The 140740-nt window shown below is 44.0% G+C and overlaps 3 protein-coding genes across 3 annotated transcripts; all 3 read left to right on the top strand.

The window, feature by feature from the left end:
• Positions 1 to 25940: 25940 nt before the first annotated feature.
• Positions 25941 to 65655, top strand: LOC116513739 (cytochrome P450 2J6-like). The gene is made up of 10 exons (XM_032224922.1): positions 25941 to 26183; positions 31267 to 31440; positions 48768 to 48930; positions 50806 to 50955; positions 51970 to 52130; positions 54189 to 54365; positions 57667 to 57808; positions 60126 to 60313; positions 63553 to 63694; positions 65477 to 65655. Exons 1-10 carry the CDS (start codon positions 25941 to 25943, stop codon positions 65653 to 65655), a joined length of 1719 nt encoding a protein of 572 aa, XP_032080813.1.
• A 13011-nt stretch (positions 65656 to 78666) lies between these two features.
• LOC116514341 (cytochrome P450 2J2-like) lies at positions 78667 to 105747 on the top strand. Its single transcript, XM_032225886.1, has 9 exons — positions 78667 to 78837; positions 83623 to 83785; positions 86077 to 86226; positions 89001 to 89161; positions 91169 to 91345; positions 93961 to 94102; positions 100417 to 100604; positions 102476 to 102617; positions 105557 to 105747. Exons 1-9 carry the CDS (start codon positions 78667 to 78669, stop codon positions 105745 to 105747), a joined length of 1485 nt encoding a protein of 494 aa, XP_032081777.1.
• A 7494-nt stretch (positions 105748 to 113241) lies between these two features.
• Positions 113242 to 139737, top strand: LOC116513738 (cytochrome P450 2J5-like). The gene is made up of 9 exons (XM_032224921.1): positions 113242 to 113412; positions 122612 to 122774; positions 127030 to 127179; positions 128721 to 128881; positions 130380 to 130556; positions 131955 to 132096; positions 135026 to 135213; positions 137733 to 137874; positions 139520 to 139737. The coding sequence occupies exons 1-9, from the start codon at positions 113242 to 113244 to the stop codon at positions 139735 to 139737; spliced, it is 1512 nt and encodes a 503-aa protein (XP_032080812.1).
• Positions 139738 to 140740: the final 1003 nt, after the last annotated feature.

The following is a 140740-nucleotide window of genomic DNA, read 5'->3' as shown; positions in this document are numbered from 1 at the left end:
GCTGGATGTGATGGGTTGCTGGGTTTGAGGACATCCAAAACTGGATGCAGTATTCCAAGTGGGATCTTAAGCCTTAGTAAGACCACACTTGGAATACTGCATGCAGTTTTTGTCGCCATAATATAAAAAAGATGTCAAGACTCTAGAAAGAGGGCAGAGAAGAGCAACCAAGATTAGGGGGCTGGAGGCTTAAACGTACGAAGAACAGTTGCAGGAATTAGGTATGTCTAGTTAGTATGGCTATGGTTTTCCCAGTTGCAATGTGGGGCTGTAAAAGTTGGACCATAAGAAAGGCTGAGCGCCGAAGAATTGAGGCCTTTGAACTGTGGTGTTGAAGAAAACTCCTGAGGGTCCCTTGGACTGCAAGGTGATCAAACAGGTCAGTCCTTGAGGAGATCCTCCTTGACTGCTCTTTAGAAGGCCAGATTCTGAAGATGAAACTCAAATATTTTGACCAGCTAATGAGAAGGAAGGACTCACTGGAGAAGAGCCTCATGCTGGGAAAGATTGAGGGCAAAAGAAGAAGGGGACGGCAGAGAAGAAGGTGGCTGGATGGAGTCGCCGAAGCAGTAGGTGTGAGCTTAAATGGACTCTGGGGGATGGTAGAGGACAGGAAGGCCTGGAGGAAAGTTGTCCATGGGGTCACGATGGGTTGGACACAACTTTGCAACTAACAAGAAGAAGTTAGTGAAAAGAACTAGGAGCGATATGATAGCAGCCTTCCAATATATGTGAGGCTGCCCCAAAGAGGCGTTCAACCTATTTTTCAAAGCATCAGAAGGCAAGACAAGAAGTAATGGATGGAAAAAAATCAAGGAAAGAAACAACCTAGAATTAAGTAATTTCTTGACATTGAGAACAATTAACCAGTGGAACGGAAGTTGCCTTCAGAAGTTGGAGGTGTTTAAGAAGAGATTGGACAACTATTTGTCTGGAATGGTATAGAGTCTCCTGCTTGAGGAGAGAGTTGGACTAGAAGACTTCCAAGGTCCCTTCTGTTATTCTTACTGCTTGTAAGTCTGTTTTCTCAATGCCATCGTAACGGAACGCAGTGAATGGATATTAAGGAGGACTACCTATATAACTGGCTCAGGGTGGTGACCCAGGTGAGAAGGTATCTTGGGAACAATACTTGCCCCTCACCCTTGGATATGTTTAGATATAAGGGTCAGGCTGCAGCCAAAGGTTTGAAGAAGAGTAAGGGGTAGCAGCTCTCCACCCTTTCTGTTGGCGGATCATAAAGGTGAATTGCTCCGCTTGAGTGTCTCCATGTGAGGTACGGGATGTTTCCATGCCCCCGTCTTGGAGAATCAGTAGGTAAGAGACAGAACTAGACAAGCACTGGTCAGCCTGGTCTCAACATGGGATTGACTGCCCCGAATTAAGAGTTCAGTTGGTCTCATTTTCCTGTAGCGTGCTCAACCTTCTGTCAACTCTGAAGTGAACCTGACTGAAACCATCTTGTACTGTCTCATAGTTGCCATGAAGCCAGAGGGGGGGAAGTAGATAGCCAGTTATAGTCTAAACAAAAAGATGTCTTGTGGGAACCAAGGTCAGTGAAACAGGTGGCTGTTGAAAGAGGAGGGGAGCCTGTCCTCCATCTTCATTGAACCATGTGATCGGTGATACCCAGGAAGGGGGGGGGGAGTTTTACTGTTTTAATTAGCTGAAAATGGCAGGAACTGTCAAGAGTTGGTTTTCACTGGCTGTGTCGATATGATGTATCCAAAAAACATGTTCTTTGAGGAATCTACCTGCCTCAGAGTTCTGCTTTCAATGGGTGCCTTACTCAGAACCCTGGCACCTACAATGGAGGATTTTGAATGCTTTATCACTAAGGAGTGCCACTGCCAGTGATACAAGAACATCACATTGGGGTGCGCTAAGTACATTGCTTCAAAATGATCAAGAATGGCTTGACAAGAAGAACCCTAAGCCACAACTAGGTATGTGGCACAGGCTGCTGTTGCTGTTAAGGGAAAATGCTATCTACTGTAGGATCTACTGTGGTGGAGCTGAGCTGGGGTAACAGCTCGCGTGCCTGCAGAGAGGGTTCCATGTGCCACCTGAGGCACATGTGGCATAGATTTGACATCACGATCCTAGTGTATCCTTCACCTGGTTTGCCTTTGCATCTCTTGCCACCAAAAGCGGCAGTCTGCATGAGTCATTTCCCCCTTTAATCTGGATTAAATACTTTAGGAAGTATTAATATTTCATCACAACCTTAGAACTGCACGACTACAGTAGCATGAAGTTGTCCTACCAAGGCTTTACTCAGCAAGTTTAAGATGTGTAGACTTCAACTTCAGCCACCAACCAACCAACGACCTTTTCTCAATTCCTTGAAACAATTCCATTGTCTTTCCTCACTCCTAATTGCCTTTGATCATAAAAGTGACTAGGCCAGCAGCAGGGTAAACAAACACTTATTTTCTCTGAGGTAATACTCTCTAAATAATACTACTTTGTGCTTGCAACACCACATCATCTGGTAAGGTGGTATAATTATTCCCGCAGAGATGAGGAATCTTTCTCATCTTAGCTGTATTTCATGTAGGAAAACTAGTTGGTGTGGGATTACAGCTAGCCATGAGTAGAGTCAAGGTAAAAAAAAGCCCTTCTCCTCTGTTTTCTTGCAACAGTACATGTATGCATGCACCGCACATATACACATAACTCCTTGCACACATAGAATATAATAGAATAACAGAGTTGGAAGGGACTTTGGAGGTCTTCTATTCCAACTGCCTGCTTAGGCAGGAAACCATACACCACTTCAGATAAATGGTTATCCAATCTCTTCTTTAAAACTTCCAGTGTTGGAGCATTCACAACTTCTGGAGGCAAGTTGTTGTCTCTGATTAATTGTCAGGAAGTTTCTCCTTAGTTCTAGTTGCTTCTCTCCTTGATCAGTTTGCACCCATTGCTTCTTGTTCTGCCCTCAGGTGCTTTGGAGAATAGTTTGACTCCCTCTTCTTTGTGGCAGCCCCTGAGATATTGGAAGGCTGCTATCAAGTCTCTCCTAATCCTTTTCATTAAACTAGACATACCCAATAACATTGTTAAATGTGCAATGTGAAGATGTTAAATGTTCCCGTCATTGTAATCTCTATAAAAGATTGATGCTTGATTTCTCCTGCAGACTGAACCCAAGTTGTTTGTTTTCAGCAAACGGCCCACCTCTGTCCATGACAGCCCTTACATCAGTCATGAAGCATTCTAGATTGTATCTACAACATACCGTATATACTCGAGTATAAGCCGACCCGAATATAAGCCGAGGCACCTAATTTTACCCCAAAAAGCTGGAAAAGTTATTGACTCGAGTATAAGCCTAGGGTGGGAAATGCAGCAGCTACCGGTAAATTTCAAAAATAAAAATAGATACCAATAATGTTTTTGAATATTTATTTCCTCCCCTGGAGTGGGGAGGGAATGTGGCTTTCATAGTATCCTTCCCCTGGAGTGGGGAGGAATTGGGGATTTTGCAGTATCCTACCCCTGTAGTGGGGAGGGAATGTGGCTTTCATAGTATCCTATCCCTGGAGTGGGGAGGATTTGGGGGATTTCATAGTATCCTTCCCCTGGAGTGGGGAGGAAATGTGGATTTCATAGTATCCTTCCCCTGGAGTGGGGAGGATTTGGGGGATTTCATAGTATCCTTCCCCTGGAGTGGGGAGGATTTGGGGGATTTCATAGTATCCTACCCCTGGAGTGGGGAGGATTTGGGGGATTTCATAGTATCCTACCCCTGGAGTGGGGAGGATTTGGGGGATTTCATAGTATCCTACCCCTGGAGTGGGGAGGATTTGGGGGATTTCATAGTATCCTACCCCTGGAGTGGGGAGGATTTGGGGGATTTCATAGTATCCTACCCCTGGAGTGGGGAGGATTTGGGGGATTTCATAGTATCCTTCCCCTGGAGTGGGGAGGATTTGGGGGATTTCATAGTATCCTACCCCTGGAGTGGGGAGGATTTGGGGGATTTCATAGTATCCTTCCCCTGGAGTGGGGAGGATTTGGGGGATTTCATAGTATCCTACCCCTGGAGTGGGGAGGATTTGGGGGATTTCATAGTATCCTACCCCTGGAGTGGGGAGGATTTGGGGGATTTCATAGTATCCTACCCCTGGAGTGGGGAGGATTTGGGGGATTTCATAGTATCCTACCCCTGGAGTGGGAGGATTTGGGGGATTTCATAGTATCCTTCCCCTGGAGTGGGGAGGATTTGGGGGATTTCATAGTATCCTTCCCCTGGAGTGGGGAGGAAATGTGGATTTCATAGTATCCTTCCCCTGGAGTGGGGAGGATTTGGGGGATTTCATAGTATCCTTCCCCTGGAGTGGGGAGGATTTGGGGGATTTCATAGTATCCTACCCCTGGAGTGGGGAGGATTTGGGGGATTTCATAGTATCCTACCCCTGGAGTGGGGAGGATTTGGGGGATTTCATAGTATCCTTCCCCTGGAGTGGGGAGGAAATGTGGATTTCATAGTATCCTTCCCCTGGAGTGGGGAGGATTTGGGGGATTTCATAGTATCCTACCCCTGGAGTGGGGAGGATTTGGGGGATTTCATAGTATCCTTCCCCTGGAGTGGGGAGGATTTGGGGGATTTCATAGTATACTAAGTCAGAAATAACATTGCTGCGTAGCCAGGAGTGTGTCTCAGTCACTTAAACCTCATACATAAATCATTGTACGAGGCGCTCGACGGCGCCTCTTACCTGCCGCGGGTCCCACCAGGACCGGTCAGAGGCACAGCAAGCTCCGGAACCAGAGCGGGAGCCTCCGCCGCATGGCTCAGCTCCGCCAGGGACGCATCCGGCAAGGGGAAAGCGGGGTCCCCTCTCGCGCAGCGGGTGGAGGGCGCGGGGCGGCGGCAGGGCTGGGCTGCCTCCGGGTCCTGCCTCCCGGAGCCCTGGGGCGGCCGCGGGAGTCCGTGGGCGGCGGGGCTCGCTCGGCTTCCAGCAGGGAGGAGAAGGGGGGCTTCCCGGAGCCGCGCGCTCGGCAAGCTCGCCGCTCAACTCAGCGCCAGCGCGCCTTCATCTCCGAGCGCCCAGCGGAAGGGCCAAGCCGCTCGCCTCGGAGCCGCTGGAGCTGGGACGCCGCCTCCGCCGCGGAATTTGCTCCAACTCAGCCGCTCCGGCCCATTGTCAGCCGGCTGGTCCCTGCCTTCCCTCCCCTCCTCTCTCTAGCTTAAAGAGACACCGACTTGCCTCGGCTGGAGGCCGGGCACGGGGAGGAGTTGGCGCCAGCCCGGGGAGGGGGCTGCGAGCGGGCGGGCGGGGGGACGGGAGGTAAAAGGCTGGATGGGTTTGGTTGCCAAACCGAGGCGGCTCGCTCGGGGCTCTTCCCTCTCTCCCCACGGGTGGGCAGCGGCCGGAGTTCCCACAAATACCGCTCCCCGCATTTTTCTGGACGGGGTCTCGCAGGAAGGAATCCCCTCCTCCTCCAACAGGCAACAGCACTGCCGGATCCAGTTGTAGACTCGAGTATAAGCCGAGCCGGCTTTTTTCAGCCCAAAAAGTGGGCTGAAAAACTCGGCTTATACTCGAGTATATACGGTAAGCCATCTATTATAGGAGAAAGCCCTTAAAACCGGAACAGCTAAAAATGACTTTAAGATGCTTAAATTGTGCATTGGGATTAAGACAAATGCAATGCCATGAGGACATGACATAAGAAAACCCTTAAAGGTAAAGGTTCCCCTCGTAACATATGTGCTAGTCGTTCCCGACTCTAGGGGGCGGTGCTCATCTCCATTTCAAAACTGAAGAGCCAGCACTGTCCAAATACGTCCGTGGTCATGTGGCCGGCATGACTAAACGCCGAAGGCACATGGAAAGCTGTTACCTTCCCACCAAAGGTGGTCCCTATTTTTCTACTTGCATTTTTTACATGCTTTCGAACTGCTAGGTTGGCAGAAGCTGGGACAAGTAATGGGAGCTCACTCCATTACATGACGCTAGGGATTCGAACTGCCAGACTGCCAACCTTTCTAATCGACAAGCTGAGCGTCTTAGCCACTGAGCCACCGCGCCCCTCAAGAAAACCCTTAGTGGGGCCTGATTGTGATGTGGGTCTTGCGAAAGACGTTAGCTGGCATTGTATTGTATTCAGAAGTTGCTTTTTTTTCTTAACCAGCCTGATCATTGGTAGTCAATGCCACGCCAGCATTTTGAACAATGGGACTTCGCTTTCTCTAAAAATATCAAAGATTGGTGTAAAACAGGTTATCCACCTCTGAGTGGCATCTTAGAATAGAATAGAACAGTGATGGGCAACCTTTTTGGCGTGGTGTGTCAAAAATTGGCAAAAAATCGAGCATAACTCGCGTTGTGTATCACTTCGACAAAAACATAATTTTGCGCAATTTATAGTTTAAACTACAAAAATGTATAATTGCAATATATAATTGTATTTAATAAACCAAAAACAAATTATTTAACATACCTGCTTAGTAACTTCTTTGTTCATCAGTCGATTTCGTATGTTGCCCTTGATATTATTGAACTTGTTTGGGGTGCCGTGAACCAGGGCTGTGGAGTCGGCTGCTTCCAGCTCCACGTCCTCATCAACATGCCGCTCCAGCCTGCCCCTGCTATGAATATTCCTAGTGACGTGAGGGCGAAGAATATGAATATTCATAGCGGGGGCGGGCCGGAGCGGCATGTTGATGAGGACGTGGAGCTGGAAGCAGCAGACTCCACAGCCCTGCCGTGAACTGAGATAAGTGTGGTGCGGTCGTAACCGACAGTCCCAGGAGTAGACTCTCTGTGCTGGCCTGACTGGAGAGAGGCACGCACTGTTCCCGCGCTCCTCTCCTGCGGGTCCTCCCTCGCCGCGCTGATGACGTGTGTGCGCATGGCACGCACGCCTTACCAGCAGCCCCTGCGCTCAGAAAGGGGCGGCGGCGATACAGTAAGTGAGTGTGGGCGGGGGAGATCACACGTCCCGCCCCCCTGTTCCTCCAGCACAGATTCTTTCATCCTCAGCGGCCGTGCAGGAGCCGAGGATGAATCGCATGAAATCCTGTGCGTGTCACCCCAAATGGCTACGCGTGTCAGCACTGACACGCGTGTCATAGGTTCGCCATCACTGGAATAGAACAACTTTATTGTCCCTTTGAATGTCATTCATTGGCATACCTTAAGATGACATTTCATTGCATGCAGCTCTCAAAGTGTCACCATCTCTAATATACAGTACATAAACATGATTAAATAAATAAATAAATAATAAATAAATAAATGCAAAATGATCTATATACCCACATATATGACGCAGAGAGACAACACAGTGAAATCACATCTGTCAGTTGTTTAGCCGGAGTTGACGTTCACATAGAATAGAACAGAATTCCTTATTGGCCAAGTGTGATTGGACACACAAGGAATTTCTCTTTGGTGCAGATGCTCTCAGTGTACATAAAGTAAAATAAAATAGAATACATTCATCAAGAATCATTTCAGTTCTTCCCAAGCACCTAGATGTTGTACTACAGGTAGTCTTCAACTTATTACCATAAGTGAGCCCCAAATTTATGTTACTGCAAGATATTTGCTGAGTTTTGCCTCATTTTATGAACTTTCTTGCCACAGTTAAGTGAATCACTGCAGTGTTTAAGTTAGTCATGTGGTTCTTGAGCGGATGTGTCTTCCCCATTGACTTTGCTTGTCAGAAGGCCTCAAAAGGGGATCCTGTGACTGGGACACTGCAACCGTCGTAAATGCGAGTCAGTTGCCAACCGTATGAATTTTGATCACGTGACTATGGGGATGCTGCAAAGTTTTGGGATTGCACCCCAGGCGCCTGTGACTTTGCCATAGCCATTCTATTTCTATTTGTGGGTCATTGTGAGTCTTTGCATTTTGTTACCTTCTCTTCTTTCTCTTCTCTTCTGTTGTCTCCAGGCACTGCCACACCTACTACTATCCAGACTTTTTTGTCTTTTTTATCGACAATTGTTAAATCCAGAGTGTTAACGTGGCAGGTATCAATCTGTTTGAATTCTAAAGTCCCAGAGCAATTTAACTTCTTCATGTTCTATGACTTTCTCTATTTTATGGTCCCATCAGTTCTTGCTTACAGGCAAATGGTGTTTCTTGCAGATCTTCCAATGCGCTACGGTTGCTACCGGTACTTTGCCATGCCGCTGCTTGTGGTCAGTCTGTGTGAAATTCTTGCAGCAGCTTACGAAGGTGGTCCATTGTTTCGTCACCTTCTTTGCATAGGCAGCACTTAATGTCTGTTGCTGTCTTCTCAATGCTGGCTTTGTATACATTTGTCCCAGTGGTGGGATTCAAATAATTTAACAACCGGTTCTCTGTCCTAATGACCAGGTGGGTAGGCGGGGCTTAGTGGTCATGTGACTGTGTGGGCATGGCCAACTCAACATTACTCAGGTCGATGAGCACTTTGCCTTAGTTGTTACAATGTAATAAGGGTTAACCGGAGAGGCAGTTTCTGTAAGCAGGGCAATAAAGATTAAGCTAGAAACAATACCAGAATGTTTCCTTCCTGCCTTCCTTACAGGATTAGCCCTGTAAAGCGGGGAAAAAACCAAAAGAAGATTTCTTCCAACAACCGGTTCTCTGAACCTCTTAGAAAGTTAAGAACCAGTTCTCCCGAATAGGTGCGAACTGGCTGAATCCCACCAGTGATTTGTCCTTAAGGCTTGGTCTTGGGCAGCCAGAATTAGTCTCTCAGTCTCTTTCTTTAACTTTCCTGCTCTTAGCCATTGCCAGGTCTGGTTATTATCTGCTTTCCCTGCTATTTTTTTAATGTACTGGCCATGTAGTGCTTTGTCTTCCCATGTCTCCATTCTGTTCTTCATTAGGTCTTTCTTGAAGGCCAATTTGGTGGTATTATTATTATACAATTGTATCACAGCGGCCAGTTGTTTCGCCGGATTTGGCATTGGTTACTAGTCGGGCCCCACCCAGGGGCCTAGGACGTCGTAACGTATTTTCGTAATATGCGTGCAGATCCAAGCAATGCGGCTTTTTGCATTTGACTGATGGTGATTTTGTCAATTTTTAACTGTTTTAAATGTAATTCCAGTGCTTTTGGTATAGCACCCAGTGTGCCAATTACCACTGGAATTATCACTGCTGGTTTGTGCCATAGTCGTTGAATTTCGATTTTTAAGTCCTGGTATCTTGCGATTTTTTCATGTTCCTTCTCGGCGACCCTGCTATCACCTGGTATTGCAATGTCTATGATTGTGACCTTATTTTTCTCAACCAGTGTGATGTCTGGTGTATTATGCGCCAGTATTCTGTCCGTTTGTATACGGAAATCCCACAAGATCTTGACCATCTGATTTTCGGTGACTTTTTCAGGCTGATGTTCCCACCAGTTTTTTGCTGTTTTGATATTATAATTTTTGCACAAATTCCAATGGATCATTTGTGCTACTGAATTGTGCCGCAATTTATAATCAGTCTGCGCGATTTTTTTACAGCAGCTGAGGATGTGATCAACAGTTTCATCAGCTTCTTTGCAAAGTCTGCATTTGGCATCATCAGAGGATTTTTCGATTTTGGCCTTAATGGCATTTGTGCGGATAGCTTGTTCTTGCGCAGCCAGGATTAGTGACTCTGTTTCTTTCTTTAATGTACCTGTTGTTAACCATAACCAAGTTTGTTCACTGTCCACTTTATCTTTTATTTTTTCCAGAAATTGGCCATGCAGTGCTTTGTTCTGCCAACTCTCCATTCTTGATTTTATCACATCTTTTCTGTATTCTTGTTTCGTCTGTTGGGCCTTCAGTAGATTTTTGTTCTTTACTTCGATTAATAGATGTTCTTGACTTTCTTTTAAATAATCAGCCAGTGCATGTTTTTCTTCTTCAACTGTTTGCTTCACTTGTAATAATCCTCTGCCACCTGATTTTCGGGGCAGATATAGTCTATCAGTATCACCACGTGGATGTAAACTGTAGTGCATTGTCATTAGTTTCCTGGTTTTTCGGTCCAAAAGGTCTAAATCAGCTTGTGTCCAGTTAACTATACCAGCTGTGTATCTTATAACTGGTATTGCCCAGGTATTTATGGCCTTGATTGTATTTCCACCATTCAATTTAGATTTCAAAATTTTCCTAACTCTGTTGGTGTACTCTCGCCTGACAATAGTTTTTACTTCTCCATGCTTGATGTTATCCAATTGCAGAATGCCTAAGTATTTGTAGGCTTCATTTTCTTTGCATTTAATTAATTGGCCATTGGGCATTTCAATTCCCTCACATGCAGTGATTTTGCCTCTTTTTATGGATACAGTGGCGCATTTTTCCATGCCAAACTGCATTGAAATATCGGTGCTGAATACTCGGACTGTGTTTGTCAATGATTGGATTTCTATTTCTGACTTTCCATAGAGTTTCAAATCATCCATATATAGTAAATGCGAAATTTTTTCAGCTTCTTTGGCTGTTTGGTAGCCTAATTTCATTTTTTTAAATATTACTGATAGTGGGATCATTGCGATGATGAAGAGAAGAGGTGAAAGTGAATCACCCTGGAAAATTCCTCGCTTGATATTAACCATTCCGTAGATCTCATTCCCTACTGCCAACTCAGTTCTCCATTGTTTCATCGCCTTTTCAGTAAAGGATGTAATATTTTTGCTAATGCCAATTATTATTATTATTATTATTATTATTATTATTATTATTATTATTATTATTATTATTATTATTATTATTATACAATTGTATCACAGCGGCCAGTTGTTTCGCCGGATTTGGCATTGGTTACTAGTCGGGCCCCACCCAGGAGCCTAGGACGTCGTAACGTATTTTCGTAATATGCGTGCAGATCCAAGCAGTGCGGCTTTTTGCATTTGACTGATGGTGATTTTGTCAATTTTTAACTGTTTTAAATGTAATTCCATTGCTTTTGGAATAGCACCCAGTGTGCCAATTACCACTGGAATTACCACTGCTGGTTTGTGCCATGGTCGTTGAATTTCAATTTTTAAGTCCTGGTATTTTGCGATTTTTTCATGTTCCTTCTCAGCGACCCTGCTATTACCTGGTATTGCGATGTCTATGATTGTGACCTTATTTTTCTCAACCAGTGTGATGTCTGGTGTATTATGCGCCAGTATTTTGTCTGTTTGTATGCGAAAATCCCACAAGATCTTGACCATCTGATTTTCGGTGACTTTTTCAGGCTGATGTTCCCACCAGTTTGTTGCTGTTTTAATATTATAATTTTTGCACAAATTCCAATGGATCATTTGTGCTACTGAATTGTGCCGCAATTTATAATCAGTCTGCGTGATTTTTTTACAGCAGCTGAGTATGTGATCAACAGTTTCATCAGCTTCTTTGCAAAGTCTGCATTTGGCATTATTATTATTATTATTATTATTATTATTATTATTATTATTATTATTATTTACTTATTCGGAGGGACACAGTGGCTCAAAGGCTAAGACACTGAGCTTCTCGATCAGAAAGGTCGGTGTTCGAAGGCTTGAATCCCTAGCACCACGTAATGAAGTGAGCTCCAGTTACTTGTCCCAACTTCTGCCAACCTAGCAGTTTGAAAGCATGTAAAAAATGCAAGTAGAAAAATAGGAACCATCTTTGGTGGCAAGGTAACATGCCAGCCACATACCCATGGAGACGTATTTGGACAACACTGGCTCTTTGGCTTTGAAACAGAGATGAGCACCACCGCTCTAGAGTCAGGAATGACTAGCACATATGTGTGAGGGGAATGTATACCTTTACCTATACTTTATTTATTAAATATGAAACTCAGTCAACTGAACATTTACAGATGTGTCAGAAATACCATTGACTGGTGTTAATGGTTGATACAGGTTGCTGCCAGCATCCTAGGTATCAACCAAGTACCTTATTAAAATATACGATGTTCTGAGTAGTGCAGTTTTTTGCAGTTCCGCTGGTGTTATTGCAGGAAGCTGCAATTTGTTGATATATCTAATAAAATTCTTGGACATGGTACCAAGTGCCCCAATGACAATGGGTATCACTTTTACATGCTTCATCCATAGTCATGTAGTTTCGATGGCCAGGTTGCCCGTATTTCGTGATTTTTCCCCCCCTTTTTTTTTCTTCGACTCTGTCATCTCCTGGTACAGCAATATCAATAAACTGTACGCTTCCACCCTTGACAACCGTGATATCTGGCGTGTTATGTTCCAAATGACGGTCTGTCTGTATTCAAAAGTCCCACAAGATCTTCACTTTCTCATTTTCGGTAAACTTTTTCCACTTTGTGCTCTTCCAAAGAACTCCGGATATTATAATATATCAGCATAATCTATGTGCTGATCTGAGCAGTGTGACCCTTTCTAATTGACATATGGAAATTTTGTCAATGGCTTGATTTTTTTTTAACAGCTGTCCAAAGTTTTTTAGTATTGCACCTACGCGCCGTAGGTAGACAATGGCATTCTCCACAACTCTGAAAGTTAGTCCATAATCCAGATAAAATATGATTGCAATTCTTTTGGTGAAGCAATTCTCAGTAAAACTCTGGAACCTGGATTTGGAAATGTTCTTAGCTTTGAAATGCAAATACTAGTCAATTAGACAAATGATCTAATTATACCATTTGGGTTACCTGCCAAGAAACTGGAAACCCTTATCATTAGTCATCTGCAGTAAGCAGGAGTGGGAAGAAAAATGGATTTTAATTTCAAAGGCTCTCTAATTCTCTGTTTATCAATACAGCGAAGTTGGTAAAGACATGGAACCTGTGAACAACATAGCCAGAGGGAATCAAGCTTGATGCCTGCCTGGGGGAAAGCTGTCTTAAAAAGAAATTAAATGGGAGTAATGGTCTATTTTTCACATTGCACTGAGTCACAGTAATGATGCAAGTGATAATCATATAAAATGGGCTGGTTATTACTTCTTTGCTGATCTCAAGATCAGGCTGTGGATCATAAAAGCCTCACCATTGCCCAATCTATTGATGCAATTGGATTGTTTCTCTGGATTCAACCTAGTTCACAGAAGGGATTTGAAAAATACAGAAGTAAAATATTGGTTGCACAACAGAGCTGGTATTCACTTCTGACCAATTCCTGGGAACTGGTAGCGGAAATTTTGAATAGTTCAGAGAACCGGCAAATACCACCTCTGGCTGGCCCCACCCCCATCTATTATCTGCCTCCCGAGTCTCAGCTGATCGGGTGGGTCTTCTTCTGTTGCCCTGCACAGGAGAACGGAGCTGGAGACCAGGTTAGTGGGGTGGGGAAGGAATGGGGATTTTGCAGTATCCTTCCCCTGCCACGCCCACCAAGCCATGCCCATCAAGCCATGCCCATCAAGCCCTGCCCCACCCACACAACCGGTAGTAAAAAAATTTGAATCCCACCACTGTTGTACAATATATAACGCCAATAGCAACAATTGAAATTGAGTTTGATGACAATTTAGCTCACAGTTAGGAAGTCGAGGAGTACAAGAATCTCAAATCCTTTGGAGACCCTCTTCTTTATGTATAAAAGAGGGTGGGAAATTTCTCTAGTAGTTTTATGGATTGTGCATTTTCCTCAGGCTAATATTAACAATTCTTTACTGATGTATGTCGCAGTTCTTGTTCACTTCTACGACAGCTTGTCATACTAGTGAGCCAAGGTGGCGCAGTGGTTAAATGCAGCACTGCAGGCTGACTGCTAGATCAGCAGTTCAGCGGTTCAAATCTCACCGGCTCAGGGTTGACTCAGCCTTCCATCCTTCCGAGGTGGGTAAAATGAGGACCCGGATTGTTGTTGGGGGCAATATGCTGACTCTGTAAACCGCTTAGAGAGGGCTGAAAGCCCTATGAAGCGGTATATAAGTCTACTGTTATTGCTATTATTATTACTAAGTTTCCACCTCCTTAATTCAGTTATACCACAGGACTGTGTGCCGATAGTGCAGACCCAAGAAAAGACATGGTACAGGTAGTCCCCAACTTACAAATGGTTCATTTAGTGACCATTTAAAAGTTATGTCGCTGAAAAAAGTGACTTACGAACATTTTTCACACTTATGACCGTTGTCCCCATGGTCATGTGATCAAAATTTGGATGCTTGCCAACTGGTTCATATTGATGATAGTTGCAGTGTCCTGGGGTCCCATGATCATGTTTTGCGAATTCTGACAAGCAAAGTCAATGAATCAGCCAACAACTGTGTCAAAAAAGGTTGTAAAATGGAGTAAAATTCACTGAGCCGCTGCTCTCACTTAGCAACAGAAATTTTGGATCGAATTGGGGTCATAGAACGAGGGCTATCTGTATAACCATGTCCCCTCTCAAGCACCTTTTCTATTCTGGGTCTGAATAGCTGTGCATTATTATCACTGGCCTTGTCCCTGTCATAGATTAGAGATTCACAACTGGAGGAGGAAACTTATGCTGGCAATAATTGTCTGCCGGACAAAAGGATGGATCTCCTTGGTGACGCAGTGGTTACAATGCCAGTCCAACTGCAGCCGCAACTGCAGCCCCAGGCCGTGATCTCTCAGAGGGTCCCAGCCCGACAACAGGTGACTGTGATTCCACAGCTGATTCCGGCCCAACAGACATTACTGCAGGCTAATTCTTCTGACTGTTGTTTGGTCATTCGATCCTGACTGGCTCAAGGTTGACTCAGCGTTCCATCCTTCTGAGGTCAATAAAAAGAAGACCCAAATAGGGACAGGGTGGCTTGGTGGCTAAGATGCGGAGCTGCTTGATGAGAAAGGTTGGCCATTCGGTGGTTCAAATTCCTAGTGCTGCGTGACGGAGTGAACATTTGGTGGGGAGTTAACAGCGTCCCGTGAACCGCCAGCGTTGAGTCATGCCGGCCACATGACCACGGAGACGTCTTCGGACAGCGCTGGCTCTTCGACTTTGAAACAGAGATGAGCACTGCCCCCTAGAGTCGGGAACGACTAGCACGTATGTGTGAGGGGAACCTTTACCTTTACCATAAATTGTTGTGGGCAATATGCTGACTCTGTAAAACCACTTAGAGTGATTTTACATTTCCCCTAAAAGGGAGGCAGAAACTCAGCCCCCCCCCCCCACCTTGGTCAAGGGGCCATTAAGGCCTGGGCCAGTCTATGTTACATAACAAAGATCGACCTCCTTCAGGCAGAGCCATAGGAGGAATTGCCCAAAGCCCCTTAATTATATCATCACCCAGCAAGGCCCAACCAAGCCTGGGACACAGACAAACTACAAAGTTATCCCTGCATGGCCCTATGGGAGTCTGACAACCACTCAGAATACAATCTCAAGTTCAAAAGCCCAGAGAGGGCATAAAACCCAGGGATTCTCAGCATTTTTTTCCTTTTTTTGCCCGGGACCTCAATCCATGTGAACCTGTCCATCATTAAACCATTTTTCCAAGCAGTTTCCATGTTTCCAATGTTTTCCTTCCCACTTGGAACTGAACCCAGATGGACATTTCTTCCAACACTAGAATACTGCATCCAGTTTTGGTCACCTCACTATATAAAAAAAAGATGTTTGCACAGACTGACTACAAGCAATGGGTAACGAGTCATTCTTGGTAATATTGAACTGCGAACTAGGGCATACAAAACTTTTGCTAGACCTGTTCTTTTTTTTTTTTTTTTTTTAAATATATTTTATTCATTTTTCACATTCCATTTGCAATCACTTATATACAGGGTATTTACTATAAGAAAAGAAAAAAAGAAAAAGGGAATAAAACGAACAAATAAAAAGGAAACACAACTCATCATTCACAACCCCACCTAACCCTTCCATCCTCCATACACCCCATCTACCCCCTCCAACTTTCCTTTCTCCCTCTAACACTCCCCTCCTACTTCCCTTTCCCCTCAAACCTTCCTTCTCCCCTTACTCCCCAGACACCCTCCTTACATTCCCCTTACTCCTTCCTTACTCCTCCCTCTTCTTTCCCTCTACCTCCCTCCTTGGTGTATGCCTTTATTCGAGTGTTGTTTGATCTGATAAAAGTAAAATGAACCAAGGAAAAAAAAACAAATAAAAAAATAAAAGAAAAAAAAACCACCGTATATAAATACATTCTTGTTCTTATTAAGACTATGTTAACACCCCCCCACCCCCCCCCACAAATCCCCATCCCCAATCCTCCCGACTTCCCAGGGCCCACACCTGGCACTACCTTCTGTCTAAAATATCTTGTATACATATGGATTAAAAAATAAAAGTAATATTTCAAAATAAATAAAAACATAAAAAAAAAGAAGAGAGAAAAGAAAAGAGAAAAGAAAAAAAAGAAAAAAAAAAGGAAACCACTCTTTGTGTTGATCTCAGCCCCCCATCTTTATCTATGCTTAAATAGTATAAATCATTCTATCTATATTTTATTCTCGTCTCTTACTTCTTTGCTATTTACCCCAACCTTCTGTAGACTCTCCCGTTCCTCTTCCTAAACCTCATGATCCCTTCCGATAAGATTTAAGCAACGTGGTTCATGCCACATATTCAAATATGACTTTACAGAAGAGTAATCAAACTTTCCCTTCTAGTAAAATTTAAACAGCGTAAATGATCTTTCTTAACCTCCTTTTCAAACAGTAATTCAAAATAATCTAGCCAAGCTTCCCCTTCTTAGTAAAATTAAGCAGCGTAGATCAAATATTACTTTACACAGAAATCAATTTCTATCTTAAGATAATTCCAACCGACTTTCTCTTCTAATAGGATTTAAATAACATAGTTCATTCCACATGCATTTTACCCTCATCCCTTACTTGTCTGATATTTACCACTATCAAATTTATACTAGCATTTGTTTAAAATCTAACTCAAAGCAATTTCAACCAACTTTCCCTTCTAATAAAAGTTAAATAGCATGGATCATTCCACATATTCAAATAATACTTTCAGCAAGAGTCAGTTAACCTTCTGTTTTAAAATAGTCCCTTCTAACAAAGTTTAAACAACATAAATCATTCCGCATTCTTTTTACACTTATCTTAAGATAATCCCAACCGGCTTTCTGTTCTAATAAGCCTTAAACAACGTAAATCATTCCACATATATTTTACCCTCATCCCTTGCTTGTCTGATGTTTACCACTATCAAATTTATGCTAATGTTAATTTAAAATCTAGCTCAAAGTAGTTTCACCCAGCTTTCCCTTCTAATAAGAATTAGTCCGCTTTTTCTACCGGAGAGAGGTCTCAAACCCCCATTCAGTCCTCAACTTTGGCGAATATTTTGAAATGTCTAAATTCTCGATCTCCGTTTTTCTGCTTCTCCGAGGGAGGAAGGGTTACCCCCTCCATCTTGCAACCACATGGCCTGCCATTTGCCTTCTCCTTCCGCTTGTCTCTCCTCTCTTCCAAGCGAGTCAGGAAGTCCCGCCTTCAGAATCCTGCAATAGAAATCTTGAGCCTCCGAAACAGAGTTAAGACGAAATCTTTGATTCTCAAATGTAACCGTAATGCCAGCAGGGGCCTCCCATCTGTATCGAATCTGTTGACTCCTAAGCTCCTTAGTTAAAAAGGTGTAGTCCCTTCTTGCTTTCAGCATCTGGAAAGGAATATCTTTGAAGACAATCAGGTCCTGGTCATCAACTCGGAGACTGTTATTATGAAACTTTTGCACAATCGCATTTCTAGATTCTTTTGTAGAAAAATGTATAATTATGTCCCTCGGGAGCTGTCGCTGTTCCGCTATCAATGAGTTCTGGCGATAGATTTTCCGAATCTGCCAATCAAAGTTAAGTCCCGGGCTTCCCACCGCATAGCTGAAGGCTTCAGCAAAGGTCTGTTTCAAATTCTCTTGCTCCTTTTCACGGAATCCTCTGACTCTTATTGCAAATGCCTTCCTATTAAAATTTATCATCATGAGCTGTTCTTCATTGTCTCTAATTTTTTGTTGTAAAATTTGAATATTGGTAGTCAAATTAAAATTAGCCTTCTCCAAACTTTCCAATTTGTTCTCTATTTCAGCAGAGTAATCTGACAGGGCAGACACGGCTGCAAACGTATTCGCCTTCATTTGATTAACTTTAGACTTTAAATCATCATATAGTTCCAATACAAATTCCTTAATTTCTTGTTTAAAAGCATTAAACATTTTAAAGAAATATTCCTGTGTTAGAAATTCTCCAGTAGAGGGCATAGGAGACAAAGGCTGTGGTTCCAGTAAAAATTCTTTAAATTCTTTAGACACATTTGTAGCAAGACGCTTCTTTGACCTGGGTGCCATAATAAATAAACAAGTAAGCAGCGCTTTGCTCCCCTCTATTTCCAAAGAAGAAGAGTTTATTTTGTTAAGGAGCGGTCTGCAGGAAGGTAAAACCGGCTAAGTACATCCACTATCAATCATCCACGGAGAGAAATCGCCATTTTGAAGTCCATTTAGACAAAGAAGTCTCTAAGACAAATGGTGCTGGTATTTAAGATAGTAATAAAAGCATAAATCTCACAGGGGTGGGACCCGCCCGTATCAATTCTAGCTTGAAAAAACTTTGTTTTGTCCTGGGGGGGGCTAGCCTGTCTGGGGCTGCCAAAAAAAAAAGGCAGCTGAGAAGAACTGGCTGGAGATAAAAGCTCTGCTCCGGCTGGATCTAATCTCTGTCCACAGCCAAAAAAAAGAAAAAGGCTGTGGCTTACGAATAGACCCTAGCCTACAGAGCTACTCCCTGCCCCTTTTTTAGCCAAAAAGGGGTGCTATCTATGATCTTATTTAGATATACAGACCAGATCTCTGAGGAGCTCGGTGGAGCCCTCCTCGGCAACAGGCCACGCCCCCAGGAAGTCGCTAGACCTGTTCTTGAATACAGCTCATCTGTCTGGAACCCACATTGCATATCAGACATTAATACAATCAAGCGAGTCCAGAGATATTTCACGAGAAGAGTCCTCCACTCCTCTGCTCCCAACAGAATACCTTATGCCGCCAGACTTGACATTTGGGGCTTAGACAACTTAGAACTTTGCTACCTTTGATCCAACCTAAGTATAGCAAAATTACCTGTTACAATTAATACTTCAGTTTCAACCCCAACAACACACAAGCACGCAATAAACTTATGGTAAACTGCTCCAAACTTGATTGCAGAAAATACGACTTCAGCAACAGAGTGGTCAATGCCTGGAATGCTCTACCTGACTCTGTGGTTTCCCCCCCCCGCAAAACTTTAACCTTAGATTGTTCACCTCACCCCATTCCTAAGAGATCTTTAAGGGGCATGCATAAGCGCACCAGTGTGCCTACTGTCCCTGTCCTAATACTCCCTTGTATTCGTATTCATTTCATGTATACATAATCATGTAGCACACTCTAACCTGAGCGCACTCTTGTACTGCAGTGAGTCTCAGACCCTTTACGAACGTCAAGAGAGAAAATTGAACACCTTGTGTTGTCTCTGATGTATTCTTGGCATTACCTGGCATGGCAAAGTTCCAAATAGCGCAGTTTTGGAACATGCTGGAATCTCTAGCATGTATACACTAATGAAACAGCAATGTCTACGCTAGCTTGGGCATGTCATGAGAATGGTCGATGGTGGCAGTGGTGGGTTTCAAAAATTTTTACAACCTCTTCTGTAGCTGTGGCCTGCTTTGTGGGAGTGACTTGCCGGCCATGTGACCGGGTAGGAGTGGCTTGCCAGCCATGTGGCCAGGTGGGAGTGGCTTTCCAGCCATGTGACTGGGTGGGCATGGCCAACTTATAAAATGTGGTGAAACTCATTTAACAACGCTCTTCCTTAGCAACCAAAATGTTGGCTCAGAAACTCTGGCATTTGAAGCACGCAAGTCTTAAAGCTGTCAAGTTACAAGACCCTTGCACCCCTAACCCTTTAGAAAAAAAACCTCAGAGGTGTTCACAGCTTTAAGACTTGTGGACTTCAATTCCCAGAATTCCTCCTCCAGTCATGTTGGCTCAGGAACTCTGGCATTGAAGTGTGCAAGTCTTAAAGCTGTCAAGTTACAAGACCTTGCACCCCTAATCCTTTAGGAAAAAAAACCCAGGGGTGTTCAAACTTGACAGCTTTAAGACTTGTGGACTTCAACTCCCAGAATTCCTCCTCTCGCTCTTCATCTTGATGATGTGCGGACGGGCGGGGGGAAGGAGCTGGAACCGGTTCTAAACGGCACTGTAGATTTGTGGAACCTCTTCTATAGAAGCGGTTAGAACTGGCAGGAACCCCTGGATGGTGGGATTCCAAAAGATCTCCTGTGTAGAGAATTAGTGCAGGGAAAGCGCCCCAGAGAGAGACCACAGCTGCGATATCTCCAAAGGCCTTGGGAACGGACATTAACAGCTGGGAAACCTTGACCACTGATTGTTCAGCTTGGAGGCTAAAGACACAGCATGGCCTTCTCCATTTCGAAGAGAGGCTTGTTCGGCAGGCTGAGGCAAAGATGCAGTCCCAGAACCAGCAAAATCTGGGGGCTGGGCAAGGGACGGAATGTATCTGCCCTCAGTGTGGAAGGGATTGCCGTTCCCGAATTGGACTTTTTAGCCACACCAGATGCTGCATTAGGACTTCTTTCCAGAGCACGATTCCATAGTCTTTTGAGACTGAAGGATGCCAACCAATCATGTTTATACTTATATCTGTTGTCTAATTCATGCTTGATGAAAATAAATAAATAAATAGATAGATAGATAGATAGATAGATAGATAGATAGATAGATAGATAGATAAATAAATAAATAACAAATAAATAAAATCAGGCACCATCCAAAACTGGGGATGCCTCCCAGTCACGTCACTCCGTTCAAGAGCTGAAGAAGCTTTTTTGATGAGAAGTGAAACGTTTTCAAAGAAAGCCCAGTTGCCTCTTGAAAAAGCACCTTTGGGACTTTTGAGTAAGAACTTGGTGCTTTTCTTCTGTTTATATTTGTAACAAAGTTTATAAGTCTTTCTTGATCTTTTTCTATTTTTCTTACTTTTTCTTTCCTTTTTCTTTTTGCACCTCTATTTTTCCTTTTTTTCTGGGAGCGTTTTTCTTTTTTTAATTCTTTTTTGCTTGTTCATTTATCTTTTAATCTTGCATTTTGAAAAAAATATATACAGAATGTGAAACAGGAGCATGTCAAACTCACAAGAAGGCTGCCATGAGCAGTGGGGAATTCTTAGCCTCCTAGTCATGAACCACCAATAAAACTGGAAGGGGTGCTTCCTGACATTTTATTTGGCAATGAGTATTCTTTCATTCGAGCCTATTCCCTCACCCCCGGAGTGGGTGGTGGTTCAAATAAATCGTGACCCGTCAAAACCACGGTCCACTAAAGCGCGCCTGATTAAAGCGCGTACCTGACGTCATCAGCAGCGCGACAAATACGACCGCGGAGAAAAAAGGGTGCTTTAAAAAGTGCTTTTAAAGCAAGCCGATTCACATAAAGGTAAGGGTTAGGTTTAGGGTTAGGGTTAGGGTTAGGTTAAGGGTTAGGGTTAGGGTTAGGGTTAGGTTTAGGGTTACGTTAAGCATTAGGGTTAGGTTTAGGGTTAGGTTAAGGGTTAGCGTTAGGTTTAGGGTTAGGTTAAGGGTTAGGTATAGGGTTAGGTTTAGGGTTAGGTTTAGGGTTAGGTTTGGGGGGGTTAGGTTTAGATTTACGCGTTAATTTTAAGTTTACCGCTCACAGCATGCTGTTTTCGTCGTGCTGTGATGACGTCACGTACGCGCTTTCGTCGAGCGCGCTTTAGTCTACCGCGGTTTTGTGGTGGAACCCAAATAAATCTCTATTCTGGAGTGATGTTTTTAATACATGAAAACCAGAGAGATTCATGTAAATGAACACTATGCTAGAGACTGATATTCAAGTGAGATCATCGAAATGAGATTCTGAGTATTTTTTAAACCTTCAAGAGTATTTCATTTTAATTTTGGGAAGTCTCTTAGGCAGGTTTTGGAGTAATGTAATGTCTATTATATCTATATCTATATACCTCTACACCTCTCTCTTATTTATCTGAAGGAAATGAATAAATAATAAGTTACTCTTTCATATAAATGGTAAAATGTAACATGAAGGTGTAAGACTCTTGGCGCTGTTTTTCTGGATTGTAAATTAAGCACAAAGCAGTAAAGTCAATATAGGATGACTTCCTAAAATTCCTTGACTATTTAAATACAGACAAGGACACCAATTGGTGAGATGACAATATCCGCCCGCCTAGAATGAAATAACAAAGTGACACAGATAAGATAAAGGGTCTGCAGGAAAAGTCTTTCTGTCTTTCCTCTTGAAATGCGAATTAACCTCAAAGAATGATTTTGGAAATGGGGAGGGGTTCTTCTTAGGCGTCTAATGATTTATACCTTTCTAATGATTAGAAAGGTATAAATTGTATTACTTGAAGTCTGTCTTTGCTCTCTTTGTACTCAAGCCATGGAGAAGAGTATGGGAGGCCATGCTTGCAACCGCTTTTTCAATTTCTTTGCAATAAAAACTTTTGAATTGTGAACCAGACTTGTCTTTTGAATTGTGGGCATAAAAATTGGGTTTTAATATCTCACATTATCTATCTATCTATCTATCATCTATCTATCTATCTATCTATCTATCTATCTATCTATCTATCTATCTATCTCTATCTATCTATCTATCTATCTATCTATCTATCTATCTATCTATCTATCTATCTATCTATCTATCTATCTATCTATCTATTATCTATCTATAATATCATCTCCCTGCCTGCCTGCCTGCCTGCCTGCCTGCCTGCCTGCCTGCCTACCTACCTACCTATCTACCTATCTATCTAGGGGTGGGTTTCGGCAGGCACTACTGCCGGTTTGCTTGTGTGCGCACTGTGCGTGCGCATGCACAGTGCAATTAAAATTGTTGTATGCTTGCGCAGAATGAAAAAACAAGATTGCGGCATCTACTGCGCCACCCGGGGAACTGGTTCAGGTTCAGAGAAAAAGAGTTATTGTAGATACCACAGAGAATAGTATGAGATCTTGTATTATGCAACAGACAACATTGTAAAAGTCTCTGCAAATTATTAGGCAATAACGATCTTATTAAAAAGTAGTTATTATCTTTGGAAATAATGGAGAGATGGTTGTGGAATTTACTGACCTATAAATCATGTGACCTATAAATGCAACCTATTTCATCAACTCTATTTCATAGTATATTTTGAAATAGGAGGAAGACGTTAGGAGGAGGAAAATGTGTTAAATATGTTCCCCACTGTGAGTTATTTGTAAAAATAATAAAGGTGGGAAAGAAGTAAATAAATAAAAAAAATATAAAATATTTTGGGGGGAAAGTTGCTGTTTATACAGAGCTTTGCCTGGTAAAGGAGTTACAGGTAGTCCCCAACTTACAACAGTCCACTTAGTGACCATTCAAAGTTACAACAGCACTGAAAAAAGTGACTTATGACCATTTTTCAGACTAACAGTGGTTACAGCATCCCCATGGTCACGTGAGCAAAATTTGGATGCTTGGCAATGGCTCATCGTTATGACGGTTGCAATGAACTGGGTCATGTGGTCACCTTTTGCAATCTTCTGACAAACAAAGTCACGGGAAGCCAGATTCACTTAACAACCATGTTGATAACTTAACAACAACAGTGATTTACTTAACAAATGTGATGAGAAAGGTCGTGAAACGGGGCAAAACTCACTTAACGTTTCACTTAGAACATAAATTTTGGAGTCAATTGTGATGCTAAATCAAGGAGTACCTGTACAGAGAAAAATTTGGGTAAAAATTGGGTAAAAGCGTTGCATTTTTCTTAATTTGTTAAATTTTTCTTAACCTCTTGCTTGAGTTCATTTCAGTGGGTTGAAATGAACTGAGTTTTTATTACTGCTGGCATTCATTAACTTCCATAATGCTAAATATTTTAGCTTCATTAATCCTTATGCAAGTCTCCCATCGTCCTATTCCAATCTGATATCTATGGAGGTTGCACTATTGTTGCACTATTTATTGATGACTGAGGAATATTTTAGTTTATATATTGAGTCAGGAATTTTTATTGTTGTTATTATGCTAGGAGCTGCCTCAATTATCTTTGATAAATATCAAGTCCAACTGATTGCAAGCGATTCATAAATAAAGCTGAATCTCTCTCACGTGTACATACCATATTTTTCGGAGTATAAGACACACCAAGTATAACATGCACCAAGATTTTGAAGAGGTAAATTAAAAAAACAAAACTTTTTGCCCTATCCGGCCCCAAGGAGCACTCTGTGGTCCTCCAAAAACCTCTGCATGCCCTGTTTTTTGTGAAAAACGGGGCGTGCAGAGAGTTTGGGAGGCCTGTGAAGTGCTTCTGGAAGCTGAGGAGGACAAAAATGGGACTCGTAGGGGCTCAATCTTCCTAAAGGTAATGCTTTTATTGATCTCAAATCTTACCCCTCCCATGGCAGGGCAGGACTAAACATCTTTCTTCGTGCTTTATTCCCCCGCCCCTTCTCTCAGACCAGTGGCGACTCAGAGCCACTTGGTCCAAGGTGGCAGTCAGCTTGCTTCTTCTCTTCAGTTAGGAGGGAAAGACATGTGGGGGCTGCCGAATGGCCCACTGGACGAGGAGGGGTGGGGATCCCTTCCATTTGAATTAACAGTTCCTCGCAGTGAATGGGAAGCATAAAGGAAACGACCCAGCAAGGCTGCCTTCTTGAACAAGCCTGCTTGTTCACAGCCCTCTTCGCAACCCCGCTTCCTTAGTCTCGGGGCAAAAGCAGGTGCCAGGAACCAGGGAAACTCTTGACCTGGCACACCCACATTCCGAAATTTCCTTTCCATCCCACACTTCTTCCATTAGCCAAGATCCTGACAATGCCAATATCTTTTTCCAGAGAGAAAATGGAGATCTAGCGTCCTGAGAAAATCCTTAGTGCAGAAGAGATTGGTCCCTCTTCCCTTGCTCCACCCCCCCCCCCCCCAATCTGCCTGGATCTGGCATGCAGCAAAGAGATACATGGGCTCAATAGCAATAATAACAATAAGCACTGCATGACAGATCTGGGAGGAAGCCAACCGCCCTCTGACTGGATTGTCTGGAAAAGCGGGAGCGAGCCACCTTGTCTTATGCCTCCTGTGCAGTGCCTGCTTCACCTGCCCCTTCTCCAGATGACCCAGGCAACAATATTTAGAGTATAAGATGCACCCAGATTTTCACCCTCTTTTCTGGGGGGAAAAGGTGCGTCTTATATGCCGAAAAATACGATATGTACATATACATGTACATATCAAATATAAAAGTAAATTTCACTGTTAACATTTGTTCTTCTTGTGTTATTGTATTTCAAAGCACAATAGCTTTGGCATAAAAACTGTCTGATTTGTTCAATGAGGGGTAACCCATTAAACAAGGGGAGTAAAAAATAGGAATAAATCAAATTGTACATTGAGGACTACCTGTAGTCAAAAATGTTGCAGGTGGTTTCAGAGATGCCCAAACTAGGGGTGGCGATCCAAATTCAAGATGGATGTTCTTTTTGTCTGCCCAATTCTAAAAACTGAAGATATAGGAAAACACACAGAGGAATATGACTTCAGTTCCATTCCCCATAGACCATAATACAGTAGAGGCCAAAATTGTGGAAACCTTTTGGGAAAAGTGTACAGGATTTTAAAGGTTTGCTGCTCCCACCACCCATTTGCCGCCGATTGCCACAAACAGGTGGCGGAGGCAGTGATAGGCAGCAATAGGCAGTGGCAATCCCTGCCGCCTAGAACAACTGATTGGTGCCGCCCCCAACCCCCTCCCCCGTTTAATATTCGCTGTATAAGACGTACAGTCATTTTTGCCCACTTTTTTGGGTGTGTGTGTGTGTGCATCTTATAGTCTGAAAAATACAGTAACTCTCTGTCTCTGTCTCTCTCTATACGTACATATATACATACATACATCTGCCTTCAAGTTACCTCTCAACCTGAATTATTCTGAGTCTATACTTTGTAAGATTTCTAAGCAGAGTGACATGGCTCAGGTGCTTTGAGAAGCCAAAATTATCATGTGGGATGAATGCACCATGACTCACAAAGGAGGTATTGAGGGTCTAAACAGGACGCTCCAGGACATTACGGGCAGCAACCATCTTATGGATGGAGTTACAGTGCTTTTGGCTGGTTACTTGGAACAGACGTTGCCTATTGTGCCACAAGGGACATATGCAGATGAAGTTGAAGTCAAAGCCTGTCTCAAGTCATCCATCTTATGGCCTAATGTCAAAGTCCTGTCCTTGAGAGTTAACATGTATGTGCACCTTCAAAGGGTGAGGGCAGAAGAGTTTTCTAACATTATTTGATATTGGTGATGACAAGCATTTGGAAGAGGAGGGAAGAATAACTATTCCAAGTAACCTTTCTGATGTTGTGAGCGATCTGATCACTTCACTGAGAGAATATACCCCAATTTTTCAGGTGGGGAGGGGGAGTAGAATGTCTAACTCCTTAGCATCAGAGGGTGTTAATATAAGGCAACTGGCAGTTGGAACAGAGTTCTTTTCAGGTGGGGAGGGGGAGTAGAATGTCTAGCTCCTTAGCATCAGAGGATGTTAATATAATACAACTGGCAGTTGGAACAGAGTTCCTTTCAGGTGGGGAGGGGGAGTAGAACGTCTAACTCCTTAGCATCAATGTGTATGTATGTATGTGTGTGTGTGTGGGTATAATATTTTTACTGTTGCCTTTGTTATATTTGTGTTTTTTTATTTGTGCTGATAAAATATTGGGTTTCTGTCGTGATGGACTCTTGTGACGAGCCGATTGACAGATGTTGGAAGCAGTTACCTTCCTCCCATAATTGGGGCTTACCAGGGGTTGTGACTCTAAATATATACCTTCTTCCCTGGCTTCAGCTGATAAGGAGGAGACCTGTGGCTTAATGGCTAAGACGTTTGCCTAAGATGCAATACAGCACAGGTTCGAATCCCAGTAAGGGTATGGCTAGCTGGTGAGAGCTAAATAGCTTGAAATAGATCTATACTAGTCTCCCTTTATTTATTTATCAGCACAAATAAACACACACACACACACATATTGAAATGAACTTTGTCCGGTGTTCTAATTATTGTTGCCTGACTCCTCTTATGGCCGGGGAGGTCATGTCTGTCCTTGGAGCTGGGTGGAGAATGTAGATTTTAATCTCGTCAGCTGAAGCCTTCTGTGGGAGCCATGACTGAAGGTGTTTTGTTTATGAGTAGGATGGCCCAGCTATCTTAATGGGTACAAATTATCCATCTCTAAAGAACCGAGAGACTTCTACCTGAGGCTGTTTTCCCATGGCAAGAAGGTAGGGGCTGCTTCCTGCCTTTGTTAACATGTTTCTCCATTTCTCCTTTGGGGAAAATATTAATATTTTGCCTCTTTTAATATTCCCCAAAACATTTCATTCTCTGGTGTGTGCGTGTTTGCTTCCCAAACAAAGAACTGCTGTTTTTATTTTGTCTTATAAGTGGTTCAGGTCCATTTGTTGAAAGCCAACTGGGTGGCTTTGGGCTGGCCCTTTTTCTCTCTCTCCGCCCGGCCCGCCTCACAGGGTTGTTGTGGAGAAAATAGGAGGAAGATGTGCTGAATGCGTTGTCAGCCCAGCGTTGTTCGTGAAAATAATAAAGGCCGGATACAAATAAACAAAATAAAAAGATAAGATAGAACAGAATAATAAAATAAAGTAATACATAAAATAAAATAATAAAATATTCTTCTAGTACCATAGTCTCCAAGCTTTGATTAGTTTCCTACCTTTGCGAAACCTCTGCTGTCTCTTCTCTTGCCCTGCTGTGGCCTTTAATTGGCCATTCTTAATATTCCTGATGGGGAATCCATTGCTTCTGTGGCCAAGTAGATGATGGCACGTCTGACTAATCTTGGCTTGTCTCAGAAGCCAAGTAAGGTCTGCTTTGGAGAAGAATGAGGATTCCCGTGTTGCTGGCCAGCACAAAAAGTTATGAAAATATATTGGAGGAAGCAACAGTAGAATATGCCCATTATCATGCCATTGAAACCTGCCTGGTTATACATGCCAGTGAGTGAGAATAGAACTCTTGATTTATGATTTTGTGTGTGTGTGTGCTTCAGATATTGGGTTTCTGTTTGTGGAGCTAAAACAGATGAACAAAGAGCCAGATTCCAGGCTGCCTTTAAATATTGAAAACCCTGTGAATTATTTTAGGGCAGTCACTGTCTTTCTCAGAGTTGCTGTTGGGAAGATAAAATAAGGGGAGATAGCCATGGAAGCCTCCTTGTACCCTTAAAGGAGAAGTTGGATATAAATATAAGCAACCAAAGGTTTGCCAGTGAGAAAATGGGTGCCATGGTCAGGGACTTGTCTAGTCACAAAATGGCTGCCAGGATGAGGGACTTGCCTACTCACAAAATGGCTGCCAGGATGAGGGACTTGCCTAATCATAAAATGGCTGACATGGTGAGGGACTTGCCTAGTCACAAAATGGCTGCTAGGATGAGGGACTTGCCTAGTCACAAAATGGCTGCCAGGTTGAGGGACTTGCCTAGTCACAAAATGGCTGACATGGTGAGGGACTTTGTCTAGTCACAAAATGGCTACCAGGATGGAGGGGACTTGCTTAGTCCCAAAATGGCTGCCATGTTGTGTGGCTTGCCTGCCACAAAGCACAGAAAGCAAATATATAATCTCTGTTCCAAGAAGCATCCTAATTTTCTTTCCTTTTCGCAAGAGACAGTGATCTGAATGCTCAATGCAGTTATCCATGCTGCCATCCCCTCCCCCCCACTCGATTTTACAAATTTCTCTGGAGATCATACCGAATCTTCTTTTTTTGGTGCCTTCGACTTAGTTAGTTCTCAACTTACGACCACAATTGAGATCAAAATTTCTGTTGCTCAGCAAGGCAGTAGATAAGTGAGTTAGGCTCATTTTATGACCTTTCTTGCCACAGCTGTTAAGTGAATCATGGCAAGATACTAACTTGTTCCACTTAGTAACACGGTTGTTCAGTGAATCTGGCTTCTCTGCTGACTTTCAGGAGGTCACAAAAGGTGATCAATGATCCTTGGACAACACAACCGTCACAAGCACATGCCAGTTGCCAAGTGCCAAATTTTGATCACGTGACCCTGGGGATGCTGCAAAAGTAGTGAGTTACGAAACATTTTTCGCTGCCATTGCAACAAATGGTCATTAAGCACATGGTTGTAAATTGAGGACTGCCTACACTGACTCCGGGTGAATGCCTTGTCTAATTCCTGTGGTTTTCCTTGTCAAGATTTCAGAAGTGCTTTGCCTTTGCCTCCTTCTTAGGGATGAGAAAGCTTGGTGGCTAAGGTGAAATTAGATGTACAGCCTCCTGATTTCTAGCCTGATGCCTTAACCACTGGTGCATTATGCTGTACGTCACCCATAGTCATTGGATACAAGATGGGTGGCAGGTAAATTTAGTAATTAAGTAAGTAAGTAAGTAAGTAAGTAAGTAAGTAAGTAAATAACTGTTATACAAAACTCTCATATGTAAACTAGGGTCATTCCTATAAGTAAAGATACTTCTGAAGAATGCTGCTTTGCAGTGGTTCAGCTTTCACATTTATTTGCTCATTTGAACTCAACAAAATTAAAGGCAATGAGGCAGTGGTGGGATTCATATAATTTAACAACCTGTTCTCTGCCCTAATGATTCCTTCCAACAACCAGTTCACCAAACTGCTCAGAAAGTTAACAACCGGTTCTCCCGAAGTGGTAAGAACTGGCTGAATCTCATCACTGCAATGAGTTAAGGACAGTCTTGGGTATCAAAATGCGGTACCCAGCACTGGCCCATTGGTGCCTATCAAGATCACAGTGCTTCTCTCTGGCCTCCCTATAATAGACAATTAACGCGGTAACTTTTGCTCTTCCCCGTAGAGCAGTTTTGGTGAAACTTGTTTGCCACATCAGGTTGCACAGCACCCTAAGCTTGGTTGGTATTAACCTTGGGTGAGATAATTTTGTGGCTTAGAGACAGGGGAGTTTGTGTTGGTGTAGTGTATTGTGTAAAATGAACAAATGGCTTAATATGCCAACCTGATCACACATTATTAATACTTCACCCATTGTGAAATGTTAATACCACTTTATAAAGCCTTGGTAAGGCCACACTTTGAATACCACATTCAGTTTTGGTCGCTATAATGTAAAAATGATGTGGAGACTCTAGAAAGCGTGCAGAGAAGAGCAACAAAGAGGATTGGGACTGGAGGCTAAAACATAAGAAGAACAGTTGCAGGAACTGGGTATGTCTAGTTTAATGAAAAGAAGGACTAGGGGAGACATGATAGCAGTCTTCCAATATCTCAGGGGCTGCCACAAAGAAGAAGGAGTCAAACTATTCTCCAAGGCACCTGAGGGTAGGACAAGAAGCAATGGATGGAAACTAATCAAGGAAAGAAGCAACTTAGAATTGAGGAGAAATTTCCTGAAAGTTGGAACAATTCATCATTGGAACAACTTGCCTTCAGAAGTTGTGGATGCTCCAACACTGGAAGTTTTTAAGCGTGACCTGACAAATGCGCGCATGACAATAGCGTGCCGATGAAACCGCGGCGAGAGAACCACGATGTCATAAACGCGCCCACAACAACGCGCTGATGAAACCGCGTCCACAAAAGCGCGATTTAAGTTTTAGGTAAGGGTTAAGGTTAGGGTTAGGTTCAGGGTTAGGGTTAGGGTTAGGGTTAGGATTAGGGTTAGGGTTATTAGGTTGTTATTAGTTGTTTGTTGAAGGCGCGCTTTTGTCGGCGTGCTGTTGGCGCACTACTGCGCGCATTCGTCAGCGTGATTTTGACCTCGCGGTTTTCTCGCCACGGTTTCGTTGGCGCGCTTTTGTCGAGCTCGCATTTGTCGGTGAACCATTTTTAAGAAGATGTTGGATAACCATTTGTCTGAAGTGGTGCAGGGTTTCTTGCCTAAGCAGGGGGTTGGAGTAGAAGACCTCCAAGGTCCCTTCCAACTCTGTTATTCTATTCTGTTCAGTTCTGTTCCTGGGAATGTAGCTGATGTCTGCATCCTGTGACTCCTTGCCACTCAAAATTAATGGTCACTGACCTGTTAGAAAAACTCAAATGGAACTAATAGCTTCCTTATTTCCCACATCCCTGCCAAACTCCTTTAAAATAGTCATATGATCCATTGCAATTAGCCTTGTATAGATCACACACAGAAGATGAAAAGCACATTCCTATGCGGTAAATGTTTCTAATGTTTTGGAGAGGATGCCAATCGGCATGATTGTTTTGCCAGCTTAATCATCACATATAAGCGGTTGGCATCCTCAGATGAAGCAAGCAAATATTGCACGAACACAAACCAGAAAAGGAGCAAGGCCAATATTTTGGCTTGGGCATCAGTTAAAGATGGAAGTCAGTCAGTTCCTGATTGCTACAGGAATATGCTTTCTGCTAGTGCAGTTCGCAATACTTCTTTGGACACGAAGGAAATTCCCCCCTGGACCTGTCCCTTTCCCTCTCTTTGGAAGCCTGTGGAGAACCGGATGGAAGATCCGCCAGGATACATTCATGAAGGTATTTTCCTAAATAAGGCAGGAGGTATATTTAGACAAGGGTGACAAAAAGAACTAGGACTAATTATGATAAAAATTGGAGTCTGATCGATCTATTTGCCTCTGGTGATTGGGAGAACATAGTTCAAGTTTTTAGATAGTTGAAGGGCTTTTATAGGAGTAGTGGTAAAGAAAATCCAGAGAAGAAAGTTTAAGAGAAATTTCCCATTTTTTTTTTTTTGAAGGGATGTCTTCTTTGGTTTTAAAGGAATTTGTGGATTAATTGCAATAGCAAGAGGCCGGAGGAGAGAGTAGGTGCCATTTCAGGACTCAGGATTATTTTTTAGTCCATCATCTGCTTGTAAACCCATCATTAATACGTCTATTTGTTTATCATGACCTCAAAGCAGTAATCAAGAGTAATCAGAATCGCTCTAATTAATACTTTTTTCAGCCCACAGTAATAACTATCTCCCAAAATATCTTCTTTTATTTCTTCTTTCTCAATGGGCAGCGTTCAGTATCATACATTATTAGGTGGATCACCATTGCAGGGGGAAAAAAATTGTTTCTATTTTATCTGTACCCTTATCTTGCATGTTTATTTGTTTGTTTGTTTATCTGTGCTGCTGAATATGGAATGTATTGCATCCTGTTGTGGGAGACTATGGAGACAACCTTGAAAAATATATCTGGCAGCCATTAGGAAAATACAAACTTAGTCCAGAAAAACTGGGTGAGGAAAATGCTCAAGATCGCCCTGCCTTGAGTCTCTTTGGTATAAAACAGTGGTTCCCAACGTGGGGCCAAATTTGATTTTTAATGAGGGACAATTTGAACCTTGTTTAAACCAAGTTATTTTTTTAATTTTCATTTTATTTTAAACAATTAAACACATCAACAAAGACAAACACATAACTTAAAACAACATTGGAATTAAACGTTCCATCTTATAGCAGTTAAATATCGGTGAATCTTTACAGTTATTGTTTCCCCTCCTATACATTCCAATTTCACATTTGTGGTCACCTTGTTTCTTATTATTTTTGGTGTACAAATCCTTAATTATTCATATTTAGCCATTTATATCAGACAATCATTTTACCTATATTATATATACTTTTCTTACATCAATATATCTTAACTTACCTTTCCTACCCCTTATCTTATCTCTATATCCTAATTGTTCTACTATACCTTAATTTTACATTTCCCAATTTCCTATTTCTTGTTTCTGTCTTCTAGCCATTTATACCATTTTCCCCAAATTAAATAGTATTCTGACTCCTCCTTACCTTGTATTTCCTTTGTCAATTTGTCCATCTCAATACAATACAATAGCACAGTTGGAAGGGATCTTGGAGGTCTTCTAGTCCAACCCGCTGCCTAGGCAGGAAACCCTATACCGTTTCAGACCAATGGCTATCCAACATCTTCTTAAAGACTTCCAGTGTTGGGGCATTCACAACCTCTGGAGGCAAGCTGTTCCACTGATTAATTGTTCTAACTGTCAGGAAATTTATCCTCGGTTCTAAATGGTTTCTCTCTTTGATTAGTTTCCACCCATTGCTTCTTGTTCTACACTCAGGTGCCTTGGAGAAGAGTTTGACTCCCTCTTCTTTGGGGCAACCTCTGAGATATTGGAACACTGCTATCATGTCTCCCCTAGTCCTTCTTTTCATTAAACTAGACATACCCAGTTCCTGCAACTGTTCTTCATATGTTTTAGTCTCCAGTCCCCTAATCCTCTTTGTTGCTCTTCTCTGCACGCTTTCTAGAGTCTCCACATCATTTTCACATTATGGCGACCAAAACTGAATGTGGTATTCCAAGTGTGGCCTTACCAAGGCTTTATAAAGTGGTATTAACATTTCACAATGGGTGAAGTATTAATAATGTGTGATCAGGTTGGCATATTAAGCCATTTGTTCATTTTACACAATACACTACAACAACACAAACTCCCCTGTCTCCAAACCACAAAATTATCTCACCCAAGGTTAATATCAACCAAGCTTAGGGTGCTGTGCAACCTGATGTGGCAAACAAGTTTCACCAAAACTGCTCTACGGGGAAGATCAAAAATTACCGCGTTAATTGTCTATTATAGGGAGGCCAGAGAGAAGCACTGTGATCTTGATAGGCACCAATGGGCCAGTGCTGGGTACCGCATTTTGATACCCAAGACTGTCCTTAACTCATTGCAGTGATGAGATTCAGCCAGTTCTTACGACTTCGGGAGAACCGGTTGTTAACTTTCTGAGCAGTTTGGTGAACTGGTTGTTGAAAGAAATCATTAGGGCAGAGAACCGGTTGTTAAATTATATGAATCCCACCACTGTCTCATTGCCTTTAATTTTGTTGAAATCAAATGAGCAAATAAATGTGAAAGCTGAACCACTGCAAAGCAGCATTCTCCAGAAGTATCTTTTTCTAGAGTCTCTACATCTTTTGTACATTGTGGTGACCAAAACTGAATGCAGTATTCCAAGTGTGGCCTTACCAAGACCTTATAAAGTGGTATTAACACTTCACATGATCTTGATTCTCTCCCTCTGTTTATGCAGCCTAGAACTGTGTTGGCTTTTTTGGCAGCTGCTGCCCATGGCTGGCTCATATTCAAATGGTTGTCCACTAAGACTCCAAGATCCCTCTCACAGTTACTACTGTTGAGCAAGATACCACCTATACTGTACCTGTGCATTTCATTTTTCTTGCCTACATGTAGAACCTTACTTTTTTCACCATTGAATTTCATTTTATTAGATAGTGTCCAATGTTCAAGTTTGTCAAGATCCTTCTGTATCTTTAGCCTATCTTCTGGAGTGTTGGCTATGCCAGCTTGGTGTCATCTACAAATTTGATGAGTTCCCCATTTATTCCCTTATCTAAATCATTGATGAAGATGTTGAAGAGTACTGGGCCTAAAACAGAACCTTGGGATACTCCACTGCATACCTCCCTCCATGAAGATGCAGTTCTATTGAGGACTACATGTTGAGTGCGTTTGGTCAGCCAGTTACAAATCCATCTGGTGGTGATGCTGTCTAACCCACATTCTTCTACTTTATCTAGTAGCAGGTTATGGTTTACTTTATTAAATGCCTTACAGAAGTCCAAGTAAATTATATCGACGGCATTTCTGTGGTCCACTAATTTTGTCACTTTGTCAAAGAATGCAATAAGATTAGTCTGGCATGATCTGTTTTTGACAAAACCCATGTTGGTTTTTGGCTATTACTTTGTTTGCTTCTAGGTGTTCACTAATTTGTTGCTTGATTATCTTTTCCAGAATCTTTCCTGGTATTGAGGTCAGGCTTATAGGTCTGTGGTTTCCTGGATCTGTTTTTTTTCCCTTTTTTGAAGATGGGAAACCACATTAGCTCTTTTCCAGTCCTCTGGTAGTTCCCCAGTGCTCTAGGATCTATGAAAGATATAGTTCAGTGGTTCTGAGATCTCATCTGCCAGTTCCTTCAGAACCCTGAGGTGTAATCCATCCGGTCCTGGTGATTTGAACTCATCTAGGGTTTTTCCCCAGGAGGCAACTGGACTTTCTTATCTTTGAAGGCCAATATTTTTAGTTAGCCCAATGGTTTTATTTTCATGATTGAACAACTGTCAATATAGCTTACAAGAATAATTCCAATATTTTGTAAAATGTATAAGTTTTGTTTAAAAAATTGAAAAAAATATCCATTATCTTTCTGGATAATGATTGCAAAGAAATATTCAACATAAGCATAGATCTTTTGCATTTTTTCTTTTAAAACCAATTTTTATTTTTATATTATTATTTAAATGAGAATATTATTGACCAGCTAGAAAGTGTTGTAGTAGTGTTGTCATGCATGAAATTCATCTCCAACCCCTATGAATGTGTGGGATAAATAATTAAAAATGAACTTACTTAAAAACCCAATGGTACCACTATATTGAGTATTTTTTTATTCCAGGTGTTGCTATATATGAACAGAAATTTAGTTTATTCACATTAATTGTTAGCATAAGGACATTTCAAAAAGAGGAAATCTTACTGCAGCATGAAACTGGAAGGAGACTTTAATTTATTATAATCAGCATCCTTTATTCTCAGCAGGTGGCGGTATTTAGCTGACCTTATCTCAGATCGGAAATTAAGCATGGTTGTGACTGATTGGTACTTTAGTGGAGACAGGAGATTACAGACTCCTGCTTCTTGTCTAGATCAGTGTTTTTCAACCTTTTTTGTGCAAAGGCACACTTTTTTCATGAAAAAAATCACGAGGCACACCACCATTAGAAAATGTTAAAAAAAATTAACTCTGTGCCTATATTGACTATATATAAAGTAATTCTCTTGAATCCTCCGCGATTGTTGCTATGGGCGCACGCATGGGACGTCAGTGACGTCCCTGCATGCGCTACCTCCCAGCTGTCCCCGTGTTTTTAAAGTAAACGCGGGGCCGCAGGGACTTAATAGAGGCATCCCTGTGTCCCGAAAGCAACTTTCGGGACACAGACAATGTTCCCTCTAATTTTTTTTCAGTGTGAGCAGAAAAGTATAGTGTTTGAGCGGCATATTTTCATGCCTGAGCACCTGAATTTTTTTCACAGATGTCACCTAAAACAACAACGAAATCAGTATTATTTGAAACTCAAAGTTATGTTTATTCAAGGTACCCGCTTAATTAAAAGTGTTATATAATATCAGTATCACTTAACAACGGTCCTGCTTAGCAACCAAAATGTTGGCTCAGAAACTCTGGCATTGAAACATGCAAGTCTTAAAGCTGTCAAGTTACAAGACCTTTTCACCCCTAACCCTTTAGAAAAAAAAATCCCAAGGGTTTTCAAACCTGACAGCTTTAAGCCTTGTGGACTTCAACTCCCAGAATTCCTCCTCCAGTCATGTTGGCTCAGGAACTCTGGCATTGAAGCATGCAAGTCTTAAAGCTGTCAAGTTACAAGACCTTTGCACACCCTTTAGGAAAAAAAATCCCAGGGGTCTTCAAACCTGACAGCTTTAAGCCTTGTGGACTTCAACTCCCAGAATTCCTCCTCCAGTCATGTTGCAGCAACGTCATCTGCGTGGATCTGCTCTATCTTCGGTTAGAGGGGGCAGGGCTGCCGCTGAAGATGCCAACGAGCCCCTGCCGCCACTAGAATAGCTGCTGCCGCCTCCTCCTCCTCCAACAGCAACAACATATTTGCTGCCCAGCGCTGCAGCCGATGTGAAGCCTCCAAAGCTCCCGCAGGCGCCCCCGCCCATGGCAGCGGTGGCGGTGCCTCCCCCTCCGCTCGGAGCACCTCAGCTGGGCTCTGGGTTACCCTTGCCGCCGCCTCCACCTCCGCGGTTTTTCAAAAGCCATGAGGCCTTTTTCCCTGCTCCCCCCCCTCCGCCGCCTTCCTACTAGCTCCCGCGGCCAAATGGCTCCTCAAAAGCACGGTGGAGGAGGAAGGGGGAGGGATAACACGGGGGCCAGCTCAGGTGCTCTGCGTGGAGCCTCCACACACAACCGGTGTGCTCCACAAACGTTCCTGCTCACTAGCTCAAAAGGGCCCTCGCTGTTTCTCCAGGCAGCCCTCGCCCCTCCGTCCAGCCGAAGGTCGCTCCTGGCCAGGCAGGCTCCCCGCAGCTGCTCAGAGGCTCGCTCTCCTCCTCGTAGCACCGTGAAATCCTTGGGTTGCCCCCAGCTCCTCTGCAATACAGCCAGTCCTTGACTTAGCCTCCACGCAGAGCACCTGAGCTGGCCCCCGTGTTATCCCTCCCCCTTCCTCCTCCGCCGTGCTTTTGAGGAGCCATTTGGCCGCGGGAGCTAGTAGGAAGGCGGCGGAGGGGGGGGGAGCAGGGAAAAAGGCCTCATGGCTTCTGAAAAACCGCGGAGGTGGAGGCGGCGGCAGGGGTAACCCAGAGCCCAGCTGAGGTGCTCCGAGCAGAGGGGGAGGCGCCGCCGGTGCCATGGGCGGGGGCGCCTGCGGGAGCTTTGGAGGCTTCACCTCGGCTGCAGCGTTGGCGGCAAATCCGGCAGTGCTGTTGGAGGAGGAGGAGGCAGCAGCAGCTATTCCCCTCAGCTTCGGGAGCCTGTGGCAGAAATCACTGCGCGCAGTTTGAAACGGCTGCACGGTGTTTCCCTTAGAGGGAACAGTGGACACAGAGATGTCCCGAGGCAAAAACACCCGGCGGGGGTTTTTCCCACGGCACACCTTACACTATGTCACGGCACACTAGTGTGCCGCGGCACAGTGGTTGAAAAACACTGGTCTAGGGTAGACAGGTGCTCACTTACCATTTTCTTCCCTATTTCAACTTGTGTTCCTAATCTGATTTTTGTGATGCTGTTTTTGATAGGTTGGACTGTTTTATCCCTTTGTGTAAAGACAAATGCAAAACATGAGTTAAATAGTTCTGCTTTCTCCCTGTTGCTTGTCACCTTCTTGCCACTTTCTCCCAGCAATGGACCAGGGGTGGGTTTCAACCGGTTCACGGCAGTCCCCACGAACCGGTTGGTTGGCGAACCCGGAAGTAAGTAACTTCTGGGAATGGCGAAGGGCCCACCCGCCCGCCCGTGTTCCTTACCCGGTTTTGACGAGTTCTGCGCTTCCACGCATGCGCAGGATGCATACAGTGCCTGCGCGATCCTCCAGGAGCAGCTGGAGCATCGCACAGACGCTAGTACGCATGTGTGCGCTGCGCGCGTGCACGAGGACGCTGCCGGCCCCGTTCCAACCGAACCGGTTGGAACGGGGCGAGAAACCCACCCCTGCAATAGACCAATTGTTTCCTTAACCTTTTTCTTGTTTTTAACATGTTGGAAGAAGCTTTTTTTTGTTATTTTTTACTTTTGTGGCAAGTCTTTCTTCATTGTGAGGCTTAGCTTTCCTCATTTCATCTTTACATGCTTGGGCTATTTGCTGATATTCTGCCTTAGTTATGTCCCTCCCCCTTTCCACTTTTTATACTTATCTTTTTTGTCTTTCAATTTGTCAGAGAATTCTTTATGCAGCCTTGCTAGTTTCTTTTGGGAGCTGTTATTTTTCTTCTTCATTGGTATTGTGCTAGACTGGGCTTTTGTAATCTCATTTTTCAAAATTTCAAAATGGTTGGGTGGCCTGTAGTATAGATCTACGGCAATGTCATTTCCCCCCAACCTTTAATATTGACTCAAATGCATTCAAGATAGTTCTCATCATTGTTGTGCTCTATTTCTGTAGAGAGCTAATTATTTTTTATATATAGTGCAACTCCACCTCCTCTTTTATTTAGTCTATTTTTTTTAAATAATCTAAATCCTTCTAGCTGTATGTTCCATTTGTCGGTTTCATCCCACTAAGTTTCTGTAATGGCAACAATATTGTATCTCCCCACTTTTACTTGAATTTCTAATTCGCCCTGTTTATTCCTCATACTCTGTGGATTGGTGTATTTGAGTCCATTTTGATTGAGCCTGTGTTTACTGTCTACATAACCTGTGTTATGCCTGATTGCCCCTATTTTCTTGCCACTTGTATGATTCATGCACATGGTATGGCACTCACTATTAAATGATTGGTTTTGCTTGACAGTGGGAGTGATAATCTTACCTGCACAAACATCTGTGTTACATGCACTGATAACCTTATGAATTTTAGATTGCTGGGGACAGAAATGTTCTGTATCAATTAATTCTCTGCCCCCTCTGTTCAGTTTAAATGTGTATCCAGAAAATCTGTGAATTTAATGCCAAGTAACTCAGTCCCTTTCTTGGATGGGTGCAAACCATCTCTTTTGCACAGTTTTTCATTGGACCAGCTGCAGGCATCATGACTAATAAAACCAAAGCCTTCCCTTTTACACCACTCCTTTAGCCACACATTAAACTCATTACACACTGGCCCTTCCATTTTTGTTCCTTATATACTGGTAAAACCTCTGAAAAGATAAGCCTACAACTTATACTACTAAGTTCATACCCCAAGCTCTGGAAATCATTCTTCACAGAAAGTACATCTTTTTGGGACAGATCATTTGTGCCAGGATGTATAATAGCATCAACATCACAGTCCTTACTTGCATTCTTCACTATCTTAAGAATACGCCTCTTGCCTCTGCTGGCAGTAGCACCTGGCAGACACTTGACCTCTTTTAAAACCTCCATATCCTTTCCTAAATTTACATCCCTTATGATTGAATCACCAACCAGAAGGTGATTTCTCTTTTTGCATACCTTGCTCTTCTTGTGCGACTTATGTGTGATACCTGGTTCCCTATTTCACCTTTCTGAAGTAAGTTCTTCATTTTGGACCACGATCCCCTGCTTATTTGAGTCATCATTATCACAACTACCTTGACCTGTCTCTTTAGTGTCTCCATTAGGGCGCTATATCTGTTATGCTGGGTCACAGCAAAAGCTTTGTGTTTATGGTTCACAGCTCTCACCCTGCCAGATCCCACGGTTGTCAGACTGCTCTTCTCCTGTGAGATCTTTGCGATGGGGAGCTGATAGCGTGGCATCTCTGTAGAGTGGAATGGCCAAATTGGACCCCTAATTTCTGCTTGGAGAGCAGAGTTTAGAGATTCTAGATAGGTAATCTGTCTATGTAGACTAGTAATTTGTTTACAAAGGGGACAGTATCCAAATTTGAAGAGTACTGTGAAGGACAGGTGCAAGACAGCTATTGCATTGAACTAAACCGGTCATTTTGAAATAAATAAAATTACAATTTCAAGCGCACTAATCCAGAATGTATTATTACCCACTCCTCTTTTTCTCTCTGCTTTCCCCCCCCCTTCTTCACGAGCGTCGTGGGCAGCAAGTGCCATCTATAGAACATTTTGTACTGGTTTTCCTTGTATGCCGCAGACAAGGTCAATTTCAAATTTATTTCCCAAAATTGTTTCCATTTTTCCAGTTCAATATTGTACCGGACGCTTTTTACCCAGCTTATCATCGTTTCCTTGACAACTTCCTCTTCCATTTTATATCTCAACAAAAATGTGCATATTTTCCCAATCATTTTTTTCTCCGTGGTTTGTAGTATTTTATAAAATTCATTTTGTTCCAACTGTAATTTGTGTGTTTTAATATCACTATTCTATCTAGATTGGGTTTGCATATATGTAAACCAATCTATGATTGCACCTTGATCTTTTAAATCTTGAGTGGTTTTCAAATTCCCCATGTCATTTATGAAATCTTTATATCTTATTATTTTATCAATATCTATAAAATTTGGGTGTTTCATTGCTTCTATTGTAGATAGCCACATTGGAATTTTAGTGTAGTTGGTTTTTTTTTATTCTTTGCCAAATTTTTAGGAGCACATTCCTAATTAAAGGTCTTTGGAAATATTTGTATGTTTTGTTTTTTTCATCCTAAATGAATGCGTGCCATCCTACATGGAGATTGCGCCATTCTAATGCCAGAGTTCTCTTATTTTTCAACTCGATCCACTCTTTGAGCCATGTTAGTATTGCTGCCTGAAAGTATATTTCCCAATCTGGGAGTGCTCAATTTCCTTTTTCCTTGCTGTCCTGTAATAGTTTTAATTTGTTCCTTGGCTTTTTTCCCCTGCCATATGAATTTCTTCAGTTTATTTAATTTCTGAAAAAATGCTTTGCCTGGTTGTATTGGAGCTACTTGAAATAAAAATAAGATTCTCGGCACTATATTCATTTTAATCGTAGCTATGCATCCTGTTAGTGACAGTTGCAAATTCTTCCAGCTTTCTAGATCTTTTTAAAACCAAGGTAATGGCTTTTTAGGCTTCCTCCGCATGAGTAGAGTTCACTTTTTGAGTAAACTAAGGGATGATAGTGGAGCGCTTGAAGCTAGAATAGAATAGAATAGAATAGAATAGAATAGAATAGAAGAGAAGAGAAGAGAAGAGAAGAGAAGAGAAGAGAAGAGAAAATAGACTAGAGTAGACTAGTAGTCAGGCAGGAAACCCTATACCAGTGATGGTTAACCTATTTGGGACCAAGTGCCAAAACCGGAGCGCATACGTGCGCCAGAGCACTGGAACCTGAAGAGAGCAGCTGGCAGTGCGCATGTGCTTGGCAGCCAGCTGCTCTTCCGAGTTCCATTGTGAGAAGACCAGCTGGCTGGCACGCATGTGTGTGCCAGAACCCAGAATAGAGCAGCTGACTGGTACACATGTTTGCTGGACCAGCTGTGTGGTGTGCATGCGTGCAACAGAGCCCAGAAGAGCAGCTGGTGACGTCGCATGTACCCACAGAGAGGGCTCTGTTTGCCATCTCTGGCACACATGCCATAGGTTTGCCATCACAGCCCTATATACCAATTCAGACAAATGTTTGTCCTATCTCTTGTTAAAAACTTCCAGTGTTGGAGTATTCACAACTTCTGGAAGCAAGTATAGCACATAACACATCTGTAGTGATTTTTTGAGGGTGAAAATGGGGGTCAATTGGTCAGCACAAACTTTCAAGGAGTTACCTTAATACAATACAATACAATAGCAGAGTTGGAAGGGACCTTGGAGGTCTTCTAGTCCAACCCCCTCCCTAGGCAGGAAACCCTATACCTTTTCAGACAAATGGCTATCCAACATCTTCTTAAAGACTTCCAGTGTTGGGGCATTCACAACTTCTGGAGGCAACTTATGTTCCACTGATTCATTGTTCTAACTGTCAGGAAATTTCTCCTCAGTTCTAAGTTGCTTCTCTCCTTGATTAGTTTCCACCCATTGTTTCTTGTTCTACCCTCAGGTGCCTTGGAGAATAGTTTGACTCCCTCTTCTTTGTGGCAACCCCTGAGATATTGGAAGACTGCTATCATGTCTCCCCTAATCCTTCTTTTCATTAAACTAGACATACCCAGTTCCTGCAACCGTTCTTCATATGTTTTAGTCTCCAGTCCCCTAATTATCTTTGTTGCTCTTCTCTGCAGTCTTTCTAGAGTCTCCACATCTTTTCTACATCGTGGCGACCAAAACCGGATGCCGTATTCCAAGTGTGGCCTTACCAAGGCTTTATAAAGTGGTATTAACACTTCACGTGATCTTGATTCTATCCCTCTGTTGATGCAGCCTAGAAACTGTGTTGGCTTTTTTGGCAGCTGCTGCACACGGCTGGCTCATATTTAAATGGTTGTCCACTAGGGCCTGATGCTTTTCCAGGCTTTTGTCTGTGAAGTAGACCTCACACATCTTTTTCTGTGATCACCACTAATGTGTGTCAATAAAAATGAGATCCAATAGTTTTTCTGAGGACATGGCTGACCTTAAAGGGCTGACACATAGACAATCCACAGTGGGGAAAATGAGCATTGAGAAAGATGTGTGGTGTGAGATGCTGAATAGAAATGTGTGTGTGTGTGTGTGGGAAGTTTATGTTATATTTTATTCTTGATTGATCCCACAAGTTTTTTTGTATTTGCAGAAATAGATAACATTACATGTTGCCAACACACACACACAAAAGTGTTCTTTTCATTATTCTGAGTTGCCTATCATTCCTTAAATAAATGTATGGCTGAGAGATGAAAGACCGAAGATAGCATAGATGGGAGGAAGCAATCCATCCACAGTTCTTTATGCTTTTGTAGAAAATTGAAGGCGGATCAGATCTTCCATGATTGCAAAATTGACAGCCCTCAGGCAGCACACTCAACCCGGTCATTGAATTAGTTCATCTGTGGGCTCACAGGGTGCAGAAAGTACAGGCAGTCCTTGACTTGCTACCCTAGTTGAGCCCAAAATTTCTGTTGCAAAACAAGACAATTGTAAAGTGAGTCCCCCCCGCCCCCTTATAACCTTTTTTTGCCACAGTTGTTAAGAACATCACTGCAGTTGTTAAGTTATCAACATGGTTGTTTAGTAAATCTGGCTTCCCCTGTGATTTTGTTTGTCAGAAGATTTCAAAAGGTGACCACATGACCCAGTTCATTGCAACCGTCATAACGATGAGCCATTGCCAAGCATCCGAATTTTGGTCACGTGACCTGCTGTAACCACAGTTAGTCTGGAAAATGGTCATAATTCACTTTTTTCATTGCTGTTTTAACTTTGAATGTAACCGAAGGGTTGTAAGTTGAGAACTACTTGTAATCAAATAGTCTGTCCAGAAAAATTCTAAGCCAGAGATTCCCAACCTTGGGATGGCGGCCCACTACCAGGCTGCAGCCTGTTAGAAACCGGGTCGCATGAGTGATGGGCAAGCCCACGCACATGTGAAGCTCCACTCACACAAGTGATAGGCAAACATACCAGAGGTGGTTTGCTGCTGGTTCGAGCCTTATTGGGCAAACCGGTAGTAGCGGCGATGGGAGGCTCCACCCACCCGGACGCTTCTGTGCATGCACAGAAGTGTTGCGTCCATGCACGTGCAGGAGCGTGCCCAAATTGGTCGTTAAAAAAAAAGCATTGAAGCATACATGTACAAAGCTTTACTCATGTTGGTGGAGGGTGCTTGCGCTCGTGCGTGGAGGTCCAATCACATGACTGGAGCTTTGCGCGTTAGTACAAGTGCCCTCCACTCTCATGACTGGAGCTATGCGTGCGAGCGCCCTCCATTCGAAGCTCCATTCCCGCTGCTCACACAAATGGAGCTGTGCGCATGTGTGTGCACCTGCCTCTCCCATGCTCCCATCTGTGCTGGGCCGCCAAGCTGGGGAGGCTGGGGACCACTGTCCTAAGCCATAGGAATTAACTAAGTATAGCTTGTTATGCTAATGTATTTTTCCTTCATCATCACTTGTATTGGCAAAACATTTAAGGCTTCCAACCAGACCTCCCTCCTTGCTTCAGTTGAGTTGACCTCAACTTTGCTCTGGCGGAGATTACATCCAGAATCAACATCGGTGTGTGTCTCCACATGGCTGTAGTTTGTAAGGGATTCCTAGCCTTTTCCTCACCACTTTCTTCTTCCCTTCCCTTCCCTTGTTTGTTTGTTTATTTGTATGTTTATTTCATTTGTATGCCGCCCTTTTCCCCCGAGGGGGACTCAGGGCGGCTCACAACTCAAACAAGGGAAGGGGGATACAGACAATTTGACAACAACACAAAACAATACATAATTTAAAAAGCGCAACAATCATACCATTCGAGATAGGGGCACTGTTCTTTAGCCCCAGGCCTGTCGGAACAGCCACTTCCCTCCACTTCACGTGGCTGCCCTCTGTTTGGGGATGTGGGCAATGGTAGATGTGACTTTTCAAGAGACAGAGCTAGGGGTGAAGTCCTCAACCACTGTGGAACCTGTTTGCTCGACCAAGGTTAGCCTCTTTTGCAATCCTGACATTTATCAACAGATCTCCCGACCGCACCTCTAATATTTTGCAAACTGCTTTTGTGATGAATGCTTTGGCAAATGGAGTTTTCATCAGAAACTGGACACCTCCCAAGGCTATTCTTGAAGAAGCAAGAGTTTGCTCCTGTTCAAATCCCAAATAGACAAAAGGGTTTTACCTTTACGTATAATTACTGTTTTGGCATCTGCAGCCCTGTCAGCTATTATTATCTTATTGCTGTTATGAAATTTGGCAGACACACACACACACAAACTCCAACCACCAATCTGGAAGGCCTTTCTTCTGCAAACTGAAATGGCTTTGGCACTTGCCGCTCCCAGGTTTGTTGATAGTACACACCTGATTTCGATGGACAATTTAGGACAGGCACAATAGATGGGCCCCAGTGGTAGGTTCTGGGTCCTGTTCCAACCAGTATGGTGGGAATGGGCCTGGTGTTGCCCACATGGATGTGCGCATCTCATGCAGCGCATGTGTGCATTGTAGCTACCAGTGATGCTTCCGCAAGCCTCGGTGGAGCATCACGCAGGCGCTGTATGCGCCATGTGCGTGTGCGGAAGCACCGAAGGCTTTAAAGGACAGGTCAGGAGCTCGGGAGGGCGGATGGGCCCTCCGGAGCACCGTACCGGAACAGTACCCGGTGCTCCAGGCAGGCTCCGGTACACCCATACTGGGGGTGTACCTTCTGCAACCTACCACTGATGGGCCCCATGTTGGGTGCCCTAGAGCTGTTTCCTTCACTCTGGCAATTTGACTGAGACTAGTCTGACCTGTGGGAGAAAAAAATTGCTCCTGGATTTTGAAAGAGCTGGGCTCAGCCCAGCTGTCATACCTGAAATTACTGTGGAACAACGTTGTCCAGGAAATCCACCACCTCTTCAGGAAGATGGTGCTGAATGCAGCCACGCAATTTTGTCGCAACAAAAACAAAGCAGGTGAAAGGACAAACTAAGCAAAATGTACTTGCAGCATGACAAACTGCTTGTTGGCAGAACAGATCCAAATCTTATCATATTATGTTAATTAATGCAATCGTTTGGCCCATAACAACAGTATGGGAATGAAACCAATTAGCTAATAAATCACACAGACTTTCCTTCCCTGCCTCTTCCTCCTCCTCCTCCTCCTCCAAATTCCACAGGACGTTCTGCTACAGATAAACCATCATTAAAATATTGGCACAAGGGACAGTTTCTGTGTGACTGATGTGTCAGGGTTCCGATCAATGCCCTAATAAAAGCAGGGTTGGATGGACTTCTCACTTCATGGGGATCAACTACACTCCCCATCTCTTTCCCCATTTCTTTTGGGTGGCATAATAGCCCCTCATCATAAAGGGTGGCTTGGTCGAATTCCTCCCTCAATTACTCTAAGGCAGTGATGGCTAACTTTTTTGTCATTTTGTATGTCATTTTGTATGTCATTTTGTGCCTGCACCCATAACGCAAAGCACGCATGACATTCCCCCATGAGCCCCATCCCCCTGTGCATATGCGAGCGACCTTCCCTTGCCCCCCCACTCCCATGTGCATGCACCCGAACCCCCCCACCCCATTTTGGGCCTGATAGGCCTGCCTGCAGCCTCTTGGGACCAAAAATGGGCCCTGGGGGCATGAGCCCCACCCCCTGTGCTCCCCCCATGCATGTGTTTGCCCACCCTGCACATTTGTATGTGCCTCCTGCATGCGTCCCACCCTGGCGCATGTGCATCAAAGACCCAAAAATTAGCTGGTTGGTGGGAGGTGCACGCGCATGTGCCATGAAGCTGAGCTGGGGTGATGGCTCGCATGCCTGCAGAGAGGGCTCTGCCTGCCACCTGTGGCACGCATGGTATAGATTTGCCATCCCGGCTCTCAGGATTCACCTGGAGTTCCCAGTTGAGCTTTTGGGGTTCTGACCAGTGGTAGGTTTCAAAAATTGTTCGAACCTACTCTGTGGGTGTGGCCTCCTTTGTGGAAGTGGCTTGCTGCCCATGTGACCGGATGGGAGTGGCTTGCCGCCCATGTGACCAGATATGAAGACGACACTTGTCAGAACCACCTTAAATTACCTCACACACAGCACTGGCATGCATAAGAATATGATGTAAACTTGTTTTTTAAAAGGCATCTTTGGTTGCCTTTTAACAATACGCAGTTGTATCTGTCCGCCCCGTGCCAACTCAATGAAGCGATGGACGTGATGAGCCAGGGCCTTGAAGCTGTTAGAGACTGGATGGGGGTTAACAAGCTTGTACTCAATCCAGATAAGACCGAGTGGCTGCTGTGCTTCCCTCCCACTAATTGGCCAAGTGTTCCATCTCTCAGGCTGGGGGGGTCAAATACTATGCCCCTCAGATAGGGTCCGCAACTTGGGAGTCCTCCTGGACCCACAGGTGACCTTTGAGCATCATTTGTCAGCTGTGACCAGGGGGGGCATTTGCCCAGGTTCGCCTGGTGCACCAGTTGCGTCCCTACCTGAACCGGGAGGCTCTCACAACAGTCACTCGTTCCCTTGTGACCTCTAGGCTGGAATACTGCAATGTGCTCTACATGGGGCTGCCCTTGAAGAGTATTCGGCGACTTCAGCTGGTCCAGAATGCAGCTGCGCTAGCGATCGTGGGTGCACCTCGTTTCACCCACGTAACACCTATCCTCCGCGAGCTGCACTGGCTGCCTGTTGATCTCCGGGTGCGCTTCAAGGTGCTAGTTGTTACCTACAAAGCCCTTCATGGTATTGGATCTGGGTACTTGAGAGACCGCCTACTGCCAATTACCTCCACTAGGCCAATAAGATCCCATAGATTAGGCCTCCTCCGAATTCCATCAGCCGGCCAATGTCGACTGGCAACTACCCGGAGGAGAGCCTTCTCGGTGGCTGCTCCGACCCTCTGGAACGAGCTCCCCGTGGAGATTCGTACCCTCACCACCCTCCAGACCTTCCACGTAGCCCTTAAATCCTGGCTGTCCCGACAGGCCTGGGGCTAAAGACTCCAACCCCACTCGAATAGTATGACTGTTGTGCTTTTTTAATGATGTATTGTCTTCATGTTTGTAACTTGTTTGTCCTTCCCTCCCCCTGAGTTGTGAGCCGCCCTGAGTCCCCTCAGGGAAAAGGGCGGCATACAAATAAAGTAAATGAAAAAAAAAATGAAAATGGTTTGCGTTAAAACAACTTCAACACACGCAATGTTCTGATTGCACCACAAACGCAGCAGTCATCCTTCCCTTTCACAGAGGCACTGAGTTTTATAAATATGAGCATGATAGCGTAGAATAATCATATCCAAGGACCAGTGGTGGGTTTCAAAAAAGTTTGGAACCTCTTCTGTAGGTGTGGCCTGCTTTCCAGGAACCTCTTCTAACCGGTTCGGTAGATTTGACGAACCGGTTCTACCAAACAGATGCGAACTGGTAGGAACCCACCTCTGGTTCTGACCTCTTCCCACTCCTTCATCCATTCCAGTCTTCCTAGCTCGCTTACGCATTGTCCCAAGTGATGGGAGCTCGGGTAGGGGTGTGTGATTATTTGGAGATCGCGCCTCTGCCATGGTGGACTGAGTTTCTCTCCGTACACCGCAAGTATCAGAGAGCAGGTGGAGAGTCGGGCTCAGGAATCCCGGTCATTTTAGTTAGTTTTGTCAAAGCTGGCTTGCTGTCAGGTTCCAACAGATGCCCTAATAAAAGCAAGCCACTCCCACCCGGTCACATGGCCAGCATGCCACTCCCACAAAGCAGGCCACACCTACAGAAGAGGTTCTAAAAATTTTTGAAACCCACCACTGCTGATGACACACCTTGGGGGGAGGGGGAAACAGGGTCAGAGGCAAGGCGCGAACTGAACGGGGTTTCTGATTATATCTAATATCTGATTATATTATTGTTTTGCTATATTCTTATTTTCCCCCTCAATTTTTCTTTTACTGTATTTCATTATTTTAATTTTTACTGTCCTGCTCTTTTTATTTTTCTCTCTATTCTTTTATGTTTATTTGTATTCATTTTGTCTGTAAAGTTTAATACATTATTTTTAAACAAAAAAATTAATAAACCCAGATATTTGGAATGCAACACTATTTTTCTCCTAACACTTAACTCTTTCCCTGCCCTGACTTTGTTGGATATTTTGACCCCATTTACAGCTTATAGACACTTACGGGAACGTCTTCACCTTTTGGATAGGACACACACCAGTGATTGTGCTAACCGGATTCAAAGCTGTGAAAATTGGATTAGTTACTAATTCCGAAGTAATGTGTGAGCGACCAATATTTCCTTTTTCAAAAATTCTGGGAGGTGGAAAAGGTAAGTGGACAGAAAATACGTGCTCGCTCCTTTCGGTCTCTTTATACTGGGGTAGATCTTTATTTATTTTTTATTGCCACCAAGATAACAAGAGCGTGACTTTATGTGAATGTTTTATATTTGGTGAAAGATTAGGGTAGGCTGGGTTCAATGGTTTGGGGAGATAGGGATGTCGATGATGGATAGGTCAAAACTTTGGAACCCAGGTCTCACATCTTGCTGTAAAATAGAATAGAATATTTTTTGTAGTATGGTGACCAAAATTGTTTGCAGTTGAGTTGAGTAGAGTAAAGTAGAGTAGAGTAGAGTAGAAGAGAAGAGAATGCTGAATGAATAGACTAGAAAATAGAAAGAAAACAGAGTAGAGTAGAGTAGAGCAGAATAGGAATAGGAATAGGAATAGGATAGAAGAATTGGAAGTAGAGTAGAGTAGAGTAGAATAGAATAGAATAAGGGAATGGAATGGAGTAGAGTAGAATAAAATACGATAGAATAGAATAGAATAGAATAAGGGAATGGAGTAGAGTAGAGTAGAATAGGAATAGGAATAGGAATAGGAATAGGAATAGGAATAGGAATAGGAATAGGAATAGGAATAGGAATAGGAATAGGAATAGGAATAGAGCTGGAAGGGATCTTGGATGTCTTCTAGCCCAGCCCCCTGCTCAAGCAGGAAAACCTATAGTATTTCAGATAAGTGACTGTCTACTCTACTCTTCTTCAAAACCTCTAGTGATGAAGCTCCCATGATTTCTGGAGGCAAGCTGTTCCACTGGTTAGTTGTCCTCACTGTTAAGAAGTTACTCCTTAGTTCCAGGTTGCTTCTCTCTTTGATTAGTTTCCAACCATTGTTTTTTCTCCTGTAGAATAATATGACCCTCTCTTCTTTGTGGCAGCCACTCAAATACTGGAATACTGCTGTCATTCTTCTATTCCTTAGACTAGCCAAATCCAAATCCTGCAGCCATTCGTATGTTTTAGTCTCTGAATTTTGAATTTGAATTTGAATTTACTTTATTTGTATGCCGCCCTTTTCCCTGAGGGGACTCAGGGCGGCTCACAATTCAAGGGAAGGGAACAAAACAAACAAAATTACAAAACATAAAGACCATACACAGCTAAAAAACACAATAATCATACCATTCGGAGTGGGGCTGCAAGTCTTTAGCCCCAGGCCTGTCGGAACAGCCAGGTTTTAAGGGCTATGCGGAAGGCCTGGAGGGTGGTGAGGGTACGAATCTCCACGGGGAGTTCGTTCCACAGGGTCGGAGCAGCCACAGAGAAGGCCCTCCTCCGGGTAGTCGCCAGTCGACACTGGGCGGCTGATGGAATTCGGAGGAGGCCTAGTCTGTGGGATCTTTGATCTGGGCCTTTGATCATCTTAGTTGCTCCTCTCTGAACTTTTCCCAAAGTTTCAACATCTTTTTTGTAGTATGGTGATCAAAATTGGTTGCAGTATTCCAGGTGTGGTCTCACTAGGGTTTTGTAAAGCGGTAATACTTCGTGTGATCTTGATTCTATGCCTCTGTTTATACAACCCAGGATTGCATTAGCTTTTTTGGTTGCTGCTGCACACTGCTGGCTCATTTTCGACATCACCATTACTGAGATCCAATCAGATGTTACGGTTGAAAGGACCTAGGACATTCAGGTTCTCACCTACGCTCGACGGTTCAACCACTGAATCTTATTGTGTGATTTTGAGCCAATCACTGTCAGCCCAACTTACCTTACAGGCTGGTTGCTGTGGGGAAACATGAAGGAGAGCCTGTGTTGTATACAGCCACAATTTCCTGAATGTAAAGTGGAATATGTCTCTAGTAAAAAAATAATACATTTCTAATAAAGCACCCTAATGGTTCATGTTTTCTGTAGGCATCATGTTTTCCAATGGAAAAACTTGGAGGCAGCAGAGACAGTTTGGAAATATGACCCTTCAGAAATTGGGAGACATGAAAAAGAGTCTGGAAGAGCACATACAAGAGGAGACTACTCGGCTGGTGAAGACTTTTGCCCAGGCCAAGGGTATGTAGCTGATGGCTGAAAGGTTAGGGAGGCAGACCTGCCACAACTTAAACCTCTAAGTAAAAAGGATCCTTGGCTCCATTCATTGGGAAAGATACAGTTTTGTTAGAAGTCTATTGTAGTCAGGGGTGGGCTTCAAAAGTTCCAGCAACGGGTTTGCTGCCCCATTGCTGGGTGGCCATGGCCATGGTAAGTGTGACCTAGTCAACCTCCTGCACCATGGTGGGGGGGGGCATTTTTGCCCTCCCCAGGCTTTGGAGACTTTCTTTGAGCCTCCGGGAGAGCGAAAACTGCTTCCCCCAGGCTCCGGAGGCTGGAAATGGACTATTTCCAGACTTCCGGAACCTCCAGTATGCCCGTTTTTCACCCTCCCCGAGCCTCCGCACTGGCCCTGCACTTACTTTGCATGGTGAATGGGCTGTGTGGAGACTCCTGGGAGGGGTAGAAGGGGCGGGGAGGGGAGGGGTGGGTGGGTGGGTGGAGCCAGCCAGGGGTGGCATTTGGGGTTTTGACGAACTGGGCAGAATCCTAGCTAGAATTCATGCGAACCCCCAGCAGCCTACCCCTGATTGTAGTCAAGCATAGGCAGTACCTAGAATTGCATGCCAAAATCCCCAAGTTCAATTTTTTTCCTCCCAGAACTGCCTACCATGGCTGCATAACCAATCAGGTTCAGGCAAGATGTTTTCAGAATGGTCAATTCAAACGTAGGTTGGTATGCAGCTGCCTTCTTCTCCCATCCGGGTGACCTTGAAGCAGCATCTTGAGGACATAGGGCGGTTACTTTCATTTCCCCCCCAAGTATCCCCCATTCCCATTCACTCTCACCAGAGTTCATGGCAAATTCATTGCACCACCTCTGCATAAGGCGGCAGCTGGCAGGCAGCCTTTCTGTGGCTGACCAGTTCACGGTTTCTTTACTTAGCAATGGCAAGCAATTTGCTTTACAGAATATTATTTTTCCTTCTACCAGCTTTGTTGTGTTTGTAACAGATTGTTAATTTCTGGGTATAGGACAACCACTGGATCCTTCCCTACTGATCATGCATTCAGCCACCCAAATGATCCACACGGCAGTTTTTGGAGAGCCTGTTCTCAAAGTGGATGACATGTTCCAAAATCTTGTTGAACACATCAGCAACATTACAAAATGCAGAGGCACTTTTGGAGAAATGGTAAGCAAATAAAGCAAATGAAAGCTTCTCTCTCCTCTTACTGCCTTAGAATCAGATGTGGGTTTCACGGAAGTCTACCACCAGTTCGCCGCACGCATGCTCGCTTTGTCAGCATGCACGCCTTCCACACGTGTGCACGGCCTTCCGCACATGTGCTTTGCTCATGTGATCAGCTTGCATGCTTCAAAAACGTGTCTAAATAGGATGGCATAGAGCTGGGGTGGGTGGACCTGCAGGTCACCACTACTGGTTCTCCCGAACCGGTCCGAACCGGCTGACCACCATCTCTGCTTAGAACGTATGGCCTTATAACTTCCTGGAATATTTTTTTAATTTTTTTTAATTTTTTTAATTTTATTTTTTTTCCAAAACAAACACAACACATAAAATCTTCCTTTTTTACATACTGTAGAAAGTGTATCAGTTGGTTTCGAAAGACTTTCGTGCATCCCTTCCACAGTCATCAAGCATAATTTATATTAACTCAAGTATTTTAACTCAGATATTTATACATATTACCATCATTATACCTCCATTTAACTACAATTGTTTAATTGTTATCCCTCCTTCCTTCCCTCTCTCCTTTCTTCCTTCCCTCCTTTCTTTTCTCCTTCTCTCCTTCGTTTCCCCCTTCGTTTCCTCCTTCCTTCCCCCCTTCCTTCTCTCCTACATTCCCTCCTTCCTTCCCTCCTTCCTTCCCTCCTTTCTTCTCTCCTTCTCTCCTTCCTTCCCTCCTTCTTTCCCTCCTTTCTTCTCTCCTTCCTTCCCTCCTTCCCTCCTTGCTTCCCTCCCTCCTTCCTACCCCCCTTTCTTCTCTTTCTTCTCTCCTTCCTTCCTTCCTCCTCTCCTTTCCCTTCTCTCCTTCCCCTTCCTCCCCTTTACCCTTCCCCTCTTCTTCCCATTCCTCCCCTCTGGAATATTTTATTGATCCACCTTGTCCAATGTTATCTATATCACAGATATAAATATATCTTAAAATGCAGAGGTAATATCATACAGAATAACTGAGTTGGAAGCGAACATGGAGGACTTCTAGTACAACCCACTGTACTGGTTTAGTTAAATGGCTGCCTAATCTCTTCTTAAAAACCTCCAGTTTTGGAGCACCCACCACTTCTGAAGGCAAGCTGTTCCACTTGTCAATTTTTCTTACTGTCAGGAAATTCTCCTATCCTTGAGTAGTTTCCATCCATAGCTTCTTGTACTGCCTTCTGGTACTTTGAAAAAATAGGTCGATCTACTTTCTTCTTTGTGTCCCCCAAATATTGGCACACTGCTATCATGTCACCCCTGGTCCTTCTTTTCACTAGACTGGACATCCAATTCCTGCAACCGTTCTTCATATGTTTTAGCCTTCAGTCCCGTCCCTTCCACCAATCATCTTTGTCGCTCTTCTCTGCACTCTTTCCAGAGTCTCAAAGTATTTTTTATATTGTGCTGACCAAAATTGGATGCATATTCCAAGACTGTTTTTACTAAGGCATAAGTTATATTTATCGTTATATTATCTAGTTGGGCAGGAATGGGATTCAGTCGGTTCGGACTAGTTTGGGTGAACCGGATGCTAATTTTACATCTGATTCACCGAACTGGTAGTTGCAAGGACAGGCTGGCCACACCCACCCTGCTTGGTCTCCCCCAGGAGTCTCCACACAGCCTGTTTTAAATGCCAGGTAATTGCAGGGCCCATGTGGAAGTTCCAGAAATCCAGAAATGGGCCTGTTTTTGCCCTCCTGGAGGCTCAAGGAAAGCCTCCAGAGCCTAGGGAGGGTGAAAACGCCCCTCTGCTGTAGTGCAGGGGGCCAAGTAGGCCACACCCACCATAGCCACGCCTAGCAACTGGACAGAGAACCGGTTGCTAAAATTTTTGAATCCCACCGCTGTAGTTGGAGGTCTGCTTCTCAAGCAGGAGACCATATACCATTTCAGATGAAACATCTACAAGGAAATAACCAAGGAAAGAGAGCACCAAGAATGCCACACAGTGGCTTATATGTTACATGTCCACGCTGTCAAAGTTACTGAGAGTTATAATTAATATTATTTCTCTTCCTGCAGATATATAACATCTTTCCCTCGCTTGTGGAATACCTCCCTGGGCCTCACAAGAAGGCAAATTCCTCCTTTGAATTCATGATTTCTTATATCAAAAAGAAGATGGGAAATTCTAAGTATTCTCAGGCATCTCACGAACCTCAAAGCTACGTTGACTTCTATTTAGCTCACATGGATAATGTAAGCTTCCATGTTTTCATGTGCAAAACCCTCTTTGGCCTGCCTAGTTTTTTGATTCACCAAGCCCAAAACATCGACTTAGCCCAGTAAGGCAAGGAATACAAAAACTCTTTCCAACGTAGGCGCAGAAAGAGCAGAATTAAAACCAGAATTTGGCTAAACACCATTTCAAGGGAAGCCAAACTGAACTGAATTCAATGCAGTTAATGTATGTGGGTTAACACAAAAGGTGCTTTTCCCAAAAAACAGCTGGACTTGGTTTTTTTCTCTTGAAAATGTCTCTCTTCTCATCTAAGAACCTTCTGAACTGGCCTGAAGAAGTTTCTTGAATGAGATGTGAAATGTTTTCAAGGAAAAATAAAACCAAGAAAGTCCAGTTGCCTTTCGGAAAAGAACACTTTTGGGATTTCCTTTTCTTGGTTTTAAAGGAGCATTTGCTGCCAAAAATGAAATAGCTCCTGGATGAATTCTAGTTGTCTATCAAGTAGTGGCAGAAAAGTTACAGTCCTCTTTTGAACAACACAAAGATGGCAATGGTGGGATTCCAATGTTTTTACTACCGGTTCTGTGGGCGGGGCTTGGTGGGCGTGGCAGGGGAAGGATACTGCAAAATCTCCATTCCCTCCCCACTCCAGGGAAAGATACTGTAAAATCTCCATTCCCTCCCCACTCCAGAGGAAGGATACTGCAAAATCTCCATTCTCTCTTCACGCCAGGGGAAGGATACTGTAAAGTTTTCATTCCTTCCCCACTCCAGGGGAAGGATACTGCAAAATCCCAATTCCCTCTCCCTGCCAGGGGAAGGATACTGTAAAATCTCCATTCCCTCCCCACTCCAGGGGAAGGATACTGTAAAATCTGCATTCCCTCCCCACTTCAGGGGAAGGATACTGCAAAATCCCCATTCCCTCCCCACGCCAGGAGAAGGATACGTAAAATTTCCATTCCCTCCCCACTCCAGGGGAAGGATACTGCAAAATCCCAATTCCCTCTCCATGCCAGGGGAAGGATACTGTAAAATCTCCATTCCCTCCCCATTCCAGGGGAAAGATACTGCAAAATCCCCATTTCCTCACGATCAGCTGGCCTATAAATGTCTAATAAAATGATAAAAAACGATAAAAAAAACGATCAGCTGGGACTCGGGAGGCAGAGAATAGATGGGGCAGGGCCAGTCAGAGATGGTATTTACTGGTTCTTCAAACTACTCAAAATTTCCACTACAGAATTGGTCAGAATCTGCTGAATACCACCTCTGATAGATAGAGGCTATGGCATTGGAGGTGGAGTTCTTTTTTAACAAAGAAACCCCAAAAATGGTCTTAATAACAAAAAAAGGGCAATTCACAGCGCAGGATAAGTAGTGACACATTCCAGCAGCCAGTCCGCACTCCGAAGAGTGGGCCCTTCCCTTGGATGCAGTCCGGCTGGTGGAAGTGGAAAAATTTGTCGGTCAGGGTTAGGGTTTGCGGCAAGTAGGAGAAAAAACCCGAAGAGGAGGAGTTCCCTGATGTAGATAGTCCTCAACTTGCAACAGTCCTTTTAGTGACTGTTCGAACAGCTCTGAAAAAAGTGACCCGTGACCATTTTTCACACTTATGACGATTGCAGTATCCCCATGGTCACAAGATTTCCATTGGGATGCTTGACAATTGACTCAAATTTATGACGGTTGCATCGTCCCGGGACCATGTGATCCTCTTTTGTGACCTTCTGACAAGCAAAGTCACTCAACAACTGTGTTACTGATTTAAGAAGTGCCAGGATTCACTTAACAAATGTGGCAAGGAAGGTGGTAAAATGGGGGCAAAACTCATTTTACAAATTTATCACTGAACAGCATAGATTTTGGGCTCAATGGTGGTCGTATGTTGAGGACTACCTGTATTGAAATCTATCCGAAACATTGACCTAATAAGATCAAAGGAAACGTATTGACTAGGAGAATAATTGTATGCTAAGTCAGGATTAGCAGTTTATCCTTCTATTACAAGAAAACGCCTTTCTTTTAAAGAGGCTAATGGATTCCCATTTTGAGGAATAAGGGTGTGGGGGAGGAATGCTGGCAGAGGTCCAGAATGCCTGGAGTGGATCAGCTGTGGCAGGCAGCCTACAGTGGAGTGGGCATGGCCATGTGCCTGCTGATAATACCAATAGCGCTTAGATTTATATAACAGTGCTTTACAGCCCTTTCTAAGCAGTTGACAAGGTCAGCATATTGCTTCCAACAATCTGGGTCCTCATTTTACTGACCTCGGAAGGATGGAAGGCTGAGTCAACCTTGAGCCAGTGAGAATCGAACTGCTGGCAGTCGGCAGAATTAGCCTGCCATGTTGCATTTTAACCACTGCGCCACAATGGCTCTGGTATAATTGTCCCCTTCTGCATGCAGATAGGACACAATATTGCTGTGGAAGATCTCTTCCTCTGTGTGTGACAGCCACTCAATGGCAGTGAAGCACACAGGATGGGTGGCAGAGAATAGCAGCGAGAGTTCTGTTCAGACCCAAAGACATTTGTGGGTGGCCATCTACAAATTTGGAATATAGTGTTGCTGGCATTTGACTCTATTTCTCCTTTCCACCTGAGAGGTCATACAGCTGCTTAACAGTTCCCTAGAGGCAGTGTTACAGTGGTGGGATACGATCGGTATGCCCTGGTACAGATGTACCGGTGCCTGCTGGGAGCACCAGGTACTGTTCTGGTACGGTGCTGCAGAGGGCCCACGCGCCCATCCTGTATTTGATCCGATTGGGGCTTTCGCGCATGTTCACGGAACATACGGCGCCTATGCGACACTCCACCGAGCAGCTGGAGCATCGTGGGTGGTAAGTACGTCGTGAGTGGTAAGTACTGTGTGCATGCATGTGGTGGACACCCGGCCCCATTGCACCATACCGGTTGCAAAGGGATCTGGAACCCACCACTACAGTGTTAGATTAGATCAGGGGTATCACTTAACTTTGGCTCGTGCGGCCAACCTGGAAATGGCAAAGGACCTGCCTGTGGTGTCTCTTACAGCCAAAATGAGGGCAGCCCCCCCCCCCCCCATGCCCCATTTTTGGCCTGGACAGTCTCCTCCAGCACTCTTCAGGCCAAAAAGTTTTTTTTTTTTTGCTACCGGTTCAGGCAAACCAGTAGCATTTTTTGCTACCGTTTCAGGCGAACCGGTGCGAAGCGGTATAATACAGTGGCAGGAATCACTCCTCCGAAGTGACAATGCCGTACAATGGTTGGAATTAAGGCTCCGTAACTCTGAATTATCTTGGACCTAGCTTTGTTTTGTTCATCCGATCCATAGGAGAAAAAGGACTCCACCTCGACTTTTCAGGAAGAAAATTTGGTTCAGGTTATTGTCGACTTGTTCCTGGCAGGCACAGACACAATCGCTGTCACACTTTCTTGGGCTCTGTTTTTTATGGGGGTTCATCCCAATATTCAAGGTGAGAAAAGCTTGTGGGGAGAATTCTAGGCTCTTCTCCCTCCTTTCCCCCCCCCAACCTCTACCTTTAGATCTTACAATTCTGGGCTGCCCAAAGGGAGGCTGTTGAGGTTGTGTCCCCAGGTGTATGGAGGCCATGTGGGTTTGAAGGGGGAGAAACTGTCGTGCCTGCCAGGCAAGGACCTCCTGCTTCTGCTGTGCCATGATGGCCTCCACCCCATTTCTCCTCCTTTGATCATTCTGGGCTCTTCCACACCTGTCTCCCCCAGCTGAGCTGCCTCAAAAAAGGCCAAAGGTGAGTACATGGGCAGGATGGAGCGCTGGGTAGCAGAGGCACTAAAGTGCAGGGTGGCAAAGCAGCAGAGGTGGTGAATCAGTGGTGAAATTCAATTTTTTTTTACTACTGACTATGTGGGTGTGGCTTGGTGGGCATGGCAGGGTAAGGATACTGCAAAATCCCCATTCCCACCTAATTCTGGGGCCAACCAGAGATGGTATTTGCTGGTTCTCCAAACTACTCAAAATTTCCCCTACCGGTTCTACAGAACCTGTCAGAACCTGCTGAATTTCACCCCTGGCGATGATGGTGCAGGATGGCCAAAAGACAGAGACAGAAGGAGATAGGCAGGATTGAATCATAGAATAGATTAACAGAGATGGAAGGGACTTTGGAGGTCTCAGATAGATAGGCTCACTCTTGAACTTAAAAATAAAGGGGAATCAGAATATTTGCCTTGGTAAGGCCACACTTGGAATACGGCATTCAGTTTTGGTCGCCACGATGCAGAAAAGATGTGGAGACTCTAGAAAGAGTGCAGAGAAGAGCAACAAAGAGGATTAGGGGACTGGAGGCTAAAACATATGAAGAACGGTTGCAGGAACTGGGCATGTTTAATGAAAAGAAAGACTAGGGGAGACATGCTAGCAGTCCTCCGATATCTCAGGGGCTGCCACAACGAAGAGGGACTCAAGCTAATCTCCGAAGCACCTGAGTGTAGAACAAGAAGCAACGTGTGGAAACTCATCAAGGAGAGAAGCAACTTAGAACTAAGGAGAAATTTCCTGACAGAACAATTAATCATTGGAACAACTTGCTTCCAGAAATTGTGAATGCCCCAACATTGGAAGTTTTCAAGAAGATGTTGGCTAACCATTTGTCTGAAGTGATGTGGGGTTTCCTGCCTAAGCGGGTGGTTGGACTAGAAGACCTCCAAGGTCCCTTCCAATTCTATTCTATTCTATTCTATTCTATTCTATTCTATTCCATTCTATTCCATTCTATTCCATTCTATTCCATTCTATTCCATTCTATTCCATTCTATTCCATTCTATTCTATTTCAGACAAGTGGTTATCCAATCTCTTCTTAAAAGCCCCCAGGGTTGGAGCATTTACAACTTCTGGGTAATTGTTAGGAAATTTCTCCTTAGTTCCAGGTTCCTTCTCTTCTCAATTAGTTTCCAACTATTGTTTCTTGTCTTGCTTTCTGATGCTTTGGAGAATAGGTTGAATCCCACCCCCTCTAGTATCCAGCCCCTTAGATAATGGAAGACTATCATGTCATCCCTAGATGGTTGTTAAGCAAGGACTACCCCTATTCCATTTCAATTATCTGAGTATCCTTAATAGCATTAATGTTGCCTTTAGTTATAGTTCTTGCTGGATTAGCTAGTAACTGATATTAAACCTGAGCTTCCGTTAAGTAGAGACCAAATTTTTTGAGGCTTGCCTACAGGGTTTATTCACTTGCTTGTCAATCAGAGCTAGGAGTTGGGTTCCTGCCAGTTCTAACCTCTTCTATAGAAGAGGTTCCACAAATCTACCATGCCGTTTAGAACCGGTTCCAGATCCCTCCCCCTGCCCGTCCGCACATCATCAAGATGAAGAGCGAGAGGAGGAATTCTGGGAGTTGAAGTCCACAAGTCTTAAAGTTGTCAAGTTTGAACACCCCTGAGGTTTTTTCCCCTAAAGGGTTAGGGGTGCAAGGGTCTTGTAACTTGTCAGCTTTAAGACTTGCATGCTTCAAATTCCAGAGATTTTGAGCCAACATTTTGGTTGCTAAACAAGAGCATTGTTAAGTGAGTTTCACCACATTTTACAAGTTGGCCACACCCATCCAGTCACATGGCTGGCTAGCCACTCCTACCCAGTCACATGGCTGGCAAGTCACTCCCACCCAGTCACATGGCTGGCAAGCCACTCCTACCCTGTCACATGGCCGGCTAGCCACTCCCACAAAGCCGGCCACACCTACAGAAGAGGTTCTAAATTTTTTTGAAACCCACCACTGATCAGAGTGCATTTCTTTTTTATTCTCAGAGAAAGTACAGGAGGAAATCCAGAATGCACTGGATCCCCAAAAACCCATCTGCTACGAAGATCGGAAGAAGCTGCCTTATACCTATGCCGTCCTTCACGAAGCCCAGCGTCTCAGCAGTATCACGCTTTCCACCCTCTTTAGGTTGTGCGCAATAGATTTGAACGTACTTGAGTTTTATATTCCAAAGGTATAGAATAACAGTACAGAAATGCCAAACAAACAGACAACTCCCCCACCCCATCCCCCAACGTTGTGAGTCAAAGCAATACAAAAGAAAACCGCGGAGGAGGCGGCATTAGCAACACACAAATTCCCTAAGTGTCATTCATCTTTTTGGGCAACACAGGACCAGCAGTTCTGCAAGAGAAGACTAACCCCTACCCTTAAAAAATAAAATAAAAACAGGACCAGTGGTTTTGAGTCGATGTCATAACGGGCTCAAGGAAGAGCTGGTAACTTGTCAGAAATGGTATAGGGCCGTGGTGGCAAACCTATGGCACGCATGCCTGAAGCGGCACGCAGACCCATCCCACGCAGGACGTGTGGCCTCGCAGGCTGCTCTTCTGTATTCCTGTTCACGCATGTGCGCTGGTTACAGTGGTGGGTTTCAGCCGGTACGCCCCGGTACGCGCATACCGGTGCCTGCTGGAAGCAACAGCCACCTTACCGGAACGGTGCTTTGGAGGGCCACCCGCTGCTCTTCTGGGTTTTGTGCTCCCGCAGGAGCGAAGGCCAGCGAGGCTGCGTGGTTCAGTCTTGTGTGCCATTTCCGGCACGCATGTTGGCCCACAGTGATGTAGAAGGTTAGCCATCACTGGTATAGGACTCCTGCTTGAGCAGGAGTTGGATTAGGTGACCTCCAAGGTCCCTTCCAACTCTGTTATTCTGTATTCGGTATCCAGTTCTAAGGACAGTAAGTTTCCACCAGTTTCCTCGAGCCACTGAAACGCCAAAGTGAGGGAAGCTCAAAACGAGGCTTGCAAAAAATATCAGCTTTTATTTATGGCCGTAGCAAAAGCTGGGTGACAAAACTATATCCAAAACTTACAAACAAATGCATGGAAGGAGTAGCCAGACCCTGCAAGAGAGGCTCAGAGTATTATATACCTTTTAGGCAGATAGAAACAAAGTTTATCCAATCAGAGACCAAGAATCATTACCAACGTGATCTTTAAAACGTTCTTTCGTTAAAGCTCCTGTCTCTGCCTACCTTATCTGTGGAGTATCCCTGTAGCCTTGTGTAGGGGGTGGCAGCCCACCTTTGCCAAATTGTTTTTCAGCAGAATGCTTTAACGACTTAAGAGCCAGGAAAACTCCCTAGTTTGGTTCCTTTATCCATGGGGCCTGATATTCCTGTGTAACAATTTCTTCTATGTTTTCAAGAATGTGCCTAGCTTTGAAGCCAAGAATGGAAGCGAGACGCAACAGTGAGATAACATTTGCAGCAATGCCATCCAGTGTTAAGGTTACAATTTGCTAGGCTAGAAAACAACTAATTTCTGACAGTATACAATAATATAAGCAGAAACCAATAACAAAGCTTAATTCTTAATAATATTATATCAGAAGCAAACAGCCAATATTGGTTTAATCAGTAACAATTATATAGTAACATAAGCAATTCATAATAAAAGGAAATAGCCATTATTGATTCATATTGATTCATATACTCCTTTAGGACAACATGGAAGGGGGAGACATAAATGCAGGATCCTGAAGTGACCAATAAGAGTGGATAACAGAATAACAGAGTTGGAAGGTACCCTGGAGGTCATCTAGTCCAACCCCCTGCTGAAGCACAGGCAGTAAACCCTATGCCATTTCAGACAAATAATTGTCCAATCGTGTTTTTAAAACCACCAGTAGTTTAAAACCTCTTAAGCTTTGCTTAAAAACTCTTCAAGTTTTGTTTAGGTTAGTAACGAAGGGGCCAAGGAATCATGCCAGGTCATGCCCACAGCAAAGGTCCTATTGGGCAAAGAGGAAAAAAAACATTTATTTTTTGAAATTGGAATGGCTAAGGACAGCTTTAAGTGCCTCAGCCATGGGCATCCTGAGGACATGCCAACGAAGGTAGTTTGTATGGGTAGTCCTCGAGTTTTGGCCACAATTGAGCCCCAAATTTATGTCACTGAGTGAAACATTTGTTAAGCGTGTTTTTCCCCATTTTACAAATTTTCTTGCCACCGCTGTTAAGTGATTCGCTGCGGTTTTTAAGTGAATCTGACTTCCCCATTGTCTTTGTTGGTCAGAAGTTTGCAAAAGAGAATCACGTGAGCCCAGTGTTAGGGTTCCAAGTAAAACCCCCAATGAAAGAAGACTCTGAGGCTAGAAGTTCCTCAAAGTTTTATTTTATGAGAGATGTCCTATTGGCCCATCTGAGAATCTGAAAGTTCCCAGGTTTTCCCCACCCAAAAGAAAGCCCAAGTCCCTTCCCCTGCACCCACATGTCCATCCCATGGTGCAATCAATGCCCTGTCCCAACTGGAGATGCCTCCTGGTCACGCCCCTCCAGGTACAGGGCAAGGTGACCTTGACTCTCTGAGAAAGGAATGTTATTATGGTTAGGTATTCCCTGCAACTCCTTGCAATCTCCTCCTACCAGTTTCCCACAGCACTAAGTGTGGCAGCCCTGAAGATCCAAAGAAAAAAATGGCCACCAGGGCTGACAGGCTGCCCCCCCTCCAAACTGATGATTGGGTCCTGCAACGAGAGGAACATAGGGGGTTAATATCATATTCCCTAACCACCTCTTTCCCCTCCCTCCCCACCCAGGGAGAGCGGGAGAGAGAGAGAGAGAAAGGGAGAGGGAAGGAGAGAGGGGGGGGGAAGAGGGAGAGCGGAAGAGAGAAAGGGAAAGAGAGAGAGAGGGAAAGGAGAGAGAGGGGGAGAGAGAGAGAAAGGGAAAGAGGGAGAGGGGGAGAGAGAGGGAGAGGAGAGAGAGAGGAAGAGAGAGAAGGAGAGAGAAGGAGAGTGGGGGGGAAGAGGGAGAGCGGAAGAGAGAAAAGGAAAGAGAGAGGGGGAGAGGAGAGAGGGGGGGAGAGAGAGAAAGGGAAAGAGGGAGAGGAGAGAGAGAGGAAGAGAGAGAGAAAGGGAGGGAGAAGGAGAGAGGGGGGAAGGAGAACGGAAGAAAGAAAAGGAAAGAGAGAGGGGGGAGAGAAGAGAGAGGGGGGAGAGAGAGAAGGAGAGAGAGAGGGGGGAGAAAGGGGGGGAAGAGGGAGAGCGGAAGAGAGAAAGGGAAAGAGAGAGAGGGAGAGAAGAGAGAGGGAGAAAGAGAGAGAAAGGGAAAGAAGGAGAGGGGAGAGAGGGGGAGAGTGGAGAGAGAGTGGGAGAGAGAGAAAGAGGGAGAGAGAGAGAATCAATTGGGACATCAGGCTAGACTAAGCATGCTTTGCGAAAACAGCAGTTAATGTTATCCTCTTCCAGGGTAGCCTGGTGATCCCTGATCTCTGCTCCGTTCTGCTGGATCCCAAACAATGGGAGGTACCTCGACAGTTCAACCCTAACCACTTTTTGGATCAAGATGGGAAATTTGTACCCAGAGAAGATTTCCTTATCTTTGGGACAGGTAAATACACTGACAATATATTCTGTTTCCCTGAAAATAAGATCTCCCCGGATAATAAGCCCAATCAGGCTTTTGAGTGCATGCAATAAAATATGCCCTCCGCCTGAAAATAAGCCCTCCCTGAAAATATTGCCATACAGCAGCAGCCATGAGGTGACCACACTCGCCGCCTCCTGCTCCTCAAAAAGAATAAGACCACCCCCAAAATAAGGCCAAGTGCTTATTTCGGGGGGAGGGGGGGTTTCAAAAGAAAATAAGACCCTGTCTTATTTTCAGGGAAACATGGGTTATCTTCAAACTTTAGCAGCCTCTTTGAACCATAGTTTTGGCACTTGGACAAGTGATGGGTTTCTATAGCTAAAAGTTTTAATGACTCTGAATTTTATTCACAGTAATCACATCACCCCAGTGATCATGGAGTCAGTGATTTGTTTAATAGTCGTGGCACAAAAGTCATTAAATCGGGATCAGTCACACCACCAACCCATTTTAGGGTTATTGTGACATATGATCCTAATAGGCTGGCTTCATGTCAAGGACTAATTGAACTGCACGGAGCTTTTCACAATTAATTGGCTTTTTTTTTTTAACCTCCACATTCCATGCCTGAGAACCAGCTCAAAGTTGACTCAGCCCAGATTGTTGGGACCAATAGGCAGACTGTGTAAACTGCTTAGAGAAGGCTGTTATGCACTGCGAAGCGCTATATAAGTGCAATCGTCAAGTGCTATTTTTTAAAAAGAAAATGCTTGCCAATCTGCATCTAGGTCAGAAGTGTCAAAGTCATTTTCATTGTGGGTTGTGTTTCACCTCAGGGGCTTGGGGTAGGCGTGGCCAGGGTGGGCATGGCCAGCTCTCAATATTACTCATGTCGGGCATGCCCGTGGTGGCTTGAGAGCTCTGCCAGCGAAAACGGCTCCCAAGCTCCATTTTTGGCTGTGACGGCCTCCTGCAATCCTCTGCCAGTGAAAATGGAGCTCACAACGGCCACACGCGGCTTTCCCAAGCTCTGTTTTCGCTGGCAGAGGCGCAGCAGGCCAGTCCTTCACTGTTTCCATGGCGGCTCCGTGGCCCAGATCTAGGCACCCTGTGTTCTGACCGAGGCTTCCCAAGAGCAGGAAGCAAACTCCTTGTCCCGACAAAAAACCCTTTTATTAATTTACGTGGATTCTGCTCATTCACATTCAGCAAAGTCTTTCAAGGGAGGATTTGCAGTCACAGACCTTCTCTGGCTTGGAGAGCTGCCAGGCTGATATCTGAAAAACTTGGCAAAGAGTCTTGGAGAGCCACAAACCAATTAAGCGAACTAATTGTCTCCTGCAAACTCCCCTCCCCTTTCGCTCCTCTTTAATTTCCTCTGAGAGGGGCCATTCATCGTCCACCAGTGGCCTTACTCCCAAGTCAACCCCTGTTCTTTAGTTGTTCCCTTTGCCTGGCAACTCTGCGCATGCGCACACTGGGAACAGGCTCCAGCTGTTCTTCTGCCCCAGTGATTCCTGATGGCAGCTGATAACTGTCAGACAGCTCTGGCCCCCGCTCTGCCTCCGACACAGAGCCCTCCTCAGAGCCTTCCCCAGACTCCAGGACTGGCCCATCTTCCTCCCCAACCTCTTCACTCTCCGATTCTGCTGCCAGCTCCACTGGCCCCTGGCAGGCTACAACACGCTTGGGCCAGATCCAGCCCCCGGGCCTTGAGTTTGACACTCCTGATCTAGGTTATAACCTCAGCTTTGGTAGTGGTTCATGCCTGCATCTTCATGATCTTCCCTTTATTCTTTTTAGGCTCCCGCGAATGTTTGGGGAAGACTTTGGCTCAGATGGAGCTCTTCATTTTCTTCACCAACCTTATGAAAACGTTTACCTTCCAGCGGCCGGAAGAGCTAAAAGCATTTAACATGGAGGATGTAATAGAGGCTGGGATGCAACTTTCCCCATTGAAGATCTGTGCAGTTCCTCGTTAATCCCCAGGGTAGCCAGAGCATGATCTGCTGTAATGGATTTTGACCCTCCTGTAGCTTATTCTTATTAGTTACTTTACATGTCTCCTTTTTCATAGTTTTGCTCAGCAACATACATTCATGAAGTATTTACCTAAAATGAAGGAGCATTGAAGATGATTCCTCCAAATAGAAGAGTAGCAGGGGTATCACCGCCCCAACCGGTAGTTAAAAAAATGCTAGAAATCGGGTAGCACAGATGATTGTCGCACAGATGATCATCAGAACTGTTGTTTTACTTCTTTCAGCATTTTTTTTTACTACCAGTTCGTCCGAAGGGGGATGCGTGGTGGTGGTGGTGATGATGTGCGCATGTGCATGGGGCGGGTGTGTCACATGTGCAATGCATTATGGGTGATGACAAAAAGGTTAGCCATCACCGCCTTATATTCAAGAGACTGTCCTTTGACCAAGCAACGTTACATAATCATCACCCTATCCCCAATCTTTGTTTTTTGGGAAAAGATATTGAAAAAGTGGTCAGTCTACAGCTGCAGAGAACCCTGGAGGAAGCTGATTATCCACTCCAATCCAATCTTGGTTGCACTCATAGATGGCATTATAGATGGCCCTATAGATGGTGGAGCGAGGATGGAAGTGGGTGCATTCATCTTTAGTTTTTAATCTTGCTTACGTTTTTGTGACAGTGTGTTGCAGTAATCTACCTTATTTGGTTAATGTATGTTTGATGTATCATACTGATGAAGAAATGTGGTTTAATTCAATAATTGATTTCAACGTGGTATGTGAAATAAGCCAAAATGTCAATAGAATAGAATAGAATAGAATAGAATAGAATTCATTATTGGCCAAGTGTGATTGGATAACTAGGGATTTGTCTTTGCATAAACTCTCAGTGATTATGAGAGATTGGGCATTGGTTACATACCTGATATGACACTTCTCTGGTCGGTGGAGACATCATCCAGACATGGGTTAACTCTGTCAGAATCCGATAGGACTGAGTCTACCAGTTAATGAGTCACGCCCTCCATGGTAGCTCCTCCCAGCTCAGACGAAGGTGCAGTTGTAGACTGCTGTATCTTAATACTCAAGAAAAAAGGTATGATCCCTCCTTGTTAACAAAAGAAATATATATTAGTCTGAACATGGCAACAGGGTGGGGCTGGATGATGTCTCCACTGACCAGAGAAGGGGCGTATCAGGTATGTAACCAATGCCTATTCTCCTAGTAGGTGGAGACATCATCCAGACTTGGGACATACCAAAGCCAAATCTGTCCCCACTGGGCAGGGGACCTGAGTGGACCAAACCCGTTGTAATGCTCGCTGTCCAAATGCAGCCTCTGCTGAATCATATCTGTCAAGTCTATAGTGGCGAATGAACGGGGATGGAGTAGTCCACCTGGTCGCCCTACATATCTCCTCCAACAGAGCCTGGGATGACCAGGCAGTTGAGGTGGCCGCATTGCGGGTGGAGTATTCTGTGATGTGGGGTGGAATTGGAAGAGAGAGAGCAGTGTAGGCTCTGGAAATTGCTGCCCGAACCCAGGATCCAATGTCTGTAGAAGAGGCCTTGTATCCCTTCTTACCTCCTGGCTGAAAAAGGAAAAATAGAGCTTCCGAATGTCAGAAGTCAGAAGTTCTCTTGATATACACTCTGAGAGCATGTTGCACATCGAGATAATGCCACCTATGTTCAAGTCTATGTGATGGTTTAGGACAGAAGTCGGGAAGCACTAACTTTTGGGTTCTGTGAAAAACCTAGTTTACCTTGGCTATAAATGCTGGGTCTAGCAGAGAACAATCCTGTCCGGATGGAAGATACATAAGTCTTGCCTTATTGACAGGGCTGCCAGCTCAGAGATCCACCTGGCTGTGGTGACCGCTACAAGAAAAACCACCTTCAGCGTGAGATAATGCAAAGTGATCGATTGCAGAGGCTCAAAGGGGGCCTGTGTTAAGGAGTCCAGAACTTTGGAGATATCCCAAGAAGGGAATCTATGGACAGAAGGGGGCTTAAGGTTGGTAGCACCCTTGAGAAATCGCCAGATAAGCGGTTGGTGGAATAATGGTTTTGACATACTGATAGACATAACCGGTGACAAGGCCGCCCCCTGATGGCGGAGAGTGTTCGGAGATAGACCTTTGTCAAGTCCCAGCTGGAGGAACTGAAGAACGTTAGGGATAGAAGCCTGCAAGGGGGCAAAACCTTGTCACTGGCACCAGGTGGAGAATTGTGTCTAAATGGCATCATAAATGTGGTTAGTGGATGAGTGCCTGGAGGCCTGACTCATCCGGATGACCTCAACTGAGAGATTGGTGGCCTTTAGAGTCTCCCGCTCAATCTCCAGTTGGTGAGACAAAGCCAAGGAAGGTCGGGATGCTTGAATGACACCTGCAGGAGCAGAGAGCTAATCTGGGGCAGCTGCCACGGAGGAGACACAAATAGGTTGAGCAAGTCCGCAAACCAGGATCTGCGGGGCCAGTAAGGAGATAGGAGAATCAGCTCTGACTGCTCCGTTAACATCTTCCAAATTACATGTTGAATCAGAGGGATCAGAGGAAATGTGTATAAGAGCCCTTGGGGCCACCTGCACCTTAGTGCGTCTACGTCCTCTGTGCCCAATGTCACGTAACGCATGAAACACCTGGGGAATTGGTTGTTGTCCTGTGATGCAAAGTGGTCCAGGATCGGTAGGCTATACCTGTCCAATAACTGTCTGAAGACGTTTTGATGAAGACTCCACTCCACCGGGTCGATCTGCATTCAGCTGAGGTTGTCTGCCTGAATGTTGTGAATCCCTGAAATATGCTCTGCGCAAAGAGATAGGAGATGTCCCTCTGCTCACGACCCCAGCTGGAAAACAGACACCTGGAAAACAGAGTCAGACGTAACCCTATCTGTGATGGAAGAGTGTCCCTTATCTTTTCTGGAATTTTTGGAACTCTTGTTGAGGCGGCAGGAGCATGATGTTGAAGGCCCGCAGCTATGTTCTGCTCGATGGCAGCCGAGATAATATCAACCATATCAGAGGGGTAATAGTGGAGGTCCCTAGGACTGGGAGTAACAACGTCCAGGTCAGGAGTTAGGCTCCTTTCCCCCTCAGATCTGTCCTCCTCCTGGAAGCCTACCCCATTCTCAGGCTGAAGAGTGGAGAGCTTCTCTGGGGGATTGTATGCACTTGCTAGGGGCACCAACAGAGGTTGAGAGGAAACCTCACAATGTTTGGATTTGGCCTTAGCCTTGTGGGAAGTCGAAGCTGGGGTCCTGCCTTGTTCCTTATCTGGGGCCTTATCCTGAGATAAATTGGGCTTGGAAACCTTGGCAGGCCTGGATGAATCCTCCTGCTCAGAACCACTTCCTTGCTCTGGGTTCAGTAGGGCCAGAAGGGTGGATGGTCATTGGAGGGGATTCCAGAGGGGACCCAGGGACACCAACATTGGACCCATTGGTGGCCATGACTCATGACTCGTTGAGCTTCAGGAGTCTACAAAATGGCCACTGTACTTTCCTGCCCAAACAAGATGGCAGCCAGGAGATCTGAGCTCTGTGAGGGAGCGTTATAGCAAGCCAACAATGCTGGCCAATTCGCTGATGGCCTCCTGGCCATTCCACAAGCCGCTGTGTCGCTAGCGTGATAAGGAGAGGCTGACAATGCCGGTGTGCCAGGTGGTTACAAGATGGCTATAGCGAGGGTGCGGCAGTGAAAGGAGCCAAGGTGCTAGAATGATGGCGGCGGCGGCGGCTGTGAATCGGTGGCAGCCGGAGCAGTGCAGTTCAAAGGAAGGCTTCACGCAGCTGCGCAACTGCGCAATCACAGAAGGATGACAATGATGAGATCAGCAGTCTCAGCACGGCAGAGATAGTGGCAAAGAGAGACCGGAGGGATATACCCGTGGGCTTGTCGCTCTGTCAATGAGCCAATAAGGCCTGGAAGAGGCCCCTGGCCTGAAGTCTTCTGTGTGAGGCTCAGGGAAACCACAAATCCAAAGAAGGTCAATTAAGGAGAATTTTGAACTGGAGATAGCCAATTAACCGAATTAGGATGGAAATTAGATATGAAATCTTGCCAATTAGTTAAATTAAGCTAGGAGTGATTGAAAGACACAGCCAGTCCAAGGGTAGGACTGAGTCTAAGCTGGGAGGAGCTACCATGGAGGGCGTGACTTATCAACTGGTAGACTCAGTCCTATTGGATACTGACAGAGTTAATCCAAATCTGGATAATGTCTCCGCCTTCTAGGAGAATATCAGTAGATTATGGATTATAGATAGAAGGAAGTACAGATCTGAATTAAAGTATCATTGATAAATGAACAGATAAGCAGCAGGTAACTAGATATAGTTAGATTAATTTGATGAGAATGATATGAAAACATGGTCTAGGGACTAGAGTTTAATTATTTTCAGCTGCAGACTTGGTGTAAGTATTAGGGTTCACCTATTGAAATCAATTCTTCTAAATATATATATAATTGTGAGCAGTTATTATATATAAAAATAATCTTCCACAATTCTTTTTAATTATCTATGCATTAATCTCAATCATGAAAGTTCTGGTTTCAATTGAATATTAATCTTTAAAAAAACTCTATGTAACTATATATATTTGAACCCTGATTATATTTGTCTGCCAGCCCAGTAGCCATGATAAAATGAGCATGTATTCCACATTTCCAACATAAAGTTGAAACATCTTTATATATTCTAGATAACTTTTCTGGAGGCATATACCAATTGCACTTCATTTTATAAGAAAAGTTCTCTTTTAAATTATAACAAAAGATTTAGTCTTTTCAGCCATATGTTTTCTCATTTTTCCATCAGTAGATTATGGCAATTCCAAAGTGCTTAACCCCTTTAATCATACACTCTTCCACTTGTTCTTTGTTACAAGTTTATATATTTTAGCCATTGCATAGTCATCATTTGTAGAGATTTCCCCTTTTCCCACCTGAATTGCATCAAGTTTGGATTCTACTATTGATTTGATCCTGAAGCAGAATTTTAGAAAATGACCAGAACGTTTTTAAAATTTGTTACTAGCTGATAACTCGGCGTTGCCCGGGTATTTATCTATAGGGGGAAAATGTCCAGACCAAACATAATTTGTAACGTTGGATATTCCCCCTTACCAGAGGGAGCCCCCTTGTGGAGTACTCTGAAGCCATTACCATGGCAACTCCACTGTGCTGCACAGTAGAAGCCATTTTACAGCAGTACAGTAGAAGCAATTTTAAGGCACAACAGGCTGTATCTTAACAGAAAACACACCCCAAGGGGCTTTAGGGGTATCTTACCCCCACAGTATTTGTTTCCAGAGAGTAAGTAATCTGTGTACCAAGTTTGGTTGTAATTGCTCAAGGTATTCCAGTGTTATGCTGGAACACACACACACACAAACACACACACACAGAGCCATTTTTATATTTATTATTAACATTACATCACACCTTTTTGAACATGTCAACAATCGAGGTGCCTTACAACATTTGAATCTAAAATGCAGGTAGTCCTCGACTTACAACAGTTCATTTAGTGACCATTCAAAGTTACAACAGGACTGGAAAAAAATGACTTATGACTGCTTTTCACAGTTACGGCCTTTCAGTATCTCCAGGGTCACATGACCAAAATTCAAAGATTGGCAACTGACTCCTATTTATGATGGTTGCCGTGTCCTGGGAGGGGAAGTCACATCATTACCTTTTGTGACCTTCTGACAAGCAAAATCAAAATGGGGAAGCCAGATTCACTTAACAACCATGTCACTGTCTTAAAAAACTGCAGTGATTCACTTAACAAGGGTGGCAAAAGGTCGTAAAATGGGACAACATTCGCTTAACAACTGTCTCGGTTGGCAATATAAATGTTGTGCTCAATTGTGGCTGTTCAATCCAAGACTACCTGCATTCCAGGAGTTTGGAATACTCCAATGTCTGAGAAACTTTGCGATGGGTTGTTGAATTCTTAGGTTCTCTGAGCCTTGTGGTTTTCCTGTGTTGACATCCTGTCACCAGGCTATGTCTCATCAACCAGGGAGGAGTGGTAGTTGTTGACTGCTTCTCTATAATGACTTGTAAATCTTGGTTGGGTATGGCTTCATCCCTGATGGTTCTTTGATTAGGCTAATGTTTCCTCCTTGATTGTTTCTTGGCTACCAAAGATTAATTAGAATGTGAACTCAGTGCACTTAAAGTCAAAATGGAATATTTGAATGAATGCCATTGAAGCTTCACTATTGTAATTGACAATTTATAGCTTGGTGATGAAGACAGAGGTGATATTCAGCCGGTTCGGACCAGTTTGGGCGAACCGGTAGCAGAAATTTTGAGTAGTTCGGAGAACTACTTCAACCCCCAGAATTCCATGCCATCAAGACTTCAACTCCCAGAATTCCATAGCCCTCAATCCCAACTGTGGAATTCTGGGAATTGAAGTCAACACCTCTTAAAGCCTCCAAGGTTGACATACATCAATATGTGTCCTTAAAGAGTAGCAATGGGAAATATAGAGTTTAGCACCGAAGAAATGGAGTGGCTATCAAATCGTATTGTAGTGATATAGAACAGAATATTATTATTAGCTTTTATTAACTACTCATGCTGTATGTCACCCAGAATCACTGTCTATAAGTTCAATAGTTATATAAATGTGTTAAATGAATGAATGAATGAATAAATAAATAAATAAATAAAATAATATAACTGAAATAGGATTTTAAAGATATAATGTGTGCATGGAGGCTGTAGAAAGCAGATAAAACAATAACTCAACGTAAGTTTAGCACTAAGTACATTTTATTTAGGAATAACATATTAAGGTAATTGGAGAGTCAGTTTGATGAAGTGATTAAGGCATCAGGCTAGAAACTGGGAGACCATGGGTTCTAGTCCTGCCTTAGTCTCAAAGCTGGCTGGGTGGTCTTGGACCGGTTGCCCCAGGAAAGATACAATGGGAAAACCACTTGCCAAGAAAACTGCAGGGACTTGTTCAGATTGCCTCAGAGAATAGGACATGATTGAGTCAAAGGGAGGGGGAAGGGATAATGAGCTAAAATAAAGACAGCAGGATTAAGATATAGATAGAATGCTAGCAATAATATATGTGTTTATGTAATCATCGATGAAAATCACAGTTTGGCAGTTCATTTTTGTAAAATTTCCTTGTGTAAAATGAAAAGTCTCACCGAACCACAGCAGGGAGATTCTTACCGGATAGAAACACCAGGCCAAGATGTGGTTTCATTCTATTTAGTGATTTTATTCTGTTTGCTTTTTGTCCTGTTTCAATTCTTTGAAGAATAAAAATAAAATATTAGAGCAAGCAGCCATCTTTGCTCTGTCTTCCTTCTTTCCTCTGTTGGGAGAAATATCCATCTGGTTCAGTTCCAAGCTGGGAGAAAATCACTGGAAACATGGAGGCTGATTGGAAAGGTGAATAATTTGTGATTCATCATTTATGCTTCACCATAAAATCATTTATGGATGAAGCAAAACCACAAAGTACATGAGTTCTGGGTAGCTGACCACATGGAGTTGAAAGTGGGGGGCTTTGGGCTTTGCACTTGAGCTTCCTGTTCTTGTGCAAGAACATGTGGTCAGGTCTGCTGCCATATTCCTTTTGGATATTTGGCCTGCCGCACTTTCTATTATTCTATTATGCCTTTTCTATTGTGGGAAAATGGGCTGGGGGATTTCTCCCTCTAGCCAGCCACTGATGGATGGGCTGCAGCCTGAGAATCAAGCCCCACCGGGGTGGACTTTCTTCCTGGGCCATGGATGGGTGCAATACTCATGGATGCCTGCCCCTCCTCAGCAGATGGCACCATTTCAGATAAATGGCCCAGGCTACCCCAGGAACTGAACCCCCAACCAGTTCCAACCCCGGCCACAATTCCCCAACAGGGAGAACCAGAAGACCTGGGAACAGCAGCTGAACCGCTTTTTTCCTCGCCCCCATCCACGCCGGCACAAAACCAGTGTCAGGCATGGAAGCTATGCCCCCCTTCACAAAGCAATGGTGGTGGTGGGGAGTTTGGGAAGCTCAAAGGGGGGGTGTTCCCCCTTCCAAAGATGCTTCCCTGCCAATAGCAAGACAAGGAAAAGTGCTGAAGGGACAGCTCCTCCAGGAACCTCAGCCAGCAGAGAGGCAAATGAAGCTGCCTGGGAAAAGACAAGCAGCTAAATTTGCCAGACAAGCCTCAGAGAGGCAAACCCTTTCCCCAGGAATCAGTGGAGGCCCAGCCGAAGGGCCCTTGCCAAGCCCGGATGAAGGAAGCAGTGGAGATGATGACCCAATGGTAAGCTCACCCATCTGCTCCTTTGCCATCAAAGCCAAACTCTATAGTGCCCAAGATGGGGATAGAAGGGGAAGTTGAGGCAATCGTGGATACAGGCTGCACCTGATGCTTAATCAGCATGTCTATCGTGGAGCAGCTAGGCATATGCACAAGACCCCCTAACCAATCCCATTCGGTTTGAGCAAGTGGATAGGACACTAATTGGAGGGGCTCCTGCCAAACTAATTACCAACTTGGTGAAGCTGCAGATAGGGCACCATTATGAACTCCTCATATTCATCGTATCTCCAAAACTGCATCTATCAATTACCTTGGGGCTTGCGTGGCTGGATAAGTGGACACCTACCAGAAAATGGGAGGACGGCTGTCAGCACCTCTTCATTGAGTAATTAGGAAAGAAGACCACGAGACTCCATAGGTAGAAATCAAGTGTACTTTTACTAATTATAAATGATTAGAAGCGTAGCAAAGCGAAGACTGATTATTTAGGCGCGAAAGCGATTGATATATAAAATAACCCATTCCCCACCCCTTGGCATCTCAGTTACAGTCCAATCATAATTCTCCTAAGTGTCAGGTGTGAGATAACTTCGAAAGGCATCACCAAGATGGAATGTCGGTGCCGTTAGCCTTGGCGGGAACCTCCTCCGCATGCATAGTCCGACAGGCAACAGAACTCCAGAATCTTCCTCCAGCACAATTAGTAACCCCTCCCAAATACCATGCCCTCCCTCCCCGTTTCAATGGCAGCCGAAGCAGCAGCAAAGCAGAGGCTGACAACGGCATTCAAAAATTGATCATAAGCTTTGGGCCACTACCACTTGTGAAGCCAGGGGCCGCCCTGAGGCTATCGAACCCAATAAAGCAGACAGCCCAGAGCCTGCAGCCCCTGCAGCAGACACAAAACCCTCAGGCATCCAGCAAGTGCCAAAAGAGTACTGGGACCTGGCAGGGGTTTTCAGTGAGGAAGATTATAACTATCTCTTCCCTCATTGGCTGACTGATTGTGAGATAGAGTTTGACTATGTCACTGAAGCCGAAAATGTACTTCATGACTCCTAAAGAGATGGTAGAATTAAGGAAGTACATTGACATCAATTTGAAGCGGGGCTTTATTGAACCAGCTAAGTCAGAAATAGTAGCCCCTGTGCTCTTCAAAGAGAAGAAAGATGGCGGAGTGAAGCTATGTATTGACCTGCGAGGGATAAATGCCCTCTGCGTAAAGAACACCTATCCCCTCCCCCTCATGAAGGATATGTTGAATCACTTGGCTAAAGGCAAGGTGTTCACCTAACTGGACTTGAGAGAGGCGTATTACCACATATGTATCAGGGAGGGAGATGAATGGAAGACCATCTTTAACTGCCCCTTTAGCAGTTTCCAATTCAAAGTTATGCCATCTGGGCTACAAGGGGCCCCTGCAGTCTTCATGTAATACATAAATGAGGTACTACATGAGCACCTATACTGAGGGGTATTCGTTTACCTTGATAACATCCTCATTTTTTTCTGAGACCCTAGCAGAGCACGTGAAGCTGGTATGACAGGTCCTGGAAAAACGTCTAGCTGCCAAGTTGTACACAAAATTATCAAAGTGTGAATTCCACAAAACCTCACTAGATTACCTTGGCGATCACATCTCCAGTGAGGGGATAGAGATGGATCCAGGGAAAGTGAAAGCTGTGTTAGTCTGGAAACCCTGAAGCACCTGCAAACAGCTACAAAGCTTTCTTGGATTTGCCAACTTCTATAGGCAATTCATCTTGGCTTTTGCAGAAGTTGCCCTGCAATTGACTCAACTGTTAAAAACAGGGCCTTCCCCAACAAAGCCAAAGGCAAACCAACCTATTGGGTGGACAATGGACTGTCAAAAAGCATTTGAGAAATTAAAACGACTCTTTGTCCAAGAGCCAATACTGCAACACCCTGACCCAGAACAGCAATTCATAATCCAGACAGATGCCATTGATGTGGCTGTAGCGGCAGTGCTGTTGCAAAAGAACTAAGAAGGGCACCTCTTGCCGCCCCCACCCCTGGTGTGGGGGCAAGATCGTGAACTTTCAACTGGGTGGGGAAAACTGGGAAGCTTTCAGATTCAGGTTTTCCCAGATGTGCCAACATGGTTCTCTTAATAAATTGGAACTTTGAGCAATACTTTGCCTCGGACTCTGATTTAATTTTGGATGCTATTTGGAACCCTGACACATGTATTTTATTGGCTGCCATCAGACCTCATGGGACTATATAAGGATCATAGCTGAAGTTGTCTGAGCTCCCCGGCTTGTTGAAGCTTGCTGGGTGGTGATGCAACGAAGGAGCTTGTGCTCTGAAAGGGTGTTGGGCAACTGCTATCATGTCTTAATGTCTTCGGCCTGGTTTGGATCTTGAGTGAGGGCTCATCCCATCACCCTGAGGCTGGAGGCCTTTTGTCTTGTTGATAGGCTGGCCCAGTTTTTCTTAATGGACACCAAATATCTGCTGGAGCTCAGAGTTTCTGTCTCCCTTAGGATTTGAATTTCTTTTCTAGGGGAAATATTTTACCCTGCCTTTTTAATATTTCTCAAAATATTTCATTCTTCTAGCAGGGGTGGCTTCCCTCACCTCTTTGTGCAGGATTTTTGGAGAAAGACAGAAATGTACAATAATCAGAAAAAATGGGGTCCTCAGGAAAAAATAGGAAGAAGAGTGGAGCCAGGAGCTTGTAGGTTGCATGAGGTGGAATCAGAGGTGGGTTCCTACCAGTTCGCACCTATTCGGTAGAACCGGTTTGTAAAATCTACCGAACTGGTTAGAAGAGGTTCCACCAGTGGACCCGGAAAGCAGGCCACACCTACAGAAGAGGTTCCGAAATTTTTTGAAGCCCATCACTGGTCCTTGGATATGATTATTCTACACTATCATGCTCATATTTATAAACCTCAGCGCCTCTGTGAAAGGTAAGGATGACTATTGCGATTGTGGTGCAATCAGAACATTGCGTGTGTTGAAGTTGTTTTAACGCAAACCAAAGATGCCTTGTAAAAAACAAGTTTACATCATGTTCTTATGCATGCCAGTGCTGTGTGTGAGGTAATTTAAGGTGGTTCTGACAAGTGTCATCGGCATCTTCATATCCGGTCACATGGGTGGCAAGCCACTCCCACAAAGGAGGCCACACCCACAGAGTAGGTTCGAACAATTTTTGAAACCCACCACTGGGTGGAATGATCAGAAAACTGGAGGCTAAAACATACAAGGAATGGTTACAGGAATTGGGTATGTCCAGTCTAATGAAAATAAGGATTAGGGGAGACATGATAGCAGTGTTCCAATATCTAAGAGGCCGCCTTGGCCTAAGAGGGAGGTATCCTATTCTCCAGACCATCCGAAGGCAAGACAAGAAACAATAGATGGAAACTAACCAGGGAGAGAAGCACCCCGAACTGATTCTCCTGAAAGTGCTTTTTCAAGAGGCAACTGGACTTTCTGGTTTTTCTTTGAAGATGTTTTGCTTCTCATCCAGGAAGCTTCTTCAGCTCTGAATGGATGGTGGGGAATGGAAGGATTTATACTCCTTGCAGACTGCTGGTCATTTACATTATTTTAGAGAGTAACAGAGGCCACTTGGAGATTGATCTATGTCCTCAGGGTCACCTGAGTGGTGCAAATGTGTGTGGATCCTTCTTGGAACTGCTGAAAGGACTGTGTTGTAGATTGGAGATGGATGATTTTATATCCCCCCCCCCCTCTGCTGAGAGAGGGCTGTTCAATTTGAAATAGATGGCCTCTTTGACCTTTCTTTCAAACCAGCGGTCCTCTCTGTACAAAATGGGGACTTTGCTGTGTTCAAAAAAGTGGCATTTGTCATAAATGTAGATGGACTACTGAATCTAGTCTTGATGACTTTGTTCTCCTACATTGTGCCATGCATTTATGAACTGGTTGTTTTGTTTCACCAATATACAGTTCTGTAGATGTCTCAATGCACATAACTAAGGCATAATAACAGCAATTAGCCCGAGTCTGCAAAAATGAAATAGAGACTGCTAAGCCCCAAATTGAACTAAGGCTTGCTACAAAAGTAAAAAATAACAGAGAAAACTTCTTTCAACATGTAAAAAAACAAGAAAAAAAAAGTCATAGAAAGGACTACTACTGCTGACCCACAGACATATCTTAATCTCACCATTGAGAATGACAAAACCAGTTTTATGAGTTTTTAAATGTAAAGAGCTGGTGGTGGCGCAGTGGCTAGAACACCCAAGCAGCTACTTCTGCTGACTGCCGGCTGCCAGCAGTTCAGCAGTTTGAATCTCACCAGGCTCAAGGTTGACTCAGCTTTCCATCCTTCCAAGGTGGGTATAATGAGGAGCCAGATTGTTGGGGGAAATAGGCTGACCCTGTTAAGGGGTTAGAGAGGGCTATAAAGCACTGTGAAGCAGTATACAAGTCTAAGAGCTATTGCTCTAAAGGCAAATTTAGAAGTTGATAGCAGGCAGGGGTAAATAAAGAGCCGCATAAGTTATTTAAAACAAGAGCTTGAACATCCATGGATCATCGCAGTCAAAAACAGTATGGTCCTGATCTCAAAAAGAATTTAAGTAGGAGAGATTATAGAAGGGTGTGGTAGCAGAGACATAAAAACAACAAGCGTCTCTGCAGAGAGAAAAGAGTCTGCAGGCACAAGTCCTACAACGGATAATAGGGCTGGAGAGTGAGAAGGCAGGAGGATGTTGAAGCCACTGTTTCTTCTGATCCTTTGGATTCCACGCCAGCTTTTTTCCTATCTGAAACAGATCTGGTCACTCAAACGCTACCCGCCAGGACCTTTTCCACTTCCTGTGGTGGGAAGTATGTGGCGGCTGCTTGGGATTGGTGTTTCAGAGGCGACTTTCAGAAAGGTACGTCTTTTGCACGGCTTCGTCCAATCAGGAGCAAGGGGAAGTTGTAAAGCAGCTCAATTCTTTTTGTTTTGACCTCCCCCCCAAACTTTTTGGGGTAGGTGGGCAAAGAAAGAGTGATTGGAACAAGTCATTTGACTAGGAGAGACATAGCAGTATTCCGATATCTCAGGGGTTGCCACAAAGAAGAGGGAGTCAAACTATTCTCCAAAGCATCTGAGGGCAGAACAAGAAGCAATGGGTGGAAGCTAATCAAGCAGAGAAGCAACTTAGAACTGAGGGTTGGAATAGAAGATCTCCAAGGTCTCTTCCAACTCTGTTTATTCTATTCTATTCTATTCTATTCTAACTGGACAGAGTAAACCAACAGAACGACAGAAGGGAGGGAAGGGATCTTGGAGGTCTTCTAGTCCACCCTCCTGCTCAAGCAGGAGACTTTATGCCATTCCAGACAAATGGTTGTCCAATCTCTTCTTAAACGCAACTTCTGAAGACAAGCTGTCATTGATTCATTGTTCTGCCTGTCAGGAAATTTCTTGTTTCTAGATTGCTTCTCTGCTTGATTATAATTTTCCAGCCGTTGCCTCTCTCCCTGCCTTCAGGTGCTTTGGAGAATAGGTTGATGACCCCCTCTTCTTTGGGGCAGCCCCTGAGATATTGTAAGACTGCTATCATGTCCTTCTTTTCATTAAGTTAAACAAACACAATTCAGCTGGTTAATTTTTCTCATTGCCAGTAAATTCCTCCTTAGTACTAGGTTGGTTTTCTTCTTGATTAATATAAAAGAATTCTTTATTGGCCAATTGTGATTGAACAAACAAGGAATTTGTCTTTGGTACATATGTTCCCAGTGTACATAAAAGAAAGATTAAAAAATAGATTCATCAAGAATCATAAGATAGTGATAGTCATAGGTTACTAATAAACTATCAAATCATACTAGGAAACAAACACAATATAAATTGTAAAAATACAAGCAACATTATGGAGTAAATTGTTGGATTAGTTTCCACCTATTGCTTCTTGTCCGCTTTGCTGAGTTGGCACGGGGTGGACAGATACAACTGAGTATCGTCCACATATTGATGATATTTGATCCCGTGCCGACGAATGATCTCACCCAACGGCTTCTTGTTAACATATCAAAACACAGTAAAAAGCCAACTGGTGCATTAAGTTGTGTGGATGCATCTGTTGTGCTTTAATGAACTATATTAAGTTATCACTGTTTTCATATTTTATCTCTCACTAGGTTTTTGTTGTATACACAGGGCTCCAAAAGTTAGAGAGAAACAGGTGTGTTACCCGACCTCTAGACAACATACCTACAAGTACTCAAAAGCCAGTATTCAATGTTTCCTATGCCACTCTTCTCCAAGTCTAATACAACTCCTGTTCTTCCACTACACCTCTTCATGAGTCTTATTTCTGGAGAACAATAACTCTTCTCATGAATGAAGGTGAATGTACACGTCCCAGGATAATATTTCAAGGATCAATATGAGTTGGTTTTCCAAGCTTTTGGACATACGGGAGCCCATCCCTGGGGAACTGCGCTCTCAACAGAATATGTTCTTTGGGCTATTCTGTAGGATGCCTGGTTGTATGTGGCTTTTTAGTTGTCGATTGGGGTGGTGATGGCTGCTATTAAGCCATGGTGGCGCAGTGGCTAGAGTGCAGTACTGCAGGCTACTTCTGCTGACTGCCGGATGCCTGCAATTTGGCAGTTCGAATCTCACCAGGCTCAAGGTTGATTCAGCCTTCCATCGTTCAGAGGTGGGTAAAACAAGGACCCAAATTGTTGGGGGCAATATGCTGACTCTGTAAACTGCCTAGAGAGGGCTGTAAAGCACTGTAAAGCAGTATATAAGTCTAAAGTGTTATTGCTATTAAGCCGTTGACTGTTGTTTCTTTATGCTGCCAAGTCCTCGGTTCCTAAGTACGTGATAAACTAGTGGTAAATTAGGACTCTTGTTAACTGAACAAGGGAGCCCATCTCCCAGGATTTAATCATTTCCCTGGCTATTTTTGTACCTGCTCTGCCAACAATTTTAGTAGCTACAAAATTGAACGTATGTCCTTGTTCATTGCAATGTGAAGATAGCAGTGAGTTCAGATCTCCTCATCTGATTGCTTGCTTGTGTTCTTTTAATTTGGTGGTTAACACCCAGCATACATTCTGGTGAGAGAGAAGTTCCTTGAGGAATAAGCTCCAGCATGAGGCCAAAAACTTGGTAGACTAAACCTCTGGTCCTGGTGGCCAGCCCAGATTGGATCCTGCAGTAATTCTTCTACTTGCCTTAGGCTGCATCAGACTGTTTTAGTTTCCCAAACAGCGCATCTGATCTTCTGTCTCACTCCTACAACAACAACACCACACCCAGCTCAGCTGAATTTTGTTCTCCAACTCATCCTTCCCAAAAACACTCTAGGTCAGGAATACAGTAGGATGTTTAATTGAACATTGATTTATTGTCCTTTGTCCTTTGTGCCTTCTAATAAACAACGTTCACGTTGCTGTCACATGACATTTTGTGACGTCTTTCCCCTTCGTGGAGCTGGAGTGGGTGTAGCCTGTGCATGATGCAATCGTGCCCCGGGCCACCAGTTTGACACCCCTGTTTTAACAGAACTTTGTAAAGGAAAATCATCCAAGTCACTCTTATGGTTGGTTACTTTCATGTCCCTTTTAATAATTAAGATGTCCAGTTTCATTTGTATATCTAATACTTCATCTTTGCCCAGTTCATTCGTGTAGCTTGTCATTTTAAAATCCACATTCAGATCAACCTCAGTCTTAGGAAAATATCAAATCAGTCACAATTGAACAGATGTATTTTTTGTTCCAAATAGCTTGTAAGAGATTATTATAAAAGAACAGGCCCCTGTCACGCATATTTATGCATAAATAAAAGACACAGTGTCGATCTCTTTGGAGGCATAGAGAGAACAGATAGTTGAGGGAGCACCTGCAGCTTCTGTGTCTTTGTTCTCTTTTATCACACAATCTGGATTATAGTATACTATATCCTGGCTGCCTTTCAAGTTGATCCTCTGTTATTAATGGTTTTGTGTAATTCATCTGCTCCTCTGTAGCAAGCAGGAGAACAAAGCATTCCTTTGCACAACACAATTAATTAGGTCATGCAAATCCCTCAAGCAACTGCATTTGTAGAACGTGCACTGTGATACCATCACCTGTCTGGCCAGGAGTGGAGATGTTCTGTGCAATTGGGTATCTTCAGCATACCGATGACACCCAACCCCATTCTGGCGAATGGCCTCACCCAGAGGCTTCATGTAAATTTTAAGAGAGATCCCAGCTTGAGGGAACTTGATAACTCCGATGAGCAGGAGATGGTGGTCCGAGACAAAGAACTACTGTAGTTTCAGATAGGGGACAGTGCAGGGGTGGGTTTCTCACCCCGTTCCAACCGGTTCGGTTGGAACGGGGCCGGCGGCATCCTCGTGCACGCGCGCGGTGCACGCATGCGTACTAGCGTCTGTGCGAGGCTCCAGCTGCTCCTGGAGGATCGCGCAGGCGCTGTATGCATCCTGCGCATGCGTGGAAGCGCAGAACTTGTCAAAACCGGGTAAGGAGCGCGGGCGGGCGGGTGGGCCCTTTGCCATTCCCGGAAGTTACTTACTTCCAGGTTCGCCGACCAACCGGTTCGCAGGGACCGCCGCGAACCAGTTGAAACCCACCCCTGGGACAGTGTTAACCGGGTATTACACACCAGTCATGCAAGAAAAGCAAAGAATCTAAAAAGAGAAGCCACCTTCTGGTTGGTGATTCAATGGTAAGGGATGTCATGTTAGGAAATGAGGTGGAGGTTTTGAAAGAGGTGTCTGCCAGCAGGGAAGAGAGGCATATTTTTAAGATAGCCAATAATGTCAGCAAGGGCTGTAATATTCATGCTGTTCTACCTCTGTAGGGCATGGTGTAAAGCAGAAGGCTTTGGTTATATTAATCACGATATCTGCAGCTGGTCTAATGGAAAACTTTGCAAAACTGATGGTTTGCCTTCATCAGGGAAAGGAACTGAGTTAAATTAAATTCATGGATTTTCTGGAGAAACTTTTAAACCAGGAGGGCCAGATTTGGTGAGGTAAAAATGTATGGGGCCAACCATTCATCCTGATATTCTTTGAACCACTAACATTAAATGCAAATGAACTATTTTATGAAAGACTAAACAAATAACTTAACTGCACTAATGTGAAGGGTGATACTGAGATCTCGACTGCATTATATGGGCCAGGTCTGGCTCAAAAACAGTGGTTTTGATGCGCAAGATGTCACGCAGCATCCCTCACTGTCAACTTTCCTTTTTTTAAAAAAATTACAGTCACCATTTTAGAAATGGGCACACAAGCCTTGTGTCATGTCGTGGGGAGACATGATAGCAGTCTTCCAATATCTCAGGGGCTGCCACAAAGAAGAGGAAGTCAAGCTATTTTCCAAGGCACCTGAGGGTAGGGCAAGAAGCAATGGGCGGAAACTAATCAAGGAGAGAAACCACTTAGAACTGAGGAGAAATATCCGGACAGAAGAATTAATGAGTGAAACAACTTGCCTCCAGAGGTTGTGAATGCTCGAACACTGGAAGTTTTAAAGAAGATGTTGGATAACCATTTGTCTGAAGTGGTGCAGGGTTTCCTGCCTAAGCAGGGGGTTGGACTAGAAGACCTCCAAGGTCCCTTCCAACTCTGTTATTCTATTCTATTCTATTCTAATTATGTCTAATACAGTAAACCATTCTTGTCTCATCTTCCAAATTGCAGCTGGCCAAGCGATATGGGAACATCTGTTCTCTCTGGGGAGGCCCTTATCATATTATAATCCTTTCTGGATACCAAGCTGTGAAAGAAGGACTGATTGACCATTCAGAAGCCTTTGCGGATCGCCCGATCACCCCTTTCGTTTTAGCTTCCACTCAAAAAAGGGGTAAGTCATAGCTATAGGAGTCATTGGGTGCTGTCCTGTTAAGATTGGGGTCAAAAATGAATGTGGCCAACAGTCCAAAGTTTGGATTAAAATATCTGGCAGTTTATTCCTTTTCCCAAGGAATAAACCCTCTTTTCTAATCCTTTTATCTGCCCGCAACTCCAAGATTACCCCTTTGGTATGGTTTTTCCAAATCTCTTGTGAAGCACAGAGTATTGTATCATCTGTTTATCAGATTTTGCAAGACTGCCAAAAGATGAAGGGAGGTGATAGTTCCCATGAGAAGAAGGGCAAATCAAATGTTGTGTTTGTGGCCCGTCGGCTGCCAGCAGAGAAAGCAGCAGAGTCGGATGAGTAGGAGGTGGTGGGAGAACTTGGGCAAACTTCGGAGCCTTTGGAAGGCTCTGATAAGGAAACAGCATCAGAGACAGAGACAGGGCCATCTGTCCTCCCCCAGGGAGAGATGTAGATGCCTTCAGGGCCTGAGCTAAGTGAGGGGTAGGAACAGATGGGGCCCAGCCAGAAGTGATATTCTGCCGATTCTGACCGGTTCACTCAAACTGGTAGCAGAATTCACAGGGGGCCCTGCCCACCCACCCCGGCTCTACGGCATCCCATTTAAGCCCCCTTTTTGGGGGCAAAGTGCATGCGCAGAAGGCGAAGTGCATACATGCGCTCACATTTGCAAACTGGTAGGGAAGACAAGTTAATATCACCTCTGGGCCCATCCCAGAGGCATGTATGTGTAGGGAGGAGAGGAGAGCAAAGAATCTGGCTGGGAAATAAATAGGAGGAGTTTGAGTGGCTGGTTGTCACAGCCCCAGTGGTAGGTTTCAAATTTTTTTCGAACCTACTCTGTGGGTGTGGCCTCCTTTGTGGGAGTGGCTTGCCGGCCATGTGTTCTCTCTCTCTCTCTCTCTCTCTCTCTCTCTCTCTCTCTCCTTCCTTTTGTCTCTCTGTCCTTTTTTTCTTTTGTTCTTTCATTTCTCTCTCACTTTTTCTTTCTTTCTTTCTTCCTTTCTTCCTTCTTTCCTTCCTTCCTTCCTTCCTTCCTTCCTTCCTTCCTTTCTCTTTCTCTTTCTCTTTCTCTTTCTCTTTCTCTCTCTGTGTGAGTCTCTGTGTGTGTTTGTGTTTGCCTCTCCCTCCTTCCCTCCCTCCCTCCCTCCCTCCCTCCCTCCCTCCCTCTGTGTCTCTCTATGTCAGTGGTGGGTTTCAAAAATTTTTGGAACCTCTTCTGTAGGTGTGGCCTGCTTTCCGGGTCCACTGGTGGAACCTCTTGTAACCGGTTCGGTAGATTTGACAAACCGGTTCTACCGAATAGGTGCGAACTGGTAGGAACCCACCTCTGCACAGCCCCCACAACTTCCGAAGGCAACTTCTGTTCCATGGGTTGATTGTTCTGGTTCACCAACAAAACCGCGAAGCCCTTATCCGTGCCGACATAAGCGCGGAGGGAAAATCCGCGCCGTCCGAAGCGCTAAGGAAAAGGGGCCCCTAGCGCGACGACATAAGCGCGGAGGCCAAATCCACGACTTCCGAAGCGCTCAGCACCCTAAACCTAACCCTAAACCTAACTCTAAACCTAACCCTAAACCTAACCCTAAACCTAACCCTAAACCAAACCCCTAAACCTAATCCTAACTCTTACCTTAATTTAAATCGGCTTTCTGAAGGCGCGCTGTTTTAAAGTGCCCTTCTGTCGCCGCGCTATTGTCGCCGCGCTGATGACGTCGCGGTGATGACGTCGCAGTTTTAGCGATGAGGTTTTGTCGTCACTATTTTGACGAGCGCGGTTTTGTCGGGCCACGGATTGTTCTCACTGTCAGAATGTTCCTCTTTATTTCTAGGTTGAATCTCTTATTGTTCAGTTTCCATCAATTGTTAATAGTGTGGTGACCAAAACTGAATGCAGTACTCTAAGTGTGGTCTTACACTTCATCTTGATCTTGATCTCTGTTAATGCAATTTAGGATTGCATTGGCATTTTTGGCTCTGAGTAGTCATCATGAATTGGTTATGGGAGGCTCAATGAGTACCAAACAATTTTTTCCCCCTAAGGGATAATGTAGGGGAGTCACGAGGAAGCTGACACCAACAGGTTCTAGCTTGTGCATGGCGTACCAAACAAACGAGGAATACCTTGACAAACTTTTCACATCAAAATGCATCGAGTAGCAAATTCGACGAGTTTCTAAGCCACTGAGTCCCGAGATACATTTGGAAGGCTGTCAGTCTGATTAATTTTACATTTTTGTGAATGCTAATATCTCTGTCTGTCTCGGTGATGTCAGGTATTGTCTTTTCAAATGGTCACATCTGGGAGCAGCAAAGACAGTTTGGTATTGTTACCATGAGGAAATTGGGACTGGGGAATAAAGGCATGGAATCGCAGATCCAAGAGGAAGCCCAACAGCTTATGGAATTCTTTGCTGAGACAAAAGGTATGTGACAATCTGAGATGATGTTGGCTTGAGTATAACTGCACAGACAGAATAACAGTGTAAGAGAATAGGAAGGGACCTTGGAGGTCTTCTAGTCCAACCCCCTGCTCAAGCAGGAGAGCCTATACCAGGGGTATCAAACTCAATTTCATTGAGGGCCGCATCAGCATTATGGTTCCCCTCAAAGGGCCAGCTGCATGTAAAGCTATGACAACTCACAAAGGCCAGATGGGCGTGGCTGGGTGGGTGTGGCATGGTGGATATGCTGTGGTGGGCATGGCCAACTCAACAGCGCTCACTGTGTGTGGCTGACTCTGAATGGCTGGGTCGGGATGGAACAAGTCTCACCAGCTAACTCGATGTGGGGACAACCTGGTGCCCCACAACTCCTCGCCACTCCAAATTGCTGGCGACCCCAATTTTTCATAGCTAAGTGAGACATTTGTTAACAGAGTTTCCCCCATTTTACAGCATTTATTGCCATAGTTTTTAAGCGAATCACTGAAGCTGTTAAATTAGTAACATAGTTGTTAAGTAAATCTGGCTTCCTCGTTGACCTTGGTGGTGAGAAGGTTGCAAAAGACGATCATGTGACCTGGGAGACCGCAACCGTCGTAAGTATGAGTCAGTTGCCGAGCATCTGAATTTTGATTATGTGGCCATCGGGATGCTGCAATGGCTGTAAGTGTGAAAAATGGTTGTAAGTCACTTATGCTAGAGTTCATGATTTCTCTACTCTCAACAGTAAGTTTAACTTATCTAATAATTATAAGTAAAGATCCTAAATTTTCTTCTTTACATGAAGTCCCCGGGTTAACACCCATTAGTTTAGTGACCATTCAACTTTACAATGGCATTGAAAAAAGTGACTTCTGATTGTTTTTCATACTTATGACCATTGCAGTATCTCCAAGGTTACGTCAGCAAAATTTGAACGCTTGGCAACTGGTTCATATTATCAGGGGGGAAATCTAATTATGAGCATAGTGTTCGGAACTAGACTTCCCAAGAGCAGGAAGCAAACTCCTTGTCCCGACAAACCCCCCTTTTATTAATTTACTGTGAATTCTGGTCATTCACATCCAGAAAAGTCTTTTGAGGGAGGATTTACAGTCACAGACCTTATCTGGTTTGGAGAGCTGACAGGCCGATATCCACAAAACTTGGCAAAGAGTCTCGGAGAGTCACGAACCAATGAAGCAAGCTGATGGCCTCCTGCAAACTCCATTCCCCTTTCGCTCCTCTTGTTTCCTCTTGGAGGGGACATTCATCATCCACCTGTGGCTTTACTCCCACGTCAACCCCTGTTCTTTAGCTCTTCCCTTCATATGGCAATTCTGCACATGCACACACTGGGAACAGGCTGCAGGTGTTCGTCTGCCTCACTGATGTCTGACTCTGAAGGAAGCTGATAACTGGCATATGGCCCTGGCTCCCTCTCTGCCTCCGACACAGAGGCCTCATCAGAGCCTTCCCTAGACTCCAAGACTGGCCCATCTTCCTCCCCAGCCTCCTCACTTCTGAATGGCGGGCCACAACACATAGCTGCAATTATTATAAATTGAAAAGATAACACACAGCAACCATCTCACTTTAAGATTCAGAGTTTTATTTAAATTTGGAGCATATCAACCAGTGGTGGGTTCAGGCCGGCGGCATCCATATGGATGTGCGCAATGTGTATGCACACACACAGCGTACACCTGCATCTTATCGCCTCCGCAAGCCTCTGCGACGCTCCAGCTGCTCAGTGGACCGTTGTGTAGGCGCTGTACACACTGTGCGTGGAAGCACTGAAGACTTTAAAAACATGTAAGGAGCTCAGGCGGGCGGGCCCTTCGGAGCACCATACCAAAACAGTATCCAGTGCTCCGGGCAGGCTCCGGTACCCCCATACTGGGGCGTACCGCCTGCAACCCACCACTGATATCAACCAATAAACACTTATATCACATTGTAATGAGGGCCAATTAGTCAAGCAGTCAACAACAACAGCTTGAGGCCTTGGCTCCACTCACTGTCCAATATGCTATTATATACCTTAAAACCACAAAGCCCATGACTCTCAAAAATCTGCCACATTGTCCCAGCAACTGAGGTAGTTCTCTCTTCCTCTAGCCACAATGTCACAACGTTGGTATTTTTACCTGCGTTACAACCTTATAATTTCTCTTTTCTCACAATCTCAGCTCACCACATCATGCAAATTCGGCTAACAACAGTGTTGAGACATACTTGCAAAATACTATTTCAATACTATTTCAGGTTGCAATTTTTGACAGGCACATTAGTATTTAACACAAGCTTTTACATAGATTAATTTTTAAATAGTTTAATACAATACATCTTGTCCAGAAATAACAGGTCAGGAGGCACCACTCAAGAAGCAAAGGCCTAGATAAGGATTATTTGCCCCCTCAAAATATTTATGATGGTTGCACATCCCGGAATCACGTGATCACTTTTTGTGACCGTCTAATAAGTAAATTCAATCGGAAGCCTGGATTCGCTTAACGGCCATGTTACTAGCTTAACAACCACAATGATTCCCTTAGCAACAGTGGCAAGAAAGGTTGCAAAACAGGGCAGAACTCAGTTAACAAATGTCTTGCTTAGCAACGGAAATTTGGGGCTCGCTTGTGGTCGTAAATTGAAGACTACCTGTATTTGATATAACCCGGAAAGGCAGAATTAATGTGAATATAAATACAAATTCTTCTATGAAGCGGTATATAAGTCTACTGCTATTGCTATTGCTATATTATTGTTTTCAGGCCAGCCGTTTGACCCATCACTACCCATCATGAGATTAGTTTGCAGTGTGATTTGTACTGTAGCTTTCGGACATCGTTTCTCTATTGACGATAAGGACTTCCTGGAGTTGATGAAAGCCATTTCGATTGCCTTAAAATTTGGAGGCAATCCCTTCTACGTAGTAAGTTGTAGTATCCTTGGCTTTTCCTTCTCCCACTCATCTGAGTTACTTAATTTCCGATTTTCTAGAACAATGGATGGATGGTGCTTAAAAGAAACCCATTTCAGTTAAATATGGACCATTCTTGAATGATAATTAAACAGTAATATTGTACCCTTTGAAGTAAGTTGATCCTTACTTTTGGTTTGATTCAGTGGTGGGATTCAAATAATTTAACAACCGGTTCTCTGCCCTAATGACTATCTGGGTAGGTGGGGTTCGGTGGTCATGTGACTGGGTGGGCTTGGCCAACTCAAGGTCACTCAGGTCGATGTGCGCTTTGCCTTAGCGGTTACAATGTAATAAGGGTTAACCGGAGAGGCAGTTTCTGTAAGCAAGGCAATCAAGATGAGGCTAGAAACAACACCAGAATGTTGCCTTCCTGCCTTCCTTACAGGATTAGCCCTGTAAAGTTGAAAAAAACAAAAGGAGATTTTTTCCAACAACCGGTTCTCTGAACTACTTAGAAAGTTACCAACCGGTTCTCCCGAATAGGTACGAACTGGCTGAATCCCACCACTGGTTTGATTGCTCTGCAACCAAACAAGACAAACATAGACTTCAATGGATAATTAGAACTGCAGAAAAAAACAATTGCTACCAATCTGCCTTCCGTCAAAGACCTACTGTATTTTTCAGCATATAAGATGCTCCAAAGTATAAGATGCACCTAGCTTTTGTGGAGGAAAACAAGGTGGTGGTGGTGAAATCTGCTTCTGGCTCCCAGCAATTTGCCTCCTCGCAACAAACAGCAAACAATTCAGACAATATACACTGTTTGTAGTATTACATTTCAGACTATACTTGTATAGATGCTGTTAAAATTGATGTGCTTTCTGGAAATATATTTATTCTCTGCTATTTAAAAGAAGATATAATAACACTGGGCCTCTTCAGATCAAGCCTCTTTTTCTGCTATGACTGGATGGTGGGGAATGGAAGGATTTAGGGAGGTTGATCTCTGTCCTCAGGGTCACCTGATTGGTGCAAATGGGTGTGGAGCCTTCTGGGAACTGTTGAAAGGACTATGTTGATTGGAGATAGATGGTCTTGTATTCCTCCCCCTCTGTTGACAGAGGGCTGTTCTGTTTTGATATAGATGGCTAGAATAGAATAGAATAGAATAGAATAGTTGGAAGGAATCTTGGAGGTCTTCTAGTTCAATCCCCTGCTTAGGCAGGAAACTACCGCCTGTCGCCCCGTGCTCAGTAAAGCAAGTCCGGGGAAGTCCTTTGTTGGTGGCCAGACCTCCCCTCCCCGGACTTGAAACCCTACACCATTTCTTTGACCTCTCTTTCCAATCTGAAGTCCTCTCTGTCCAAAATGTGGACTTTCCTGTTTTTAAAATTGGATTTGGATTGAATTGGATTTATTAAATTTATAGGCCGCCCAATCCCGAAATGTTGTAATATAGTTCCTTGTGTAGGTGTGTGTCCTCCATGGCCCAGTTCATACTAGGGCTTGCAGAGTCACGCTGAATCACACAGGAGAAAACAAACTCCTAGAATGCCATAACATCCTGATAGTGCATAACATAACATTCTGAGATGTGCCCTACCATTGACGTCCAGGATTCGACCATATGTAGACTGAGCAGTAGATTAGAAATTGTACTTTTACAGGCTGTTTCTACTCACATGCTATTGCTCCTCCTGCCTTTGTCCTATCTCAATAAAAGGGGCTCTCAGACCCCCAATCTGGGTCGTCGCTCCATCCCGAGAAAGGTTGTCTCCTGTCTTTTCTCAACATTGGCCTCATGGGCGAACCTCTCGGGATTGTCTGCAAAGAGTATCAATCCTTTCACTCCCCACCATACAGTCAGAGCTGAAGGAGCTTCTTGGATGAGAAGCAAAAAGAAAAAAAAAAACCCAATTAAGATCAGTTGCCTCTTGGGACAGCCATGACCTAAATGATGGAAAACCTCCATGGACATCTTTCTCTCTCGCTTACTCTCTTTCTCTTTCATAGCTCTATGAGGCTTTCCCAAATATAATGAAGCATCTACCAGGCCCTCACCAGACGGCCCTGTCTGCTCTGGAGACGATCGTTTCCTTTGCCAGGAAGGAGATCGCGCAGCATAAGGAGAACCAGAACTTGCACGAACCACAGGATTTCATTGATTTCTATCTGTTGAAAATGGAGAAAGTGAGTCTTGGTACACTGCTCCTGTTCATTATAGAGCAGTGATGATGAATCTTTTCGGCACTGAGTGGGCAAACTGGAGTATGTGTGCATGCGTGTGAAACCTGAAGACCAGCTGGCTGGTGCACATGCGTGTACCAGCCAGCTGATCTTTGGCACTCTTTGGCACTTTGCATGCCAGCACTCGCATGCATACAGGTCAGCTGGTCTTCGCCTACATCGGAGCATCAGACCAGCTGGCTGGCACATGTTTTCAGGCCGGTTTTTAGGCTGTTTTTTGGACCTTTTTTGGACCATTTTTATGGCCGTTTTCAGGCTGTTTTATGGGGCTGCGGCAGCCGGCATGCATGTGTGTGCTGGAAACTAGAAGAGCAGGTGGCAACTGTGTGTGTGAACACGTGCCATAGGTTTGCCATCAGGGTTATAGAGCGTATCTCCTGTAGCGATCGTTACAGGTAGTCCTTGACCACAATTTCTTTATTTCTTTAGAAAATGTATATTACCATCTACTCGCACAGGGCGATTCAGGGCAGCTTAAGGTAAAGGTAAAGGTTCCCCTTTGCATATATGTGCTAGTTGTTCCCAACACTAGGGGGCAGTGCTCATCTCCGTTTCAAAGCCGAAGAGCCGGCGCTGTCCGAAGACGTCTCTGTGGTCATGTGGCTGGCATGACTCAACGCCGAAGGCACACGGAATGCTGTTACCTTCCCACCAAAGGTGGTTCTTATTTTTCTACTTGCATTTTTACGTGCTTTCAAACTGCTAAGTTGGCAGAAGCTGGGACAAGTCACGGGAGCTCACTCCCTTACGTGGCTCCAGGGATTCGAACCGCCGAACTGCCGACCTTTCTGATTGATAAGCTCAACATCTTAGCCACTGAGCAATTACATCACTAGGTAGCTTACAAAGACTTAAAAGGACAATATAAAATAAAAATAATAAAATAAATAACCTCCCCGAACCGGCGACAACACACACTCATAACAACCATTTAATGGGATCCAATCCGCTCCAAGTTCCCCAGGCCTGCTGGCAGAGTCACATCTTCAGGTCCTTCCTAAAGAGTGTTACAGTGGGGGACAGTCTAATCTTCGGAGATGTAATGTTCTGGAGGGAGCCACCATGGAGAAGGCCCTTCTTCTGGGTCTTGTTAGATGTATCTCCTTCTGCGAGCCCCAGTTGAGCCACAAATTTCTGTTGCTAAGTGAAACATTTGTTAACTGAGTTTTGCCCCACTTTACGATCTTTCTAGCCACAGTTACTAAGTGAATCACTGCGGGTATTGTTAGTAACACGGTTGTTAAGTGAACCGGGCTTCCCCATTGGCTTTGCTTGTCGAAGAAATGAGCCTGGGATGGCAACCGTCATAAATATGGGTCAGCAGCCAAATGTCTGAATTTTGATCACCTGATCGAGGGGATATTGCAGTGGTCATAAGTGTGAAAAATGGGATTTTGCCCTCCTAAACATACCCATGGGCTCCGAACTCATTGTGATGTCCATTTTGCTACCCCAATTCATGGAGGCCTAACTCTATCCCTAAGTGGATTTACCTGCCAAGGGGATTTTCCCCATATATTTTACCAGGAAATACAGATAAGCCAGACTCGAAAAGTCAGTGCCCTCCTAAACATATCCATGCACTCTGAATTTGTTGCCGACATCCATTTTTCTGTCCAAATTCATGGAGGCTTAACCATAACCCTAAGTGGATTTTCCCACCAATGGGATTTCCCCATGTATTTTACCAGGAAATGCAGATAAGCCAGACTCAAAAACAGCATGCCCTCCTAAATAAACCCAGCCACTCCGAATCTGTTGCCTCTTTCCCCTTTGTTGTCTGAATTCATGGGGGCTTAACTCTTCAGTAGTTTCTCTGTCTGAAATTCTCTGGGGTTTGCAGCACTTTGGAGGGTCAATCTGTAGCACCATACCACTGTAAGCATTTAGTTTTCTCAATGGATGGAAGAAAGAAGTGTTTCTTCTTCCCCAGCTTTACTGGGGAATTCTGGGAATTGAAGTCCAGTGATCCTAAGGGGCCAAGGTTGGGAAACACTATTGTAGAGCAGGAGTCCCCAATCCCTGCTCCGCAGCCCATTCAGAACTGGCCACAGAAGTGGTGGCAGAGTGCACATGAAACCATCCCGCCTAACCCCCATCGCCATCGCTGCCAGTCTATCAAGCTGGAAAGGTGGGGAAACAACCTTTCCCAAAGCAGGACCATGGACCTCAACTCCTGGTCCATGGACTGGCACTGGGTCTCAGCATGCCAGAAACCAGACTGTGCAAACAAATGGAATCCTATCTGTGGGATGCAGGCATAGCATATGAAACCATGCCCCATCAAGTCCATGGAAAAGTCTCTCTCCACAGCTCCAGTCTCTGGGTGGTCAAAAGGTTGGTGGTCACTGCAATAGGATATTCACTCAAGAATCATGTCCCACTTCTTATATTTACCCTTTGCAACCTTGTGGCATCCTGATAGTATGGAGCACTGCCTCATTCTCCCCAGGCAAGGGGGTTCATGAGCTAGTATAGGAACAGGCTTATTTGAATTGGTTTTGGTAACTGTAGGAAAATGCCTATAAATGACATTTCCTTCTTCTTAATAACTATAGAAGAAGGATGATCCCGATTCCACTTATAATGAAGATAACTTGGCTCTCTGCATCACTGACCTCTTTATTGCTGGGACAGACACAACTTACGCCTCCCTGACATGGGCAATGCTTCTCATGGCAAACAATGTGGATGTACAAGGTAAGACAAATTGCAGCACTAGGGGAAATGAACAGGGTTTATTAGTTGTGGAGTGAAATAGAGCAGGGGTCGCCGAGCTTGGCAACTTTAAGCCTGGAGGACTTTAACTCCCAGAGTTGAAGTCCGCCAGGCTTAAAGTTGCCAAGGTCGGAGACCCCTGAAATAGAACACATTTCTTTCTCAGAGGATTTGCATCTAGACTGCCCCCACCTAAGAAAAATATTCTTTTTACATGATTGGCTACAACAGCAGATCGTACCAGCTATGGCACAACACAGATCAGTAATGAATTGGGTATTAGGGTGGGCAGCAGTGGTGGGACATGACCGGTACGCCCCGGTACGCCCCGGTGCACCCCGGTACACCCCAGTACGGGCGTTCTGGTGCCTGCTGGGAGCACCAGGTACCGTTCTAGTATGGTGCTTCAGAGGGCCCACCCTCCCGCCCTCCTTCTCTGTATTTGAGCCGATTGGGGCTTCAGCGCATGCACACAGAGCATACGGTGCATGCATGATGCTCCGCTGAGCAGCTGGAGCATCATGGGTGGTAAATATGCATGCTCGCGTGCATGTGGTGGACGCCTGGCCCCATTGCACCGTGGGGAATAACAGAACACAGCCGCAAGAAAATGGCAATTCTGTTGGTCACAATGCTCACCTTTGACTGCAGAAAGAGAGGGTCAACCTATTCAACACTCCAGAAGACAGGCTTAAGATACAGAAGGATCTTGACAAACTTGAATATTGGGCACTATCTAACGAAATGGTGAAAAAAGTAAGGTTCTATATTTAGGCAAGAAAAACGAAATGCACAGGTACCTGGGTGGTACCTTGCTCAATAGTAGTAACTGTGAGAGGGATCTTGGAGTCCTAGTGGGCAACCATTAAAATAGGAGCCAGCCGTGTGCAGCAGCTGCCAAAAAAGCCAACACAGTTCTAGGCTGCATCAACAGAGGGAGAGAATCAAGATCACGTGAAGTGTTAATACCACTTTATAAGGTCTTGGTAAGGCCACAGTTGGAATACGGCATTCAGTTTTGGTGGCCACGATGTAGAAAAGATGTGGAGACTCTAAAAAGAGTGCAGAAAAGAGCAACAAAGATGATTAGGGGACTGGAGATTAAAACATATGAAGAACGGTTGCAGGAACTGGGGATGTCTAGTTTAATGAAAAGAAGGTCTAGGGGAGACATGATAGTAGTCTTCCAGTATCTCAGGGGTTGCCACAAAGAGGGAGTCAGACTATTCTCCAAGGCACCTGAGGGTAGAACAAGAAGCAATGGGTGGAAACTAATCAAGGAGAGAAGCAACTTAGAACTGAGGAGAAATTTCCTGATAGTTAGAACAACGAATCAATGGAACAGCTTGCCTCCAGAGGTTGTGAATGCCCCAACACTGGAAGTCTTTAAGAAGATGTTGGATAGCCATTTGTCTGAAAAGGTATAGGGTTTCCTGCCTAGGGAGGGGGTTGGACTAGAAGACCTCCAAGGTCCCTTCCAACTCTGCTATTGTATTATTTTCCAAAGCACCTGAAGGAAGGACCAACAAGCAATGGATGGAAACTAATTACGGAGGGAACCAAGCTAGAAATAGGAGAAATTTCCTGACAATTAATCAGTGGAATGACTTGCCTCCAGAAGTTGTGGGTGCTCCATCACTGGAAGTTTTTAAGAAGAGATTAGATAACCATTTGTTTGAAATGGTATAGGGTTTTTCCTTGAGCATGGGGTCGGATTAGAAGGCTTCCAAGTTCCCTTCCATGCCTCTTATTCTGCTAAGGACTAGGGGAGGTTTGATCATAGCACTATTCCAATATGTGAGGGGTTGCTGCAAAGAAGATGGGGATTAATCTATTCTCCAAAGCACCTGCTTCAGGGGTAGGATTCAGCCAGTTCGGACCGGTTTGGGTGAATCAGATTCTAGTTTTACATCTGGTTCACCAAACAGGTAGTTGCAAGGACTGTCTGGCTACTCTCACCCACCCCTCCCCTCCCATGAGTCTCCATGTGACCCATTTTGGATGCCAGGTAAGTACAGGGGCCACGAGGAGGCTCTGGGAGGGTGAAAAATGGGCCTCCTGGATGCTCCAGAAGTCTGGAAACGGGTGCATTTCCAGCCTCCAGACAGCCTCCTTCACCCACCCGGAGGCTCGAGGAAAGCCTCTGGAGCCTGGGGAGGACAGACCCTACCTTACCATGGTGCAGGAGGCTGAGTAGGCCAAGCCCACCGTGGCCACGCCCACCCAGAAACCGGGCAGAGAACCGGTTGCTAAAATTTTTGAATCCCATCTGTGACCTGAAGGCAGGACAAGAAGCAATGATATATTAAGAGCTGAGGTGGCGCAGTGGTTAAATGCAGCACTGCAGGCTACTTCAGCTGACTGCAGTTCTGCAGTTCGGCTGTTCAAATCTCACCGGCTCAGGGTTGACTCAGCCTTCCATCCTTCCGAGGTGGGTAAAATGAGGACCCGGATTGTTGTTGGAGGCAATATGCTGACTCTGTAAACTGCTTAGAGAGGGCTGAAAGCCCTATGAAGCGGTATATAAGTCTAACTGCTATATATAAAGGACAATAATGATTTTAATGTATAAGAGTGGGATGATTTGAATACTTTGGTATAATTGTATGTAGTGACCATTTTATATCAGAAAGATCTTTGTATATTAAACGGATCAATGATGATGTAAAGAACAACGGATATATACATGAATTTAAGTACTTAACCACTATATGGATTAATAATAATGGGAAACTATTCTTGGAATTCTGGATGATTGGTGACATTATGGTCAACTGAAAATATGAATGTATATTATAAATTAATGGGAATTCTTCGTTCTAATCTTCGCTTTTTCTCCTTAGAGATAAGTGATACTATAATACTTTAAAAACTCATTGTTATTTGATAGATAATTATGAATTTAAGGAAATAAGGATTGTTACAAATGAAAGAATATTAATGGTAATTTGAACACATAATGCTCAATGACAACGAAATATTCAGTTATGTTTAATGTAAACCAGTGATGTTAATCCTAAACTTAAGAATTTTTTTATTGAAAATTTTAGAAAAAAAAAACTTTTACAAATGTTTACGTCCCCCCCTGCCCTCCCCCCGCCCCCCCCAACCTCCCGCCCCCCCGACTTCCCAGAACAAATACAGGGTATAAATCTTTAACAAAGATGTTCTAAAATAAACTTTAAAAAAGTTAGTATCATCTTTCATTTGAGCTTTAACTCCTCATTGCTAGGCTAACTCTAAACAGATTATATCATTCCTTGTTTCTTCAGTCATAAACTATCTGGAATTTCTTAGTCCCATATTTATTTTGAATATAGTCAATCCATCTTCTCCACTCCAGTTTATAACTCTCATTTGAGTGATCCGTGAGATATGCTGATATTTTAGCCATCTCTGCTAGGTTTGTTACTTTTAATGTCCATTCTTGAATAGTAGCAAATCTTCCTTCTTCCAGTATTGCGCCACCAACAGTCTTGCTGCCGTTATTAAATACAAAATCAAGTTAGTCTCTAGAAGTGTACAATCAGTAATTATACCTAACAAGAATAACTGAGGGGTAAACTTTATCCTTTTTAAAAGAACATTTTGCATAATGCACCATATTTTTATCCAAAATGCTTTTATCTTTTTACAGGTCCACCATATATGATAATATGTAGCATCGAGACAATCACATCTCTCCAGCATTTAGGTTGTAAATTCGGATACATACAGGCCAGTTTTTTAGTCTAAGCTTAAGAATTGATGCACAAAAACTTGTAACCAAATGACATGCTTGATGAAATGGAGGAAAGTTGTTCTTTTTTCCTCTCTTGCTTTGTTTTGTATGTGTTGTTTTGTTTAAAAAGAATAAAAATATATTTTTTTTAAAAAAGAAGCAATGGATGGAGACTAATCAAGTAGAGAAGCAACCTAGAACTGACTGTTAGAATAATTAATCAGTGGAACGGCTTGCCTCCAGAAGTTGTGGGTGCTCCAACACTGGAGGTTTTCAAGGAGAGGTTGGACAACCATTTGCCTCAATTGGTATTAAGGATTTATTAGAATTTATAATTATTATAATATAAGGCTTGATTATCTTCTATCTCCCTCTAGTGTCAAGTCTTTGATATCTCATTCTCACATTCATAACAGTCTCCCCTTCTCTACCAATTGCCATTTTAAACAGAAAGGTTCTTCCAATTAATTAAAAAATATAATTCCAAGTCCATCTGGACCCTTAATTCTTTTGTTAATGTTCCAATATCCTCAGTAATGGATAGTCCTATGGACTAATCCTTATTAAAAAAGCAATTTAGATAATCTGTTTTCTCTTGGCTCAATTGTAGATCATTCCCCCCTCCCCCTCAATACTGAGTGACCACTGGGCAAAGTTAAACAGAAAAAAAGGACAATTCCAGCTGTGGAGGAGAAATTGTTCCAATGACAGCATGAATCACATCAAGTAAAAAATGCGGCTTAAATAATTGTTTTCCCTCTCTCTAATGAGAAATGTAACAAAACTTTGCCCTCAAAACTAGGGGGAAACAACTGCAGAGCATTTTCCTTACCTTAAAAAAAGCAGAGCCAAAAGAAAAATGGTTCACAAGATACGTATCCTGATATTTTTGAAGAAAGATGGAGAAACAGGAAAAATGAAGAGATACTTGCAGAGGAGGAGTTGATCAGGAAAATATTAAAATCTGCAGAAATGAACAGATTAACACTGGCAATTAAAGAGAAAGAACAAACTGGTTATTACACTATACGGGAATCATTTTATTGATGGTTAGAGAATAAATATAAGAATTAGAAGTAAAAGGAGTTGTGTAAAATATAGAAAATGTACCAATAGAGCAGGGGTGAGTTTCAACTGGTTCGCGGTGGTCCCTGAGAACCGGTTGGTCGGCGAACCTGGAAGTAAGTAACTTCTGGGAACGGCGAAGGGCACGCCCTCCCGCCCGCGTCCTTACCTGGTTTTGACGAGTTCTGCGCTTCCACGCATGCGCAGGACGCATACAGCGCCTGCGCGATCCTCCAGGAGCAGCTGGAGCGTCGCACAGACACTAGTACGCATGCGTGCACCGCGCGCGTGCACGAGGACGCCGACGGCCCCGTTCCAACCGAACAGGTTGGAACGGGGCAAGAAACCCACCCCTGCAATAGAGTTAACATAATCAATAGAGTTAAATACACTATGAAGAGGATTGTTATAATATTAGACATTTAAGGTGTTGGAATTAAGCTAGGAATAGATTAAATAATGAATATGATTGTAAATTTTAATTATTTGCACAAAATATTTGTACCCAGATGGCACACTTTTTAATGGATTATTTATATTAAAATAAAATAAAAACTGTAATTAAAAAAGGAAACGAAGAGAAACAGAGAACTCAAAGGAAGTGGAAAGAAAAGAAGCATGATACAGGCAAAGATATATATCCTGGTATATAAATATAAAAATATGAAGAAAGAATGTCATGTCACATCATGACTTAGCAACGACTAGTATCTATCTTAGCAACCACAAGAGATTGGAAGAGATTGGACGGTCATTTGTCTGAAATGGTATAAATTATCCTGCTTGAGCAAGGGATTGAACTAGAAGACCTCCAAGGTCCATTCAAACTCTCTCTCCCCCCCTCTGTCTACCTCTGTCATCCCTAGCTATCATCTATCAACTAACTCTATCTATCATTATCTTTTCTTTCTTTCTTTCTTTCTTTCTTTCTTTCTTTCTTTCTTTCTTTCTTTCTTTCTTTCTTTCTTTCTATCTATCTATCATCTATCTATCTATCTATCTATCTATCTATCTATCTATCTATCATCTATATCTATCTATCTATCTATCTATCTATCTATCTATCTATCTATCTATCCATCCATCCATCCATCCATCCATCCATCCATCCATCCATCCATCCATCCATCATCTATCTATCATCTATCTATCTATCTATCTATCTATCTATCTATCTATCTATCTATCTATCTCTGTTATCTACCATCTATCTCTTTATATCTATCATCTATGATCTCAAAACAAGCTAAAATGAAACAGAATCAAAGTCCAAGACTTGTCTTGCCTCTAAATCAGGGGTCAATTCAATTGCTAAATATTTATTTATTTATTTATTTATTTATTTATTTTACACTATAGGTCAATTAATATTCAGGTTTCCTGTTACTCAGAATGGCAATCCTACCAAGTCATATATGGATTAGTGTCTCTCAACCTTCATGTTATTTCTTTTTGGAAGTAAACAGAATGGTGTGAAATAAAATTCTTGTTTTCACCTTTTTTTCCTCAGATAAAGTTCACAAGGAGATGGATGAAGTTTTTGGTTCTTTGCCCTCAATCTCTTACCAAAAACAGAAAAAACTGCCTTACACCAATGCAGTCATTCATGAGATCATACGAAAAAAATATCCCTTCCTATTTGGGCTTCCCAGGCAATGTGTACAGAATGTTGAGCTGAATGGTTTTCTCATTCCCAAGGTATAGATTTTAGATTTTTCTGAATGGATGGATCTGCAGGGGATGAGCTCCATTCCCAGGCAGAAACCCTGTGATTAAGCTCCCATTTTCTGATTCATTTACTTTGGGTTTAGTGCATTGTATGAACCCTAAATCAGTATGCCCCTTTTGCTGGCATGGGTGGGCATTGCTAGATAGCAGTGAGGCTATCTAAGGGAGTGGTCCCTATTTTTCTATTTGCATTTTGTATGTGCTTTCGAACTGCTAGGTTGACAGAAGCTGGGACAAGTCACGGGAGCTCACTCCGTTATGCGGCGCTAGGGATTCAAACCGCCAAACTGCCGACCTTTCTGATTGACAAGCTCAGCGTCTTAGCCACTGAGCCACTCCATCCCTTGTTAGAGTGAATTATGACCCTTCAAAAGAAAAGCGAAATATTATCTGCATGTGATGAGCCTTAATGAGAAGCTTCAAAAGATCCTTCCCTAGTTTGGAGAAAGTGAAATGGTATAAATATATACTTAAGAATAAACATGTCATTAAATAAATGTACACTTAAGCAAGTACAAACACTTAAATGAATGTAATTATAAATTAAATGTTTACATAAATATAAATACTTTTAGTCCTAAGGGTAAAGGAAATCACATCGGGAAAATAAATGGATTTAAAATAGAAATGAACAACAAGAAAATAATGCAATGATGTATGCTTAATTAACTAGTTACATTTGCCAAATCTAAATTGATCTCTTTTGCATAATTATACAACAAGGCATATTATTTAACTTGTTTCTACTGAATCTACATTTAGTAAATGCATCTGCTACAAAAGGGATTGAAACTGAACAGGTTAATTCCAAAATCTGATGTTTCTTCTGGTCTACTGTGTTTGAAATTAAATGTATATGAAGTTCAATAACACAAGGAACAAAAATTGGATACAGTGTGGGAAGTGTGAGGGTTGGAAATTCAGCCCTGTGTTTAAAGGAGGTTGAACCATGGTTTTTCCTTGAAGTATACTTTACAATTAAGAACAATAAACCCGAGATATAGTCTAAGAAACATATTTTTATTGTAAAATAAATAACAAACAACTTACTGGCTAATAACTACATTTTGGCAAAGTTCCTAGCCTACCTCCTCAGCAGGCAAACAAAACAGAAAGAGAAAGAGAAAGAAAGAGAAAGAAGAAGGCAAAAGACATGAGTGGTAAGCTTACAGAGAAGAGTCAGTCTACCGTATATCTCAGAATATAAGCACAGCTGGCAAAACAAAAAAACATCGTGACAGGAAGTATACCTCAAACAGAGAGTGTCAAAAACCCTGAAAACAGAAAATAAAAACAGCCTTTTTTCCTTACAGAGAGAAAGACTCTGAGGCAAGGACTCAGGAGATAAATGCAAGTCTGGGCAGACTGCCAAAAGCTATTATTAGAAATAACAAAGCAGATCCTGACAATATTTAAGGAATCAGGCTAAAAATAACTCACCAAGGCAAAACCAAAACTCCCTCTTCCTGCCCCCTGACAGGATTAACACTTAAGACAAGAAAACACAAAAACCCGGATAGGATTAACCCCTTAAAGCAGGGAAACAAAAACCCTGAGCAATCAGAAACACAACAAAAACCCATTAAGGTGCAGGAGCTTCAAAGGGGAATGAAGCATAAAAGGCTCAGAATCCCAATCCCAATCTTGTTTGCAAGGCAGGAACACTTGAGCTGTGTCACGTTTTGCTTCTTGCCTCCCTACATTAAAAGAATTCCACTTTCTGGCAGCTGGCTTCTGCATCCATTTCTTCTCAGTGTCTGAAAACCGAGGAAATTTCTTCCAACACCAGAAACAAGTTGGGCTTGTCTAGATGTTTCAATATGTTAATTTGTTCTTTACAGGGTGCTGTCATTTTTCCAGACTTACGTTCTGTTCTTTTGGATCCTGAACACTGGGAAGCACCTGAAGAGTTCAATCCAAATCATTTTCTGGACAAGGAAGGACATTTTGTGGAAAAAGAAGCATTTCTTCCCTTTGGAGCAGGTAATTCTTAGAAAAGTAATTGTGATGGCCAAATGATGCTTAACTTACGAAGAGGCCTATATTGAGAAGGAAATACAGGTGGTCCCCACGTTATAAATGTTTACTTTGCAACCATTTGAATTTACAGTGGACGTTTCAGGCACAAAAACACAGGAGCCAGAATAGAGTTCAAACACATTGCAAGTTTATTCCATGCAACCTATGTACAAAAATCTGAACTACTAACAATCAATGCAAATTGGCACCAGGTGAGAATCAATAGACTTCAAGGGGTATGTGTGGACTCTTTGGAGGGCGTAGGGTCTCCAAACTGATGATGCATTTGACCCCGCCTTTAGGCTCAGCCTGGTTATCTCCTACAGGACTGCCCAAGAGCTAGTTATGACCTGGTTTCAAAGTTATGACTACTGCAATGTCCCCACAGTTGTTCAACCTTATGACCAATGGTGCGTGACCCGACAAATGCACGCACGACAAAAGCGCGCCGACAAAACCGCGGTGAGAAAACCGTGACATCATAAACACACCCATAACAACGTGCTGACAAAGCGCGATTTAAGTTAAGGTAAGGGTTAGGTTCAGGGTTAGGTTTAGGGTTAGGTTTAGGGTTAGGGTTAGGGTTAGGGTTAGGGTTAGGGTTAGGGTTCGGGTTAGGATTAGGTTTAGGGTTAGGGTTAGGGTTAGGTTTAGGATTAGGGTTATTAGTTTGTTATTACTCGTTTGTTGAAGGCACGCTTTTGTTGGCGCGCTGTTGTCGGCACGCTTCTGCGCTCATTTGTCAGCACAATTTCGAACTCGCGGTTTTCTCACTGGGGTTTCATCGGTCGCGCTTTTGTCGAGCGCGCATTTGTCAGTGAACCCCAATGGTGGACTTCAAATTTTTTTAACAACCGGTTCTCTGCCCTAATGACTGGCTGGGTTAGCATGGCCGGATGGTCATGTGAATGGGTGGGCATGGCTAACTCGACATCACTTCGTTGCCTAAAAAAAAAAGATATACAAAAAGGTAGTTTATTATTTCGGGCATTTAACACTTAAATATAAACAATAAAAGAGGTACACAAAACAATAAAAGCGGTACACAAATACTTACATAAGAACAATAAAAGTGTTATTCAGCATTCAGGTATTCCTACTTACTTAGGAGAAATCTTAATACAAAATCCCCACTCCAGAGTAAGGATCACGCAACATCCCCATTCGCACTCCATCCCAGTGCAAACTCATTTCCCTCACTAACCTGCTTTTCAGCTCTGCTCTCCTGTGCAGGGCAACAAAAGAAGACCCAGCCAATCACCTGGGAGGCAGCAAAGCCACTGGCCGTGACCAACTGGGAGCAGTGGTGGGTTTCTGCTGGCATTGCTGCCGGTTCGGTGCGCACACAATTTGTGCAGTGCGCAGTGGCCTGTAAAAAGGTCTGTGCATGGGCAGAACATTAAAAAAGGTTAAAATTAAAAAGATTGTGCGGCGACTGGGGAACTGGTTCGGGGGGCGTGGTGAGCATGCTGCCCATACCGGTTCGGCATCCCTACTAGTTGCCATTTCCACTACTGGTTCCACTGAACCGGTGCGGACCGATAGGCACCCACCACTGGCTGGGAGGCTGGGGCACCATTTGCAACCTTTTCTTTTTTTTAAAACTGATTTTCTTATTCTTATGCCATCTTTTCCTTTGTGGCAGTGTGTTTCCCTGCACCTTGCCACCGAGCCGAGGTGGCACAGTGGTTAGGGTGCACTACTGCAGGCCACTTCAGCTGACTGTTATCTGCAGTTCAGTGGTTCTAATCTCACCGGCTCAAGGTTGACTCAGCCTTCCATCCTTCCGAGGTGGGTGAAATGAGGACCCAGATTGTGGGGGCGATATGCTGACTCTGTAAACCGCTTAGAGAGGGCTGAAAGCCCTATGAAGCGGTATATAAGTTTAACTGCTATTATATTTGGACTACACTCTCTTTGGCTAACTCCTTTTATTTATTTATTTTGGAAAAAATACTTTCCTAGTTATAAAAATACCTGTCCTAGTTTCTCAAGCATTGATGTCATTATGGTAACTATAACTGGCACTTTCTCTTTCTTCTCCTCCTCAAGAGGCTGATCAATGGACAGTCTTCTTACATCTCCTGGGAATTTATGTGCAGTCATTAGAAAGTAAAAAGAAAAAAGAAAAAAGAGCTAGGCAGAAAAAGGGGATTGTAGTTATAAATAGTTACCAGCAGATGTCAGCCAAAGTCAATAAAACAGAGAGATTCTGCAATGCACCCACTGAGCTAATTATAATATTCCTAATCATGGCCAGTTCACTCAGGTGAAATAGGGTAGGAGGTACTCTAGGAAGACAAACTTGGTATGAAAAAATGAGTTTAGGGCCAGAGATTCATCAAATTCTTTTTTTTAAAAAAAAAGTATCATAATTGAATTATTAAAAAAAAATTCAAATTCACACAAACATTGTAAAGTGGAGCAAATACCATATTTTTCAGAGTATAAGACGCATCAGAGTATAAGATGGACGAAGATTTTGAAGAGGCAAATTAAAAAAAAAAGTTTTTGCACCCTGCAGACCTCCCCAAAACGGCCTGTTTTTCATGAAAATGCCCCCCTCTTTAAAAAAAAGGGCATGAAGAGCCTTTAGGAGGCTTATAGAGTGCTCCGGGAGCGGGGGAAATGAGCAAAAAATGGCCCTTTTTACATTCATTTCTGTCCCCCGCCCAGCCCCCAGGAGCACTCTATAAGCCTCCTAAAGGCTCTGCAGAGCTATTTTGGTGAAGGGGATGGGGTTTTAGGAGGCAAAAAATGCTGTATTCAGAGTATAAGACGCACCTAGATTTTCAGCCTCATTTTTGAGGGAAAAAGGTGCGTCTTATACTCCGAAAAATACAGTAGTTAATGGATAGGCAAAATAGATTATTGCTGATTCAATTTTTTTTCTTTTTGTCCAGGAGCTCGGGCCTGCTTGGGAGAACTCCTGGCAAAGACTGAATTCTTCAACATTTTTACCAGGCTGCTGAGACATTTTAGGTTGGAGCCACCAGAAGGTGTGGAAAAGCTGAGTGAAAAATCTATCATCGGGGTGTCTGTGCATCCCGCTCCTTTTAAGATTTGTGCTCTTCCTCGTGTCAGGACACCATAATATGGACAAATATCAAGAGAGTTATCATTTGTTACATGTTATGATCTCTCCTTTGTTTAACACGCTTGTAGGATCAATCACCTTCAAGATCTTCCTGAATGAACCAATAGTGGAATCAATCAATCAATCTTCAGATCTTGCTGAAAAACTCCTCTCAGCATCTCTCAGGATGGGTGTCGGGTCCATATCGGAATGCTGCCCTTCTGGGAGGGGAGAGGAGGCATCATGGGCCACATAGTTTGCATGCTTTCACTTTGCTGTAGCTGGGGAGCTTAAAGCAGGGGTGTTAAACTCAAGGCCTGCAGGCTAGATTTGGCCCACTGGGTGCTTAGATCTGGCCCTCAGGACTTCCCCGGAAACAGTGAAGGACCAGCCCGCAGTGCCTCTGCCAGCAAAAATGGAGTTCGGGAGGGCCCTCACGAATATGCTTTCACTGGCAGAGGAATGCGGGAAGCCATTTCAGCCAAAAATGGAGCTTGGGAATCGCTTTTCACTGACAGAGAGTTGCAGGAGGCTGTCGCAGCTGAAAACGGAGCTTGGGAGCCCACTTTCTCTGGCAGAGCGCTCGGGCCACCACAGGCGTTTCCTGATGTGAGTGACGTCAAGCTGGCCACGCCTACCCTCTCCCGAGGTCAAACACAACCCTGATGTGCTCCTCAATGAAATTGAGTTTGACTCCCCTGGCTTAAAGGAAGGTGGAGTTCACACCATCTGCAGTGACTCCCTATGAACCAGTTCGGGCTGGGTATCCAAGGCAGCAGTATTTTGATCCAGACTTGGCGATTTCCCAAAACACATTCTTGGCATATTATTGGCTACGGATGGAAACGGGGTATCCAGGTGGAAGAGTAAAGGGGGAAAAGTTAGCTTAATGCTTTGCGCCTGAATTTCGGACGCCATCTGACTTTCTCTTTCTTGTCACTTTCTCTCAGTAAAAGTCTCTTTTGAAATGCAAACGGTTTCAAGAGTTTTACTTGCTTGGGAAGGTAGCTGAGGAAGAACCTTACAATTGGTTAGCTTCTATTACTATTACTATTACTATTTATTAAATTTATAGGCCACCCAATCCCGGAGGACTCAGAGCAGCTTACAGAAATAAAAATATTAAGAAAAGATTAAAAACAAATAAAACAAATAACACAGCAGATTAAAAGAGACACAACATGCACCCAGTCTAAGTGGGGCTGGACCTCAATCAAGAGGTCAACAGCCCCAGGCCTGCCAGAATAGCTAGGTTTTAATAGCTTTCCGGAAGGCCATGAGAGTGGGTAGGGTCCGGATCTCTGGGAGTAGCTCATTCCATAGGGCCGGAGCGACAACAGAGAAGGCCCTACTCCGAGGCATCGCCAGCTGGCATTGTCCAGATGATGGCACCTGGAGAAGGCCCATCCTGTGCGATCTTATCGGTCTTAGGGAGATGTGCGGCAGAAGACGGTCTCATAGATATCCGGGTCCTAGGCCATGTAGGGCTTTAAAGGTAATAACCAGCACCTTGAATCGTGCTCGGAGACCAATAGGAAGCCAGTGCAGCTCGCGGAGGATAGGTATAGTGTGGGCGTATGTTGCTACACCCAGTATCGCTCGGGGGGCTGCATTCTGGACTAATTGTAGTCTCCGAACACTTTTCAGGGGCAGCCCCATGTACAGCGCTGTCCATCTCCGGAAGCAGAAACTTAAATCTCTCACACTCTGTAGTGTAGTCATGCATCAGAAGGCAGGACAAGAAACAATGGATGGAAACTAATCAAGGAGAGGACCAACCTGGAATTAAGGAGAAACTTCCTAGCAATGAGAACAATTAACCAGTGGAATGGTTATTTCAGAAGTTGTGGGTGCTTCAACACTGGAGGTTTTCAAGAAGAGACTGGACAGCCGCTTGTCTGAAATGGTATAGGTTTGGGCAGGGGGTTGGACTAGAAGACCTCCAAGGTCCCTTCCAACTCTGTTCTGTTCTGTTCCTGTTTGTATTCCTATTTCTATTGGCTACTGGTTTGGAATGTTTGGAATGTTTATTATAATTTATAGGCCGCCCTTTTCCCTGAGGGGACTCAGGGCGGCTTACAAAACACGGGGAAGGGGGTACAAAGACAAAAAAAATAAAATAAGACAATACATACCGTATATACTCGAGTATAGGCCGACCCGAATATAAGCCGAGGCACCTAATTTTACCACAAAAAAAACTGGAAAAGTTATTGACTCGAGTATAAGCCTAGGGTGGGAAATGCAGCAGCTACCGGTAAATTTCAAAAATAAAAATAGATACCAATAATGTTTTTGAATATTTATTTCAAAGAAAAACAGTAAACTAGTGGTGTATTCAATGAAATACTTCACTCACCTCATGATGCTGATGTCCCGCTGTGATGATGATGTCCCGTGCAGCCGCGGGAGCGATGTCCCGCCTCCTATGACACACGGCACAGTGATTCCTATCATTGGATCACTGTACCAGAGGAGGTGGGACATCGCTATGTGGCTGCTTGCCATAACAAGGAGGAGGTGGGACATCGTTGCAGAGCGGCAGGAGGGGGAGGAAGGGGAATCGTAAGACAGCCCTGCATTACATTAGAACGTGAGGAGGGGGGATGGTGCAGTGCGCGCTGCGCGGCAAACTGACACAGAGGGAGGGGAAACTCACAGGGGCACTGGGCCATTCACGAGTGTCACCCAGCGGCATGGCCCCGCCCCTTTTTCTCCTCCATTTCGGGCAAATTTTTCACTGACTCGAGTATAAGCCGAGGCGGCCTTTTTTCAGCCCAAAAAGTGGGCTGAAAAACTAGGCTTATACTCGAGTATATACAGTAATATTAAAAATAGAGCACAACATTCATTCATCATTCGGGAGGGGACGAACTAAGATTTTTTATCCCCAGGCCTGACGGGATAGCCAGATCTTAAGGGCCGTGCGGAAGGCCTGGGCGGTGGTGAGGGTGCGGATCTCCACGGGGAGATTGTTCCATAGCGTTGGAGCTGCAACTGAGAAGGCTCTCCTCTGCGTAGTTGCCAGTCGGCACTGACTGGCGGATGGAATTCGGAGGAGGCCAACTCTATGCGATCTGATGGGACGCAGGGAGGTAATTGGCAGAAGGCGGTCTCTCAAATAGCCAGATCCACTACCATGGAGCGCTTTGTGAGTGGTAAGTAGGACCTTGAAGTGCACCCGGAGATCAACAGGTAGCCAGCGCAGCTCACGGAGGATCGGTGTTATGTGGGCGAACCGTGGTGCGCCCACGATCACTCGCGCGGCTGCATTTTGGACTAGCTGAAGTCGCCGGATGGTCTTCAAGGGCAGCCCCATGTAGAGCACGTTGCAGTATTCCAGCCTGGAGATCACAATGGCTCGAGTGACTGTTGTGAGGGCCTCCCGGTTCAGGTAGGGCCGCAACTGGCGCATCAGGCGAACCTGAGCAAATGCCCCCCTGGTCACAGCTGACAAATGATGGTCAAAACTCAGCTGTGGGTCCAGGAGGACTCCCAAGTTGCGGACCCTGTCTGAGGGGTATAAATTTTGTCCCCCCAGCCTGATTGATGGAACATTAGCCAAATTATTGGGAGGAAAACACAACAGCCACTCGGTCTTTTCCGGGTTGAGCACCAGTTTGTTAGCTCTCATCCAGTCTTTGACAGCCTCAAGGCCCCGGTTCATCACTTCCACCGCTTCATTGAGTTGGCACGGGGCGGACAGATACAACTGTGTATCGTCCGCATACTGATGGTATTTTATCCCGTGCCTCCGAATGATCTCGCCCAGCGGTTTCATGGTACCTACCTACGGTACTGGTACCTACTTCAGCAATGAAAAAGGGCTAATGATACAACAAAGCCTTGCCAGAACAATCCTATTGCAGGGGTGATGGGATACTAGGCAGTTTCTGGTGAAAGATTTGGGCTTTTGTCCAAATTGATGGGTTTGTCTTATAGCAGATTAATGCAGGTAGAACCAGCAACCACCTCAGAATTACCTAAACAACGAGGGTGAAACACACGAAATCTGGCAAAGCTGCCTTGCACCAATCTGGCCTGCCCATAGAAAAGCAGCCACTTTGAGTCACATAAACCTGGTCGGAACACTTAAAAGCAACATATTGCATCACAAAGAAAACATTTGCAAAAAGGAATAACATTTCTTGTAGTAAATATATTTTATAAACAATTAAAAAATAAATTTTCCCTAAAAATAATTTAAAAAAAGATATTCTATAAATAAAAAATAATCCTTAAAAATCAATGTTAAGTATTCCACCAGCAATAATTTGTACTGTAACCATTTTAAGGTATAGTACCAGCCATAGTATACTGTAACCATTATTCTACCAGGAATAATTTATACTGTAACAATTTTAAGGTATTGTACCAGCAATAGTATACTGTAACAATTATTCCACCAGCAATAATTTATACTGTAACCATTTCAAACTATTCCACACAATAATTTAAAATGAAACCATTAAAAATATTCCATACATAATAAATTACAATAAAATGATTTAAAACAATTCTATGCACAATACATTTTAAAATATTGAGTATAGAATTTTTAAAAATGGTTTATTTTAATTTATTTTGGATAGAATCTTTTTTTAAATAGTCTAGGACAATTTAAAAAAAGAACCCACAGACAATACATTGAGGTAAACCATTTTAAAATATTCTATACTCAATACTTTTAAGTAAAACTATTTTTAAAAATTCTATGCACAATAAATAAAATATTATTTTAAAATACATTAAAAAAATAAAATAAAAAAAACCCCAGGTCACTTACTAGCAGGCAGAATCAGCAGCTCTCTGATCTGATGGATCCGATGCGATGGATGGATGCAGCAGGGAGCAGGCAGGCAGCGAGGCAGCAGGACAGGTATGACTGGACTGGAGGGACAAGGGTTGTCGCTAAGCACACGACCTGGCAGGCTTAGTCAGCCAGGTGAGGCTGCAGAGGGTGAGGGCGGGGGGCTTTTGGCCACATGGCATACGCCAGCCTGCGGCTTTCGTTAGGGAAGGCCTGAACTTAGGCCTTCCCTCGCGAAAGCTAGGCTACTGCCGCCGCCGCCCACTCACTTTCAGCCGCGTGGTGTACCCCAGCCCACGGCTTTTGCTAGGGAAGGCCTGAACTTAGGCCTTCCCTCGCGAAAGCTAGGCCACCACCGCTCATCCGCTTTCAGCTGCATGGCATACGCCAGCCCGAGGCTTTGGCAAAAGCTAGGCTGCCGCCACCGCCGCCCACCCACTTTTGGCCGTATGCTGTATGTCAGCCTGTGGCTTTGGCGAAAGCTGCAAAAGCTAGGTTGCTGCCGCCCACCCGCTTTCAGTCACGTGGTGAACGCCAGCCTGTGGCTTTTGCAATAGCCGCAAAAGCTAGGCCGCCCCCGCCCACCCGCTTCTGGCCGCGTGGCATATGCCAGTCCGTGGCTTTCGGGAAAGCTAGGCCGCCGCCTACCCGCTTTCAGCCACATGGCATACGCCAGCCCATGGCTTTCACAAGTTGGTGTAAGCTAGTCTCCTGAGTCTCGCTGTCCCCCCTCGCGCTTAGTTGCTTACCTGAGGGAAGCAGCAAACTTCTGGAAGGTGAAGGGAAACAAAACGAAATGAAGGGAGGACCCGGTCAGCAAGCGTGATATGACAGCTGCTCAGGAATGAAATACTCTTTTCAAAAGAGAAAGACTCCAAAAGAGAAAGACTCTTTTCAAAAGAGGAATGTTGGCTGTTGGCACCACGCTTTTAAATGGGTCGCCTCCAGCCTGCTCACTGATTGGCTGGACTCCAGCCAATCAGTGAGTGGCGGGCTGGGCTAGCCTAGTTTAGTGCGGATGGGTGGGGGGGGGTGAGCGAGTTGCGATGGGACGGCAAGGGTGATCGAGCGACAGGGCTGGGGCAGGTGTTCCGGAAGTTACTTCCGGGTCCATCGATTGAACCTCCTCTCACCAGATTGGTGAAATTCACGAACCGGTTCGCCCGAATCGGTGCACCGGCAGAAACCCACCACTGCATTGAGTCATTGTGCCACCCTATCGGGGAGGGAAAAGGAGGTCATAAACACATACCTGGTGTGCCAATTTTCTTTTGTGTCATCATACGCAGCCCTTGCTTATTGTTTCTGTTATCACAATCTCTGTGCTTTGGCATTCTAAATATCTTTTAAGGGATCATTATAAAAGAACAAGATCTGCTCTCACACCTTCCCACACCTACTAAAATCCATTCCTTTCACAAATTAAATGATTATTACTTGCGATAAAGTGGAATTTTCTTCGTCATCACTTGCACCTGCAACACATAGTTGCATCCCTGCCTCTTTAGGCTTGTTATCTGGGACACAAATAAATAAAATAAAAATGCAATAAAATAACTGCACGGAGACTTCTGTAATGCACAGAGGTGGAAAGACTGACAGATTCCCGCAATGGAGGAACGGGTGTTGGTTAATGGAATTGGCTGAAATGGCAAAATTAAGAACCTTGATTAAAGAAAATACTTTTTCTAGCTCCATAAAAACCACTTTTGGATTTATTTATTTTTTGCTGAAAACCAAAAGAAATGTTGCATTAATTAGCAATCAACCAACGGAACAAAAGTTGCCTTCAGAAGTGTGGGAGCTTCATCCCTGGAGGCTTTCAAGAAGAGACTGGACTGCCATTTGTCAGAAATGGTGTAGGGTCTCCTGCTTGGGTGAGGGGTTGGACTAGATGACCTACAAGGTCCCTTTCAACTCTGTTAATCTGTTAATTTTGGGATCTGATGATTAGAGTTAACGATGACAGAAACACCGTGGAAAATTGAATTTTAGATCAAGAGTTTAATATATTTTATATTTATAACTGTCCTGGAGAAAGTTGGAAGTTGTCCCTTTTCTATTTTTTTCTCCCCCCCCCCCCCTTTGTCTTTGCACTTTTCTCTGTGTTTTCCTTTTCAAATATTATTTCTTGTTCTTTTTTTAATTGCCTTTTAACTTTTGCAGAAATGTAAGAAATTGCATTTCAAAGAAGAAAATATTACGAGCTGCTGCTTTTACTAAATTAATGCAAAGACAAATTCATTAGGAGTTGATGGCAGGAGGGAATAAACAGCTGCAGAAGTTATTCCCTCTCCCCCCGCCAAAAAAAAATCGAGGTATTGAATCAAGATGTCAAGATGCATTGGGATGATGAACTCTGGAAGATTCTGGACATAAAGAGATCTATAATATAATACATCCCTTATTAGATCCTCCTCTGCAAAGTTGGTATTGAGCAATTGTGACTTTTAAGGCTAATCCTTTTATTGTTCTAGAGTTAGCATACTGTGTTCTATTTGCTTCATAAAGAAATAAAAGGCCTGTTCCAGAACTGTTTGACTCACACAGCAGAGGATTCTTAGCAGAGGAGAGAATATGGAAAAGTTGGTAGCAAAAATATAAGAACTACCATCTCTGAAGTTGATGGACCGACAGGGAAAAGCATTCCAGACACAAGCTCTACAGCGGAGGATAGGGCTGGAGAGAGGGAAGGCAGAAGGATGTTGAAGTTTCTGATTCGTCTGATCCTTTGGATTCCACGGCAGATTCTTTCCTATCTGAAACAGATCTGGTCACTGAAACGCTACCCGCGAGGGCCTTTTCCACTTCCTGTAATAGGAAGCATGTGGCGGCAATATGACACTTCCGTATCGGAGATGACTTTCAGAAAGGTATGTCTTTTGCACTCTTTAATCCAATGAGAAGCAAGGTGTCAGCTGCCACCAGTGGTGGGTTGCAGGCGGTATGCCCCAGTACGGGCGTACTGGACTTGCCCGGAGCACCAGGTATCGTTCCGGTATGGTGCTCCGGAGGGCCCACGCACCCGCCCATGCTCCTTACCTGTCTTTAAACCCTTTGGGGCTTCCGTGCATGTGTATAGCGCATACAGCACCTGTACAACGCTCCGTCGAGCAGCTGGAGCATCGCAGAGGCTTGCGGAGGCATCGCTGGATGGTAAGACCATGCGCACACTAGGCATGTTCATGTGGAGGAAGCCGGGCCCCGTTACAACCGTACTGGTTGCAATGGGACTCGGAACCCACCTTATGCTTGCTTGTGTTTCACTGCTATGTGGTGATGGCTATGAACTGTTTGGAGGGGGAAAATCTTCAGGGAACCCAAAGTAAGTGCTGTATCCCCTCAAGACGCTGTCTTAAGGTCACCCAGCTGGAAGAAGGAGGGCGGCTGCATACCAAACGATGCTTGGATTGACTCTTAGGAAAACATCTTGCCTGGATCTCTTCAATAACTTCATAAATGATTTGGATGAGGGACTAGAAGGGGAACTGATCCAATTTGCAAATGACACTAAGCTGACAGGAATAGCCAATACCCCAGAAGACAAGCTCAGGATCAAAAAAAATCTTGGCAAGCTTGAACAATTGACCCAAATCCAACAACATGAAATTTAATGTGGAGAAAAGCAAGGCCTAGGCAGAAAAACGAAAAGTATAGTTGCATTTCTCTAGCATGATATCTGTTGGGTCATCTTGGAGTGTCTTATTTAGCCCGAGAGTCTATAGCGATTCTTAGTCATTAAGGTCATGGTTGTCCCAAAGCTGTTTTTTCAGGAGGCAACTGGACTTTCTTTTTTAAAATACATTTTTATTAATTTTCTATTTATTACATTTCTTAGTGCTTAAAGAACATCGTTAATCTGGGTATTTAATTTGCTTAACAATGCAGATTCCATTTTACTCTCCATCCCCTTTCTCCCGCGCAACCACTGGCAAAATAAGTTCCATATTTGATAATATTCTGTGTCTTCTGTTTGATTTTCAATGTGAGTCTATCCATTTCTGCACAATCTAATATCTTCTTAATTATCTCTTTGCCTTGCGGTGTTTTCTTCATTTTTCCAATGTTGTGCAAAGGTAATCCTCGCTGCTGTTAAAACATGTAATTTTAAATGGATACTTCTGATATCATCCCTAATAACAATAGTTCAGGTTTGAAATCTACATGTTTTCCTATTATCTTTTCTATCCATCTGTGTATTTTCGCCCACATTTTTTTTTTTTTTTGCTTTAACACAAGTCCACTGCATATGATAAAATGTGCCCGTTTTTTTTAAATTACATTTCAAATATTTGCCAGACATCTTATTAAATATTTTAGCTAGCCTAGCAGGGGGTAAATGCCCTCTATAAAACATTTGATATAACTTTACTTTCTAAGAAGTTGCCATTGTTAATCGATAGTTTCTTTGCCATAAAATTTGCCATTTCTCTAGTTCTATGTTATAACCAAAGATTTTTTTTCTCCATTGTACCATTATATCTTTTATTTGTTCATTCTCCATTTTTAAATTTAGTAAGTTATATACCCGTGATGGCAAACCTATGGCATGCGTGCCACAGGTGGCACATGAAGCCATCTCTGAGGACATGTGAGCCGGTGCCGTAGGTTAGCTGCAGTGCGGATGTGCGCGCTGGCCAACTGATTTTCTGCCTTTGAAGGGCCTTCGGAGGGCCGGGGGAGGTTGTTTTTACCCTCCCCAAGCTTCAGGAAAGGCTCTGAAGCCTGGGGAGGGTGAAAAACGGGCGTACTGGGCCTACTACGGGCTGTTTTTAGCCTCCGGAGGCTGTAGTGAGGCTGCTAGGCCCAAAACGGGGTGGGAGACGGTTGTGCATGTATGCGCAATGGGGTGGGGCGGGGGGGGTCATGCGCGCAGGCACAGGGTGTGTGCAGAGGGGATTGAATTATGAGTGCAGGCACCCATGCACACTCTATCGCACAACCGTGTGCACTTTTGGCACCTGAGCCAAAAAAGGATATCCATCACTATTATATACCTTCTTAATTAGTTTTTCATCGGAGTTCAACAGTCTCTTACCAAAAGGACTTTCTTGTTTTTTTTTCTTTTAAAGACATTTTGCTTCTCATCCAAGAACCTTCTTTAAGCTCTGACAGGATAATCCTTCCATTCCCCATTATCTGTGAGAGCTGAAGAAGCTTCTTGGATGAGAAGCGAAATGTCTTTAAAAAACCCCAAGAAAATCCAGTTGCCTCCTGAAAAAGCACCTTTGGGTGTTTGTTGTTGTTAGTTGCAAAGTCGTATCCGACCCATCGTGACCCCATGGCCAATGTTCCATCAGGACTTCCTGTCCTCTACCATCCTCCGGAGTCCATTTAAGCTCACGCTGACTGCTTCGGTGACTCCATCCAGCCACCTCCTTCTCTGCTGTCCCCTTCTTCTTTTGCCCTCCATCTTCCCCAGCATTAGGCTCTTCTCCAGGGAGTCCTTCCTCTAGGACTGACCGGTTTGGGTGTTTACCTCGAGCAAAACATTCATCAACCATAGGAGAACAATAGATGAAATCACAAAAAGAACAACGTGTCCCGTACCAAGACTTGCCAAAAGAAACACCTTGATGGTTTGTTAAAGTGCAAGCAAGGACAGGAACCATCCCATCTCTTCAGTGAGGGTAGTGCATTACTAAGAATTGAGCCCCTGCATATTGCTTTTAATCCAGTGCTGGGATACCCAGGGAGGCCCCCAATTTTCAGGCTGACATGAAGAAAAGAGTTTCTGAGTCCTTTCTCAGAATTAATTGTTGGGAAGGAAGAGGAAATCATTAAAACCATGATGGTGAACCTATCGCATGCGTGCCAGAGGTGGCAAGCAGAGCCTTCTCTGATGGCACACCAGCCGTTGTCCCACTTCAGCTCTGCTGTGCAGGCGCGCATGCCTCCCGCTGGCCAGCTGGTCTTTGGGGTCTTCTTACTTTCGAATGTCTAGGTTGGCAGGAGGTAAGGGAAGGACAGGAGCTCGCCCCTTTGCGTGGACTGACCGGTTTGGGTGTTTACCCCAAGCAAAACATTCATCAACCACAGGAGAACAATAGATGAAATCACGAAAAGAACAACGTGTCCTGATCCCAAACCTGGACTGTCAGATTTCCAACCGACAAGCCCAGCGTCTGAACCACTGAGTTACCGTGCTGTCAAAAAATAAGATCTATGGTAGGGGGAGGACAGGGTGCATGCGCAGGGGTGTGCCCGCATTGTATTTGGGGGGTTTGGGCATGAATATGTGCATGCATTCCCATGCACGCTTTGGGCACTCAAGCCAGAAAAGGTTAGCCATCACTGTCATAAAACATACCTGAAGTTGGTGTGTTGATTTTTCTTTGATGACTTGTCCCATCACTTTCAGCCAGGGATGGGCAGCTGCCAACATTATGCTGGTTTCGCGGGCAAAATGCACAAAATGTTAAGAAATATGTTTCTGTGATGAAAATTGTGCTGCACATGAGCAGAACCAAAAAGCAAGATGCCGCCGCCATTGGAGAACCGGTTTGGGGGCATGGCAGGCCTGGGTTGCTGCCGGTTCCAGCGACCGAGACTGCCAAGTTACTACCGGTTGAACTGGTACGAACCAGAAGGAACCCGCCTCTGCTTTCAGCCATTTCTGGCTGTACTGTTCTCAGCGTATCCATGCTTCAGCATTACAAATAGCTTTAAAAAGATTATTATAAAAGAACATGTTCTCCTATCACGCCCTCTTACACCTACTTAAAACTCATCCCTTTCTTTTGTCCTTGTTTCTTTTTTGCCTATGAACAGGAATCCAGCGGTTGTTTCTAACAATAAAATAAGATCTTCCTCCCTATGGTTGCACCATCGATTAACCCAAATGCAATATTTGGGTTAATCCTGCCTCTTTACGCTTGGTTCTTTAGTACTGAAGCCAACAAGGTGTGTTTCAGTGACTCTGTGTGCTGATCTCTGGTACAAATCATTCTTCTATACTACGTGCCATGACAATACTGTGAATATAGGTATAATGCTTAAGCAGAAGCTGTGTGGGAGCAAGCCAATCTATTCTGCGAGGACAAGCCATAATTCAAGAACCATTGGTTAAGTATTGGGTGCCTGCCTATTTGCGTCATACCCAGGCAGCTTCCAGAGGGATGCGGTGGCTCAGTGGCTAAGACGGTGAGCTTCTCAATCAGAAAGGTTGGCAGTTTGGCAGTTCGAATCCCTAGCGCCATATAATGGAGTGAGCTCCCGTTGCTTCTGCCAACCTAGCAGTTTGAAAGCATGTAAACATGCAAGTAGAAAAATAGGAACCACTATAGAGAAGGAAGGGAGACAGAAAAGAAAAGGAAGAGAAAATAAGGTGGTGTCATAACAGGCGCTTGGGATGGTAAACAAAGCAATCCAAACTGTACCTTATAACCTTTTAAATGGAATAACAATAGTATAAGAATGGCAAAGAAAAAGAATAACTATGTGAATGTATACCTATAATTGTATGTAAGAGAATAAATGACAGTAAGAATATAAAGCACAATATAGGAAAACAATATTTGGTTATAAATAGCTAAGTATAAGTAAATATAGAATTGTACATAAAAATGGATAACGAATAAGGAGACCATGAATGCAAGATATAAATGTATAGAAGGGAAAACACTAACTGCAAAGAAACCGATACGGAACTGCTGTATGATATATGATGGAACTTCTTGTTCCTATGTTGTTTTAAGTCATGTGTTTGTTTTTGTTGATGTGTTTATGTGTTTAAAATAAAAAATTATTTAAAAAAAGGAACCACTTTTGATAGGAAGGTAACATCCTTCCGTGTACCTTTGGCATTTAGTCATGCCGGCCACATGACCACAGAGACGTCTTCGGACAGTGATGGCTCTTTGGCTTAGAAACAGAGATGAGTACTTTTTTAAAAAAAAATTATTACTTGTATGCCGCCCTTCTCCGGGAGGGACTCAGGGCGGCGAACAACTCAAAAGGGGAAAAGGGGATACAAACACAATACACGTAATTAAAATACACAAGAGTCATACAACCATACAAGTCGAGAGGGGAGGGGAACTCATCAACCCCAGGCCTGCCGGCACAGCCAGGTTTTGACGGCTTTCCAGAAGGCCTGGAGAGAGGTGAGGGTCCGAATCTCCGCGGGGAGTTCATTCCAAAGGGCCGGAGCTGCTACAGAGAAGGCCCTCCCCCGGGTGGTAGCCAGATGGCATTGGCTGGTAGACGGAACCCGGAGGAGGCCGACCCTGTGCGATCTAATGGGTCTATGGGAGGTAATTGGCAGCAGGCGGTCTCTCAAGTACCCAGGTCCAATACCATGTACTGTCCCCTAGAGTCAGGAACGACTAGCACATATGTGCGAGGGGAATCTTTACCTTTACAGGGAGCTTCCAGTGCCAATTTTGAAATACTCATGTGAGAAGAGTTTTGTTAAGAATCATATCTTGGGGAAAGAAGAAGACATAATAACACAACTAAAGTTTGTGTTTCATATTTCTGTTCTTATTTGCCCAATCCATAAGAATGGCAGCTCTCTGTAATGTTCTCAATATATTTGGGATTTTCCACATCAAAGCCATTTTAGTGTAGCAGTTAAGACATCACATTTTCTGTATTAGAATATAGAATTCTACTCCAATGTTTCTTTGCTTTGTCACATGTCTACCATAAATGTTAAAAACTCCCCTTTTTACATTTACATTTTCAACATTCATTTGAAATACATTTACACATTTTTGATAACTTGTCTGGAGTTAAATACCAATGGCACATCATAAAAATTTTCTTTTAAATAGTAATTCCTAAAGTGAATATAAAAATAAAACTAGAGTTTAAGATTAGGAATAATTTAAACTGCTCAAAGTTTGTGCAACAGGAAGAAGCTGAGTTCAACGCAGAGATGTTATTGACTTTCTTTTTTTAAATTTCCTTTGTCTTAATATATTTTAGACTGTGTTTGTTAAAAAGCTACACCGTGTACGGGCTCTGGGAAGTCGGGGGGGGGGGGAAGGGAGGTAGGGTCTTAGGGGGGAGGGGGGAGGGGGGTATATAGTATGTGCTAGATTTTAAAGTAACACGATTGCACTTGTATACTGTTGCTCTTTAATTCCAGTGTAAAAATAGGACAAGCTGAATATATTAATAGATAGTAGAAATACACCGAAGGGAGGAGTAGAGGGATAGAAGAAAGAGGGGTAGAGAGGGTGGGAGAGAGGATTGGAGGGAGGATGAGAAGGAAGGGAGGGAGTGTATTGGGAGAGAGGTGTGGTAGAGGGGGAGGGGAAGTAGGGTAGAGGGGAATAATGGTGGGAAGACGGAAAGTTGGAGGGGGGCGAAAGAAAGGGTGTATGGCGGGTCGAAGAGGTACATTGGGTTTCTATTTTGGGGGATATTATTGACAAGAGGAATGGCTGTGTTTATTGTTTAATGTTATATGGCCCCGGTTCTGTACAGTATATGTGTGACTGTATGAAAATGAAAATGGAAAATAAAACACATTTAAATACAAAAAATAAAATAAAATAAAATAAAATAAAACTAGAGCCTTTTCTTTTGGGCTTAATGGAAAAAGACATGGGGGGGGGGAATTGGAACTTTGATGCTATACATGTCAATCAAAGGTGAAATCAACTTACCTTCACTACCGGCTCGCAAATGTGAGCATGCGCATGCACAGAGCAGCAAAAACAGGACGTGATGACATCCGGGTGGGTGGGCGGAGCCTCTCACCACCACCGCTACCAGTTCACCCGAACCGGGTAGAACCGCTCAATTGCACCACTGATGTTGATGGTAGCAAGACTAGTCTATGGACAAAAATGGAAAGATATTTTGACCCTGAAAATGGACCAATGGTTGCAAGGTGATTACATGATCCTGGGGCACTGCAATAGTCATAAATAGGAGTCAGTTGCCAAGCATCTGAATTTTGATCATGTGACTAGGGCAGGGGTCGGGAACCTTAAATACTCAAAGAGCCACAAAGGACCTAACCGGAAGCCCCCTGTTCAATTCTGGAGCTGACTGGAAGTCTGGTTCCTCCACCATAGTCTCTTCCTAATGCGGCATCCTTTTTCCTCTACCTATCCTAACCAAAAGCCGTATCAATTGTGGAGCCAACTGGAAAACCCGCCCCTCCTACTGGTGCGCTGTGCTTCCTCCCCCCAAACCGGAAGCTCCTCTCAAAATTGTGGCATTGACCAGTGATAGGGAGCCACAGCTGAGAGATGAAAGAGCCACATGCGGCTCCACTAGACTAGGGGGATGCTGCAGCAGTTGTGAAAAATGGTTGAAAGTCACTTTTTTCAGTGCTCTTGTAACTTTGAACGGCTGGTAAATGAACTGTTGTAAGTCAAAGGCTACCTGTAGGTGGCTTATAGTTTGCTTGGCAAGCCCAGGCTGTTTGGGTAAATCCCAAAGCTGCGCTTTTTCTGATGGATCATTTTATCCCCACTGTCTCCTGTTGATAAAAAATGAACCTGGTCCTAATATTGTTCTACTCTTACACCCACACTGATGAAAATTAGGAAATTAAAAAGATGCTGGGGTGGGTGCATGGATTTGTTTTTAAATGGCCCATAATGGTGCAAACTGGTGTTTTGTCAGGGTTCCAGTTAATACACCCAGTGGAATCAAAACTCCAAGGCAGGCATATTCTTCAAAGTGGGGGAAGGGAGGGGGGTGTTAGGGGGGAGGGGGAGAGGGGGGATATATAGTATGTGTTAGATTTTAAAGTAACGTGACTGCACTTGTATACTGTTGCTCTTTAATTCCACTGTAAAAATAGGATAAGCTGAATATATTAATAGATAGTAGAAATACACCGAAGGGAGGAGTAGAGGGATAGAAGAAAGAGGGGTAGAGAGGGTGGGAGAGAGGACTGGAGGGAGGGTGAGAAGGAAGGGAGGGAGTGTACCGGGAGAGGGGAGTGGTAGAGGGGGAGGGGAAGTAGGATAGAGGGGAATGATGGAGGGAAGAGGGAAAGTTGGAGGGGGGTGAAAGAAAGGGTGTATGGAGGGTCGAAGAGGTACATTGGGTCTCTATTTTGGGGGGTTTTGTTGACAAGAGGAATGGCTGTGTTTATTGTTTAATGTTATATGACCCCGGTTATGCACAGTATATATGTGACTGTACGAAAATTAAAATGGAAAATAAAAAAACACATTTACACGAAAGTATAGATTTATTAGGCAGGTCAATTGGCACATCTAAGGAAAAAACGATTCTGAAGCACCGAGGTTTTCCCCACCCAAGTCAAAACCCCAAAGTTCTTTGCCCCAGGTCAAATGTCTGTCATGGGCCAAGCAGGTCACAGTCATTATCTGGTCCATGTCTCTTCAACACCTGATAGAGTGTCCTTGGCTCCCATTAAAGAATATTGTTTTGGCTACACATCCCCAGTTATCTCTTTGTTGTTCTTAGTTGCGAAGTCATGTCTTGACCCATCGCGACCCCATGGACAACATTCCTCCAGGCCTTCCCGTCCTCTCCAATCTTCTGGAGTCCATTTAAGCTCTTGCCTACTGCTTTGGGGACTCCTTCAAGCCACCTCGTTCTCTGTCATCCTCATTTTCTTTTGCCCTCCTTCTTTCCAAGCATTAGGCTCTTCACCTGTGAGTTCAGGTGGCCAAAGTCTTTGAGTTTCCTCTTCAGGATCTGGCCTTCTAAAGAGCAGTCAGGGTTGATCTCCTCTAGGACTGACCGGTTAGATCGCCTTGCAGTTCAAGGGACTGTCGAGGGTCTTCTCCAGCACCATAGTTCAAAGGCCTCCATTCTTTGGTGCTCAGCCTTTCTTATGGTCCAACTTTCACAGCCATATATTGCAACTGGGAAAACCATAGCCTTGACTAAATGCACTTTTGTTGGCTGGGTGATGTCTCTCCTTTTTAGTATATTGTCTAGATTTGCCATAGCTATCTCCTCCCTTATGTTCTCACAGCTTTCTGTGGCAGTCCTGAAGATTCTCCCAATATGGCTTCAGGGCTGACAAATAGAAAGCAAAAATGAGAAGGCAAGAAATAAGCAATTGGACTGGATCTGCAGCTATGTGTATTAATATAGAATTGTCCTTTTCTCTCTTCCAAATTTCAGCTGGCAAAGGACTATGGGAATATCTACTCCTTATGGGCAGGGAGTTATCATTGCATAGTTCTCTGTGGGTACCAAGCCATGAAAGAAGTACTAATAGACCATTCCAAAGCTTTTGTTGATCGCCCAGTCACAGCTTACCTTTCAACTGCAACTAAAGAAAAGGGTAAGTCATAATCAAAATGGTGGATAATTATTGACGCTGCCTTGTTTTACCCCTCAAAATCAATGTGACAATAGTCAGAAGGCTTGGATTAAAATATCTAGAAATTAGAGGAGGTTGTTTTAGAAGAGCCATTGTCCTGCATTTATCAACTGTATTAGAGGCAAGGAAAATGTTGCGACATCCTATTCAGCAGATTTGACTCGAATGTAGACAAAAATAGGCAGCCACACTGTGGCAGGTGGGCCCAAGGGTCCTAATTTAATATCAAATCTTCAGTAGATTGGCCTTTCTTTGCCTCTATCCATGTTGTAATATTAGGAAAGTGTTGTGACTCAGCAGAACCCTCCTGTGAGTTGTTTCGGGATGCAGGGCTGACCGACTCACAGGAGAGGATAAGGAGCAGCTGTGGCTCGTTAGGATCTCCTCCTGAAGATAAAAAGACTGATGGTGCCACGCCCTGGTTGCAGAAGTCAACGTTCCATTCCGTTCCGTTCCTGTTCTAGTCAAGTTCTCTGTTTGTTTGCAATCATTGAGAAAAAGCACTTGGATAAGTGATTTGATTTATATAGACCTGTTTTGCTGTAGTTTATTTTTGGCAGAAAATTTATCTGTGTTTATTTTGGGCTCGCAGCCAGCAAGAGCCAGGACTGATAAAAACAGTCCTTTGCAAGCTGTGTGGGGGGGGCTGTAGTTTCTGAATGGGCAAGGTGGGGGTCAGAACAGGAAAGTATTACAAATCTTGCCAAATGTATTGTACGCTTACTGACCTACGTACCATGATATTTCTGTAATGCAAGGGTAGGACATGGAAGAAGCTCCTGAAACTAACAGATGGTGTAAGATATGCCAGCCTTAACCATATATGGAACAGTACATTTGGCAAGATTTGTAATACTTTCTTAATATTACAACATGGATAGAGGCAAAGAAAGGCCAACCTATTGAAGATTTGATATTAAATTAGGACCCTTGGGCCCACCTGCCACAACACAACTTAAACTAACATCTTTCATCTTGGAAGTTTTTATTATACATTATGTGTTTTGTACTATAGTTTCCTCTCTGGTCCGTTGGCTGGGGGTGGTGGTGCGTGTCCTTCGTTACCGATTGGTTATCTATTTGACAGCCGGCATATATAAAGAGCTGTCAAACAGGGCTCAGTTGTTGCCGGTTAGCTGATACGTGCAGAATGTGAAGTGCCGCGTTGGCAACCTGTTGGAAATAAACTGTTAGCTGACTTGAAGTCCTGGCTCGCCTCCGTTTGTCTGCCTGCGTTCTCCCAGCTAGAACATTAGCAACGAAAGTGGGATTCCTCTGAGGCGGAGCCCAGGCAGAGCTGAGGAAAGTCACTAATCGAAGAGCTGAGTCACTAAAACTGAATTCCCTCAGGGAATCACTCGACGAGACGTTGAGCGAGTCATTTTAACCACAAAGACTGGTTACTGATTACACAACGGAAGAGAAGTTACCTCAGGATGGCTTCAATGAATACATTAGCCAGTTTTAAGCCAGCTACACAGACTTGGGACTCTTACATTTCCCGATTTGAGTGTTTTTTAGAAGCCAACGGACCAGAGAGGAAACTATAGTACACAACATTATATGACAGTGATGGCTAACCTGTTTGTCCTTGTGTGCCGAAAGTGTGTGTGTGCATGTGACAGTGCCTGTGTGCATGCCCACACCCATAATGTAATGGGTGTGCGACATCTCCCCATGCACCCCGCTCCCCTGTGCATGCGTGTACAGCCCCAATGCTCCACCCATCCCCACATATGTGCATGCAATTCCCCCATGCCCCGCTTTGGGCCTAGCAGGCCTCCCTGAAGCCTCCTGGAGCCAAAAATGGACTGTGGGGGGTGGAGGCACACCCCCTGTGCTGTCCCTGCCCCCGTGCATGTGCATGACCCCCCAGCCACCCATGCATGAGCGGCAGAGACCTGAAAATCAGCTGGCCGGTGGGAGGTGCGCATGCGTGGTGGAACTGAACTGGCCGACGGCTCGCATGCCACCTGTGGCATGCGTGCCATAGGTTCGCTATCATGGTTATATGACATGTAAGAAGGAATCTTAGGAAAGAGTAAGGATGTCAGTAGCCCCTGATAAGTTTAAAAAGGTGTTAAGAATGCTCCTAAAATGTTGCATCACTTTCTCCGTATCAGTTGAGGCTTTCTACATCATTAATTTTTCCCATTAGGGTTGAGGGTTTGAGACAAAGACAACTGTTTACATAAAAATTGTGTAGAATGGTTTGGATTCTTTAATGCATAAATTGCACGTACCAGTGGTGGGTTTCAAATTTTTTTAGAACCTATTCTGTAGGTGTGGCCTGTTTTGTGGGAGTAGCTTGGCAGTCATGTGACCAGGTGGGAGTGGCCAACTTAATGTCACTCACCAGGAGATGTCATGGATTGGGTAAAATGTGGTGAAGCTCACTTAACAATGCTCTTGCTTAGCAACCAAAATTTTGGGCTCAATTGTAGTCATAAGTCAAGGACTGTCTTCCTCTGCATGGCAACCTTGTCCTAGTAAACTCCTTCTCCTTTCTGACAATTTTCCTTTCTGTTAGAGGCACCAAAATAATCCATACAATGTAAGGTTTCCTGCTGCAGTAGGGGATTGGACTAGATGACCTCCCAGTAGCATTCTAGCCCTAAATTGCTGTGCTATTTTTCTTTCTTTCTGCTAACAAAGAAACCTGCCTGAGGTTCATTCCACATTCCTGCCAGATAGAGATAATGAGATAATGACCCTAGAGAAAGTTTGACTCTATTCACAAGCAGGGAATCATCCAAACCCTTTTAGAAACACAAAGCCCATATTGCACAAACCCCAAAACTTCAAAAACATAAAACCATATAAAATATAACCATATAACCAGTTTGTTGTTTCCTGCACCTTTTCAATTTAGAGTTTCAACTCCCAGAATTCCAGGCATGCTCAGTTCTGATTTAAAGCAACAACATTTGTTTTTCTCCTTTGCAAAATAAGTTTCCTTCTTTCTTTTTCTTTTTCTCCTCCCCCACCCTCTCTCTCTCACACACACACTGGCTTGGATATCTCTCAGTGGCTTGAAAGCAGCTCCTCTGCCATCCCCCCCATTCCCCTGCTGCCTTCCCCAAACACCTCCCCCATTGCAAATGCAGCATGCTATCCAGGTGGGAAATGCCTGGAATGCAATAAAGCCCACCAACTCACCTCCTGCTGGCAGGCTGGGGTGAGAGAGAGGCAGAGAAGCTGGAGGGGAGCTGGTCCGAGCCTTCCGAAAGAATGGGGCTGGGAGAAAGTGTGTGTACTACAGCATGGCTTTTTGTCTGACTTCCTGCCTCCTCCTGTGGTCTCCTCAGTGTTCGCTTGTGTACTCCCTCCCCAAGTGTAGTTTGATTGCAGATAGCGCCACGTTGCCTTTTTAAACCTGTAATCAATGAAGCTGGACTGAATTTTTACATAGCTTTATCCAGCTGTGTGTGTGTGTGTAAGAGAGAGAAATGGATGGGGGCCTGGGGAGGAAGTCATTCCCCCTTCCCCAACAGCTGGATAAAGCTATGTAAAAATACAGCCCAGCTTCTCTGATTATAGGTTTGAAAAGGCAATGTGGCTCCACCTGTAATCAAACTACACTTGCGGAGGGAGAGCATGAGCGAGCACTGAAGAGACCACAGGAGGAGGCAGGAAGCCAGGCAAAGAGCCATGCTGTAGCACACACACTTTCCCCCAGACCCTTTCTTTCGGAAGGCTCAGATCAGCTATGTAAAAATCCAGCCCAGCTTCTCTGATTACAGGTTTGAAAAGGCAACATGGCTCCACCTGCAATCAAACTACACTTGGGGAGGGAGAACACAAGTGAGCCAGGGTCCTTCCCCCCACCCGTTGCCCAAAGCCCTGCACTGCACTGCACCAGGAGGATGAAGTTTGAATTCTTCCCCCCCCCTCTGACCCAAGCATACCTTTTCCAGCTGCTTCAGAGAGGGGTTCAATGCTGCTCTTCCCTCGGGTCATCTGGAGAAGCCCTGCCCTCGCTTTCTTCTCTTTGAGAAGCGCCTTGCAAACAGGGGCAGGGCAGGGGAGCATACCGGTATGGAGGGATGGCCACACCACCATGAAACGGATACACAAAAGTACGGCAAATTTCTGGCACCAGTACACCTATAGTGGTGCGTACTGGCCAGAACCCACCTCTGGCACATACATTTTGAAATATGTCCACATGATTAATTTTATATTTTTGTGAACATTACTTTTTTAATTACCTCAGGCATTATATTTTCAAACGGTCACACCTGGTGGCAGCAAAGGCAGTTTGGTGTTGTTACCATGAGGAAATTGGGACTCGGGAAAAAAAGCATGGAAGTTCAAATCCAAGAAGAGGCTCAGGAGGTGGTGGAATTCTTTGCAGAGACAAAAGGTTTGTGACAATCTGAGATGATGCTGTCTTGAGTAAAGCTGCACAGACATCTTTAAGGGGTTTCCATACCTGATGAAACATTGTCACATAGAACAGTGGTTCTCAACCTGTGGGTCGGGACCCCTTTGGGGGTTGAAAAACCCTTTCACAGGGGTTGCCTAAGACCATCAATACAATACAATACAATAGCAGAATTGGAAGGGACCTTGGAGGTCTTCTAGTCCAATCCCCTGTCTAGGCAGGAAACCCTATACCATTTCAGACAAATGTCTATCCAACATCTTTTTAAAGACTTCCAGTGTTGGGGCATTCACAACTTCTGGGGGCAAGCTGGTCCACTGATCAATTGTTCTAACTGTCAGGAAATTTCTCCTCAGTTCTAAGTTGCTTCTCTCTTTGATTAGTTTCCACCCATTGCTTCTTTTTCTACATTCAGGTGCCTTGGAGAATAGTTTGACTCCCGCTTCTTTGTGGCAACCCCTGAGATATTGGAACACTGCTATCATGTCTCCCCTAGTCTTTCTTTCTATTAAACTAGACATACCCAGTTCTTGCAGCCGTCCTAGTTCCATCTCAGACAAATGACTATCTAAGATTTCAATGAAAATGTCCCCTGATTCTAGGCAGCAGGCTATCTCACAGTTTAATAGCTTTCATGGTCAATATTTTCCTCCTTATTTTAATGTTTGGATTTTGTTGGGATACAAGTTAGAATGTAGTTTGTATTGCAACAACTACAGAATTAATCAGCCAGTAGATGGTAGTGTTCAGTTAGCATCAATGGTTATAATCTAGGTCAGTAGTGATGAACATTTTTAGCACACACGTGTTCTGGAAGAGGAGATACATGGTACGGATGCACGTGTGCATGGACACCAGCCACCTGGTCTTCCAGTTTCTGGAAGAAACCGGAAAAACTAAAAGGCCACTGCACGCATGCATGCTGGGATGCTGCTCCTCTGGTTTCCAGCATTCCCGCACATGTGAAAACCAGTTTTCCACCCTATTTGTATTTGTATTTATTTGTCTTGTATGCCGCCCACTCCCGAAGGACTCCAGGCGGCTCACAATAGACAAGGGAAGGAGAAATAACTAGACAAAGACAACACTTAAAAAAAAAACCCCGCAACATTCACAGTTTCCGTGGGACTGGATGTTTCACAAGCCCCCCGGCCTGCTGGAGCAGCCAGGACTTGGTGGCTTTGCGGAAGGCCGGGAGGGTAGTAAGGGTCTGGATCTCCACGGGGAGGTCATTCCAGAGGGCTGGAGCTGCAACAGAGAAGGTCTCCCTCGGGGAGTCGCCAGCCGACATTGGCTGGCGGATGGAATCCGGAGGAGACCTAACCTGTGAGATCTAATCGGTCTATGGGAGGTAATCGGCAGGAGGCGGTATCTCAAGCACCCAGGTCCATTGCCATGTAGCGCTCCCTGCCTCTCCAAGCAGCCTGTTTTTGATGCGAGGTAAGTGCAGGGCCCATGTGGAGGCTCGGGATGGGGGAAAAACCATAACCCACCACTGATTCCTATCCTTTTGTTTCCAGGGCAGCCATTTGACCCATCGCTATCCATGATGAAATTATTTTCGAACGTGATCTGTGCTACAGCATTTGGACATCGGTTTTCCACTGAAGACCAGAACTTCCTGGAGTTGATAGACAAAATTTCCTTTCTCTTAAGGTTTGGAGGCACCGTTTCTTACTTTGTAAGTAGTACTAATCTTGTTTTTTTCATTTTTTAATCTTCTCTTTCTCATAGGAGTCTGTCAGTTCAAAATTTTCCAAAAGAATGAATGTATGGACTTTAACAAAAATCCATATGTAACTTTCCTTTGCTGTTCCTCTCCTCCCCTCCCCTCCTGCTCCCCTTCCCTTCCTCTCTTCTCCTCCTCTACCCTCCTCCTCCCCTCCTCTCCTATTCTCTTTTTTGTAACTTCAAATCAGTGTCACCTCCTAGAAATTGCCTGGAAAAGTCCCTGCTGTTTTTTTAACCCACTCTTAAAGGAAAATACCGCATGAATTTTGTTTACTTTCAACCAGTTGCTCTTTCAATTTAATGTTGGGTGTTGGGAGTATACTCCTAGTGTTGGGTAGGCAATATAGATTCATATATAACAACAAATGGTCGGTTGCTTTAAATGGTTGAATGTACTTTTCAGCTGTAATTAACTTTGCAATAAGAGGGAGTCAAGAAAGCTCACTCTCTCTCTGCTTGTCCTATGCTTGATAACTACTTGCTCGCTTGATGACTGGAACGTGAACTGCGACTGTAAGCAATTGTTTGTTCTTTGAATTGTGTTTGGACAAATACCTACTATCACTGCTTGGGAAGCTATTAGTAGTAGTAAAGCTACTTGTTTTTACTAGCAGTGTCTGAGACTCTATTTGTGTGTTTCTTCTACTAGCAACGTTCCTTCACTCTAGCTGTACATTCTGCTGCGCTATTTTCTCTTCTCCCAACAGAGATACCCCTAACATTGGGCATCATAGAAGGAGGGCAACATGAATAAGGAAGGGTTGTGCGTGAGGACTGTGAACAACAATAATCCTAAAGATTGGAGGGCACTTTTCTATAGTGAAAAAAGGCATTAGAAGTATAATTTGGATGGGCTCCCCCCCCTCCGAATATGTGTGTGTGAGAGAAAGAAAGGGAAAGAGAGAAGGAGAGAAAGACTCAAATTTGAGAAGGTTGCTATAGAAACTCATTAAAGTAAAGGTAAAGGTTCCCCTCGCATATATGTGCTAGTCATTCCCAACTCTAGGGCGGGTGCTCATTTCCATTTCAAAACTGAAGAGCGAGCACTGTCCAAAGAGGTCTCCATGGTCATGTGGCTGGCATGACTAAAGGCTGAAGGAACACGGAATGCTGTTACCTTCCCACTAAAGGTGGTTCCTATTTTTCTACTTGCATTTTACATACTTTCTAACTGCTAGGGGTTGGCAGAAGCCGCGAGAAGCAACGGGAGCTCACTCCGTTATGCGGCACTAAGGATTCAAACCGCCGAACTGCCGAACTTTCTGATCAACAATGCCACTGAGTCACCGTGTCCCTTTAGAAACTCATTACAGAGACATAAATTGTCTGGATTAGTCCTAGTTTTCATACACTTAAGATCAAGGACATTTGTTTGTTCAATCCAGGGTTCCAAAAGATCTTTTTATATAGTAACTGAACTCTCTCTCTCTCCCCCCCCCCTCTCTCAGCTCTATGAAGCTTTCCCATGTATCATGAAGCATCTGCCTGGCCCTCACCAGACTGTCCTATCTTTTATGGAGAATATGCTTTCGTTTGCAAAGAAGGAGATCAAACAGCATAAGGAGAATCAATGCCAGCACGAACCACAGGATTTCATCGATTTCTACCTACTTCAAATGGAGAAAGTACACATTTGCTTTGCCTTGGGAATATTGCTTAAAGATGAATCAGTGTATCACTCCCATCTAAAAGAGAATATTTGCAGTGCAGGGTTGAAATGAGGGGTCCTTGGTGCTCTCTGAGCTTGCTTGTTTTCTCGCAGATGTTTCATTACTCTAACTAGGTAATCACAACAGTGCTAGGTAACATCGCTAGCACTGATGGTGTTATCTAGTTATGGTAATGGAATGTCTACAAGAAAACAAGAAAACTCAGAGAGCACCAAGGACCCCTAACTTCCATTTATTCCCGAGCACTTTCTTCTATCTATCTATCTATCTATCTATCTATCTATCTATCTATCTATCTATCTATCTATCTATCTATCTATCTATCTATCTATCTATCTATCTATCTAGAGCCAAGGTGGCACAGTGGTTAGGGTGCAGTACTGCAGGCCATTTCAGCTGTCTGTTATCTGCAGTTCAGTTGTTCAAATCTCACCGGCTCAAGGTTGACTCAGCCTTCCATCCTTCCGAGGTGGGTGAAATGAGGACCCAGACTGTGGGGGCGATATGCTGACTCTGTAAACCGCTTAGAGAGGGCTGAAAGCCCTATGAAGCGGTATATAAGTCTAACTGCTATTGCTATTGCTCTAACTGCTATCTATCTATCTATCTATCTATCTATCTATCTATCTATCTATCTATCTATCTATCCATACACACACACACACACACACACACACACACACACACACACACACACACGGCTGTGTGTGTGTATGTTCCAGCATAACTCTGGAACACCTCAAGCAATTTCAACAAAACTTGGTACAGTTTGTTCTAGTCATTCCATACTCTAGGGGGCAGTGTTCATCTCTGTTTCAAAGCTGAATAGCCAGTCCTGTCTGAAGACGTCTCCATGGTCATGTGGCTGGCATGACTAAATGCCGAAGGTGCATGGAACGGTGTTACCTTCCCACCAAAGGTTTTACTTGCATTTGTAGATACTTTCGAACTGCTAGGTTGGCAGAAGCTGGGACAAGTTATGGGAGCTCACTCCGTTACGCGGCGCTAGGGATTCGAACCACCGAACTGCTGACCTTTCTGATAGACAAGCTTAGCATCTTAGCCACTGAACCACCATGTCATAAAATGGGGCAAAATTCACTTAACAAATATTTCACTTAACAACAAAATTTGGGACCCAATTGTGGTTATAGGTTGAGGACTACCTGTATAGAACTTGTCCCAATTTTATCTCCACCCACCCCAATCTCATGCCATCCTGATGGTTTGGGTTAAAATCCCCTTCTCCCCAGACAAGATGGCCATTGAAATAGAACAGGGAGATAATAAATTGTAAAAATATTGGAAATAATAAGAAAATGCCTATTTCACCCATTTTACTGTTAATCCTAGACGAAAGATGATCCCAATTCTACCTATAACGAAGACAACTTGGCTCACTGCATTGTTGACTTCTTTATGGCTGGAGCAGAAACAACTTTAAGTTCTCTGAAATGGGCATTGCTGATCATGGCAACTCATCTGGATATCCAAGGTAGGATACAGTGATAAAGTGGTGACAAAAAACTGGGATTATTATTAGTAGAAGGTAATGCTATTAATTTTGCCAGACCAATTCTTGAATATAGCTCATCTGACTGAAATCCACATCGTATATCGGACATAAGTACTGTTAGGAATGTAATCCTAGTCTTGGGTTGGCAATATATATATTACGAAGTGGCATGGCAACAAACTTGCCACACACGTTCGGAGCTCCTGCATGGGTTCATATTCCTGCACATGTTAGACTAAAGGGACAACATCAAGCTTGACAATTAGTATTCGTGGGTTATAACTCTAACAGATCATACAGGTTTTGGGAGCAAGGCACAATTAAGGTGTTCCATAGTGCTAACGCTAAATTTCTAGAGAATGTTGGGTGGAATAGACTAGAAACCAACGATGAAGTAGTTATTGACACCCAAGTAGACCATGAGAATAGGACAGAAATACCACAATCAAGTGATGAAGGGAAGGTGTCTACTCAGGAGGAGGAGGTAATAAATCAGGAAGACGTTGAACAGGATAGTCCTCCTATAAGTCCTGAGTTACCCAGATGTTCAACTCGAGTAACTCGGCCACCTGACAGATATCAGGCATCTATTGCATGCCAGGTGGACAAGGTGCCTGCTACCTACCATGAAATGACTCCATATCCCATGGATCAAAAAGTATAGCAATCTGCAATGGATAGGGAATTTAAGTCATTGCAGGATCTAGGAGTGTTTGAAAATGCTCAATTACCTTCAGGTAAACATGCAATAGGCTGCAAATGGATATTTAAACTTAAAACTGGAGTGGATGGGACTGTAACGTATAAAGCTAGGTTGGTTGCTCATGGATTTGATCAGTCAGCTAATGACTACGACAAAGTTTTTGCTCCTCGTTTGAAAGCAACCACATTGCGCACAGCATTAGTATGGGCAGCGAAGCAGAAGTATGTGGCGCACCGCTGCAGCATACCATATACATGAAAAGGCCATTGGGATTGAAAGCTGAAGAAACCACTGATTGCTGGAGATTGAAAAAGAGTCTTTATGGCTTGAAACAATCAGGATCCGAGTGGAATCAGTGAATAGTTAAAGCATTGACTAAAAATAGGGATTAAGGCTGGTATGGCTGATCCTTGTTTGTTTAAAAATGATAACAATGGCATAGTATCATTATTACTATTATTTACTAATAATATAGCTGTAATAACAAAAACTGAACAAGAGGCTATTAGAATCATTTCCCTTTTACAGAAGCAATTTAATATTAAAAATCTTGGAGAGATTCGACAGTATCTTGGATTGAGAATAGTAAAAACAAGGGGAGGATTTAAATTATCGCAAACATAGAAGATTAATCAGTTACTTAAGAATTTTAGGATGGAAATATGTAAACCATCAAAAACCCTGATGAGTCAGGAGTTTGGCAATGTTGATATAAAGAGTCCTATTTTTGATAAAGGATTGTATCAATCGTTGATTGGTAGTTTGTCCTATCTCAGCAACTGAGGGCATGTTGTGTATCCTGTGGGTTTGGACTGGTAGGATCTGGAATGAGTGGCTTCTCTGCTGTTCCCCTACCCTTTGGAACATCTTGCTCCCGGAGGTGCAAGAAACCACATTTCTGGTTTTCTGGAAGAGTTGCTAAGACCTGGCTCTGCCAATTAGCATGTGTTTTGACCTAGGCTTCTCAAAAACACGAAGCCAACTCCTCGTTCCAATAAAGCCCCTTTTATTTAGGTTAAAGGGAATTCCTCTCCAGCAAAGTCTCAGCCAAAAGTCTTTCAAGAGATTTCACAACTACAGACCTTTATCAGGCTTGGAGAGCTGCCAGGCCGATATCTTCCAAACGCCACTCTGTAGTAGACAATACTTGGCAAGAAGTCAGGAACAGATCTTCACCCTAATGAATTGAACTGATGGTCTCCTGCAAACTCCATTCCCATTTCGCTCCTCTTTATTCCCTATGGGAGGGGCCATTCACGGTCCACCTGTCTCTTTACTCCTGAGTCCCCGCTTGTTCCTTAGCTGTTCCCTTCTCCTGGCAGCTCTGCGCATGCGCACACTGGGAACAGGCTCCAGCTGTTCTTCTGTCCCACTGATGTCCGACTCCTAAGGCAGCTGATAACTGGCCCCATCTCTGCCTCCAACACAGAGGACTTGTCAGATCTTCCCCAGACTCCAGGACTGTCCCATGTTCCTCCCCAACCTCCTCACTGTCCAAATCTGCTGCCAGATCCACTGGCCACTGGCGGGCCACAACAGCATGGAGGTCTAAGAGTGCAATACAATCCTAGGGATGGCTGGTGGTTTGAGAGCACTCCCACTGCCATAGTAATCTTTTAGCTTTTTGAATTTATAGTTTTGATTTTTGCTTTCTCTTGTAACTTGTTCTTACTTCTGTTTTTATCTGGGCTTTTATTCAGAAGTTTATACTGTTATGCTATTCCAAATTGCCCAATGGCAATAGCAATAGTGCTTAGTCTTATATACCACTTCACAGTGCATTATAGCCTACTATAAGCAGTTTACAGAGTTAGCCTATTGCCCCCAACTATCTGGGTCCTCATTTTACCCACCTTGGAAGGATGGGAGGCTGAATCAACCTTGAGCCTGGTGAGATTTGAACAGGCAGTCAGCAGAAGTAGCCTGCAATACTGCACTCTAATCACTGCGGCATCGCACCGCAGCACTTAGGTAAAATAGGCAGTGTGGACATGCAATAAATAAGTGGAAGATTTGTTATCTCTCTGAGTCTGGGTTCAATCCAGTTGTTGGATCCTACTATTTACTATTCTTGCCGGTTGTTTTTAATAGCAGCCATATAAAGTCCTTTCAAATATGGAAGACTATATCCCAATATTCATCTTATTCCCTTTCAGAGATAAATATGAAAGTCAGAAACTTGTTTGTTTTCAATCTTTTCCTTAGATAAAGTATACAAGGAAATGGAAGAGGTTTTCAGTCCATCTCACACCATCTGTTATGAAGATCGGAGGAAACTGCCATATACCAATGCTGTGATTCATGAGATCTTGCGATTCAGATATTCCTTGTTGTTTGGGCTTCCTAGAAAAAGCGTGCAGGATATCCATGTGAATGGCTTTCTCTTACCCAAGGTATAGTTTATAGACTCTTGGGAGTTTTCGGTTTAAAAGTTCCACCCATTGGTGAAATTCTTTTTTTTTTTACTACCGGTTTCATTTCATTTTCATTTCATTTTATTTGTCTTGTATGCCGCCCACTCCTGGAGGACTCCGGGTGGCTCACAACAGACAAGGGAAAAGGGATAAATAGACAAGACAACACTTTAAAAAAGGCGCAACATTCACAATTTCCGTGGGGCTGGGTGTTTCACAAGCCCCCCGGCCTGCTGGAGCAGCCAGGACTTGGTGGCTTTGCGGAAGGCCAGGAGGGTAGTAAGGGTCCGGATCTCCACGGGGAGGTCATTCCAGAGGGCTGGAGCTGCAACGGAGAAGGGTCTCCCCCGGGGAGTCGCCAGCCGACATTGGCTGGCAGATGGAATCCGGAGGAGACCTAACCTGTGAGATCTTATCGGTCTGAGGGAGGTAATCGGCAGGAGGCGGTCTCTCAGGTACCCAGGTCCGATGCCATGTAGGGCTTTATAGATAGCGACCAGCACCTTGAAGTGGATTCGGAGACTAATGGGTAGCCAGTGCAGCTCACGGAGGATAGGTGTGACGTGGGTGTACCTAGGTGCACCCACAATCGCTCGCGCGGCTGTGTTCTGGACTAACTGAAGTCTTCGAACACTCTTCAAGGGCAGCCCCTTGAACCTCTTCAAGGTTCTGTAGACGTAGCTTGGTGGGCATGGCAGGGAAAGGATACTGCAAAATCTCCATTCCCACCCCAGTCTGGAGCCAGCCAGAGATGGCATTTGCTGGTTCTCTGAACTACTCAAAATTTCTGCTACCGGTTTTCCAGAACCTGTCAGAACCTGCTGAATTTCATCCCTGGTTGGAAAGTTATTTGACCCTTTTTCCTATGCCAAATTGACTTTGTGGGGAAATCAGCTTTAAAACTTGGGAGAAAGACGGCAATATGAAACACTGTAGGAATTTTCATATAAATGAATTTGCTGGATGATGAATTTTTGACGTATCCTGTGTTAAAAGAACCGTTTAAAATTAACAATTTCCATTCACCATAGACACCATAGTACAGTAGATTTCGGAGTATAAACTGCACCTCCCCACCCCCCCCCCAAAAAAGAGGGTGAAAATTTGGTTGCATCTTATACACTGTACACTGAATGTAGCCCCACACATCCACTGTCCCCCATCCTTTGGCCTCTGCCTCCCAACAATTTACCTCCTTGCAGCAAATGGAGAAAATGGGGCTTGTGGAAGCTGCAATTGGCTATAGTAATCCCTGCAGCCTGAAACAGCTGATGATCAGGAGGCGCTCTTAAACTGAAAGTGAAACACTGTTTGCTCCACGAGGCAAATTGCTGGGAGGCAGAGGCAGATTTTGTTTTTCTTGTGCTAATCAGGCTGTTTGCTACAAGAAGGTAAGTCAATAACTATAAATGCCTATAGAATGTTCAAATTATTAGATTTATTTTTTAAAGACTGCTTTATTATTGTTCTAGGCAACAACAAAATGAAGAAGCTTTTTAAAATAAATGCTTGATCTGAAGAGGCCCAGTGCTATTGTACCTTCTTTAAATAGCAGAGAATAACTATACTTCCAGAAAGCACATCAATTTTAACAGCACATGTACAAGTATAGTCTGAAATATAACACTACAAACAGTGTACATTGTCTGTACTGTTTGCTGTTTGTTGCAAGGAGGCAAATTGCTGGGAGGCAGAAGCAGATTTCCCCTTGTTTTCCTCCCCAAAAGCTAGGTGCATCTTATACTCCAACCCCCCCCCCCCCCCCCAGTGCTTATGATGTTATTTCACATTCAGGAGTCTGACAGGCCACGGATAGAAACTGTTCTTCAGCCTGGTTGTGCAGCTGGCTATACTTCTATATCTCCTTCCCAAGGCATTATAAAGTGGTAGTAACACTTCACACAATCTTGATTCTATCCCTCTGTTTATGCAGCCTAGAACTGTGTTGGCTTTTTTGGCAGCTGCTGCACACGGCTGGCTCATATTTAACAACAGAATACAACAACAGAATAACAGAGTTGGAAAGGATCTTGGAGGTCTTCTAGTCCAACCCCCTGTTCAAACAGGAAACGCTATAACAACAGCACTTACACTTATATACCCCTTTACAGTGTTTTACAGCCCTCTCGAAGCGGTTTACAGAGTCAGCATATTGTCCCCAACAATTCAGGTCCTCATTTTAACCGCTTCAGATGGACGGAAGGCTGAGTAGGAGGGTAAAGACGTGCCATCCAGGGTGTGAATCATGCCTGAGGATTTTCCTCACTCTTCTAAGGCAGTGAGCCCTAGCGGTCTCATCTAGCGGTACCAAGGGACAGCCGACAATGTTTTGTGCTGTGCTCATCACCCTCTGTAATGTTTTTCTATCCACGGCTGTCAAACTGGCATGCCATACAGTAATGCAATAAGTGAGGGCACTTTCGATTGTGAATGGGTAAAAAGAGGTCATCAGTTGTTGTTCTACCCTGTATTTACCTCAGTCTCTTTCTTTATTATAGGGCATTATTATTCTTGGAGACCTGCGCTCTGTTCTTCTAGATCCTGAACAATGGGAGACCCCCGAAGAGTTCAACCCCCATCATTTTTTGGACAAGGAAGGAAATTTTGTGATGAAAGAAGCATGGCTTCCTTTTGGAGCAGGTAATCTGTAAAAAAAAAAAGCCGTTATGATTGGCAAACGATGGTTATTTTAGGAAGGGATGAAAAAAGCAAAAAAAAGAAAAAAATGCTTCATGACATTTGGTCCATTGACCAATGCAAAATGAAAGACTTGTCTTTCCACAATATGCAATTGGATCAAAGGAGGGAAAGATTAATGTATCATTGGACTCAGGGGTGAAATTCAGCAGGTTCTGAAAGGTTCTGGAGAACCGGTAGCAGAAATTTTGAGTAGTTTGGAGAACTGGCAAATAGCACCTCTGGCTGGCCCCAGAGTGGGGTGGGAATGGGGATTTTGCAGTATCCTTTCCCTGGAGTGCAGAGGGAATGGAGATTTCGCAGTATTCTTCCCCTGCCATGTCCACCAAGCCATGCCCACCAAACCACGCCCACAGAACCAGTAGTAAAAACATTTGAATTTCACCACTGATTGGACTCCAGAAAGTGGTAATTGATCCAGAGAACTAAACACCATGATCTTAGATATATCCAGGGCTGTCAAGAGGATTATTAAGTGCTGGAAAGACTAATAGAGCCAAGGTGGCGCAGTGGTTAAATGCAGCACTGCAGGCTACTGCTAGATCAGCAGGTCAGCGGTTCAAATCTCACCGGCTCAGGGTTGACTCAGCCTTCCATCCTTCCGAGGTGGGTAAAATGAGGACCCAGATTGTTGGGGGCAATATGCTGACTCTCTGTAAACCGCTTAGAGAGGCCTGAAAGGCCTATGAAGCGGTATATAAGTCCACTGCTATTGCTATTAATATGGGTCCCCTCAGCTACACATGGACACATAAATCAGCAATGTCATAATTATACATTTATGTACAAATTACATTCAAACATACTTGCAAATATATTAAAAAGAGGACAGATACTTCTGTAAGAGATAATAACAACAATAATACACATTAGTATGTCAACAATAGTGAAACAATATGCAGAGTTTTGAGATGACATTTCACAGCCATTCATAAAGTGAAGGAAAAAATAAAATACATTCAAATGATTTGAAATGAAACTAGTTGCAAATTAAATAAATAAGTAATGAAATTGAAATTCAAATAAATTAGATAAATAACACCGATCACATTGAATGCTAACCAAGCTTAGCATTTTAGCTTTTAAGGAACACCATATATGCTTCCATGGCATTTTGAAGGCGGAAAACTGCACCCACCAGCCCAAATTCCCTTCGCCCGATCATTGCAAAGTGGGACAGATGCAGAGGTGGTATTCAGCAGGTTCTGACCAGTTCCGGAGAACCGGTAGCGGAAATTTAGAGTAGTTTGGAGAACCGGTAAATACCTCCTATGGCTGGCCCTGCCCCCACCTATCCTCTGCCTCCCAAGTCCCAGCTGATTGGGAGGGAATGGGGATTTTGCAGTATCCTTCCCCTGGAGTGAGGTGGGAATGGAGATTATGCAATATCCTTTCCCTGCCATGCCCATCAAGCCACTCCCACCAATCCCTGTCACTCCCACCAAGCCATGCCCACCAAGTCATGTCACTCCCACCAAGCCACGCCCACAGAACCAGTAGTAAATAATTTTGAATCCCACCACTGGGCTGATGGGTAATGAATAATAGATTGTTACATTTAAAAAAATTAACCTTCATTTTTGTATAGGAGCTCGTGCCTGCTTGGGAGAACTCCTTGCAAAGATTGAGCTATTCAACATCTTCACCAGGCTGCTGTGGGCATTTAGGGTGGAGCCACCAGAAGGTGTGGAACTCAGTGAAAAATCCATAATAGGAGCAATTGTGCATCCCACTCCCTACAAGATTTGTGCACACCCTCGTATCAAGACACCACAATCTGGGCTAACAACCAGAAGGTCTTGTTGACATGTTACAACCTCTCCCTTTTCAATTCCTTTGATCAGCTTCAAGACTGGACCGTTAGATCTTGCTGAATGACTTCTCCTGACATCTCTTAGGATTCCTAACCCTACTTGGCAGCCACATCTAGCTGTCTCTCATAGCGATTGCTGTAGTGGTGACAGCTACCGGCCTAACCCTTGAAGAAGAGGCTAATTATGTAATTAGGGCTGTTCAGAAGTCTCTTGTTGCAATTGCTCATGGGATCCTGGGAAATTCCTGGAGAAAGAAAAGGAGGACTTTATCTTCAAGGGCCAGGGAGAACAATCAGGTCTTCAAGGCCTTCTGGAGCATCATTAAAGGGGCAACCACATAGCTTTCGGGAGGCACCTTATTCCCGAGAGCAGGTGCTGCAAGAAAGTTGGCATACTCTCTGAATTCCATAAGATGGCATTCTTTAATTGAAGAGACCTGGAGTATCCCAACATTGTCAGTAACCTTGGAAACTAGGTGGCCCCTCAGCCAACCTGACCATGTGACCTTGAGTTCAACCTCCATTTCTCTCCATGTATAAACGTGCATGACTTATAATATTACGCAATTGTAATAGCTTTCTCATATTTTAAAACAATAATAATTGTAGGAGATCTTGCATGATAAAATCTCTGTCTCAACTTAAATCGTAATTGCAAAAAATATTGATGAAATTTGTAAGAAACCTATATGACTTCTACATATTCATGATTAATTCTTCATTTGCTGTTATGTATAAGATCTTAGCAGTGCTTTTGCAATGATTAATGTTAAGATTCTTAATTTAGTTATGGCTCTTTGTATTTCTGTGAATTTAACCTGTTTAGTTAAGAAATGAACCAGTATACTGTAGCCTGTGCAAAATTAGAAAATATATACCTAACCCATTTTTTTTTGCCTTGCATAGTACAATGAAGCATAAGTTGATGAAACTGCTAGGACCTGTCATGGGAAAAACCGAATTATGAGCATAGCTGCACTTAATAACAATTGAAAC

The sequence above is a fragment of the Thamnophis elegans genome, chromosome 10 (genome assembly GCF_009769535.1).
Source record: "Thamnophis elegans isolate rThaEle1 chromosome 10, rThaEle1.pri, whole genome shotgun sequence".
NCBI classification, from domain to species: Eukaryota; Metazoa; Chordata; class Lepidosauria; order Squamata; family Colubridae; genus Thamnophis; species Thamnophis elegans.
Note: the sequence above shows the minus strand (reverse complement) of the source record. Positions and strands in the feature narration are given on the sequence as shown.

Bases quoted from the DNA above. Each gene is read 5' to 3' on its own strand.
- LOC116513739 (XM_032224922.1), top strand. From the start codon at position 25,941: ATGACTCACAAAGGAGGTATTGAGGGTCTAAACAGGACGCTCCAGGAC. The intron at 48,931-50,805 runs GTAAGTGGACAG...TGTTTTCTGTAG, and splicing joins AATTCTGGGAGGTGGAAAAG to GCATCATGTTTTCCAATGGA. The intron at 50,956-51,969 runs GTATGTAGCTGA...TTCTGGGTATAG, and splicing joins GACTTTTGCCCAGGCCAAGG to GACAACCACTGGATCCTTCC.
- LOC116514341 (XM_032225886.1), top strand. From the start codon at position 78,667: ATGTTGAAGCCACTGTTTCTTCTGATCCTTTGGATTCCACGCCAGCTT. The intron at 89,162-91,168 runs GTAAGTTGTAGT...TCTCTTTCATAG, and splicing joins GAGGCAATCCCTTCTACGTA to CTCTATGAGGCTTTCCCAAA. The intron at 100,605-102,475 runs GTATAGATTTTA...TGTTCTTTACAG, and splicing joins ATGGTTTTCTCATTCCCAAG to GGTGCTGTCATTTTTCCAGA.
- LOC116513738 (XM_032224921.1), top strand. From the start codon at position 113,242: ATGTTGAAGTTTCTGATTCGTCTGATCCTTTGGATTCCACGGCAGATT. The intron at 122,775-127,029 runs GTAAGTCATAAT...TAATTACCTCAG, and splicing joins AACTGCAACTAAAGAAAAGG to GCATTATATTTTCAAACGGT. The intron at 135,214-137,732 runs GTATAGTTTATA...TCTTTATTATAG, and splicing joins ATGGCTTTCTCTTACCCAAG to GGCATTATTATTCTTGGAGA.